The sequence below is a fragment of the Dryas octopetala genome, chromosome 3 (assembly GCF_963921425.1).
Source record: "Dryas octopetala chromosome 3, drDryOcto1.1, whole genome shotgun sequence".
NCBI lineage: Eukaryota > Viridiplantae > Streptophyta > Magnoliopsida > Rosales > Rosaceae > Dryas > Dryas octopetala.
The window spans coordinates 779,504-885,788 of NC_141368.1; the positions used below are offsets into that span (position 1 = coordinate 779,504).

A 106,285-nucleotide genomic window follows, 5' to 3' on the forward strand; every position below is an offset into this window, starting at 1 on the left:
AACCCATGTATCAGAACCACCATACTTGGGATTGCATCTGACCATGAATGGACAACCCTTACTGCCTACACATATAACATTCAACCTTATATTATCATTCTTTACAAACCTCAACTTTCTGCCATTCACAATCCCCCACTCTTTAATTAATTCAATAGCATTATCCTTGCTAGGGAAATGTTGCCCTATTTCCATAATAGGATTTTTCAAATCTGTCTCTCTGTTGAATACCTTGAACTTTGGCACCTTTCTTTTAACCCTCCTTTCACCTTCATTAGATGAAGACTCACTCAGACTCTCAAGCTCATCAGAGTCATGACAATCATCTGAAATCTCACATGCATCATTAGTAGCAGTCACAAGATCAATTTCAAGGTCAACATTGGCAGAAAACATAGCTTCATCACCCTTTTCATCACCCTGCTCATCACCAGAATACTCATATTCACTATCCACAAACTCTTCATCTTCATCATCTCCTTGCTCATCAGCCTGGCCATCACATTGTTCATCACCATGGTCAACAACCTCATCATCACCTTGCTCATCACCACTCTCATCACCATGTTCAACAACCTCATCATCACCTTGCTCATCACCACTCTCATCACCATGTTCAATAGCCTCATCATCACATTGTTCATCACCATGTTCATTACCTTGCTCATCACCATGTTCATCACCCTGCTCATCACCAAAATACTCATATTCACTACCATCACCCTTACCGCCATTTGCAGTGTCAACATTTGCATTACCCTTACCACCATCTTCTATAACCTACGTAGCTGCATGTTGATCAACCATCTTCTCAGATACAGAGACCTGTGTTAATAAGTTGAGAGTGTCAACCTCATCTATCCCTAAACTATACTCTGGACCATGCAAACTAGGCCACACAGTAGATGACTGACTCTCATGCTCATTTCTGATTGAATTTGGGCCTGTTAAGTAGATAACTGCAACCCTATTGGCTGGTACAATAGCAACCATATTAAGTACCTCTCTGTCAGATCCAATATAAACTAGACCTTCTGACCCATTGAGGTTAGGAACCTTATAGTATACACTATACTTCTCGGGCTCAATCTTTTCCCTCTTAACTTCATATCCAAGTTCTTCACCAATTTTCATAAGGTCCAATAAAGACAAAAGGTCTGCTGAAAGATAGTCTAGGAAACACACCTTCCCCCCCTTATAAACCCCATCAGTAATGTCACCCCCATAGTGAATTTCTATTGTAAGTCCATCAGGATCACCTACAAACAATAACTAGCTGTTTAAGTAACACATTCTTCACCATAAACAATAAACATATTAGGAAATAAAATGAAGTACAAATTTCGTAAACTAAATTGGTATCCGAAAAGTAAATTAAGTACCAAATTAATGACCATATGGCAATTTAAGACAAACAAAAAATTCCTGGCAAAAAAAAAAAAGACAAACAAAAATGGAAATCAAAAGTTTAACTGTCAATGTTAAACCCTATACCCTATTTCGTACCAGCCTTCAATGTTCAACTACCAATGCCCAAAATTCATTACTTTTGAGTACAACATACCCATGTTTAAAAAATCAAAATATATTCCCATACTTTTGAGTATTAGCAGACAATATATATTCTCATCTGGTGGTGGCAGACCATCAAGAACAACCAAGAAGCAAACAAACATTGAGGACCACATAATAGTAAAAAACCCTAAACATGGCAGGCCATGGAGAATACAACTCAGACAAAAGCCATCATTTTCAGACAAAAGATTCTCAGCAAACAAACAAAAGAAACAGAAGCAAAATGCCAAGAAAAAACAAAACAATATTCTCAACAAACAAACAGAAGCAAAATGTCGAAAACACACTTACCGTATATGGGATTATCTCCATCCCATCGAAAATCAAGAACCATCCTTGCAAAATTGCAAAAAACCGAATTAACCCACTGATTAGTCTCCTCTGACTACCTTGGATCCAATTAATTTCAAGCTTGGATCGACTCCTCTGTTTTTTTTTTCACTTTTTCGAATATACTGTATATGTGAGAGTATGTGACAATGTTGTTACCTTTTGGAGTCTTCGACCTTTCAATATCCCCCGTGAAATTACTCGTTTGCCCTCAACAAACGAACACGTGTGCGGCATATGATGAAAATAGACTGGCGTTAACACAAAATTGACGGAATGGACTATGTTGGGCCAAGTTAATTAATAACTGGGTTGTATTGAGACAAAAAATAAATCGTGGATCAACTTAGAAAAAGGGTTAAAATTAGTGGACCAATGGTGCATTTTACTCTTACAATGTTTAACCCTTAAGGGGTAAATATGTCTCAGTGCTGTGAGTGGCAAACGTTTCCAGTTTCCACTTGCCAACCAAATGTTTAACCCTCAAGGGGTAATGTAACTTTTTTTCTTTTCGGGTCAATCAAGGCAAATTCAATTCAACAACTAACCTTCCTGGCAAATCAGTGGGCTGATATACAATGGAATGGCAATGTGGGAATAGGATAAATAAAAACAGGGTTGAGATATCAGATCTCTGCTTCCTTGCTGCCTACTAATGCACGTTGAAGTTGAACCAAAGCGTGAACCTCATAAGTCATTCCAAGCACCACGTTTTGTGGTGCTAGCAAGTGGCAAACCAAGCAAACAAGAGGGCTCATAAGTCATAATATTTCATGGGTTTGTTTCATAAATGGATATCTGCACTGCTCTGAATTCTGAAATACCTACCTGTCAATTTATCAAAATCAATCAGATACATTTATCTGTATTCATCTTTCACAAGCAGAACATTGATCCTAACTCCTAACAAGCCGCTTCATTGAATATGCATGGTCAGGTGATCAGTCGGGTCATTTACTTCGATACCCCAACTTCTAGGCGTTGAACTCTATGAGAGCTATAGGACATTAGGACCGCCTGTCTGAAGTGAGCTTCTTAAACCATGCACCTTGGATCTCATCAATGACCTGAATATCTGGAATTCAAATCTTATCTTTTTAATTGGAACTTAGAACATTATTGTGTGTGAGGTGTATGAGTTTTTTACTTTTTTTGGGCCACTGGTGAGGGGTGTATGAGTTAATACAAAAGAAACCAGACAAATTGAAGTTAGCTATCAAACGGTGGGGGCACAAAGAAGAAATGATGGATTTATTTTATCATTTAGCAAAAACGCCAACAGTGAACCATCTGCGAGCTCACCAGCAAGACAATCTAACCAAATCCACATTACCACCAATACCAAAAGTCACGAAGCAACATTATGCTAAAACTGCTATGTTCATTCTGGTGTTGAAATCATACAATTCATTCTACTAAATTTGACACAACTTGATTGTATTATAATTCATTAGACTCGATCCTTTCTTGCCACTTGAGCTCATATAGGATACAAAATCCTAGCATCTAGTCATCCATTGTGCTGCATTATTTTGTATTAGTTGAACATATATTTCAGGGAACTTCTATATTATCCCTAATTCCGTCTGAAACTGCATCTCAGATTATACCTACTGTAACTCTAGTAGTAACTAACTACATCAGTCTCTCCTTCAACAAAGAAATTTTTACTTGGTTGCCAAGAAGTTCATGCAGATAGGAGGGTGAATCTTGGCCAACGCAAGAATTGATGAAGGAAGAATCCACAATCCGTCTCCACAAATCAAACCAGAAGCAACTGCGGGAACCATTAGACTTGCCTTATTATGTTTAAGTTTGTTCCACACGAACACAATCAAACTCCCCACACACATATCAATTGCAAAGTAAGCCCCAACTAGGAAAGGAACAGCCATAGCCATTGGAAGTGGAACCCATTTACCGATTTTCTCAGGAGCAAGATCTCTCAGCAAATTGGCTGCTATGGCAAAGGCAAAAAAACCATAACAAAGCTGTAAGCAATGCTGGGGCAGGGCAGAGAAACCTTCAACACCTAGAATTGCCATGTTTCTGTAAATGATGGCATAAGGGGCTTTGTATTCACCGTCTGGGTTCCCAACCTCAAAAGCTTTGTAGAAGAGGAAGAATGTCAGAGGAGCTACCACACAGCCTATAGCTGTCCCAATAGCCTGACTTACAAGCATTGATCGAGGAGATGTGAGAGTGAGATGGCCAGTCTTTAAATCGTGCATCAGATCAGAAGAGATAGAAACTATGGATTTGATCAGACCACAACCCACAAGTCCTGCAACAACACCATCATTTTTCCCAGCCACAGCAGCAAGCACAAAAAGAGCCACTTTCCCGTAGTTATAGGCCATGTTCATATCAGTTAGACCCGCACCATAAGCATTGCAGAAGCTTAGAGAGGGTGCAAGAATATAGGCGACAACTACGTAATACCATTTCAGCTGAGGGAACATGAGCGGGATAATAATGATGGAGATGACGGAGAACAAAGTGTACCCTATGCATGCTACCCAAATAGGAATGTTGTCTCTTATAAAGACCTCATTTCGTCGAAGATCATCTATAGCCTGATTCTGTTTATTTGGAACTGCATGAGTGAGATAATTATGTTAGTGAAGTTACTCAATTTAAATGCTTGTTGATAATCATTCTCTAGCTTAAGGGATCTCTGATTGACCAGACACCTATTGCAGCATACCAAATTATGGTACACAAATGGATAGCTGCCTACCCCAGACAAAAGTGTCGTAAGTGTACTGCTCTAGTGCCCCACTTTAAGGTGCAGCCCCTTTTTACACCATAGGAATAGGGAAGCTGTAAGAGGTGTCTAAATGAAAAATCACCAGTTTACCTGTTTTGAGGTTCTTGTTGTGCATTTTGGTGTGGATGCTTGAGCCAGTAAAGTATAGTATCTTGACAAAATTGTATAGCCCGTCTCCTAGTATCAGGGAAATGGAAATAAAAACCTGCAGCAACATGAAGATGCATATGATTCAATTGCCTATATACTGGAATTCAAAAATTCCTATGACAAAATCAGTAAGAAATTTGGTTAAGAAATGGACTTGAATGTCTAGTTCACACCTTGTAACCATTTAGACTCTTCATACTACTTTCTGATAAAGTTTCAGGGAACCACTCTCCTTTAAGACCCCTAATTAATGGCCACATTATTCCCCAAGAGACCACAGCACCAAGAAGCAAAGATAAGTTCACAAGATGGGAACAGATCATTCCTGCTCCGACGTATGTCATACTGAAATCAAAGTAAAATCTACAAAATTCAATTAATTTAATCAGTTATGAGAGAAGGACCAATCATGGTAAACAGAAGGTAAAGGCAAGGCACACAGCACGCACGAATTTTTCCAAGCTTTCAATCCAAACGTTGGAAACTGAACGAATCCACAATGATCTCCTCCGGAAAAAAACCACTGGAAGCAACCCCAAAAGAAACTAAGTGAAAAGAATTTCATGAACCCATGAACCTGCTTCCTGCAATAAGAACCTCAACAGTTTGAGATCCTTCAAACTAAAATTATATTTTATTTTAAACTGAATATCTAACAATTCATAAAAACGGATGATTACTTAGCCATCTTGTCTCCTTTTGGAGTATGGAACCCGTTTATAAGAACAGCAGTAGCAGTTCCACTTGGGTAAGTCAATTTGTAGTCTATTATCATGATCTGCAAAACAACCCAAAATGCATGAACAAACAATATTCTGAACTTCAGAAAGGACCAACAACTTTGTAATTTTCAAAACCACAAGCAACAATCACTAAAACAAGCCTTTGCAATTATCTTGCTGAAAAATGAATAGGAGGAAAGAATATACCTTTCTGAGAGGAACCAAAGCCAGCAGCCCAACAAAGCTACTAACAAAGAGGAAACCAGTCATCCAACCAATCTGAGGTTCCTTGGTGCTCCCAGGAGTGTTACCCTCAGTATCAACCCCTGCTTGCTCATATGTCTTCCTGTTCAAACCCAACAGGTAAGACCCAAAACCTCCTGCAAGGTCACATGTTTTCAGTGAAACACCAATAGTTGTAATATGAAACAGACCCATATCAACATCTACCTAGAAAATAAGTAAAAAACAAAAAGAAAAACTTGGTACTTAATATTGACAAGAAAGTTTTCTGACCTCCAACAGCAATGCTATAACATGCAACTGCACAAGTCTGAATTATTGTATTCTCCTGCCGTGTGAAGGGAGCTGATACAATTCCAGCCTTTGACAGAAGCTTAGTCCATGTACGGACAAACACAAAGGCGAGAAGAGCGGCCGAGACATTGAGATTGGGAACCAACCCAGTGGTGAGGTTCAACTTCATCACTATAATACTGTAAATGATCCCAATGACTATGCTTGCTACGAGACCCCGAATTGTGATCTGTCTTGTCCATGGAACGATTCTGTTCATGTTCTCTGGCTCACCTCCATTGTCTTCCATTACATCCTCTCTCTCAAACGTCTCAATCTCTGTGGATTCATCCTTGTTTGTGTTCCCCATTTGATTGGTCAAGACCCCTTAGTCCCTTACCTAATCAAATTCAGTCAAATGAGAAAAAGCGCTGCAAATTTATAGACTCTGATTAAACACAAAAGACAAACAGATGGCCATTAATGATATTTTAGATGTTTTCTCAAGTCCAGTTCAGTCGAAGACCTTAAACAATTAATTTGAAAACTGAAATGAAAGAAACACAGCACACAAACTCATCAATCCCATCAATGATCTTACCTCAACTTTCTTCTTCTTCGAAGATACAAAGCAGGAAATTCACAAATTCGAAATGGGAAATTTGCTCCCTTACGCTTTTCTCAATCTACAATAAAAGCCTCGAACTTGCATTGATAATCTTTTAACAACTGGAAGTGTGTTCGCTATCCTCTGCGTTGACTTTAGCTAGGAACCCCCCAAAAGACCAAGAAAAAACAAGAACACCCGCAGATGACAGACCCCAATAGATTCCTTGTATTTAATACAATTAATACGACCGCAGAAAGATGAGAAAGCCCACAAATTTAAATTCACACTACATATGCTGCCTCAGTTTTTGCTCACTGCCACATGCCAAAAATCTCAGGCAAAAAGCCTGATATTTATATTAGGATAGGAGCAAAAGGCAAAAGCTTTAAGCAGCGAGCTAAGAAAGGAAAATGGAGAACTCTCTCTGCATGTACTACAAAGAAGTACAAAACAGGTTTTGTAGTACATGATTCATGAATCATCTTTAAAACGTATGACAGGAAATACATTATAATGCACGCTATGATGGACACCTAAGACTATTAGAGCAAATCCTTTAATTTGACTCATAGACTCATATCTGTCTCTCTCTAGGACTTGGAGAAATCAGAAATGGGAGGTGGGTAACGAACTAACGATGGGTGACAGTGTTGGAACTACCACAAAGTCTTTCCCTCGATTGAAAGTGTTTTCCTTTAGGCGTGTGGCTTAAACATGCAGCACTGGGTAAGGGAAATAGGAGCTTTAGGTGTAACCGCAAAAAAATAAATAATAATAAATAGCAATATTGGACTTTAATAATAAGGTCAACAAACGTTACAAACCCAACTGGCATACGAGTATAAGACAAAGGATGAATTTGATGCTTAAAATGCAATTCGTAGGTGGATTAATGGTTGGAGTTGGCTGTGAGGTGGGTCCCAAAAAAATGAAGAATTTCTCGATTTGTTCGAGTTGTAATGGTATGACCATGGAACGCTGACCTACACAAATCCAGGTCTAATTGGAGAACAAACATTGAGGTCATGTGGTGTGAGAGTGTGTGACTAGTCAAGCGTAGGACTGTAGGTGGGTAGGCTTAGAAGGGAATATCTGCATTCAACTTGTATGTGTCCTCGGCATCCTGTTTTTTCTTCTTTTCTTTTTATTTTTTTTTTAAAGGAAAATTAAGTCTGGATACATTTGGTGTATTGACGCTTGAAATAGTAAATCCAAATTATCCAACAAGTGAAACTATTTGTCCGGGAAAGAAAGGAAACTAGAAACTACTTCCATTTGTGAATTCCTTGTCTGAAAAATGAGTTTCTATCCAGCTTGAAAAAAAATGAGGTTTGTCATTAGGTTGTAAGTTTCTTACTAAAACGTAGCTCTCAGATTCTAATAGCATTTATATCTATATATAAACAAATATTATAAGTAGAGGGTAAAATGGTAAAATCAACAACTAATTAAAACATTAAAAAATTAAAACGAAAATATGTTCCTAAAAAAGAGAAAACATTAACTATATATTAAAAAAAAATCACGTACTAATAGTTATTAATTATTTATATCTTTGCAGTTATTAGGTAATTCAGTTAAAAAAATCATAAAATTATTTACAATGCATCTAAATTTGATTCTCCTCCTCCAATTCTAAAAAGAAAAAACTATATATATATATATATTTATCTAAATCATTCAATTTTTTAGAATAATTCAATTTACATGTAAAAAGCTAATTAGCGCACGCGGGCCAAGGACTAACCATATTAAAGAAAACAAAAAAACACAGTACATAATCTACAAGCAGAACAACATTTGAAAATATAAGGTTTGATAATTTTGACCAAATTTCATTGTAAGGAAAAAATTTTGGGATTTTCTCTTTTGATAGTTGGCAAATAATTAATATGGTAAGTATGTCATTAAAATTTTGGACTTATATTATAATTTAAAAACCAACCAGGTTAGGTTCTAAAAAAATATCTTTTGGAGGCCCTTAGAAGTTAGATCTAAAGGCCCTTTAATAAAAATCTATGTAATAAACAAATCAATATGATAAGATGTACCACCCATTAACTTTTGAATGGTATACTTTTTGCAATGCTAGATATGTTTTAAATTCAAAATCAATTTATAGAATTATAGGTTGGTCCAATTTTTTTTTTTTTTCTTAGACTAATACTTTAATGTTTTTTAATGTTTTTTAATTTTTTGGATCTTAGCCTAAAAGATTAAATTTAAGTATAAATTTAAATTTTTATATGATTTAAATTTGAATGATACTTATTCAATCTCAACTCAAATAAAAGAATATATGTACCAATTTTTTTTCTTGTTTTTGGGATGTGTGTTCGCCGCATAAATTAGTGTCACACATCAATATATCATCGATTGATCGACAAGGCCACAACAACAAGGGTGGGGGTGTTGGTTGGTGTATCCTCTTGGATCATTTTCGTTTTCCGAATTTATGAGAGTGAGACAGCTAATTACTGCATACCTTTTTTTGGATGCTTGAAATTCAATACGAAAAGAAACCTCTATGGGTTTGGGCCTGTCATGAGACCACTGATAGACTGATAGTGATAGAAGAATATGAATTCAGAAGATAAATATGAAGAGGTTGGCATCTCAAAAATCTTCTTTCACAAATAATAATGCTTGCAGAAAATAATACTTGATATTTTGGGATTGGAAAATGAGAGGCACCATGCAAATGATGCAATCATATCGTCAACATGGTAATTGGACAAGTGCGTGCGTATTTTAAAGTTCTTATAAAAAGTTGCTTATAAATAAATTAAACCAATCTCGGTAAAGACTCAACAACATGTAAATCCTAATTGCAGCATCAGGTTATACGATGGATCACATGTGGCGCAAAGCGCAAGGGTGACGAGGCATACTGTACCCTTTTCTTGTTCTTTTTCGTTTCTTTATTTACTATTTTTTTTTTTTGTCTTTATTTACTAATTTGATACTTTCATAATCACTGATTCACTAATTGTAATTTTATATATTAATTCCAGATATGGAGCCTTCAACAAGAGCGACTCTTGGTGGTCCTTGAAAAGTTGATCTCCTGTTATCCCACAGTTCCTACTAGCTTTCTTTGACTGAATCCAAAACTAAAATTATATTTGTACCACACAAGATTGAAGAATATTAATATATATTTATTAATAGTTTACTCCAGCAAAAAATGTATAATAGTTGGGGATCAATGATTATTATGATTCCACTCATATTATAATTATATTGTAGCGTTTTGGATAACAGCCATTCAAATTACAACGTGAGCCAAATCATTTTTTTAATGTTTTTGTGAAATTCCTTGTTCTTTCGTATGCTTTGAATACTACATGGAAACTTGGGATCTTTCCCTTTTTTGATAGAAACACTATTCATTCACAAACATGCATAGATTTACCACATTCTTATATTATATTTTTATACTATTTTACGTGTTATTACTTTATTGGATAAAATTTTTTTTTTATTTTTTTTTTGTGTCAATGCAGTGAGTTAAATTTCGGCGAAATTTTCATTTTTTAAAGGTATGGAAATTTTAACACAAACCCAAGGATATTTCGTCAAAATTTCGCGAAAATTAACGAAATTTTCTGAAATTTTCAGCGTTGACCCACTGTATCGAGTTGAGTTTTTGGGTCTGGGGTTTCTTTGGATTTTTCTGGATCGCAGGGATGAAGAGGAGGATGAGGGCAGAATTTCAAAGGTGATTTCATGGGCACCCATGGCCGAACAGAGAAGAACCAAAAGAGAGCAGAAAGGGAAAAGAGTGCAGATCGAGTTGAATTCGTGAGGGAGAGGTGAGTTGCAGGGAGTCTGAGAGAGAGTGGGAAAGTGAGAAATGAAATAGAGATGAGAGATAAGAAATGAAAGGGAGTCTTCGGTGCATGAATGATTAATGAAAGAGATGAGTGGCCAAAAAACAAAGAAAGAGAGATGAGAGATAAGAATAGTCACCCGTGAGTGATTAAGAGAGAATGAAGAGTTTGAATAAAAAAAATAATTTTAACTTTTTTTATTTTTAAAAGTTTAAAAGTGAATTTACAAAAATGTTCAAAACATTTTATTTATTTATTTTTTTGAAATAAAATTTTATAAAGATTCGGGGTTTCACAAAAAACCATTTCCAAATCCCGTTGAGGCGTTGACACATTGGTGATTTATTCTTGTATGGAATTATGGAATATGGATAAAGAGTATGGACAAATTATACAAATTATAGAGTATAAACAAATTATACATGGGCACAACAAGAGGCACACTCATTTTTATTTAATAGTATTTTTCTCCAGCACACATTATATTTATCTTATATCACATGAAACCTACTATATAATTTGGTTTCTTTAATGTTTTTTAACAATTTAGTAAATAATATGTTAAATAAATATATGGTAAAGTTTCATTCAAAATTTCCGTATTTTGATAGTAATTTACGTCATTTCTGTCTAATTTTTGTCGAAATTTAAAATTTCTCAAAATTTTCATCACTTGGGAGGGAGGGATGTAAAGAGTGTGTTGAAACCATTCAGGGATCTAATTCAAGTCCCCAGATTCCATACTCTTCAAATGTGTAGGTCTTGCACTGCCACTGCCTAGAATGTATTAGGCCCAACAAAGCATATATACCAGTTCAACTATAGCTTTTGATTTACTAATCCATGTGCTGTGGATGTGATAAGTGAATAACAATATCACAAATTCATTTACTTATCCAATCCAATTACATGTAATTATTTTTTGAGTCAAAGATTTCGATGCATGATTTAAATACAAGCATAGTCTCTCAGCCTAGGAGTATATATCTCTCCTGCTTGTTATTGTTGCTTACAAATTTATATTACAACAATTAAATTCACATATCACTTAGTCCTATAATAATAAAAAAAAAAAAACAGACATAATGATGAATCTAGGGAAATTCAACTATAGCTTCATGAATAAGAAAACAACATGTTCAAATCAATTTGCCTTGCGTTTAAGCACAACAAGAATGTAATTGCCTTCCCTGAGTTGAAGATGGCGTGTTGCTCTTCAACTTTCTTGTGATACAAGTCGAACAGCTCATCTAATATTTCTTCTCCAAATTGCTGCTTGATGAGTCCCTCCATGGAAGCTCTAATGTGAGATGCAATCAGTTGGGTACTGTTAGATACAGTGCCATGTGCCAAGACCTGAGGTAAGTTTTCCATTATCTCTATGCTAAAACATCCATTTCGTTCTACAGAAACTTCAAGTTCATGGGGAGACATGTAATACATAGGTATGTTAAATGAATCTACTTTCTCCTCACTGAATACTCCCTGCATAAAGAAAAACACATTGCAGCCATAAGAAGGTGGTGCTGCTGGTGCTGCTAGTGAGTTATTTTTTTACTTATTATGATATTTACAATACTACTTATGTTCAACGAAAGAAATTTCTTCTTTCATTTCTGAGTTATAGCAGATCAGATTATTGACATGACAATTGACAACACATAATATGACCATGGTGGACTAGCCATAAATCTTTAGTACTATAGTCCACTATATGGCACTAGCGCAATATCAATCTTAGAGCAGTTGATCATTGCTTACCTTCTTGGTCATGTCCTCAGCATATTGAGCTTCATAAGCCCTTACTACTTCATCTGTGGAATTTAAGTAATGGATCCGTCCTTTATTTCAAGCAGGACAGTCTTTTGGAACTCTAGAAAGCCAGTGATTGGCATAAGAAGAGTGAACAAAGTGAATGGAAGCTTTAGGAAATATGCGACCATAGAAAGAACCAGGCGCACCCGCTGCATAGTATGGCCTGTTCTGAGGGAGGGATTTGAAGAGCATGTTAAAATCATTTGTGGTATGATCATTAAAGAAAACTTGAATTTCAGGAATTTGAGCCAAACCGAAAGTCAATTGGGCTATCAATTCTTTAACCTTTAACTTTTATACAACTTAGAAATTTGGAGCACGAGAAGAGAAGGCCAATTAACCTGTTCTAAAATCAATAACCCGATTCTGCAAAAGTCAAAGGCCTATTTTCCCATGCATATCATAGATAGAAAACTAATTTCCTCAGAAAATAAGAGAAAAAAATAAAAGAAGGTTAAACAAAGCAACCCAAATCATGAACATCAACAAACCCATGATAAAAAATAAGAAGGAATCGCTAGTACTTTGCATCAATGACAACCAAATACTTGCCTAATGTTGAAAACAGAAAGGGGAAAAAAAAAATAATAGGAAGATTGATGAAATAAACTTGGGGCAATTGACATTATAACTATATCCAAGTATTTACCCATGAAACACAATTTCCAATAAATACTTGATGAAATAAGAAACCATACGCTTTAACAATCCCCAACCCAGGTTCACAATGCAGAAATGAAGTTCAAAGAAAAATTACTCTTAACTCAATCCTAGTTAAACCCTATTATAATATATCAAAGACTAAAATAAGACAATAGAAGAAATACCACAGAATCCGTGATGAAGCTTCGAATTGGAGAGAAGCAGAGAGAACCCGCGCAGAAATGGAGAGTGAGAGGGTTTTTATAAAAGAAACAAAAAGGAAAAAGAAAATATGCAGGGAAGAAAGGAATGTTTACAGATTTTCTACTTGTTTCTTTTGGTTTATTAATAGGAGATTGAAGGAGGGTTGGATCATATGGGCTTGTTGGCGAAAAACTTGGATGGAAACTGAATTCAATGTGAGAATTGAGATGGGACAAAATAAAGGTGCAACTTGAAATAAGATAAATACAATCAATGTTACAGATCAGAAACAAATTAAAATGGGTTCAGCGGTATGGCACCTCTTCACTATCCAGCAGGTCCGCGGTTCGATTGCCCAGCATGCAGATGAGATTTTGCTAAATTAAAATGGCCAAAGATGACACGTGGCAGCCACCGTTGGAAGCCCGCGGACCCACAATTCCCACGTGGCAGCCCACTGTTGGAAGCCGCCCGCGGGCCCCTTGGCCAAGTGTCAACAACCGTCGGAAGCCCGCGGGCCCCCTTGCGCCACGTGGCAGCCCACCGTTCAAAGCCCGCGGGCCCCTTGCGCCACGTGTCAGCCACCGTTGGAAGCCCGCGGGCCCCCTTAGGCCACGTGTCAATCACCGTTGGAAGCCCGCGGGCCCCCTTAGGCCACGTGGCAACCCACTGTTGGAGGCCCGCGGGCCCACTTAGGCCACGTGTCACCCCACCGTTGAAAGCCCGCGGGCCCACTTCGGCCACGTGACAGTCCACTGTTGGGAAACCCGCGAGCCCACGTGTCAGCCCACCGTTGGAAGCCCGCGGGCCCCCTTGCGCCACGTGGCAACCCACCGTTCGAAGCCCGCGGGCCCACTTGGGCCACGTGTCGATCGTCGTTCGAAGCCCGCGGGCCCCCTTGCGCCCCACTTCGGCCACGTGTCAGCCCACCTTGGAAGCCCGCGGGCCCCTTGCGCCACGTGTCAACCACAGTTGAAAGCCTGCGGGCCCACTTCGGCCACGTGTCAGCCCACCGTTGGAAACCCGCGGGCCACTTGGGCCACGTGTCGCCCCACCGTTCGAAGCCCGCGGGCCCCCTTGCGCCCCACTTCGGCCACGTGGCAGCCCACCGTTGAAAGCCCGCGGGCCCCCCTTGCGCCACGTGTCAGCCCACCTTGGAAGCCCGCGGCCCCCCTTGCGCCACGTGTCACCCCATCGTTGGAAGCCCGCGGCCCCCCCCCCTTGCGCCACGTGTCAGCCCACCGTTGGAAACCCGCGAGCCCTTTGCGCCACGTGTCACCGCACCGTTGGAAGCCCGCGGGCCCACTTCAGCCACGTGTCAGCCCACCGTTGGAAACCCGCGGGCCACTTGGGCCAACTGTGGCTGCCACGTGTCATCTTTGGTCATTTTAATTTAGCAAAATCTCATCTGCATGCTGGGCAATCGAACCGCGGACCTGCTGGGTAGTGAGGAGGTGCCATACCGCTGAACCAATTTTAATTTGCTTCTAATCTGTAACATTGATTGTATTTATCTTATTTCAAGTTGTACCTTTATTTTGCCCCATCTCAATTCTCACATTGAATTCAGTTTCCATCCAAGTTTTTCGCCAACAAGCCCATATGATCCAACCCTCCTTCAATCTCCTATTAATAAACCAAAAGAAACAAGTAGAAAATCTGTAAACATTCCTTTCTTCCCTGCATATTTTCTTTTTCCTTTTTGTTTCTTTTATAAAAACCCTCTCACTCTCCATTTCTGCGCGGGTTCTCTCTGCTTCTCTCCAATTCGAAGCTTCATCACGGATTCTGAGGTATTTCTTCATCACGGTTCTCTCTGCGCGGGTTCTCAATTTCACATTCCGAGCAAGGTTCATGGTGTCTGTGTTGGCTGTGTTGGCTGTCTTTAGTCTTTACATCCTTGCATAATTTGTTATCCTCCCGGCTTTCTCCCCCAAATAGTAGATTCTCATAGTTCTTGTCATTAGTCTGGTTACATCCTTGCATAATTTGTGATCCTCCTGCAGCACCTTTTAATCTCTCTTCCTCCCCTGATATGAAGTTACTCATAATTCTTGGTTTTTTTACACCGTGAAAGGAAATGGGGAGCTCACATACCCAGAAATACAGCCTGCCACTTTTTAGAGTTACGGTGATGAGGGAGAGGCAGAGGGGAAGGGGAGACCCAGAAATGCCGCCTGCCAGGCAAATAATTTTGTGCGTCTGTGTTATACTTGGTTTATTTTGATACCCTTGTGCAAATCTGTTCCTGCAGGTGGGTAACTTAATATGCCTTGAGAATTTCTCTGATTTTCCACAACTTGGAAGATTTACTCTTCGCACTGAAGGTCACTAAATTATCCTTACCTTGTTGATCCATCTAGGATGTTTTTTGGTATGTTGTGGTGACATATGTTTCTATTTTGGTCTCAGGGTATGACCTTTTGAATGTTATTTTGACATGTTATGCTCGTCTTTTTGTATTCTTGTTCATAAATTTCGTATATGCTTAAATTTTATTTTACTTGCAGAAGTAAGGTTACCCTGGTCTGCCTTGTTATTTCATGTACTTGAATGGGTGTAGATGTGAAAAGATTGTCAAGTTCATGAACGCCTATGGCAAGAAAGGTAGAAGGTAGAGTGGCATTAGTGGGGGTGGGTTGAAAGTAATTTTAAAGACTGCGCGCAGCATTAGAAAATGCTTCTAATCTGATTAAAGTTAAAACTGCTTCACTGACTAGGTAGTGTACAAGAGCTGGACTTGAAGTGGTGAATAATTAATGGTGGTCTTTGATGTTTTGCATATAAGAGGAACGTGTCTTACTACAATACAATGCATGCATTTAGAATAGGCTTCAGAATGAACTAAACAAAGGCAATCATCTTTTTTTCTTTTTTTTTTTCAAATTTGAAGTCAGCAAAATCCTCATCTCCAGCCGATACAACCAGCAGAAACTCGAGCAGCTTTTCCATGTAAAAACAAATTCATAATTCATGTTGCAGAAATGCTTTGGGGGATGGTGGTGTCAGCCGAAGTGGATGTGTTATTTTGCGAAGAGAAGCCTGCATGATGCACAGCACAGCATTTTAGCATTTGTATTAATCGAGAAATTAAAAAGATTGTTACTTGGGTTATTGTACAAAAAATTTCAGTTGCAAATAATGTCAATTAATATGGACCCAAGGATTATGATGCTGCCACCCACCATATAATTTGTCCTCTGGCAAACCACCAAGACACAATGGTTGGATTTGGAGTAATGGAATCCAACTTCTTCCTTCCCAACTTCATTTTATTTTTTAATTTTATTTTCAATGAACTTGCATTCCTCTTTCTAATCCTTCCATTAGGCCTATATCCCCAGGCCCAATTTATGACGTGGCAGCATATAGTTCCTTGTTTATATCCCCCCTTGGTTTCCTCCTGGACCTGGGCTCTGTCTGCTTTGCCCTTTTGGGCTTCTATGAAGTAAGCTTTCAACTAAAAATAAAGGCTTAATTGTGTTTTTACCACCCAAAGTTTAGGGTGATTCTCACTTTACCACCCAAAACTTTATTTGTCCCACAAACAAAATATTAGCAAAAAAAATCAAGTTTTCTTAAAATTAATTATAAAAACGTTGCAACTTTCTTATAATTAATAGCAGCGTTTTTATAATAAGGTTGCTATTATTTGCTTAAAACAAACAAATAATATTTTCCGATAACAAAACAAATAACAGTTTTATTCTTGTAGCATTTTGGTCGCAATATGACAATATTTTACTTTTTTGTGTTAAAAGATAGTTTTTCTTTTTAGGGGCGAATTCATTAGATTTTTTACACAAATTTTCAATAGGTGTACTCACTCCATCTACGATTTCAACGATTCGAGTTGTTTATTTTTTAGGTCTCTATTAAAGAATTATCCTTACACTTTTTTTTGTAGGTAAATAGTTTTCAATTTACTTCATTTTTTGTAAAAAATATCTTTTAATGAAGCTCTAAAAAATAAACGATTCGGATCGTTCAAATCTTATATAAAATAAAGAGAAACTTCAAATTTAGGTTATTTAATTTCATAATTTACTAAATAAAGCCATATGACTTTTAAAATTCTAACTAAAGTCCAATAATATTGTAACTATTCCATATTACATAATATTGGTTCATTAGTTTCAATTTTTTCACACATACCAGATGCCTAGCCATTGGCGGTCATTTTCGAGTGTTTGGCGGTGCATTTTACTTCTTCTCAAGCCTTGATTTGTCGGTTTTATATTGGGTTTTAACTTTTAGATATCTCATAGTTAAAACCTAACATGCAGTCTTCACAAATCTCATTATATACCCTAAGAAGGTATGAGATGAACCCGTACCCTACACCTTAAAAAAAAAAAAACATATTTTTTTGACAAGACAATGATCAAAAGACTTTATTTGAAAAAAAAAGTCATAAATTTGTTTTTTATTAAAAAATATTAGAAAAACTAAATTTTAATTTTTCATAAAATAAAACATATTCAAAATTTGTGTAAAAAGTAAGATGCCATCCTTTACGCAAATTACACCCAAAAATATTGGTATAACGAGGATAGTAATAAAATAAAGGGTTAATTACATATATATACCTCAACTATACATCACTTATCAGTTGGGTACTTCTGGTTTAAAAACTTTCATTATGGTACATCAACTTATGTTTTTTGTCAATTGAATACCTCCGTTAGTCTGACCGTTATCTGCTAATGTGGTGCTGATGTGACACATTGACTTAGCATTTAAAAATAGATAGGTGGACAAAAATTAATTAAAAAACCTAATTAGAGTTTAAAAAATGATACAAAATATAAAAAATAAACACAAAATTAAAAAATGAAAAAAAAAAAAAAATGGTTGAGAGCCCAGCAACTTCGCACCCTCAACCCTCCTCTCTTCGCCTCCATCCCCCTCTTTGGCCAGCAACTCGCAGCCCACACCCTCCTCCCTCCCCCTCCTTAAGTCCACCACCCAACCCACTCACCTCCCTCCCAATCTCCGGCTACCAGGTACCTCCTCCTTCGCGTCAGCAACCCCTCCTCCTAGCCTCGCAGCCGCATCTCTCTTTGTTGGGATCGACACTGCCAGACCCAAAGGGCCGGCGACATCACCGACCTCCAATCTGGAGCCCCTCACCCCTCACCCCCAACACCCCCCCGTCGCCCCCTCTCTACTGGGATCGACACTGCCAGACCCAAGGGGCCGGCGACATCACCGACCTCCAATCTGGAGCCCCGAGCCCCTCACCCCCAACACCCCCCTCTCCCAGCAACACCACTGGGTTCTCACCCCTTCGGCACGGCGAGTCCCTTGGCACCTTCAATTTGGTCATCTGAGCTGCGACGACGGCGATTTGAAGGGAAAGGCCGTTGGGCTCCACCGTTGACTTTCTGTTCCCGGCAGCGATGCAAGGTCGAACCACCTCCAATTGAATCCTCTCGTTGTTTTGGGCATGTTGGTGCCTTTGGATCGATCATCAGACCACCGTAGCTCGTGAATCGAAGCTGATAAGCCAATGACGTTTTGTTCTCTTTGTGAATTTTGTGTTGTTTTGTGGTAGTTGTGCTGGTCTAGGGGCGGGCTGGGTTGGGCAGGATAGGGGTGGGCTGGGGTGGGGGGGTGCGATGGAGCTGGCTGGGGCTGGGTGGCAGAGGGAGGGGCGGGGATTGGTAGGGGAGGAAGGGGGAGGGAGGTGAAGTCGGGCAAGCGGGGCTGGTTTTTTTTTTTTTTGTCTTTTTTTTTCTATTTAATATAATTTTAATGGGTTTTTTTATTTTTTTATTAATTTTTGTACATGTGGTTATTTTTAAATGACAAGTCAATATTTAATGGTAGGGTTCACGTATGCCACGTCAGCGCCAACTCAACATATAACGGTTAGACTAACAGAGGTATTCAATTGACAAAAAATATAAGTTGATGTACCATAATAAAAGTTTTTAAATCAGAAGTAGCTAACTGATAAGTAATGTATAGATGATATATATATATATATATGTAATTAACCTAAAATAAAAGAGGCACCCCTTACTCAAGCACGCTCTGTTCCTTGGGAGTTCTTTCTTTCTCTCTGTCAAATTTTCCAAACCCTAGTTTTCTACTAATTGCAGGGGACAGTGAAATAGTTCCGTTTAGTTTGCTATACAAGTAATTGTATATCCAAAATGGGGGGTTCATCGGAGAAGAAGTTCTTGCAAGAACTGATCCTGTACGCGGTGAGCGCCGCTTTGAGTAGCTTGGTTTTGTTCGCGGGACTCCGACATCTCGACCCGAACCGTGAAGCATCTAAGAAGGCTATGGAGCACAAGAAGGAAATAGCTAAGCGCCTTGGTCGTCCTCTTATTCAGACTAATCCCTATGAGGTATGAACACGCACCTTTCCTGGCATGTGGGTTTTTCGTAACTTGCCGTTTGGTGGCGTATTTTTGTTGGGTTTCTACTTTCTGCGTGTTTATTCGAAACAATTTCGTATGATAATAATATGGGTTGGTGTTATATGTGGATTTGAGGTCGTATTGTGAATGATTGAATTTCAATGCAGGCTTACCCACTTGAAATGAAATGCAGGCTTTTTATTGTGTTCTTCTGGGCATTTCTGGTGTTGTCGATTTTTTTTGTTTTTTTTGTTTTTCAATATTTGAGTTCAATTTTTGGTTTTGTTTTGTTATAGGATTTTGTAGTTCTTTTTTGTTTTTTTTCTGTAGATTAGAATTTTTTTCCTTAGTTGAATTTGGCCTTGTTTATTTTATTCTTTCAGCTAGCAACCAGAATACAACCTTTGGGTTAAGCTGGTTAACCATGTACGCTACGCTACGCTACTGGATAGGATAATTAATTTGATTTCATGGCTTATCCATTTGAAATATTCATCTATTGGGTTGATGGCATTCTTTCCATTTCCCCCGTAATTGCCTTATACTATTAAATATACTAATCCTAATATAGTAATCATTATCAGGATGTAATAGCCTGCGATGTTATAAACCCTGACCAAATTGAAGTGGAATTTGACTCTATTGGAGGACTTGATGCTATAAAGCAAGCCTTATTTGAACTGGTGATTCTTCCACTAAGGAGGCCTGAGCTGTTTTCCCATGGGAAGCTCCTTGGTCCACAAAAAGGGGTCTTGTTGTATGGACCACCTGGTACTGGAAAGACTATGCTTGCCAAAGCTATTGCAAAAGAATCTGGAGCAGTTTTCATCAATGTGAGGATATCAAATCTGATGAGCAAATGGTTTGGTGATGCACAAAAACTCGGTGAGTGTTGATCATGTTCAAACTTACCCTTTTGGATTAGAGGATTTTTCTTGATACCCTTTCTCTCTGATGCAGTATAGCGTTTTAAATAGTTACTTCTGGTGAATCTTATTAGCTTCATGTATTGAGAAATTGTCTTGACCCTAGCAGTAGAAGCAAAATGGGATAGGCTCTTTACTATTTGGTATGAGTTTATCAAGTGCTGCCATTAAAATTTGTTTAGGTTAAAAGTCCATGTGACAAGATGTATTATATGTAGCATCATTTAATTTTTCTATGGAGTTGGATCATCAAATGATTCCAATGTTCTTAAGTGTAGTATTTTCATTAAACTTCAAGATTTTGGTAACCCCATAGTATGCTAGTGAAATAAACACATATAGAGAGAGAGAGAGAGAGAGAGAGAGATGAATATAAACTTTGTATTAAAATAGGAAACTAACTATTTTGATATTCATGTCCTTAGGACTTGATTAAAAAAAATTCCTGACCTAACTAGTTGATTGAGAAGGGTAGCCTCTTATGTTGAAGCAATCCTTTCTCAAACCCTTTTCCTTTTAAGTGTAAAGTCATGCTTATAAGTTGCTTTTACCTCAAGAGATCAGCTTATGCTTGTGTACAAGGATTCTGAAGTTTTCTAAGTCTCCTTTTATCTACTATGCTTCACATGTTTAACTATGCTTCTGCAGTTGCTGCTGTGTTTAGCTTGGCTTATAAACTCCAGCCTGCTATCATATTTATTGATGAGGTTGATAGTTTCTTGGGTCAGCGTCGAACTACAGATCATGAAGCATTAACAAACATGAAAACTGAGTTCATGGCTTTATGGGATGGGTTTACTACAGACCGTAAGTTTTTTTCTTTTAAAAAAACTCTAAATAGAAATTAATATATATTTTTTTTAATTGTGAGTTTTCATTATTATAATTTCTGAGTGAGATTAATATTTTGAATGTTTTAGACCAAGATACCTTGGGTAAGGCATTTGGTTTCATAATTTTTGTGTTGTTCATCTAGAGAATGCTCGAGTTATGGTTCTTGCCGCTACTAATCGTCCATCAGAGCTTGATGAAGCAATACTTCGGCGTCTTCCTCAGGCCTTTGAGATTGGGATGCCCGATCAAAGGGAGAGGGCCGAGATACTAAAGGTGATTTTGAAGGGTGAGAGAGTCGAAGGCAATATTGATTATGACCATCTAGCTGACTTGTCTGAGGGTTACTCAGGTTCAGATCTACTTGAACTTTGCAAGAAAGCAGCATATTTCCCTATCAGAGACCTACTAGATAAAGAAAAGAGTGGAAACAAGTCTTCTGTGAGTATACCTGGCATTGTCATGTTCTATGACAAGTCTTCTTGTTTAATTATCTAAGAACTCTTGCAAAAATAGAAATAATTTATCTTGGCATTATAAACTTTAGAAAATGGGCATGTAGGGTTTTGAATGTTACTGAGAGAATTGGTCTATGCTTTCTTTCAGGCACCAAGGCCGTTAACACAGTTGGATTTAGAGAATGTTCTTGCAACGTCCAAACATACAAAGGTTGCTGCAAATGACTACACTGGATTGCGCTCCCAATCACAATCACCATCAGCAGGGTGGTCGAGGAACAGGGAGCCTGGTAATTTGCCAGTACAAGCTGCAATTAATGAGCTCTCTAGGCTTGTGGTTTCCCAAATCTTGAATATTCAAACCGATGCCCAGGACCCTTAAAATCCCAACCTCCGTCCCAGCCACAATTTCCCTGAGGTGACATGTTCCATTCAACACTGTCAGAATTGTGACCGTATCACCTCTTCAATCATATTCTGGTAGGTTTATTACACACCTTCTAAGTACTCACAAGGGTTCCATATTTTTGAATGCCTAAAATCATATTTTGGTTTAGCAAGTGACACAATGATTGGATATCGGAGAGCTGTTTGTATTGTTAAACTTTTGACGTGTGGAAATTAACCATTGGCTATTGCAGACCTTTCTGATTTTGTAACGTTGTTTATAGTTATTTCTGTGACCTTAACAATGTCTCCAAGTCTTGATCGGTTCTTGTTGCGTATGCAAATTGGTTTGGCTTATATTTTACATAAGAGCAGAAAAAAAGTTTTGCTGCAGCTGCTATTGATTTTTACCCAAGCCAGAATTAGGCCTGTAAAATCCTGACCTCCACCCTAACTGCAGCTTCCCTAAAGTTTATATGCTTAAGACTCAGAACCATGACAGCAGTAACTTAGTTATATAAACTCAGTTTTTGGCATAAGATCATATTAGGTGTTATCTATGATCTTGAAACGTACCTTAAAGCCATTATTTGTTGCCGTTGTTTTGATCTCGGTTTTCTTTTTCACATTGTGAGTAATGAGTAGTCTGGGAGACTCTGTATATTTCACATGGTGAGCAAGTTGGTTTGGCTACCAATGATTAGGACCATATAGGAGATAGCTGGCAATGTAATTGCAGCTTGGTTTTTCGAAGGAGTCAAAGCCACGCAATAAAGTGAGGCCTATCATTACCACTAAAGTTGCAAGTCTTTCACTGAGTCGACCCACATGCTTTTACTATAAAATCAGGACCACATTTTCACTATAAAAGCTGCAGCAGGCTTGTTTAAAGGTGGGTTATTGTGGAAGATCGAAAAAGGAGAAAGCAAAGCCAAAATGGTAGAGAGAGATTATATATCGAACGAGATTCATAAACACATATTGCAATTCGCAAGTAAGTTAAGAAACAATGACACCGATACTACTGTCAAATAAGTAATGATACATAACACTAAAATTGACCAATGATAATTATGATATTGTTGCTCGAAATTTGAAACCTGTGTTGATGACCATTAAAGTTTCTATATTCACCATACATAACATGAAGTGGGCATCATATGCAGAGCAAGGTGTGGTACGTATTGATGTGCCATCAAAGTCTCTGATTCTCCAGTCATGTCATATATGATATATGTTACCAAACTGTTGTACTCGTTCAATTTTGTGGCTACAAATTTCAGCAAAGTGAGGGATGTCCAAATCATATAATATGGTGCACTCTTCAGTCTGATCAATTTTTTGACACTAGTTTAAATAGTACCCTACTGTCCACAAACAATCATGACTCATGACACTAATCGCTTTGGCGCTCCTAATATTCGTGCTAATGTTCCAATCAAGGATGTCATATCATATTAATATATGATGAGCTAAAGGATTAATTATTGCATAGCTCAAGGCACAAGCTAATGATCATTAATACACCCCTTGGATTAGTTAATTATTCCCACTCACCGACTCACGTACGGTTCATCTTTGACAACTAAATTATAATTAATATGCATGTTGAATAAGAATACCCTGTTGAAGATTAACCAGGTCTTAATTGGTGAGCAAAACCATTGACTGGTCCTGCTCACTGCTCACAGATCTATGTCATATGTGACTGTGAGTGTGATGCCAACACAGGGGAGGCCTTCAAACTTGAAAGGTCAGTTTACCAGGTCAAAATCAGCATGCATGGCATGCAGCTTCGAGTAGTAAGTAGGAGCAGTACACCTTTGAATGTAGAGTTTTTAATGAAGCAACTTCAATCTCTCTCTCTCTCTCTTTTTCCCTTTTCATGTATCATGTGCAAACACAAGTGAGCTCTACAACCTAAAGTTACAACTGTTAATAAGCAGATTCCGCCTTTAAATTTATCAAAGGCTGTACCACGTCTCACTGCGTGGCTTTAATTTCCAGTCTTAAATTTAGTTTTTTTCTTCTTGAAAAAAAAAAAAAAAAAACCTTTAAAATGTTAAAAATAAGGAGAAAATTCAAGAGAATCTTTTTTCAGTTTCTTGGCAATATTCGTCTCCTAACAGAGAAATAGGTGGATTCGGTGCAGGTAGAAACTTACGCTTTACTCCAACAAATCCATCTTAACTGGAAAATCAAAGCAATAATTCAAATTCATTGATTATAGACCTCCTAACTAAGAGGCTATTAGGCTAATAACCACTGTGCAAACAAGGAAAGATAATACAAACAAACAACCTAATAGTCTAATACTAATTATTATGGCACGAGCATTTATGATTAAAAAATGGAGAATGAATTCCTAGCAATCCAGCACCTTTTTTTTGTCAAAAATCAAGGGCCAAAGGTTGGTCATTAGAATTGAATAAAATGGGCACATGTGATCAATAGTCGTATTCATTATTCAATAATCTACTAGTCAGCCTAGTCCTAATAATAATGGTCCATACACTCCATAGTCCTTGGTCATCAATTCACAGCCAACCCAACCCAAAGAAGCTACATTTCTCCTCTATTTCTCTCTACCCCCTGACACTGCATTTCATTGACCCATTCCCATTCATTTGCAGGCTTGAGTCGTCTCTTTTAAATTGATCCCCCGAATCCAAACATTTTCAATCTTCGCAATTACCACTTCCTTCTCTTTCATTCATCATGGTTGGCTTCATGGCGGTTTTTTACTTCCTGCTAATCTCCATTGCTCTGCTTTGGGTTCTTAGATTGTTGTCCAAAACATCTGTAATTCACATGCTTTTGAAATCTTGGCAATCCTTGATGGACCTCTTTCACGTCTACCAATTCTACAAAGTCCCGCAATTCAACGAGCACTTCCAAGAGAACCAACTGTACAGCAAGATCTCCGTCTACCTCAACTCCCTTCCTTGCATCGAAGACTCCGACTTCACCAACCTCTTCTCCGGTTCCAAATCCAACGACATCTTCTTCCAGCACGACGCCGACCACTCCGTCCACGACACTTTCCTCAGCGCCAAGCTCTCCTGGACCATTCAAAAGTCCCAGCTCCACGACGGACCAATCAGCTCCTCCTACGTCTTGAAAATCAATAAGTCCGACAAACGCAGAGTCTTCCGCCAGTACTTCCAGCACATCCTCTCCGTCTCCGACGAGGTCGAGCAGCGAATGAAAGAGATCAAGCTCTACATCAATCTTGCAAACCAAAACCAACGCTGGAGATCGGTTCCTTTCACTCACCCAGCGACCCTTGACACCGTTGTCATGGACGCCGACTTGAAAACCAAGGTCCGCTCCGATCTCGAGCTTTTCTTGAAGTCCAAACAGTATTATCACAGACTCGGCCGTGTTTGGAAACGCAGTTATTTACTCTACGGTCCGTCTGGTACTGGCAAAACCAGCTTCATCGCCGCCATGGCTAGGTTCTTGTGCTACGACGTCTACGACATCGATATGTCCAAGGTGTCCGACGATTCTGATCTGAAAATGCTTTTGCTACAGACCACGGCCAAGTCGTTAATCGTGGTGGAGGATCTTGACCGGTTCTTAGTGGAGAAATCGACGGCTGTGAGCTTGTCGGGGTTGTTGAACTTCATGGACGGAATTGTGTCCAGCTGCAGTGAAGAGCGAGTGCTGGTGTTTACGATGAACGCGAAGGAGAAGGTGGATCCGATGGTTTTGAGGCCGGGTCGGGTCGATGTCCATATCCATTTCCCGCTTTGTGATTTTTCGGCTTTCAAGAGCTTGGCCAGTACGCATTTGGGGGTCAAAGAACACAAGCTGTTTCCGCAGGTGGAGGAGATTTTCCAAAGCGGAGGGAGTTTGAGTCCGGCTGAGATCGGCGAGATTATGATTTCGAATCGGACCTCGCCCAGTCGGGCTTTGAAGTCGGTAATTTCGGCCCTGCAAACCAATGTGGATAGTAAGACACCGAGTAAAGTCGGTCAAACATTAACCAACAGTTCGTCGGGTCGGTCTGTGGACGAGTCGGGTGAACCCGAAACCTTGTTGTGTAGGGAGAGTATTCACACAGTCAGAGAGTTTAGGAAATTGTATGGTTTGTTCAGATTGGGAAGTAAAAGAAAGGAAGATCCGTTACCACCGTTGGATTCTACTTCTGTGGAAAAGGAAGGTTCACGCCATGAGAGGTGAACGTGTAAATTACATTGTTTTTTTTTTTTTTTTTAATCTACAGTGCCTTGCCTAAATGGCTAAATGCCTTGTAAAATAACCTCATAATGAGAAATTTTTATTTATTTATTTCACTGCCTTTTTTTTGGGCAACATTTATATATTACTTTTTGGTCAAAAAAAAACATTTATATATTACTTTTCTCAGTTCAAACTTCAAAGCCTAATGGGTATTGACTTTTACTTACCAACAAAAATGGGTATTGACTTTTTGACACTTGAGAATCAGGTTGTAAATGTTTTAATTTGACTTGGGCTACCTCGTGTTGACCCTTTTATGGGAGAAATATTCACAGTGAGCAAAGAATACGGTGCGCTGTGCGCACAACTATTTTGAAAAATATCACTTTAAGTAATGGTTTTTTAAATGATTTATTTTTTTTATCCACAGAAATTCATTGAGCAAGGCCCAACGACATTTACATATAGAGACTGGTTGGGTTGGGGAACAAAGCCCAACGGCTATTTACAGTTTCTTTTTAATAAAGCCCAAAAGCCAATTACAATAATTCAATTCTCCAGAAATTCAAGACTTTAAGCATCCAATCCATTTTGGTTGAAGGTAAAAATAGAGATCAGAAAACAAAATTTGAATTAGCTAAATCATAGGTACAGTTTCACTTAAACTTTAATGAAGAAAAATATAGGGTATAGATACTGTAAAAGAATAACAATGGCATTACAAAGAGTAGGATGATCACTTTCCTGAAAACTTTGCAACAACTAATTCACTACTGTAATGATTGACAGCCAAAAAACAACTACAAAAGTTCAACCCTTTACCATCTTTGCTGGGCAGACCACTGGTTTCCTCATGCATCGCAACCTTCACTTTTTGAATCGAATTCTCCTTAAGTAACAACTTTACCAGTATATTGAATAAATCAAGTGGTTGTTTTCAATCTCTCAAAAGGTCTGGTGGTCTGTCACCTCAGCATCATTTAAAGGTTTAATGGATCTGCCTCGGTGTCCCTTTCCTTCGATGCTAGCCTATCTTCAGTCTCTGTTACATAAGCAAATAATTCCAACCATAAGCACCAAGAAATGAGGTGTTGGATAATCCAAGTACATATATGTAGGATTCAACGTTGAAAAGTTTCAGTTCATTTTTGTTTTTTACTACAATATTTACAACTCAAATATTCTTTAGATTTTCACCACATGGAGGCCTAAACAAATTGCTTTTAGTCCCAACTAGAGTAGTGAGATTATGGAGTGAAAATTGGACTTACTAGGCTTCTCTGCAATTGCCATGAGGCGCCTCTGCAAGAGACATGCTACAAACAGGAAAATTGAGCACATACCAAACATAACGGTCATGGGAAATGCATCAACCTTCAAACACAAACAAAACCAACTAGTTAGTTACTGAAGAGTAGAGAGAGAAAGACACAAATTCACATTCTGTTGTTTCTCTTTTTCTATTTTTGGTTAGAACATTTCTCAGCTGCACCCATAAGTTCCACAGTCAATATGCACAAAGAAGGTTGCTAACAGTATGTCCATTTCACCCCACAGCCCCAGGTCTAATGCAATGTTAAGGTCAGGAATCATATTGAAGAACAGCTTGTAACGTACATTATACAGCACAATGCAGACAAAAATATTGAGAGGAATGCGGAAGAAGTTCATGATGGTGCTCCTGGCCTCCTCAGGAATGTACTGGGATCTCATCTTCATAATGGATGGCCAGAATAGTCCTACACAAGCCTCAAAAGCACAGAATCCAAGAAGCTGGATACAACCTGCAAAAGAGATGCTCCCTCCTCTCACCTTGGAAGGTTCTACCAAGAACTGTTTGAAATTAGCAATGTTAGAGGACATCACAAGATTATAAGATAATTAAAAGATGCATTGAAATCCAGAACACACATTGGTAAAAATGGGAAGCAGGAGAGAGGCAGCTGAGACGGCAAAGACAATCTGCATATAGCTCTCTACTCTGGGTGATTGGCGAGCCATCAACCGAGATGCAAGGGAGCTTCCAAGCATTGAAGACAGCATGAAAGTTGCAAAAATAAAGCCATGTGGAATCTCTTCACCATTTGGGCTCAAAGCAGGAGTCCAGAGGAACACAAAGGTATACATCGAACCTTCAAACAGAGACTGTATTGCACCCAGTAATGCGATTTTCTCATCTGAACCACACAAAAGAAAATAATAAATGAGGGGGGAAAACATAGCTTGTAGAACAAGAGGGAAGAACAAATGAAAACACAACAAAGAAAAAGACTTCAAGTTAACTGAAAAATAGACCATGAGGTTGAAAAAAGACGAAAAGAAATAGCTAATGTTGGCGCATCAGAAATTTACAGTTCCTCATATCTATTTCCATATAAAAAGATCTCCTGTAAAGGATTAGTGGATAATGCTTAGGTACAACACCCTACAATGAATTTCCATATTTTACCATTAAACATAGACAATTTATCATCTGATATTTTCTCAAGTTTAAAGTATATAGGGTTAAGACTCTACCAGAAGCAATGGCCACAGCAGCACCCCGAAATTGGGTAAGCAAGTCTTTGCTCTCTGAAGGATCTCCATAATTCTCCGTCCATGTGAATAAAATGACAAACATTCCTATTGTAAGAAAGCATGAAGCAGCATCGAAGGGTGCCACAGGCCCAAGAGCCAATGCATCAACAAGTGTATTTCCAAGCAACCCAGCCAAGATAGCAACAACACCATTACCAAGAAATATCGCCTTTGAGAATGTTATTGACAACCATTGTTGTTCAAAACCCCTCTGCACAATTTAAGAGGAACATCACATATATGATTTAATGATGCAAGTGGGTAGCATTCCAAGAAGAAATCAATGGTACACAGTTCACACCCCAGTTAAGGGAAACACAGCCGAGTAAATGACTGGGCAGCTCCTAAATCCCTTAGACTATAGAGCCAGCATTATCGAAATCCAAGCCTATTTGAAAAAACATCAAAATGGAACAAGGAAACAAAATTTGCACCCCAAGCAAGTTTTTCGCATATGAATAATATAAAGCTAAATGTTAATAGTAACTTTCAAAGACAAAGAGACCATATTAATCACATGGTACAAGCTGACAGTGTTTAGACATTGCTCGCAAACTAGAAACTTCACCATCCAAAGAAATTATACATCTAGTGTGAATTTGTTAGTAAAAATTATAAATATAATGAATGGGCAGAGCAATGATCCCTTACCTTGTTGTGTTCTGCAACAAGCCATGACTCAAATGCTGAAAATAGAAGTGATGTGGCAATGCCTCCCAAAATACGGCCCAACATCAAGACATTGTAATGAGGAGAATGCTTGGTGATGCAGCTCAGTATGTAAGTTATACAATAAGTCACACAGGCCCTCTTTCGACCCCTAAATAAAGACATCATCAGTTAACAAAATGCTATTAATGTCGAAGAAACATGAAAACATAATAACAAAATTCAGAGATAAATCTCACTGTTTGTCTGCTAGAGATCCAACAATTGTCCCAAACAACATGGAGGAGCCAAAACCAGCAATGAAAAGCTGTCCAATCTCCCCTTTTCCAAATCCATATGTACTATACAGGTAGTAGACGTAAGGACCCTGCAACCAGTCCCCGGCTATTGCCACATAAACAATAATTGGTCAGTAATTTGATTTACACCATTTCCACTCAAATTAGAAAAATTCAAACATAATTAGTAATTTTTACTCAAATTCAAAACATGACTACTAAATGGCTATACGAATTAAAAAGTTGTGTGAAATTTTGAAGTACCAAATGCAATTACTTATGATGCACATATCAATTACTGTGGCCATGACTAGTCCATCAATAAGTTAAAAGGAACCAGCTGTGGCAACAGACAGAGTAATGACTCAACAGGTCAAACCATTACACCCAGTGCAAGCCAGATCCAACATCCTAATCGCCAATTAAATCTGTAAAGGCACTGAGTGGCTAGCATCTTGAAACTACTATTCTGGCTAAAAGAGCCAAAATGAAAGCAATGCCACCATGATTTTTCTTTGAGAAACAATAAAAGAATTCCAAAATTCTTATCTAAGTATGTCCAAAATCTATCAAAAAAAATCAGGAAACAGATTGAAGCACAGATCTCACAATTGGGTAGTTACAATTCCACTTGGTAACTCCGAAAAACTTACGAACAACATCAGATCAGATCCCAATTCACCAAATCCAGACACACACATACATACATTTGCACATACACGTAAATATATATATATATATATATTGAGAGAGATATGATGTGGGTTGAGATCTAGAGAGTACCCATCATGAGAGAGTAAATGACGAGGTAATTGTTCTTGAAAGAATTAAAAGCTGATGGGGTATTGATTCGGTCTTTGTTGCTCTTGCTGAGCTCCACCGCTGCCACCACCACCCCCAATACCCCAAACACCATGTAGTAGAATACCTCCATTGCCACCTACTGCACTGTAACACAGAGAGGAAGGGGAGAGGGAGAGAGAGAGTGAGATTCTAAGGTACGTAAAGAGAGAAATGGATTGTGTTATATATACACAACGAGGAGTAGCAGAAGGAGAAGGTGGGGCTTGTATCCTCTGTTAAACTTGTATTTCGACAAATCATGTGTTGTGCAGTATAGGCTTGTACGTTTGACTTTTGTGCGATCTAAATCTGTGTTGACTCCAGAATTATAGAGAAGAAGAGTGGGAGTGTAGGAGTAGGCACCGGTGGGACTGCAGAAGAGAGAAACTGCGACGACGCGCTATTATATTTTACAAGTGCCCGATTGCGTCGATCTGACACGTGGCGACATCAGGTTGCGTGATGGAGTGTTGTTGGTGTCGGTGGTTCTTTTGAGTGATTTAACAATCATGAACAGCACCAAACTCAAAATCCAACGGCTACCTATTGGATCTTGTACTGGAAAGGCCGTATTCGATCCAACTTTCTATGGGAATCTTCATGAATTTGATGATTTTTGTTGGTGTGGGATTCTATATTTCTATTTAATCAAGTGCTAAATTATCCATTTTATGACTCAAAACAAAAAATGGTAACTTATAGAAACTATGTTATACTAAAAGTAACATTATTTATGATGCTCTTGCTCCCATCAATTAGCTTATATAGATTTGATGGGTCAGCATATAAGAAATAAGGCCTCTATGAACTTAATTACATCGGTTGATAATTAATAAGCATATAAAATTAACAACAAAGCATGGGGAACAACGGGTTCTCTAACCCAATTGTCATCTATCAAAACTTGAAGACCTTCCACATCTCTCTCTTGCAAGAGAACTGTTATTCCTTACCTATCTGTATGAGATTTGACACAAAGAACCGTATCGGTTCTTAAACACTATGGATATAAACTAAATCTTGCTTGTATCAGAAAAAACATCTCTTATATGGGAAAATGCATCTGATGTACGCGTATGAGAAAATGCCCTTTATATGAAAAGAAAAAACTCATGATGAGCATGCATGTGAAAATGCCCCAAATATAGGAAAATGTCCCGAATATGAAAAAACACCCTTTATACTATAAATCGTCCCTTATACCAAAAAATGCTCCTCATATGAGTAAACATTTCTTATACAGAAAATATCCCTTATACAAGAAAACACTCATTACATTGGAAAACGCACCTAACGCGCGTGCACATGAAAACCCCTAGATGCAAGCACACGGGAACACATCCTTTATACAAAAATCACCCAATATCTAAGAAAATGCATCGTATACGAGAATACGCCCCTTGTATGGAAAAACTCCCCTTATACAAGGATATACCACTTACAGGAGAAAACGCCCATTTTACAAGAAATCACCCTTATACAAAAAAAGCCCACTTTGCGAGAAATCGCCCTTAAACGAGAAAATGTCATTTTTATGAAAAAACACTCCAAATGCGGGAAAATGTTCATTATACGGTAAAATGCCTCTTATACGAGAAATTTTCCTTTATACAGTAAAATGCCCTTTATACGAGAAAATGCCCTTATACATAAAATCATTCCTTATATGAGAAACGTCCCTGAAAATGCCGATTATACAGAAAAATGTCCTCAACTTAATTGCACTAGCATTTAAGAATAAAGCTCTATGAACATATTTATAACTCAGCATTAATTGAACTTTGATTTTGGTTTTTAATTCATAAAATGAATTGATTAGAAGTTTGAACTAACCGTCCTAATTATTTTAGACTACTTTCAATTCAGGAGCCATGTCCCATGTGCTAATTAATGCTCACATATCATATGACTGATGCTGACTTCGAATTTAGAAATGTGTACCCTTAATACTTTAATTGTAATGGCAATTATGGCAGTGCCAAATGCCTTACCTACTCCCTCGCTCTCCATACCACGTTGCCATGTTTTATAGTCAAACTTCGTATATTTTACAAGCACTATTAAATTCGTATGCTATATAAATACTCTTTTGCATATGTCACACTTATCAGTCGGTACAAAATAATAGGTTATACGTGTATTCTTGTTCTAGAAAATTTTTGATAAAATTGTAATAGCATGTTGTCATGCTAAACATAATTTTGAGAATTGTACTAAAAGCAATAAAGGCAGTCCCACCAAGTACTACTGAAGCATTTATCGTTTTGGGTTATATGGTCCTGCTACAGAACAAAGGGGTGAGGATGATAGAAATTCAAATAGCAATAGAATGGAGACCCTTGTTGAATATCCACCACAAGCTCAGATTCTGGGAAAGATAAAATTCTACAATATCATGGACCAGTTACTTTCAAATCAAGCACTCAAAAGATCTCAAACTATCATATAAAAGCAGAACAAGCAGAGACAGGAAAACAAATTGTTTCTTGTTGCAGTAGTACCTGATCTATAACCAGATTATGATCTGAAATTCCAATAGCTAGATATATAGATAATCTCTTTGTTTCAGTTGAGAGCATTCATTTAATGGCTTCTCTTACTTCAATCACCCTACACTCATCTTCATCTTCTTTACATCCAAATTTTCAATCCTCACCATTGGGATTTGCCTCAAAACATTGTCAGCATAATCACAGTACCTGCTGGCTCACTGTCAGATCAGTAAGATCCACAAGGCAGCAATTGCCATCACAGACCAACCCAAGGGCCCTGAAAATTCGTAGTGCAGCAACAAAACCAGCCAAATCACCAGGTAAACAAACTCTAATATGACTACTAAAATAATTGTATGGTCTTAATTTTTTCCATCTCTTAAATCAACCCTCACTTGGTATGTTTTTCTCTTTTGGAAATTAGCTGAAGAGGACTGGAAGACCAAGAGGGAAATTCTGCTGCAGAAAAAGGTATACCTCCATCTCTCTGAGTCCCTCTCTCCCTCTCTTTCATACACACACAGACCAAAATCCAATACAAGAGCAAGAAGTGAAGTACATACGAGTTTAATCAAAGCACTCAAGTTTCAAATCGATCAAAGTAGCTGGAACTAGAGACTTTTCAATCTCTGACATTCTCAGTCTATTAGCCCAACTAGGACAAGTGCTATAGTTTTTCTACTTCTGCTAGATAGCTCCCCAATCTTCAATCATTGCATAAGGCTCATTTTGTTCCATTTTGCAGGTGAGGAGTGTGGATGTGAAAGAAGCTCTGCGACTTCAAAAAGAAAACAACTTCGTGATTCTTGACGTACGGCCTGAAGCAGAATTCAAAGAGGTTGTTTGCTCACCAAGTCATTGCATTTCATTTTAAGTAGAAACTGAATAAACGATGAATATCAATTCAGACACCCTTAATTACCCTTTTGATGTCCATCTATGGTGGACATAGAATGATGAAATTGAATGTGATGCAAAAATACCATTCATTCTAATCTTGGTGGGAGTTTCAGCAGGCTAAGCTAATTACCAGAAAAATAAATGTTTCTGGTGCATGTAGGCTCATCCTCCGGGTGCTATTAACGTGCAAATATACAGACTCATTAAGGAGTGGACGGCATGGGACATTGCCCGGCGAGCTGCATTTGCATTCTTTGGCATTTTTGCTGGCACAGAAGAGAACCCTGAATTCATACAAAGTATTTCAATCGTTGCTTACTCCTTTAGACAACTTACATCCAGATTGAGAAACACTAATTCAACTGTTTGGTGTTTGGTATGTGCATGAGAACAGGTGTGGAATCAAAACTAGATAAGAATGCTAAGATAATAGTGGCTTGCGCAGCTGGAGGTACGATGAGACCAACCCAAAATCTCCCAGAAGGACAACAGTCAAGGTTTATTCCCTCAAAACTCAATTTCATTACAGAGTTTCAAATGTGCTTGTTTGTTCACTATGTATGATTGAGATTACTCACACTAGAATTCCTTCGTACGTGTACATACAGATCACTGATAGCAGCCTACTTGCTTGTCCTCAACGGTTATACCAATGTGTTCCACTTAGAAGGGGGCCTTTACTCGTGGTTCAAAGAGGGACTGCCATCAATTTCAGAAGAAGAGTGAAGTATTGGCTTCCAAAGGATCCCATGTTTTGTCCCTAAAATGAGTGAGTGCTAATGAATTGTTAGCCATAACTAACAGCACTTGTGAATTCTGATGCAAATCTCTTAAGTAAAAAGGTTTCGGTGTGGAATTTCAATGGTCTTGTTGTAATGGCAATACCAACATTATTTGGCAATTTCTAGCACTAACGTATAGAAAATATAATAGAGGTTGCAGACCAATAATTCAATCATAGCATGTGGATAATTTTTCTCAAAACAAAGGGTGTTTTTTTTTGCAATGGTAATTCACAAAAGTTAAAGATACAGGATGATTTATCGTAACAGCAACCAGAGATCTTGTCTCTTTCCACCGCCCATGTACATACATAACTTGCAACAGGACTGTATCAAAGTTGAAACTCAGCAAGAAAAGCAAGTCATTGTAGCGCAATACGATCCTAAAAATTTTAAGCTTTACAAGGTGTCATGAGATCATTTATCTTCTTTTCCTTATTAACCGGATCAAATGGTATAGAATATGAGATGAGTGATCATGAAGTCTCTTGAAGCCTGTATATAGTGATCTCTTGCTGCTTGAAATACCGCCGGTCCTCTTCATCAACCAGAACAAGATTCAAATAATACTTCACGCTGAATTTGTTATTGATGTTGCGATGTGTTGGTGTCAGTTCATAAGGGCTAAGAAACAGTCTAATGGGAATAGATTCACCTGAAAAGGCAAGCATATATGCATGTAAGCCATCCATCCGCGGAATATTGAATACACGCAGCAAACTGAGAAGTTAATCAACTGGTTTCTAAAAACTTCAATCACATTTTACCTGATCATCCCAATTAAAAATACAAATCTGGTCAAAAGTTTTTCAATTGTCATGTGTTTGTCAAACTACACATACAAGCATTGTTATGTTGAAGCCACCTCCCACCAGCATCAGCATTACTCAGAATATATAAGAAAGCAGAAGAATATAAACATACCTCTGACTGGAGCACCATCCATCAACTCAAACTTAGCAAGTGTCTCCGTCTCAACATGGGTATTGGGCCCTGACCCTGTTGACTCTCGACGCCTGATCTCCAGATCCATATTCTTTATCTTGATTCTTACAAGAAGAAAATATATCTTGCCAATAATGACGTCTTTCAGATGGTACCTACATATTAACACACCAATAATTAAAACCAAAATGTTTTCTTTTTTCTTTTTTGACAAACATATCATATTTCCGATTAACTACACTCTAGGCATGAAGTTCTCCTTGTAAAACCCACCCTATACAAGTGAGCTCAAGCTATGGCTGTAAAGGCTGGAACTGGATCGAGTCAACAGCCAACCCAATGTTTCCAGATTTCATCTCGTGCATGTAAACCACTAACAATAAACAGAAAACCCTAGTCATGAAATATGTTTTAACTTACTTGCTCTTGTTGTACTCAAACTCAATGTGTAGACAATCCTCGATTCCCACTTCCATCTGAAAAGGCAATAAGATTATAAGATTTATTGAGGAAGGATTAAAAATGGGGCTAGCTGTTGCAGCACTCTAAATAGATGCAACATGAACATAAAATGGTATTAAACTAATGGGTGAATGGGGAAAGCAAACATTTTTGTTTTCAAAAAGTATACCAGAGTTCCTATTTGTTAATCCCTTGTAAGTATGAATGTCAAAGAGTCAGGTTGAGATATTCACCATACAAACTATAGAATAATGTACTCACCTTGATGCTATTGTTAATAGATGGAGGTGGGGAATAGTTGCGAACCTGAAGCACAAAATGACATCAATATAAACTGTGAGAATGCTACATAAGTACCGACTGTAAATAGTACTGATAATCATTTAGATCGCAACTTTGTAAAGTTGTGAGTCTATGTAAATATAATTAAACAGAAAAAAACTAGAGAGAGAGGAGAGAGAGAGAGAGAGAGAGAGAGAGAGAGAGAGAGAGAGAGAGAGAGAGAGATTACCATAAAATCCTGGTATTCCACTATACTACCACCATAACCACGACTAACTGTGACTTTCAGAACATACCTAGAAAGAGCACAGTCACAATATGTCAGAGCAGAAATTATCATATTCAACATCATGTTTACCACTTACATTATTGATTTTAGTCACAATGGAAAAATTCTAAAGTTGGCAATGGATATAAATACTTCAATTACTTATGTATTAGTGAAGAACTTAATGAGTAACCAAAAGCGGTTCAACCAATGCATTGGTACATGGTGCATAATTTGGGTTTGCTAAGATAGTAGATACATTGTGCTTAAATTTTAAAAGAGAAAAGTAAAGTAGAGAGCAAATATCTTTATTCATGTAAAATATATGAAATCCATTCCAGGAATATCCATCAGTATCTATAAAAAGCACCATAAATATGCTACTACATTTTCTTACTCTTCCATTAGTTGGAACAGATACAAGGTAACATATGTTCTTACAGACAGAAACATGGATGGGGGAACAAACATCAAATACCTTCAGCTCAACATATATAAGTACTCAAAGTGTCATTACAACAACATAAGAATAAAAAGACATGTATCTATTGAAAGCTTTAAGACTTACCTAAGCCTCACATTCACCCCGTTGTAAGTTTCATACGGCATTTCAACTGTAGAAAACTCAAAAGGATATGTTTTCCTTTCATATATCTCTCCAGGGACATCAAGTTCACGAACTGTAAACAAAAGCAATACACTTAGCACTTCCTAGAAAAAGTTGGAGGGGGTAAAGCTGCAAAGTTAAAGCCAATTAAATGGAACACAATACATTCTTTTTTTTTTTTTTGTTAAACAAGAAATAGAAAGGTTATGGTGATGGTGATAGATAGCATATTAAAATTTGGAAGATTCTGATAGTTCCTTGCTTTTGTTCTTTCTTATCAAAGGGGTTGGGGGTCATTAAAAACAATGAACCAACTAGTTTCAAAATATGAGTAGAAACTGCCCAAAACTGATGGAAAGAAGCCGATGCGTACTCACCGAGGGAAGTAAAGTCATAAAAGTTGCCTCTGTCAAAGTACATCTCTGCAACACAAGTTAAAATTTCTTAGAGTGCTCTTATTAAGGGGTAAGAAACACTAGTCCTAGGAACTGTTATTGACCAGGAAGTAAGGAGCAACATTTACTGGAAGGAGAAGGTAGATTAGCACTTAATCTTCCAGAAAGAAGATCTCATGCTACTGTTTTCACATCAAACCTCCTATTTGCAAACCATGAAATATGTACCACACGGAAAACATGCAACAAAACATAAAAATACCTATTTGACCGAGGAGCTCAACTTTCACTCCATTGTGTTCAACCTTCTTCCCTTGAACTGGTTCTATAGAAATCTGAAAATAACACCACATGAAGAAAATATCACTAAATAAATAATCTTTATAGTCTAAACCATCCTAAAATATTTAACTTTGATGCGCCATAATGCTTGACATATAAAACAATGCAATTACACAATATACCTTCCCAGAAATGTTTTCTTGACTTTGAAAAAGTGGGACCACTACTGCTTGACCATTTTCCTTCTTTACGGGAACCTACAGAGACCGATTATAAAGAAGGTAAAAACTATCAAGAAAACAGCAGACTGCAATAACCATGAAAATAAAATGATTGTTGGAAGTAACAAGGAGCATAAGGTTTCATCTCTAATTTTTTTTTTCTTTACAGGTAGATTACCTGCTTGCGAGTTTTTGCATCAGAAAATGTGATTGAGATGTTGCAAGATGGTTTGAAAGCTCCGATTAAGTAATTCTGAGACAAATTGAAAATGTGCCAAATCAATACCCACACAAACCACAAGAAAAGAATGACTGCAGAAACCTTAAATGAAACCTTACCATGCTGATCAGGATCAAAATCCAATTCCTAATAGCTCTCTCAACAGACCTACAAAATTCAATGATAAAAAATATTTTAAAGAAAATCATCTCTGAAAACACGTAACAAAGCATGCCCTCCTGCTAACCAAGTATAATGACCAAATACCAAAGTTTTAGTTTCATTAAAAACCCATGAGTTTTAACTAGAAAAAAATTTAGAAATCATAATAGTGAACTTAGACACACATGATGTGCACTTAAAATAGACGCAAAAGTATCTGTTTATGCATAACATATTTGTTATATGCTAAAAAATCATAAATCGCCTACTTAATATCGCAATTTAAAATGCTAAAAGTGAATGCATGCTACGTCAATCACAACAACTAAAATGCACAACCACCCGATTTTTCAAAGCTCAGATTTTGTAAACCCTACATCTCCTAGATATAAAGATTTCCCAATTCAACTGCATAGATATGTGATCAACTCTAAATATATAATTGTGCAAAATAGAAATAAAATGGGGACTAATTGAGATCAAAGTCAATCGAAAATGAGCTTAAATCAGAGAAATGTTGTAATTTGACAACGAAGAATTTGAATACGTACCTGGAGATTAGGAATTAGCTGCACCTTATGATTAGATACCAGGAGATCGGCAAGAGCTGTGAATTGGGGATTTAGGGCAATACAGACAAGACGAACAACCTACTCTCATTGATCGACAGTTGTGAATGAGTACTCAAGTCTATTGCTTTCTTCAGGCCCCAAAAAAAAAAAAAAAAAGTCTATTGCTTTCTTCTTCAAGCCATGCTCGTTCTCACGTGCGATGCGCGTGACCGACCTTTGGCGTTCTATTTGTTTGAACTTTGAAGGCGAGGGCTGACTTTTTTTAATTTAAATTTTAATCAAACTAAAAATAAATTGAAAAACACTGGAAAATAAGAAAATTGAATAAATTTTTAAGGAGCGTGAAGAAAAAATGAGGGCAAATAAAACATTGGTTCTTCGGTTCTTCCCAACACCCCCCCCCCCCCCCCAACCACCTTTTTTCATTGAGAATTTCTGTTAGATTTATGGAATTGGACCAGGATTCTCTATCAATTTTCTTACTATGTTTTAATTTTAGCCATCAAAGAGAGAATAGAGAGAAAAAGAAAGAGAAAAAAGTGGGAAGGTTAATGGTCAAGATTAAAAGTATGGTAGGAAAATAAATAGAAAAATAAAAAATGGGTAGAAGATTTTGGTCCTATGGAATTCATATATATACCATACAGTCATACAACATGTAAACCACTATCAATATTTCTCTTTTTTTTTTTTTATAGGACCATAATCAATATTTCTTTTTCTTTTTTTTTTTATAGGACCATAATCAATATTTTTTTCATAAATCTTTTAGAGTTTACAAAGTTTTACTTTTACTACAATTTTGTGGCATATAGATATATATATACATGCTCCTTCTATTGAGGTATACCTCAATTTATTTATGTTGAGGTATACCGTATTGGGGCCTACACGAAATAATTATATCAATCCGAACTGTTTGCAAGGATCATCTTCATTAATAGAACATCCTTACAAAAAATTAGTCAAATCAGAAATCATTTACCTATCTAACTTTGATAAAACAAATGGACGATTTCATCGAAAATATCTATTTCATCCATTTATTTGCTTAAAGTTAGATAGGCAAATGATTTCCGATTTGGCTAATTTTTTGCAAAGATGATCTATCAATGGAGATGTAAAAAATGAACGGTTCGGATTGATACAAAACGACTCGTGTGGGCTCCAAGAAGGTATATCTCAACATAAATAAATTGAGGTATACCTCAATAGAAAGAACCTATATATATATGTATATATATATATATATTTATGGTCCACCAGCCTCTTTACTCCAGGTCGGAGAGTGAAAGGAGGAAGAAGGGGGTCATCGGCTAATGGTGGGGCCGTACAGCGAGATGGGTGAAGGGAAAGGAGAACGGTAGGATGGTGGGAGGACTGTTTGACTTCTTGGTTTTTTTTTTTTTTTTTGTTACAATTGAAGATAAAATTGAAATATTTAGGAAGAAAAATTAGAGGAGATAAAAAAAGGAAAATTAGAGGGTACACTTAGAGAGCTCGAAGTGGTCTGGGCCGCCTGGCCAAAAAATTGGGCCACTCAGCACGCAATTTATGTCTGTGCTTGATGATTTTCTCAAGCAGACCAGAAAACCCACAACCTTGCGAGAAATATATATTACATGATGATATGCGTATATCTTTGGTAAAACAATAAATGTGATGCCTAGTGTACACACATTGTTTAAGTACATACAAAATCAACCACTTCCACCAACACAATGCCTTCTCATCTTACATTAGTTGAAAGCAATGACAATGCATCCCGGATCAGATTTTCCAACTTGCCTCTCAAGATGGAAACAGTATTGTTCAATGTTTCCGGTGATCGTGTCTCATCAAGAGTCTGCAGTACATTGAGCTGCACCTCCAAAAACCTACCAAGACTTGCCTCTGCAATATTGACAAGACTAAGTGATGCATTTGTGTGCATAAATTTTGTAACAATGAGTCCTGCTAGAAGTTGCTGATCTGCCTTCACAAGCTCTGAAATAAAACAGGGGAAGAGTACTCTTCTGAAAAGGAACAAGCATCTCTCATTGTCTTCACATGCACCCTTTCCTTTCTGCACAAGCCTCTCATTTTGTAACTGAGCCGCTTGACACTTGTGGGATAAGTTCCCAACCAAATAGCAGACATAAGAGAAAGTGTTACCAAAGGAAGAACAGGAGATAATAGTGGATATAATCCCAGAGAACAATACAAGCATTAATAACTCATGGTCCCCACCAACCGTGTCAGAGATGCCTCCTTGCTTCAACCTGTCCTCAACAGCAGCCAAACACTGCAACTGTAGTGCTTCAAAAGGCAGTAGTAGCACCAACTTTAAAGCCATGAAACAATCTATTTCCAGAACAATCTGGCTCAAGCTCCTCGCACCATCTTCATCAAGCAATGTCCCATGAGATTTCAGCAAGGACTGGTCAATCAGTCTTAAAACATCTTTTAACTGGGAGAGCATTACGAGTTTCTTGAAAATCTCCAACCAGCATACATGCAAAGGGTGAATGGAAAAGGAACTCTCCTTTTCTTTCTTAGGATGTTCTACTTCCTGGAAACTCTCCCATCCTTCGTCCCAGCTATCATCATTCCAGTCATTCCCAGTATCAGAAGCTTCTACAGGGGCTTCCTTATCCTCTCTCACCAAGAAAAACCCTTCCCACTCTCTCAACATGGCTATCAAAGAATCAACATGGGAACTATTTTGAGCAACATCACACAACTTTAGGAAGCATGAAGCAGCTGTCTCCAGATTCAAGAGATCATCAGGGGTAATTTCCATGGGGGGTGAGATGGTTGACACAAGCTGAGATGATTTGAGGGCAACTAAGGTACTTGTAAATCTGTTAGATGTATCATTATGATCTGCCAACCCCTGATTGGAAGTAGTCTCACTTTTTTTACTTGTAAAGTGCACCTCATCCCATCCTTCCCATGGGATAACATTAGACTGTATTCCAGCAGAGAAACCCTTGATATTTTTGCCTGTGAGGAATTGCATAAGCTCTAAAATATAAACTCGAATGGAACTGGGTAGCTGCAGGTTATCAGAGAACTTAGCCATTCTTTCCCAGACTAAATGCCTGACCCTATCCAACTCCTCCAAATCACCTTCTAATTTACTCAAAGAGGATAAAAACTGATATAAGTTCTGGTATTCCTGGGATTCAATGACAATCACATCCTGTAAAATGTGTTCCAAAATATTTAAGTAGAGAAGAGGAAGTTCCTGGATTTCTGTGTCACCGACCAAAGTGAAACCAGTCGGACCCCCTGATACTGCTTCAGAAAATACTTCAGCCACAGCTCCAAACCCACAACCAGAAAAAATCATGGCTCTACAGAATATATAAAGTTCAGAAGCAGAATCACCAATTACACCATGATTGACAAAGCTGACAATTGTACCCCATCCCTGACTAGGCGAGACACTGTCCTCCATTACCAACCTCATGAAAACCTTAAGACAACACATTAAGCAATCAAGATTGAGCCTGAGATTTTCTCCCACATCTTCATGGGATGCAATCGCCTTCATCTCATCAATCAATCTTATCCAAAAGTTCAAGAGAATTATAAGACATTCTTGCCATGCCGAGTTATCTGGTAAGGTCCCATAAGAACCAAAAAGAGGTATGATTATTGTGAAATACTGCTTCATGATGTTCAAAGAATCTAAATGTGCCAAAAGTCCAATATACATTCTGCAATATTCATAGCTCTGCTCAAGTTGACATACTAAGCATTGAAGGTTTTCAGTGCTTTTGACGATTGAATTAGTTCCAGCTTTAGTCTCCAAAGTGGTCAACAAACTCAAAACATAATGTTTGTAGACATCCTGCCACGTTATGAGACCCTCCGGAAATGGGTCAGAATATATACTGGTTAGAGTCTGTACCATCTTTGCCAAGGCTTCCAGGCTACCATCATAGATGTGCATGTAGACTTCACTACTTAAGCACTTAAAATTCAAACCACCTAATCCAGCAATATTTTTGAAGTTAAGGTTTGCAAGAAAGGCAACTCTTATGCACTCCTGCTCCATTAACTTGAAAAAGCGAGATAATCCAAAACCAGATAGATGCGCTTGATCAGGGTGTATTATTGGTACTTCTTTTCTGGTTTCTTCGAGTTGCAAGTAGCAGTTAGAAAGCAGACCAAACATGTAAGCAAGACGCAACTTGTTGCATCCATCAATTGCAGGGTATACAACAGACGAAATAGCTTTGATGGTTTCCACAGCATAGCCAACTATATCTCCTTTAAATTCTGAAATTTCATATGTAATATCATCATTGGTCCAAACCTCAGAAACAAGGACATTACTTAGATACCGTAGAAAGACCTGCAAGACACAGTAAAACACTATCACCTAATGGGAAAAAAGTTGTCTTCTATATTAGAAGCCTTCACAGATATATATATATATATGCCCACAAATGCTGCCTACCTTTGCACGAATCATGCCACAGCCATCAGCTAGTTTTAAAACGTCCTTCAAAATGTGCTTTTTCTCCAACTTTACTGAATCAATCAGGGGAAGAACAACACTCCCAATGTAATTAATGTCCCGAGACAAAAAACGTGCTGTGTCAACGCCAGGCATTATTTTCTCTAATGCTCTACAGTGATCTGCAACACGCTTTTGTTCTTCTAATTTCAGTTTCCATTCTCTCCAAAAGGTAGACTGTACCTTGTCAAATTTGTCTATTTCATCTGACAGCAACAAAATAACATATAAAACAAAGGAGTAACACCATATCACGGAAACAATATCGACAAAAAGGGTGAAAGACATGATAAAACAAAAAGCATTTTCAGCATCTTTAGGAATTACAGGGAATTTTATATGATAGCATATCAAACTGATTTAAGAATAGAAAATCACCAGTACTAGGTGATACGTGCTTTTCTTTAAACTTCCTCAATAGCAGCTCCCTCCTTTGCATAGGATCTTCACACTCAATTGCTGAACTATACAACAAGCTATATGTCATCCCCACATTCATGATGCTAGAGATTTCTTGGTAATCATTCCTTGTTCTAAGCTGCTCCTCTATCACTTCAACCCCATTAAAGGCATCTACCAGATTCAAGAGAAAGGAGCAACCGACTATGTATTCTTGTTCAGTAACAGGTGGTTCAATAATAGATTTTGCCAGAGAGGCAACCACATCGTCTGTGGGAGCAAAACCGTTTCTTGCCAACCAAGACAGAATGGTCACCAAAGCCTGTGTTCTTACACTCACATATTGCTTTCCAGGAATCAAATTACCAGTTGACTTCTTACTGTGTTCTGTTTTCCTACTCAGTTCAAGCAACCATGGAAGTTGTAGGGCAGCAAAAGACAAAATTTTTCCATTTTCTCTCAGAACAGATTCCCAGGTGGTTCCATTCTCAACAGGCAAGTTTTTAGCAACAAGAGAAAGTGAATTCCTTATGTTACTAAAATGAACTTCTTGATCATCACAGCTAGCTCCCTCAACCATTTCCAAGCAACCTTTTAGGTTGATTATATCTTGAATATTGTGGACTGAATCTGTAATAACCGAGGAGCCTTGAATTGAGAAATCTGGACATTTTGTCCCTGTCGACATCATTAATGTCTCACATTGACCTTGCAAATCAAGATCTTTCCATGCATGGAGCAACTCGCTAACAGATTCCTCATCACAATTGCTCAAAGCAAAACCCAGTAGCTGCTTTCGAGAATTTATATCCATGTTTTCAAGGGCAGGACCCCTTGCTATTGCTGCACATAAGTCCCAAATGTGACCATGTCCTTTCTTAGCCAAAACAAGACAGAGATCAAGTGCCAATTGCAGATCACCAGCCACTGCAGCTTCTCTGGCAATAGCTTCCTGAACAGAAGATATGTTGTCCGGAGAGCTCAATCCAAGAAGTTTGGCAATCTCAATGAGTTCGTCAACATGTATATACGCACCAGTTTGACTTGTGATTGCCATTTTGATGATCTCCATTGGATCTTTTATTTGCCTGAATTGCATGGGTAAGAGAGTCACTCCAAGACTGGGAAGTCTAACTGTAATTGTATCAATAATATCAGACTCTACTTTCACATTTCCGCTGCTTGGAAATAAATTGAGGCATTCCTTAGCCTTCCAGATCTGGAAAAAGTTGCAATAATCAATGAGTACAGATAGTAAGTATTAATGCACTGATCAGGATATTAGATGTACCATTTCATGCTTGAATATCATAAATCATCAGAAAACATAACCACCATCATACTTACTTCTGGACAAGCAAGACTTGAAGCTGAGAAAAAATACTCCCTTGCAGCTTGAATGACAAGATTTTCAGCCTTCTCTGATGCCAAAGCAACTGAACTTGTACCCTTTAAATAATTCCTGGCAAGAGAAAACCTCCCAGCTTTCAGCAGTCCTCTGCAAAATTCCATCAACATATACTCCAGGTCCAGAAAAGGAAATGCTTTCTCCCTAATGCATTGCATATCACGCCACATGCTTGCCCAATCAGTATCTGAACGGCCAGGCTGTCGACGTATAAATTTTGAAAGTATAAGGCGAAGGATTTGCTTTACACCTTTTCCATCTGCATGAGACTCTAGGAAAAAGTTCAGTGACTTAGGTACCTGAATAAAAACAAGTCAAAATTAGTTAAATGCAAAAACATAAACAATGGAATATAGAAGTTTGGTCTGAGTCATATTCTCAGAACAATTAGATAGTTCATGCCACAAAATATAAAATACCAAAATTTTGGGATCTGTTCTCTAATAGTATTATGATAGGATATATTCTTATTGTCAAACAAACCATCTAATGTCTGGTCATGCCTGTGCATTTATTGTTTTGGTTGGAGGAGGGGGCTTATAATACCAAATTGGAAAAGCTTCCCAATCAATGAATACAGACCTGATAAAATGCCAGGAGTCTCCCAACTTCAATATGGCCTTCTGCCAGTTTCAATCTTCTCTCAAGATCCTCAACAAATATTTCACTACCTGTTCAGTAAGAAAGATAATGGGTAATTCTTACAAAAAAAAAAACTATATGTGCAAGCTACCTAGCAGCAATACCAATAAGCAAGAAATCCTTTACAGATTGTATTAATGATTCCACAGATTGTATTAATGATTCCACAGTGTAAAAGCATTTCACAGATAAACATAGTAAAAATATGTTTTCATGACTTGTTCCAAATCAAATTGCCATCCAAACCCTCAAGGGGCATAAAGATTGATCACCCCCTTAATAAAAGAGACAGATCAATAGAATCTCATTGACCAAGACGCAAACCAGGCTTCTAAGAAGCAATTACCTTGCATTTGTGGAAGCTTTGACAATATGGCTGCCATAGTACTCCACCTATCTGTAGATGTGCACAAATAGATGCACTGCAGAGCACAATCTATAGCTTCAACCTCGTCCTTGAATAGGTTGTTACTTTGGAAATCTCTGCACCCTTCCTCTATTACCAGCAAGCAAATGTCCAATTTGTTCTCAGAAGCAGTTTCCTTCAGCCATCTAACCAGAAATGACTCCTTGTTATGATCTGCCATAAGATGATTATCTGTCACCTGATCTTGAGAAACTGAGGTTGTATAATGAAACCTATCTCGCATAAATGGAACTGCCATATTATGTAATCTTGCAACTATATTTTCTTCTTTAACTCCTGTAAGAATCATTCTAAATTTATCATAGTCAGATAACTGTTCCCACATGACAAGACTAAAACTGGAATTTATTTCACCACCACTGTCATCAGAATAAATAAGTTGGTGCAGGTACGAGGCATCCTCATGGAAACGCTGCAACTCATGTACACCTTTGCGATTAGCAAACTCAAGCAAGCAAAGGCAATTATCTAGCTGCCCACTAAGACTATCAATATCCCTAGCTCTCTTCTTGTACCATATTGAAAGTTCATTAGTTGATGGCCAAACAGATCCTAGGCACTGCTTGACTATGGGTTCGGTCTGGATATGGATATCAGTCTCATGATCCTTTGGTGACCTGTTAATAAAACTTATCATTTTCTCACATTCAACCCAATCTTCTTCCCTCACTGCTATACTTGTAGGGGGAGACCTCCCAGGAAGAAGCTGCCCGTATGTTTGTACAGGAACTGTTTCAGGGATAGCAGCTAAAACCTCCAAAATGAAAGAAGCAAGTGAATAAGGATGGCGCTTGAACAGGAGATTTAAAGCCCCAATTTTCCCACTTTCAGCAAGTGTTACTGCAGCTTCATTTATAGGCATAACTCGAAATTTGCCATATTCCTGCACAGAAAACCTGCACAAAACTAAGTCATTCAACTGTGGGTTAGTAGAAACCATCACAGGTGTGGCAAAAAATCAAAACTCAGAACAACTCATCACTAATTTCATAGCAGGGAAAGTAAAAACACATGCATTCAAAAACATATTACAATAATACCTAATAACAGAGAGAGAAAGATAGGGAGGGAGGGAGGGAGAGAGATATCTATTCATCTAACCAATATCAATGAAAAAAATAATCATAAAATGTGCATGTATCAACCAAAAAATGAAAAATATAATATTTTAATATGTATGCATAAACTATATATGGTCAGGTACTTTTTGTTATCAATATATTTGGTCAGATACTTCAAAGGTATAATTTTTTGCTAAAATAAAAATATAGCTTCTGAAGAGTGTGATACCTGCCCATATTTATCCCAAGATATGTCTCCAACCTGTCTCTGAATTGCAATAACTGAAGTCTAGCTATGCGGAAATCCCAAATTTGGCTATTTTCATTATTTTCCGGTTGGGAAAACCCATACTGGTTAGTTAGGTTCATCCCATATGCAAGCAAATCCCTCACCGAATCTTCGGTTGGTCCAATTTTGTCAACACATTCGGAGAGCACAAAACGTTTATCCTTAACTTTTGACAAAATTGTACTTATTTCGTTTGTTCCTTGACTAGAATGTAACCACTGAGATTTTGTAACTTCATCTTTATCCAACCCATGACAATCAGCAAAATCCAAGGCAGCCTGATATTTTTTATTTCTAATTAAAATATTATACATTTCCGAGATGGATCTCTCAGAGAATGATACAAGGCTCCAGTTCAACATAGAAATGTCAAATTGGTCGAAGCTGTTGACAGTAACCCACTCCGCACTAGGTGAATCTTTTATTTCGTTAGAGTTAGATCTCTCTTCAGATGACACAGTCTCCAAAAGAAAGAGGTTTCCTTGAAACAGATTTATTCTTTCTAAAACAGGCTTAGAATATACAGTTCCATTTTCTTGAACTTTTAAGCCACTAAGGATGTCAAGCATGGTAACAAAGCCACTCCTTTCTGCAAAAGTAAGGATGTGGTCAGACCACCAAGTAAAATCCACAATATCACTTAAATGTTCCCCCTCTCCACTTGAAAAATTATTGGTCACTTGTGACTTGTATCTCTCTCTGCACGTAAAATTTGAAAGTGAAAAGCATTCTTTATCCATCTTAAATATGTGCAAGCATCCTGTCACATCTAAAGTAGCAACAAATGTGGCTTGTGGTGAGATTAGCACCTTTGGATATGCTAGCTGACTTCTATGATCTTTTGGTTTGGAATAAAAACCCTCAAACTGAATAGTAAACAACTGCTCCATATCAATGGTCCTACTTCTACGCCATAGAGACAGATAACAAGATCCTGGAAGAAATTACAAAATTAATCAATAAGTTAAGTAATATACTTAATCTAGCTCATATATTAAATTTCATTTTGAAATTTTCTAGAAGGTAAGTGAAAATCATATCCTAATCTCAAATCTTTTTAGTAAAAAATATGAAGACTTAGATAGAAACAAACAAATAAAATTTTCTGTAACCATCATAATCACCACACCATAAACAACTATATGCAAATATCCACACAATCTGATGACTTTCAATCAACAAAAACATCTACGGTTATCCAGAAATTCTTCCAAAAAAACCCCCACCATTTAAAAGAACACAATGAACAAAAGTCACTTGATCAGATTCATGTAAAACTCATTGGGGAGATTCATGTAAAAGTTGAACATAAGCATGCAAGAAATGATATCAAGAACACAAAGGCCTGTATAAATGAATATGTTCACGCATAGACCATGGGAGAAGCTAAATGGAAAGTAGAAGTAGAAAACATACCTGAGTTTCCACCTGAGGTTAGTGAGACAACAGCAAGCAAAGAAAGCTCTGAACAGTAGTCAACACAGAAAACATTGTGAGGGAGCTGTCCCTTTACAGTTAATCCATTTTGTGAGGTGCGTGATGAATATATAGAGGAACTTGGATCCTGACTGATCTCAATTTGCTGAAGGGAACCGTCAGATGTAACAACAATAAAGCTACACCTGGAAACATTTAATTAACTTCAACAAGTGACAAATTTGTGCCAACCTTTGATTTACTTAAACAATGAAACTAGGACCTCAAACCACAAAATCAGGATAAGATTAACAAAAAAATGCTCTTCATCAAATGTTTCTTTTCATGTGTAATTCATGCACAGGCTGTGAACAGAAAAAAAGAACACTTACAAACAAGGTTTCTGTGCAACAGAATCATCCTGCACAATCAGGCTTATTACTGGTGAAGATAACTTTAAATGCCTCCTCGTAATCCTCACTACCTCTTCACCATTTGCTTTGATAAAATATAGCGTATCAGTATCATCAGAAACTCCAAGAATATCATGACTTTCTGACCAAGTTCCTGTTGTAAATGAAGCAGGGCTACCACCTGATGCATAAAGACCATAAATTGGAAACAATTTTAATGAAAAAACAAAATGTGTATAACCTACAAATCTGGATGTGCAAAAATTTTCTAATTTTTAAAGCATACATATCTCATGTTGGTAACAACGAAACATCACTAGGAATCAACAGACTGTCTGTACCCACGAAATTGTGTCAACCTGAAATCTCACTGGCTTGTATGATGCTGGTAATCTTACAAGGTCCCCTTGTCACACTCATCCTACAAGGTCCTACAAGACTTATTTATTTAATTAAATACACAGACTACTACACTTAAGTTGTCATTGCTAATTCACAAATCTCAATGTGTGTACAAATAAATTGTTTCTGTTTCCACATCCCCTCGATAAGCCTCTGTAGCTATATATTCAGCAAATACAACATGATTGTTTATTAAGGAAAACCCAATGTTACATATCACTACTAACTTGGCATTAATGATTGAACTATTACTAACAGATGATTCCATCAATGAAATCAGCAAGTACATCTTACTTGTAAAAGTGCCACATGGTTCTGAGTAGTCATCCTCTTTGTGCAAAATTGTTATGTGATTTCCAGCAGCCACAGCCACACGCTCACCTCTTGGAGAGATAAACAAGGATGTCAGTTTTCTCAATTTTCTTGGTTGTTTGTATTCGTTCCATTTCTCTCTGAGTTGGCTCACACCTTCATAGATCAAAGCAAAAGAGAGGTCAAACAATTACGAATCTGCCACTCGTTGACACCATAATTCATCAAAAACAAAAAACAAAAACAATTATAATCTCCTATGAGTAAGAAGTGAATCAATACAAGAAATAAAGGGAAGTGCGATGTACCTCGAAACAGAAGGTTCCCTTTACTACCGTTATTTGCCTGAACTCCGCGAGTGAATAGAACCATACCAAAAAAAAAAAAAAAACAATCAAGGAATTTATTAATTGAGTGATCAAGCAACATGGCGTTGATTAGCTTGAAATTGAAGAAATTCAAAGAATTAAGAACCTGTTGAGGAGGGTAATTGGGAGTATAAGGCCTCGTAATGTGACGTCGGGTCTCGTTAAACACTGTGTGTATAGTTTCAGCCATGGCCAAACTTTTGTTGTCTTTTCCACCCTCCAAGATCTCAAACCCTAGACCTCAAAAAACCGTACCCACATTTGATTTTCTACTTTCTAGAGAGCGAGATTACTTCAGAAGCCGGAGACCGGACCGCCATTTTTTTGTTGTTCTATTATTCTAATTTCTATTCTCTTCTTTTCTTTTCTTTTCTACTTTTTTTTTTTTTTTTTTTTTTTTTTTTTATGAAACCGCACCAGACTCAATATGTCAGGTCTGGGCTATAATCAACATTGGGCTTTATATACTGATCCAAAAGGCCGGAATATTACCGACATAGACTTTGGGTCCGTGAACTCGTCTGAACCTGGATATTGACCCCAATTATATGGGCCGTTTACTCATTTTCAACCGCATAAGCCCATCCCTATAAATTGAATTATTTTAATCGGAAAAGTTGGAATTTAAACTTGAGACTTTTACTTTTCCAAAAATAGAAATTTAAAACTTGGAACAATATTCCAGTGACATGCGATGAATGATGGAAGGACAATGACGACAAACCATTTAACAGGTAATATTCTTGCTACACTGGACTACTTGGCTGCATTAATTGCGTACATAATTTTCAGAACATAAGGCAAATTATTCTGCTGCGATCAAAAGTTTGTTGCAAGTCACCTCTTTCATCTTTCACAAAAACAAGTCAACTAGAAGCTCATGTCAAAAGAACTAGTTCATGCATGCAATGCCAGATTCTCTATTTAGAGCAAATGCACACAGCCAACTAGCATATTCTTCAACCCTGTTTCAAATGGGTTAATTATTGGTGGAATATATTTAATAATCTGTGGATGAAAACTCTCTATACATGCATGCATTCTCTAATTGTGACACCAAGTGGCAATGTGACAAAATAAAACTTCAGTTTGGCCGGGAGAGAAATAAAAAGATGTGATATATATACACACATGATCGAGATATGGATCCTCGAGCTTTATGATAATATCTTCCATTATGTAGCCAAAAATAATAGAAATAGAAAAAAAATATATTGAAAATGGGTTTCATGTGCATGTAAATGTACAAGTCATTTAAAGCGTTTAAGACTTTAAGCTAAGCCCCAACAGATATTCATATGGTAAAAAAAAAAGTTAAAATTAAGTTAAGACATGATAAAGGAAAATGTTAATGTCATCTTTTATATATTTATTTTTTAAAATTTAAAATGAATATATTATATAGACGAAAATTCTGACTATATTTTAAAATATAAAGAAAAACCAAACAGAGAATCCAATTCCTTAAAACAAACCCCAAAACTTCTGAACTAATGGACCACATGCAAGTTCTGCAGCCCGTACCCTCATATGAAAATGATCACTCCTTTTATGTTACTTTGATACTTAAGGACCACTCCTTTGGAGCAAATATATTCTGTATTCTAAATTAAAATTACTTTAGAAAAGCACACCAACACCATGCACCACTTACCTCGCTTCTTGTTTGTCATTAATTTTTGGTAATCGAGAGTGTCTTGGGTCAACTTTCAAGCACCAGATTAATTTCTTAGGCTGGTTAAAGACAGACAATCCACACCGGGCCTAAAGAATTCACAAGAAATTTTACCTTCCTTACTGCCTAACTCCAAGAGTCAAATTGGCATAACATATCACAAATGTGGTACTTGAATACTTGAATTAATCATTAATTTGTTGGGGACTAAAATATTTGTTAAACACATAACAAATTAATTTAGGACAATACTTTTCCAATGATGAGAATCTATATATACTAATCTACAATGGAATTGAATTCCAGCATTATTGACAATGGCATTTTGTTAATTAGAACCCTACGTTCAAACAGTGACCCGGCGGCTGCTGGTTCAAGTTAATTCAACTATCTTTGTAAGAAAAAAGGATACCAATAGCCCAATAGGCAATAACAAAACACGTACCCAATTTCTACAATTATACTAATGTTTAAAAATGATTCTCTTTTGACCAAGGGATTTGCGCATTAAATTATTAATTCATGATTTTGACTTTTCTTGAAAGAAAAAAACAAGACCTCCAAAATTTCCTCTCATATGGAAAAGAAGATTCCGATATTTATCTTTTAGGTTTTAGACCTCATGGCTCAGATTTCACCTAAATTTTGATATGGAAGAAAGATGATACAGTACGTTGTAACATTCTTCACTTATTGGCCAACAAAAAACACACACACACACACATATTCTCTTCACTTACATTGCAACACATAAAGATAGCGTCTAGCAAAGCCTAAGCAAATTACATATGCGGATGACAATATTATGAAATGTGATTTGTTTTAATAAATCTATTAAATAATTATAATGTAATTATCAGTCCATCAAGATTATAATTAGTAATCATTATTGGAGGGCTTGACATAAGAATGATTTTCTATATACATTGAACTGCAATTCCCCTAGCAATAATCTGAAATACATATATGTATATGGTTGCACAGAGTATGTAAGTAGTGATCTAAAAATGATAGAGGTATTATTATTTTTTATACCACATCTCTAATAAACACTGGATCCATCTATACAAGTGATCGAGTCACATTGTATTAAAGAGAAATAGTATACGTGTTCGTGTTACAAAAAATATAGTACCTTGCTTTAACATTGTTCTTAGATGTCACGTACCATGATGATTTGCAATTGAACGACAATGGTGACATAGTGTACATGGTACTCGTTGTAATTGAACAAGCACATGTCTGCATGAGGGAGCAGCTATATAAGACGTCTGCTATATTCAAGGAGAAATATAGAATAACTTCTAACTTTTGTCCAAGTCTCGAAGGATGAAGGTGAATTAGTCATGAGAGAAACCTATCTTCCAATCCCCACAAATATCAACCTCTTAATTAATGACTAATTCATCTTCTTCCTTCTACTTGAAAAATATATCTTGAATCTAATGAGATAACTTATTCAATCTAATCTTGAGCACCAAATGAGACCTACTAGTTAGAAATAGAATTAGACCTAGCTTGCTCCATTATTTTAATTAATTATGCATGTGATGTTTTCTTTTAAATTTGATAGTCATGAGGTTGAAAGGGGATAGGTAGTGGGATTGATTCTTAAATCTTGAAATCTTGATCGATCATAAATTCATAATCATACATAAAAATGTTCCTTCCTTATCCTTAATTAAATAATTTGATCGACCTAATTCGTTAGTCCTAGCTTCCCTATATAAAGGGTGGAATTAAGCTCCTAGTCTACTAAACATGCGCAGAGCTCAATAAACTTGTCTGTCTCTATTCTGTGTGCGGGCATTGGATCTGTTTCTGCACAAGTAGACAGGGTGTGATATTGGTCTGGCTCATCTGAATTCATGAGTAATATATCCATCACCTACTACTCCATCTGAGATCGACGAGCCGAACCAATATCACTCTTGTATGCTTCTTTGCATAGCTATCTTTCTTTTCAAGGCTTTTTAATCTCCGGCCATCCACGATCGATCTCTTCAAATAAGCAAGGCTCGCTCAGGGCCTAGTAGTAAATTAAGTACGTACTCTCTAGTCTCTAGCTATTGATCTTTCGTTAATTTAATCTAGCTTATATCATGTGTTTTTATTATGCATGGATGCAGTTGTCTGGTTTTATGGAAATTAAGTATTGCAGATGATCGATCATCCATATATGAACCCTCGTTATATATTATATCATTAAAATCAATATATATTTATTCATCTGTTATTTAATTATAGATTCGTTAATTTTTCCAGTTAATGTACGTGCTGGCTGTTTACATAATGACTGATTTCCAGTGAATGATCTGATTATATTACTCATGATCGAGGCTAATTAATTAAACGACCATTTGCATTAGGTATTTCAAGCCTTGATAGGGGAGTAATTTAAATATATTAAACCATATGTATATCTGTATATTCATCCCAGTAGATGGCTCCTGGCACCAACTTATATATAGATACATGCATGTTTATTTCATTTTTATAATTAGCTAGCTCTGCATTTTCTCTAAGAAATTAAGTTTAATAATTAGTTATTAAATGCCTAAGTATAAATATTGGTATGCGCAAGCTCTTGAGTTTTGAAGTTGTTTATGATCGATCAAGAGAAAAGTCTATAGCGTACTGGGGATCGATCGAGTCAGTGAAACTGACACCCCTTTAAACTTATGCATTTAACAAAGTCAAAATTCACTTTCATTTTCATGCAATCACATCCTCTGTTTTTCTTAAATTCGATCTTCTAATTTATTTTTTTCCCGTCCTCTGATTGAGAGCTGATCTCTAACAATTGTATGTTCCTGTAACAATCACATGGTGTACGTTTTGAATAATCAATTCCTTAGAATTTCTAGATGTCTTTTGATATATGTTTGGTCCTGCGTAATTCTACATCTTTGCTTACGAGTGAAAACCACCATTCCACTTGTCAGCGCTGCAAGCTTTCTCATGAGTCAAACTAGTGTTTGGTAGACGGCATGGCCTAATAATAATTAGGGTCTCTAATTAATCCTAATTATTAAAGACATCCTAATTAATTAAGTTCCACAACAATCAGAGAGATAAACAAACAGAAAAAACCCAAAGACGACATTAGACACCAAGCAAGTAAAGTCTAGAGCCTACTCCCAAGATCACTCTACAGAGCAATAATATATATCAGCAGCCCTGTATATATATATATATATATATATATATATATATATATAACTAGAAGCATGTTCTAATTGTAGCAAATTAAATGTGACAAAACAACTTTCATGCATAACAGGAAATTCAGGGAAAGAAGCTGTCTGCAATTGAAACAATTGGAATTGAATTCACTTAAAAATTTAATGTATATGTCTTAATTTTGAATCAATAAATTAACACTTCTGAGTTCTGACTACAAAGGATATAATTAATTATCTGTTTGTTTCCATATTTTTTGACTTTTATTAACAAAAAGGAATTAAATACATCAACCTTTTTTTCTTAATCCTTTTTTTTTTTTGGTCATGAATCTATTCTTTTAAATTTTAATACAGCAAATACTAAATACATAAACTTTGAATTTCTGAAATCGAACGTATATGGGAAGTTTAGAGTCGTGTTTTGGACTATACATAGTCCGGGTCCAGACGCGCAACCCAGTGGACTACCGCGTTTATATTACACCAGCCACTAATCTGCCACGTAGGCACCAAAGTGAAGTGAAACCATGATCTTAATGACGTGGCGAAATCTGCAGCGTTAAAACATGTTTGACCATATTGAGCCGGAGCAGCATTGACTTGGTCGTCAGCTATCATGTCCAGCTGGACGTAAACTACTTGGAAAACACAAAGAAACCCAAAATAATAAAATTTCTCGACTAATAATTCAAGTCTTCTTTCATTTTCTTGGTTCAGAGAAAGACTCCATGAAAGAGAGAGAGAATTGCTTTGGAAGAGAAGCTGATCTTCAAAGTCCTTGTGTCTTTGTGGGTTTGGGCTTTTATGGAAACTTATGCTTGTTAATTATCTGCAAAAATCAACTGAAATAAAGATACTTGTTGACTTGTAATGTCAGGTCATCTCTCTCTCTTTCTCTGTGTCTTTCCTTTAATTTGATTGTGAACCATTGCTATTTCTCTGTTTGGTTGCTAAGAAAATGGAATTTTCCATACAGTGTAGTATTTTCTCAGCTACCAATTAGAGCATAACATGAGCAAATCAATTTAGTTTAAATTTAGTATATATTTCAAGCTCTATCAACTTGTCTGTAATGGCCAGCCAGCTTGAAGATGTCACTGCGCAAGGTAGTGGGGTTGGCACTGAATATGAATTATTGGAGTTCATAAACTGTAAAATATATGCATGGTATACGTGGTTGCCATGAAACCACTTAGGAGGAAAATGAAACTGAAATTTTAGATTTTTGAAGTCAGTAAGTGTATCTTTCTAGATTTTCTTTGGCTTAACTGCTGAATTGTTTATTTTCTTTAGTAAAAAATAATGTTGAATATGAGGATCAGTATCTTGCTGCTCTGTTCTTGGTATTCTTACCAAATTATATATAGGAAATATGTCTTTTTTCAAAGGGGGAACAAAAAATCTACTTTGTGAAAAAGTGGTAGTTGTTGGGAATCAATTTATCTCATTGTTTTTTTTAAGATGCAGACTTGCAGTTGCCAGCAACGTGGTCAGGCTTCTTCTCTTTGTGGTTGAAATGTGGTTCAGACTGAGTTGAGGGTTTATATACATAGATTTTCTCTCATACAAAGATGGCAAAGGATATTATTATTGGTGCCTCATTTGTTCCAGTGTCTGAATTACTCTCTCAGACAGTCTCTTCCATGGTTGATACTGTACGTGCAGCCAAGGATGTCCTCATTCAGAAAGAAAATTTCAAAGTATTCTCAACCTACTTGGAGAAGACCTCTTCTATCCTGTTAGATTTGTCAAAGCAAAACCTTGACTATTCAGAAAGCTTAACTAATGCTCTGAAGATTCTCAATCGAGAGGTTGAAGTTGCTAAGCAGATAGCTCTAGATTGCAGCAAAAGAAATAAGGTTTATCTCTTAATCAATTGCCGGAAGATTGTGAAGGCCCTAGAGAGCAGCACAAAAGAGATTAGTAGAGCACTTTGTCTGATCCCAGTGGCATCTTTGGATGTTTCATTGGGTATAAATAACCAGATTAGCAAGCTATGCAAGAATATGTTGGATGCAGAATATCGAGCAGCTGTGGCAGAGGATGAGATTTTGGCAAAAATCGAGCGAGGGATACAAGAACAGAATTCCGATCTATCTTATGCAAATAATTTGCTCGTTCGTATTGCTGAGACTCTTGGGATCTCTAATGAGCAGTCTGCATTGAACAAGGAATTCGAGGAGTTCAAACGCGAATTGGATGATACGAATAGGAGAAAAGACATGGAAGAAGATTTGCAAATGGAACAGATTATAGCATTGCTTGAGAAGGCTAATGCTACGACATCTGCTGAGGACAAAGAGAAAAAGTATTTTGAAAAGAGAAGTTCTTTGGGTAAGCAACCATTGGAACCCCTTCAGCAATTTATTTGCCCCTTCACTCAAGATATCATGGTGGACCCTGTGGAGACTTCCTCTCGTATGACATTTGAAAGAAGTGCCATAGAGAAGTGGTTTGCAGAAGGTAAGACTCACTGTCCTCTGACTGATCTTCCCTTGGACACTTCAGTCCTACGGCCCAACAAAGCTCTGAAACGATCAATTGAAGAATGGAAAGATAGGAATACCATCGTAACCATTGTCTCTCTTAAACCAAAACTCCAGTCAAATGAAGAGCAAGAAGTGCTTCCATCCTTAAAAAAGCTGGAGAATCTATGCACAGAAAGAGAGTTGCACAGAGAATGGGTAACAATGGAGGACTACATCCCAGTCCTTATTGGACTTCTTGGTTCAAAAAATCGAGAGATAAGAGAGCAAGCCCTTGCCATCCTATCAATCCTTGCAAAATATGGTGAAGAAAATAAGGTACCTTCTAGTGTGATGCTCTATTATGATTGATGAGGCTAAACAGATTAATCTATTTCTATCCAGTATTAAACTGCCGGTGATGAGATGCATTGGCAAATCCAAGTTCTATATATTTCATCCAGTTCATTATATTTTTAACAGGGGAGAATCACAAAAGTGGATAATGCACTTGAATCCATTGTCCGCTTACTTGCACGCCGATTTGGGGAAAGCAAATTAGCATTGCAGTTGTTATTGGAACTATCTAGAAGTAGGCATGCCCGAGATTTAATGGGAAATGTTCAGGGATGCATACTTCTCCTAGTAACAATGTTAAGTAGTGAAGACAATGAAGTCACCAGAGATGCAAACGAGCTTCTAGAGAATCTGTCTTTCATTGATCAGAATGTTCAACAGATGGCTAGAGCAAATTATTTCAAACCTTTGTTGAAGCTTCTTTCTTCAGGTATGCTTGGAAGTGAGGTGCTTCAATAATTCAGAGTATGCTGCAATATTTAGTCAGCATTGAATCCTGAGGAAGTTGATGCCATTATTATCTCATAATACCTCCTTGTAGATTGTGTATCCTAACAACTTAAACTTGATGCAGGACCAGAAGATGTTAGAATACTTATGGCTGGAACTTTGTCAGAAATTGAATTGACTGATCACAACAAACTGTCCATAGTTAGAGATGGGGCACTAGGACCACTTCTTGAACTTCTTTCACATGGTGATTTAGAAAAGAGGAAAGTGGGTGTTAAAGCTCTTCTTCACCTCTCTAACTTACCACAAATTGGCCTGCAGATGATTAGAAAAGGAGCCGTTGGACCACTATTTGAACTTCTGTATTGTCACAGCTTATCATCACCAACCTTGCGTGAGCAGGTGGCTGAAACAATTATGCACCTTGGCATATCAACCACCACCCAAGAAGCTGCTCAGGAGCAGGTCTCATTGTTAGACTCTGAAGAAGAGATTTTTAAACTCTTTTCCCTAATATCTTTAACAGGACCTGACATACAAAGAAGCATTCTTAAAACGTTCCATGCAATGTGCCAATCTTCTTCTGGTTTAGACATCAGAATAAAGTTAAGACAGGTAAACATCCCAAATCAAAATGTTATTCTGCCTCTCTTAATTGAAGTTTAAAGGTTCTGTTCTTTTTTGTGGTGCAATTATATATAAAGTAAAAGGAAATTACTAACAGTAACTGTGATGTTGCATGTGATTCGCAGCTCTCTGCTGTCCAAGTATTGGTTCAATTATGTGAGGCTGATAACCTTACCGTTCGAGCAAATGCCATAAAGTTGTTCTCTTGCTTGACAGAAGATGGGGTTGACAGCACATTTATGGAGCATGTAAGCCAAAGGTGCATAGATACCTTGCTAAGGATTACAAGAACTTCTGATGATGTGGAGGAGATAGTTGCTGCAATGGGTATTATTGCTAATCTTCCGGAGGATCCGCAGATGACTCAGTGGCTTCTAGATGCTGAGGCACTTGAAATCATCGGCACTTGTCTAAGTGATGGGAATAGAGATGCCTCATATAGAAGGCAAGTAATAGAGAATGCTGTTGGAGCTCTTCGCCATTTGACAGTTTCAACAAATCAGGAATGGCAGAAAAAAGTAGCTGAAGCTGGAATTATCCCAGTGCTGGTACAGTTACTGGCTTCTGGAACTGCTTTGACAAAACAAAATGCAGCTGTTTCACTTAAGCAGCTATCAGAAAGTTCCAAAAGCTTAAGCAAGCCAATCAAGAAGCATGGGGCTTTCCTGTGCTGTTTGTCTGCACCTGAACCTGGTTGCCCAGCACACCTGGGCATTTGTACAGTTGAGTCTTCATTTTGCATAGTAAAGGCCAACGCTCTTGAACCCCTTGTGAGAATGCTTGGGGAGGCAGATGATGGAGCCTGTGAAGCTTCTCTTGATGCACTTTTGACCTTGATTGATGGCCAAGGACTAGAGCAAGGCGGCAAGGTGCTTGATGACGCAAAAGCCATTGGCCCTATTATAAAATTATTGAGTACGCAATCTGCAAGGTTGCAAAGAAAATCTCTCGAGGCCATAGAAAGGATTTTTCAAGTGACTGAGTTGACTCTTAAATATGGAACTTCAGCCCATATGGCACTGGTGGACATTGCTCAGAGGAAAAATAGTGATCTGAAGTCTCTGGCTGCCAAGGTACTTGCTCAATTGGGTGTGCTTGGTAAACAGTCTTCGTATTTTTGATTGATGATGTTATACAATACACTTGTTACTCGACTGTACTCAATACAAAACTTTCAAGTTTCAAATGCCAATTGGTAATGAAAACCTCATTCTTGTATGATGCAATGTTTGCTTTCAAGTTTTTTTGTTTTTTTATTTTTTATCATGGGCTGCCCTTTGGCAAGTCTTAAAGTTAGAAACGCGCAAAAGAACAAAATTGTCAGAGAAAAAGTAGATAAAAAATGAAAAAGAATAAAAAGAAGGAATATTATCGAATGGCTTTGAGTAGGTACGTTCTGACCCACCATGTGCTTTCTTGACCCCCTTTAAAAGTTTTGTTGAAAATTTCCTATTACCCCGATTTCATCATAGTAAAGATGTAATTAAGTAACTTTTAGATATTATGTTATATACTCTAATCATATATGGGAAGAAGAAATGGATTCTTTTGCGAAATCTAGATACATAGTTAAATGAACTCTTGAAATAAGAATGGCAATGTTCTATAAATCCCAAAGACAGAAATCTCTACCAAGATGTTCTCTTGTATGTCTTCGTCATGCATATTAGATCAAAATAAACGATAATTACAAAAGAATCCCTGACAAACTAAGTATTTACAGGCGAAAAAGTAAAGATGGTGCTCACAAAAGACCTAAATATGAAGGTTATTTTTTCTTTTTCTTTTTTCTCAATAGAAAACTGGGCAGCCATCAACTATAACCCCTTTGGCAGTAGGGCAAGCAGCCAAGGGGCAGCCCTCTCCCCTGTTGCCCCACCAGTCAATACCAATGTTATAGGACTGCAGGGCAAGAAATACCAATATTGTAACAAAGGCAGTTCCAGCATCAAGACCACCAGAAAGGACATAATTATAGTCCTTCCACACTTGTGGCCAAGACCTGAAGAAAACAAACCCAGAAAGAAATCCAACAAAGATCCAACTGGTAAAGTTTACAGTACTAGCTGGGGGTATCAATCCTGTGGCACCCAGCAATACAGGCATGTTGATGAGACGAATCCATTTTTGTTTTGGGAAAGTCTTGTGTGCAAGCCAAACAAGGAAAGGGGCAATCACTCCACCAAGGAAGAACCAATTGATATTCTTGTATTCACCAAGGTTTCCGAAGATTCTGCGGGGGCCAACAAGGCCCCAAATAACAGATGCATCGAAGAACACACGATCGATTGGACAAGTCCATGGGCTTTCCTTTGGCAGCTTGGAGGTATCACAAAGGTTGGGAATGTCTTCCATCAGCCACCATGCTGTTCCCAGGTATACAATCACTGCTACAACTGTTCCTACCACCTGCAATTCCCCTGGTTAAGCTATTAAAGAATGCAACCCAACCATGCAGATTTGATAAATTCAGAAAAATTAAACTGACCTGTGCAATGAACATTGCTCTTGGTGGAATCTTCATGTAGTGACCAAGCTTAAAATCTTGCAGAAATGAAAGAGCTTGAACCATACTGATGTAACCATACACTTTGAAGCACATGTTAGCTACAGGGTGCTCTGGGTACATGTACCCAATCACATATTCTGTGATAACGTTCAAACCTGGTTGCTGTTACAATGAAAAAGAAAGGACAAATTTCGGACACCATACATTTAAATGAATTTGAACCAGTGACTCTAAACTTAAAGTCAATAATATTAGCTTATAATGAAAGTTTTGATTTTGTTACCTGGTTTGTTGTGGCTGAGATGATACCAATTGGAAGTGTGAACACAATGGAAATGGCACAAGCAAGCAATACACCCCACCAAGGCAATTGAAGTGACTCGTAAAAGTGACAAGCTAAGAGGATCAGGGCAATGTTAACCACAAGGATGATCAGAAACCACCATGTTGGCACTGATTTGTAACTCTTCATAAGCCTTGCATGGATATCCAATTTTTTACTTCGCTTTTTAAGGTCACTGCACAGAAGGTACAATGAACTTCAATTCACAAAGACCTTTTTCAATGGTGTTGGCTTGTTTACCAAAGCCAAAAAAAAAAAGACAATATATAATATATATAATATATATATTGTTATTCAATATGTGCAGCATATAGTTTCTTTCAAAGGAGACCATGATGTATGTTTTAAACATTTGAATGAACCCAGAGCATAGAAAAATCCACTTCTTTCTTTATATGAAATTAGTTAAACATACATCTTATTCTGATGCATCACCACATTGCACTACATTATTGATCTCCACTTCAAGAAAAACTTTCCAAGGTCAACAAGGAATACTAAAAAGAAATGTCCATGTCCTTAATTAAAGAGATTTAGTAATATTTATTGCTAGAAATGCAATATACTTTTGTGCATTAGTCAAAATTATCTATATGTTATATGATTGCTTCACAAGCGTTAATTAAATGCTTCAAGTGTAATTACCTTAAATGAAAAAGTAGAACATGCACAAGTGTAGCTGGAAGTGAGGCAAATCCAAGACCATAAGACATAGCGAAGAAGGAGCTCAAATGTATAGGCCCCATCTTTGCATATGTACTACGGTCAAGTTGAAACTTGGAATCAATGATGCCCAGGACGTTGTATTTTGTACCATTAGACATGAAAAGGTCGCTAGAAATTAATGGGAATTTCTTGGCATTGTAAACATTAAGCCAGTAAGTGATGGGTAACATCACATACACGATAAGGAAAAATCCGACAGCAACATTGGCAGTGGCAAACCATGGGCTAGCCAATGGAGTACCAAGATATGATGAAATTGTAGACCAATCAATCCCAAAAGAACCAATTCCAAGGCCTTGTAAGCCAGAACCCACTTGTTGGACTAGAATAGACTTAGGAGCCAGCCAACAAACCCAAGAGAAAGATGTTATGATAGCAAAAAAATAGCCTGGGATGATATAGTAAACAAAACTGCAGATCATTACTAGGAGGAAGAATTGGGTACGACTCGTGCCACCTTTAGGCCTTTTTTCCTTATCATGGAGAGCACTGCAGTCAAAAGATATACTACTATGAGTAATATTAAACAGGCTATGAAATCACTGATTGGCTGATTACTGGACAAAGATAAGTTTACCTGAACAATGAAACCTGAACCAGATTAGCAGGCCACCACATCTGCACTGGATCAACCAGATACCTCCGGAAAATACCAGCCCAACCGAACCCTAACACCTATAATTCAAACAAGATCAATAGAAACTACATGATCAGACATCACTCGCAAGAATCTGGTGCACCATCTGTCTTTACTGGCAAAAAATGAAATAATTTCCATATGACAAACAAATTTTGGGCCATTTTAATATCATATTACTGAAGAATTCCCTTATCAGAACCACAGGAGCGAATCATTAATCCCAAAGAAATCTTAATCCATTATCAAATAAAAATGCAATTCCAATTATCCATAAATCTAGCACTTTTTCAAAATGATTGATTCCTATTACTATCAAATATACATATAACCATCAAAATGACCAACAAGCTTAAACAAGGAAATTATAAGTCAACATGGAATCATTCGAAATCCGAAGAAGAAGGAGAAGAAGAAAACCTGGGTGGTTAACATAAGAAGGAAGGCAGGAAGAAGAGTGAGGTCTCTCTTATACAAGAGCTTAACAGAAGTCAAGATATGGGTAGCATAAACAGTTCCAGCACCCGAATTTGCAAATATGGTGATCAAAACATGTTCCTTGACATTAAAAGGCCCCGGGTTCATAGTGAACTCGAAGCAAGTACCCTTGAAATATCGGTGTGTGGGCAGCGTCCTAGCCATCAGATGGCCAATGGGCACCACAGCAATCTGGGCAGAAATTGAAGTGATGATCAATGGCTGTGCCCTATACCAAAAGAACTGGTTGACAAAGGAGAGTATGACGCATGAAGCCACACCCAGAACCCACATTCTGAATGTGAGCACCGGCATGGTGGGATCATCGGTCTTAGGCACCGTTAAGTCAACTTGCTTAATGAGGCAGTCGTCATTCTCCTCCTCCTCAGAGGAAGCCATCCTTATTGAGCTGTCTATCTCAGCCATGAACACAGTGAGAGATTCACTGCTTGCTACTTGCTTAAGATGCTAAGCACACTAGAAAACCAAAGAAAAATAACCAACATACAAATATCAGTAGTGCATAAACACACAAGCCACAGAGAAAGAGAAAAATAAGCAATGTAGCAAGAGTAGATTGGAAATATAGTATAGTGTATATAGAGAAATGGGATGCATATATAATAAATAAAAAAAGAGAGGGAGGGTTTGAATGAACTTTGAAGAATCAGAATCCTAACAGAAAGCAGGTATGTATGGTATATACTGGATATCTATTAATTAGTAAGAGGTTGAGTAGCAGTAGGAGTAAAACTAAGAAGAAAGATTCCAATGCACGTGAGAATCCTAACCGTGCCAAAATTGAAGGAGTCGTCCAAAGGGTGTGAACTTGCAAAGAGGGCCAACTAAGCTAAACCGTTCAACAGTTACTGTTATTTTTAGCACACGTGACGTGACACAACGCAAGTATAATATGAATAAATAAAATCTTTGAAAAAGGAAATTACCTCACGGTCCTTACCTACATTCTCTCACATTGATAACTACAGCCTACACCACATGGTGGAATGAATGGAGTTTGTGGGTCCCTATCAGGCTATCACTATTTCGTAATATCTAATAATAATAATTAGTTGGTTAATATTTAATTCATAGTTGAGGAGTAATGGGTAGCGATTGGATAGCAGTTGCCACATAGTTGCGGCGTACTGTGGGTACGGGGGTACAGGATTATGCATAAGCAGAGTCACAGTCATTGCCAAACACGCGACGCAAGTGCCTTGCGCCCACTTGACCAGTGCACCGCCCTGCACGGCTGCACTCACTCAGAAAAAACAAATAACAACAAACAATTTCCCAGCAAAGAAAATTATTCAAAAATAAAAATTCAGTTTTTGTATTATTATTAGGATAAAAGGAATCGTTGACTGGTTTGACTCTTTTTTCTGGATCTCGTCATCCGATTCATCTAGCATGAGTTAATGGCTTAATGCATGACGCATGCCGTTTGGATTCTGTACACACTGAAAGTGGTGATCCAAAACAATCCCACTTTTACGAGAACTTATTAATCAACACAATTTGAAGATTACGTAATCCCTTTATTAATTGCGTCTACTAAGCAACGACGTGTCATATCCTAATCCTCTTCTTTTTCTTTTTATTTTCCTAAAAGACAGTAATCCCTATATTCTCTAATTTCTTTCTTTCTTTCTTTTTTGCCACTTCTCTAATTTCTTTCTTTGACATTTGGCAAGAAGCAGGATTTTTTAGAGTAGAACTCAACTCATTTATGAAAATATGAATTTATTAAATATATTCTTGTAATTAACTCCACTCTTTTCTTTTTATCATTCAGCAAATGAAACAAGAAAACAAATGGAAACCATCGTCAATCAATATCTATCTAAACTTGCCTCAAAACGAATTTTCAAAAATCAGAACCAAGCAAATTGGTTTACATTACAGCATAATTAATAATTATTGCCCGTCAACAAAGAAAAAAAAGGTTATAAATAGTGAAAACTTGTAGTTCCGGTAGTAAAAAGAATAAAACAAGATGCATTATCGTCAAGAAATTCGACCCCAACTCTCTGCCTATTTTAAAGTTGTTTTTACAAACGAATATTATCTCTAGATAACATTCCAAAGTCATCATCTTGCTTTCCCACGGCTCTTGTTGCTTTTGAGTTCCTTTTTAGTTGCTTATAAAGTCAACATTTTATAGGTGTTTTATTTTTTTATTTTTTGAGAATTTATAAGTATTTTTCATTAAAAAAAAACTAATGCAATACAACTTGAGTAAAGAGTAAAACCTTTATTTTGATTTCTTTTATCGAGGGACCTTTCCTTTGATTTAGAAATTGAATGACTAAAACATATTAGTTAGGCGAATGTTTATGTGATGTGTGAAGTGTGAACCCATACATATTAAGATATTAGGGGACAATAAGGAGGGGATTCCTAATTTCCTATGAATCATTCTCAACCACCTCTCTTCCATCAATCGTGAAATATTGATAATAGCCAAGTAAAGGTATCCATCCATTCAACCGACCCTTTTTCACTCACCGCAGTCAGTCCGCAGTCCGCAGCAAAGCAGAGTTAAATTGTCTTAGGGAGGCAAAAAGGTAGGTAAGAGCTTGGGGCAAAGTCCGCATTTATGTATGATGAAATATGTGACACTAAAAGCAACAATCCTCCCTGCTTCACATAACATATACCTTGTATGCATTACACTTACACCTAAATCTATTGTACTCACTACTATTGCCCCCAATTCAAATTGGAGAAACTAGCCTTACCAAACAGTCCAGCAAGGAGGAATCCAATGGCATCAACTATATCCCCTCAAGATTCGTTCAACACCACATCAATTCAATGCTAGATCCATCTACAATCCGACCCAACCCAGTAAAAACTCGAAACCAAGAATTTTTCACAGGCTTGCTTCAATCAAAATGACCTCTACACATATACACCCACCCACTAATAACATTCTTTTATTTTTCAACTACTAATACCCCAAAAATCACATTCAAATACTAGTACAGAAATATTGTTTTGAATCCCTTTAAATAATTGCCTAAAGGAACAAACATATTGAAGGAAAAAGGGAATGAAACATCAATACATCATAGATACTGGGTTCTACAACAAATGGTTCAATTTAAGATCTTATTCCTTTTGGAATATTAAGTCTATAATATCGCAAAGACAAACAAATCCAGTTATTTTAATATATATGATATCTACTTCAGCAGTTACCACACTTCATCACTAAATAAATACCAAGCACTAAACCCTAATCCCAGAGCATGCGCAAATGCAAAGAGATTCGAACATGTTCAACTACAAATAAGTTTACAGTTTCTAACGAAACGCATATGGCGAGAGTCTGCCAGTAATCATAATGAAATGAATACGGAACAGTCTGAAATAAATATAAGAAAAATATAGTATGCAGTCGTCTAACAGAAAAAGCAATCTAGCAATTGCCCCACAATTATAGAGAAATACACGATCTGAGTTGATCCTAACTATGCGCCTGTAATTCTTGAGACTGCAAGTTTGTTGTATCGCCCCTCATTATCAAAACCTCCCAAATCAAGCATGTCCTACAGAGAAGAGTCGTCCCATGATTTAGCGTGACTTTTTAATTTTTACTCAGCACCTAACGGCCATGAATAATAAAGGGTCGTGTGGATTAAAAATTGCGTTAATCACCTGAAAACCCGCATAATTCAACGCTTCCCTCGGTGCCCACCACCACCTGACCTCGCACCAGGATAGCGAGCAAATTGCAACCTTAAATTGACCGAATCACGGTCATGCTCATCGAATTTATAACCTGCAAAATCGAGCTCGACCATTTACGCAGTAACAACTAGGTACGTTTTCAACGGCGAATCAGGGCATCAGCAGATAGATGATATAAGACGTGAAATCATTATCTTAAATACATAACACCTATCACTTTTCAGCCCACCTAAGTAGCATATGTGGGTTCTCCACAGATTTCCTAGATTGAAAGGGTAAAATGGGCCTCCCTTATTCCAAAATAAAGTTCACACGCTCTATCCCTAAAAATAACGTATACAGTACAATTGGGGAAACCTCACCAGAATGAGGTTTCAACTTGCAGTACAATTAGGGAATCCTCACCAGTCATGATGAGATAACTATATCGACAGCACCATCCTTAGAATGACATTACAAGTGTGGTCAAACAAATGATTAGACGGCTTCCTTGACCAGTCTCAGCAGCCTATTTAAATGTTTAACCCATCAATTCCCCACGAAACCAACCAGATTTAAGGGTCATCAGAATCTAGGATTATAATGAATCAGGAAGGTAAGTCCTTCCATTGTTTGGAAGAATTTACAAAGTTTGGCTTATGGTATTGGATGACTTTGAAAACCATGCACAGACCTAAAGTATCGGGTGAAACCAAGACGTAATAAATACTAAACAAACTGACAGATGCCCCTAACCCAGAACAGAACCTGCAGAATAACAAATATGGCCAGCAGCAATCTTTGTTCACCTCCTTCAATGCCAATACAAAATGGCTAAAAATATCACATCATTCTTCATAAAGAGAAGTCCCACGCCTTGAATAGTGACTTATCTCACTTTAAATGGGAAATAAATGCCACACAACTAAGGATTTGGGAAGCTTTCCGAAATTTTTGAAAATGTCAGTAAGCTCTCGAAGTTAAAAGCGTTTTAAGTCACAAATCCTGGGTATAGATTTTCCGTGTGAATTGTGTTCAATATTGATGCACTATACACTACACTATAAATTATAAATTGTTAAATTTTGAAAGCTAATTTGTTTTTTTCTAAAATTTTGAAAACGGCCTTTCCTTTTTTCTTTTGTTAATTCACAGCCAAGCAAAAACCCGCAGTATCAACTAGATACACATCCTTTTCTTTTTCTTTCTCTTTTTAAAAAGATGTATAATGAATCATTTGGCAGCCCTTCTTCTTTCAAAGTAAAAAATAAATTGAATATGCCAACAAACATATGGGGCTATGATTACAACAAATTAAGGGAAATTGTAAGCTTACCTTGCAACGCATCCATAGCAGTGGCTGCATGAGCTGGGCTCACAAAATCAACAAAACAAAGTACCAGAGGATCTCCTCCAGGCTGCACAGATTAATTATTAGTGAATCCATCAACCACTAAATATTGAATCTACCTTTGGAGAAAGATAAACTTACATGTCTCGATTCCTTGCTTACAAGTCTCACTTCCTTGTAGCCAACAAAAGGGCGAAAGATATCTTCAAACCCGAGTGAAGGGAAAATCTAGAAAGGTAAAGTACAAGTGACAATGGATAAAAAAAAAGGATAGAAAACTGCAAGCCCTCGACAAATGAAAGGATACGAGCTACTTCACGTCGTGTACAGTTGGGAGGCAATCCCTCCACAAATAGCGTACTGGTAGCACCAGGAGGAAGGGGAGCCTCAGGCCGTCCACTTCCCAATCCCATGACCCTCTCTTTCACACTTGCCCCTGGGTCAACACCCCCAATTCCCATCATACGTGGATCATCAACAGAACGACCAGGTAGTCCCCCACTCATGGTTCTAGCAGACTGTCCCCCACTATACGATGACATTTGCTGAAATGTTACTTGTTACATTAGCCCCCCAAACATAAACATATGGTGAAAAATGCAAGTGAGATCCAAAAAGTATAAAAAGTGGGTACCGCGGTACGAAGGTAACGGTCATATGACGCATTAATGGAGTCAGTATCTCTAATTCCACGGAGAGAACCTCTATCATCTTCATGGGGATAATAATTAGGCAGGTCGTGGCCACTGTGGGCATCTAAGAGATTAAGAATGTACTTTAGTATATGCCAAAAGAGACAAGAAAGCAACAAATATTTGAACTGCATGGGTGACTAAAGGCAGAATGTGCCTTTGTTAAGAAAATCAAATCTCTATAGAAAAAAGCTACAAACAGGAGAATATTAAGTTAAAATTGCAGACAACCTAACAAATACAATTGCAATAATCACTTGAAACTACTGCATCAGTTGTAATCAGGTAATTAGGTAGCGAAAATCCATTTAAGATGCCCAAGTATCTGAAGATATTCAATCTGCTAACATGACTACTTGAATTTTTTTTTTCCATCCAGCTTTAGTAGTTTATATGGTAACTATAGTGAACCAACATAACAGCATATCTTCAAATAACTTCAATTACATGTTTAATACAATCTGTGCACTGACAAACGAAATGCAGAAATAGGCATAAAAGGTCAAACCTTAAATGAAACAAAGTATTTCTTAATGATTAATAATTATTTACAGCCTCCAACGATTTTGTATCCATTTGTCCACAATTTTCAATTTTATGACACATGCAACCTACGGGCTACTGCGGTAAAGATATGTCTTATAACAAACCGACATAATGAGATTCGTAGTACTTATTTTCAACTCTCATATCATACTTTAAACAACGGTTATACTCATAAATGTGTGACGAACACCACATAAAGCACACCAAGTTAACAAGAATGCAAATTTATCATATAATCTAAGCAAGTACATCTTATAAATAACCCTTGCGGCCCCAATTACACATATCGGAAGCAATGCCTTAATAAGCTGATTCACATACACATCAACGGTGATCAAACCACATATAACATAGATCAACCACTTAAAACTCCGTTGGGTTTATTAGAAACTGCACGGAAAATTAAAAAAGAGCTGCGATCCCAAATTTCAATTCCTCAAGCCAATGAAAACCTAGTTCCAGTACTTGGAAGTCAGCTGAAATCTCCATTTGTTGTTTACAGAATAAAATTTCATGGCACAGCTTTTGTTTTTAGTTTTTTGTCTATTAATTCTGATTTCTCAGCAACCAAACAGAGATTAAAACCCCAAGAACCCTAATTTCATGAAGCACAAAGAGATAGATAGAGAAAGAGAGAGAGGGGGAGATGGGAATTCTAGGAGATGTGTGAGGAATTGAATATACCGTAATCGGAGCGTGGGCGCTTGCCGACGACGGAATTCATCGCCGACGGTGGTGGCTGGCGTGCATCGCTGTACCTCCAATAACCTTCGGCCATGTTTGTTATCTGTTTGGTTTGTGAGGTAATAAGAAATGGAGCAGAAGAGCAGAAATGGAGAGGTCACAACACGCAAAGAGATTCCCTTTCAGTAGAGAAGGAGGGATGAAATTTGATGAGTGGATGAGAGATGAGATGTCTAATTTTTAAGTGAGAGCGGGCAAATAACAAATGTCGTCCTTTGCAGTTACGCTCTCGGCTTTGCTTCTACTTCTCGATTCCCCTTTCGTTGTCTTTTTCCTCTTTTTTTTTTTTTTCTTTTTTTAAAAATGGTTAAACTCAACCTTAAATCTTTTTTCTTTTTTTTTTTCCCAGGTAAAAGAACAAAACCGAAACCCTTTTATTTTATGGTAACATATAAACAAGTAATGTGATATACAAACATGAGTCCATGCTCTAACAAGAAAGTCTCATATGTTTCTTTGCATTAATTTGATTCTTTTATTTTTTATTTTTTACATTTGAATGAATTGAATATGGACCCTTTCTAATTTTAACCATTTACCTCAACAACTATTACCACTTAAGCTAATCCAAAGACTTATTATAATCTGATTTTATTTTGTGCTGATTTTTAGACATTTTTGCAAGAGGTTTAGATCTTAATCATCCTTATGAGATATTCTACATATTAATTACAGATTGAAGGCAACTCTAAGCTTAATGTTAATTGTACTACAAGCCGAAAATGTAGATAAATTACAAGTAATGCTAATACATATTGTGTCACTTCCAAAGTAGAGATAAACCGCACTTATAAGTTGTTGTGATCCCAGTATAAGCTATGCGTTAATACTAAAAAATGCATCTACATCAGCTTGGACAAGAGGTGATAGGCAACTCTAATAGATTCCTTGATTAATTACCATAATTTCATTTTTTTATTTTTTATTCATTGATTCTCGTCTTAGTACTTTTCATCAACTAACCTTATCTTTTTACGAACCGCATCATATTTTTGTAACTCCAATAATGCTATAGTCAACGGTCTGAACTTGGACTACTGATCATATCCTTATAAAATTTGCCCGCCTCATGTTGTTGATTCTCATCTTTGGGAGCATAATCTCTTGACCCTCTTCCATGTATGAAGATTTTGATTCTCCTTTTTCCATTTTAATCTCTCAGATTGGTTCATTATTTAGAGTCTTTAATTACCTTTGCCTTTTCACAATGATTTCTTTTTCCATATTAACAACTTGAAGCTTTTGTACTCTTTTATATTATTATTTATATTCCTTTAATACTATCCTTTTTTTTGGGGGGTCATCGATGTATATTGTCATTTTTCTTTCTATGTAGGTTGGAATAGGATCTGATTGTCATTTACTTGGTGTCAAGCTTTCAGTTTAATGGCGGATTGTGGTGGTAATCCCTTCTTCAGCTGCAGAAGTTGCCAAAACCCTGTTGCTCTGCGTGAGGACCTTCTATCCAAAAAATTTCTGGTGAAAACTGAAAAGCAATCGTGTTTAATTAGTCTATTATATATTTTACTCACAAATATTGGGGTAAAAATGCTATTTTGTCTCTAGCCTGCTATGTTGACCAATCTGTTGAAACAATAGAGAGTTGATACTTGATGGGCATGCTAGTTTGGTGTTTGGTAAACAAGCATTAACTTCTAGGCTTAGCTTTATAACATCTATTATATTATTAGCTTAGTGAAAATTATAGGTTCTGATAGCTATATGCATGTAGAAATTGGCTTGAAATGGTATAAATAGTGTGCATTCTGAATATGTGTGCATATATATACACTTAATTCTGTGTTAGAACTCATAGTTACATGTGTGTCTCTGTATGTTTATACTTTATATATGTGAAGATTATGTGTGTGTATATATATATATATATATATACTGCAATTACCCAACAATTTATGTACCTCTTTGGTTATTTAGGGGAAAACTGGGACAGCATATATGTTCTCTCATGCAATGAACATCATTGTGGGACAAAAGGAGGACAGGAAGCTCATAACTGGTGTTTTCTCTGTTGCTGACATCTATTGCAGCAATTGTGGGCAGGTCTTGGGTTGGAAGTACGTTCAAGCATATGAGCCAAGACAGATGGTCAAGGAAGGGAAGTTTATAATTGAGAGAGCAAAGATTGTCAAGCAGTACTAATAACAATAATTCCCCATCACAAAGGCAGTAGTACTGTTAATAATTCCATTACTATTTGGAAGGTCTCTGTTCATTTGTGGATATGAATCATATGATGTGTGTGTGCTTGTTGGTTCTGCAATCTGCATCTTCAGCAGTAACTGATATGTGTTATATACATGCAATATGTTAAGATTATGTTGGCTGTTTCAACTTGTGTTTATGTTCAGATGTAAGATTATGCGCTATATGCCTATATGTGAAAATTTGTGTTGGCTATTTCAGTTTGTTTTTATGTTCATTGAACTGTGATACTGATAACCTATTGACCTTAATCCATTATGGCTTCTTTTACAAAAATAACAAGAATGATTAAGATCTTCATACAGAGGAAAAAAAAAACTAGAAAACAGAAAGATTAACATCTTTTTATGGCTACAAAGCTGGGGAAGGAGAGTTTGATTTCCTTAGAGTTTAGTACTTCATAACCACAATCCTCAAGGCTAATGAAATCCCCTCATAATCCACTGGTAAAGACTAAAGTTTTTTGCTTTTCACAGTTTCTGATTAACATTTTGCTTCCTTTGACTTCACCTGAGGATAAAAGGCTCAAAGGAACATCTTTGAAGTGGTACATTACCAGAGGGTAAATTAAACCAGTAATGTTGTGCTTTGCTTTGGTTCATCTGATCTCAGTTGTGTGTTATGTCAGTTCTTAAGCAAGAGTTTGCAGGCTTTTACATGCCAGTCTAGATATGTCAAAGTAAAGGTTTGTCATTTATCCACAAGATTCAGTGTTCCTATAGTATACATAACTAGTGACTCGTCTGCATCTTTTAGCAATACTATGGACTAGTTAAAACACTTGTTGAAAAATTGACACTTCTATAGCAGTTGGCACTTGGTGCATATCCATGTTTCTAAAGGGTTAAATCAATGGGCAATGAAAATTGTGAGGATGCTTTGAATTTAAGCTGTCTTTCTGATGCACAGCAGCACATGTTTGGAATAAACATGGAAAGTATGACTCAGGAGAGTGTTAAAGGTTAGGTGAGGTGACCCGTGGTTTCTGAATCAGCTAAACTGGATAGAACACTTCAGATTTTTCAAAGATTTTTTTTTTTTTTTTCCGAGGATTTTCCATTTAGATATGATTCTAGATACAACCACTATATATACAACATTATTATTTAACAATTAACATAGACGATAATAAAATTATGAATTTTACGTAAATTTTGTTAAGTACTCACAAAAATTATTTTAATATAAATGATCTATAAAAATTTTAAGACATTTATTTGAGAATCCAAAACGATTGCCTTATTTTTCTTGAATTAGCTTGACAACAATAACCTCTATTTAACATCATTATCACTTTCATTTGCTAAAAAAATTAAGTACAGAATTTTAAGGTATCATCATATTGATCTGGTACAAGTTACAAAAAAAAAATCAAAAGATTACTTTTAATCATTTATCTACAAAACTATATCATCATTTAAGCCAACTTAAAAGCCATTTAATTATTTCCCTCACAAAAGAAAAGGAAAAAGGCAGTATTTCTAACAGTAAGAACAGCACTAAGCTTGCGCGTGTCACTCTCACTCTGAGCGAGCGTGAATCTACTCTCGATGACTCAACCGAGTCATCAAACTCAAAATATTGCAGAAAGTCCTCTCCTCACTCTATTATAGACTCAACCACGCAACCATGAACCTCAACTCACGGTGGTCAGGTTAGTGTTTCCAACACAAAAACAAAACTCCTAATTTAAATTATGCTTATAAGTTAATGTTATTTCTCTATCATTTTCATGACTTGTGATTGTAGTGCGTAACAGTTTGTATTCATTAATCAATAAGTTTCATTACTTTATTTCTCCAGGTAAAGAATACAGGATTTCTCAAACTCTTATAATTTTTAATTATGCTTCAGTGTCTGATTTTACAGCTCAGATCCTCATCCATTCGGACCATTCCCATTACAATACTCAATTAATTAATGGGTTTTATTCTCTTCCTTATTTTCTTACCATAAATTTCACTTCAAAGACTCCAAGTCTCCAACTTTTGCCTTCCTAAGGATTTATTTATAAATTATTCATTTTTATATATAGTTGTTAATAATTAATTAATTATATTCTAATTGCTCTTGCTGCCTACCCTTTATTGCAATCCTGTCTCTTACTCTCTTTCATACCCATATTTCTTTTTTTCGAAATTTAATATTTTACTTTTGGAATCTTTGTTCAACCCTGTAATCCATTTTGGTCTAATCTTGCACGCTAACACGGTTGGTGCTCTTATCTTTGCTTGCAGGCTTCTGGGTAACCATTGATCTCGTTGTGGGTAAATAAATTTATGTTCTTTTTTCCTTTTTTTTTTTTTTTTTTCTAAAAGTTTTGATTTTACAGAATTTACTGTAACTTGGGTTTCCGCCTATAGACATATCTGCTCTCTCTGTGTGTAATTGTCTGTTTTTCTTCCTTTTCTGGTTGGTGAGCAGTGAGGGTGTTTAGAGCTGAATTTGTTAATTAATGGCGGATTTGGTAGGGCCTAGATTGTACAGCTGTTGTAATTGCCGAAACCATGTTTCACTTCATGATGATATAATTTCAAAGGCTTTTCAGGTGAGGCACCTTATTCTCCAGAACATTGTTAACTTCTTATTCTGTTGTTTTTCTTTTTAAAATTTCTTTTGGAGTTTTTATTAGTTCTTCACGAATGAATCATGATCATTGATTGTTGTAAAAGATTAAATTGATGGGGGTAGGGAATCAAGTGGTTGACAGGAAGAGGGTAAATTTTTTAAGAAAAATGACCATTTATAGAAGAATTACAATTGGGGTGCCAACTCTATTTTTGTAGGTTCTTTGTTTTTTTGGCTAATCATAAGGGTTCTTTGCTCTGATCAATATAAGAAGGTAATGAACCAAATCAATATAAGAAGATAAATTCATATCCCTCAAAGAATAAAACAAAAGCTGAATTAGATTGAATTAAAAACAAAGTTTGCTCTTTTGGGTTTGATCTTGTAACTCCAGTGTTTTGCTGTCTATTTTAAACATTCTGAATGTTTGGTTTCATTCCATATTGACTGTGATAATAGGTTTTGAGCAGATTTTAGTCTAACATTGTTTTGCATAATTCTGTTGTTAGGGAAAACATGGCCGAGCTTTTCTGTTCTCCCACGCTATGAATGTCGTTGTGGGGGCAAAGGAAGACAGGCATCTGTTGACTGGTCTGCATACTGTTGCCGATGTCTATTGTGGTGATTGCCGGGAGGTGTTGGGGTGGAAGTATGAACGAGCTTATGAGGCATCGCAGAAGTACAAGGAAGGGAAGTTCATACTTGAGAAGTCAAAAATTGTTAAGGAGGATTGGTAGCAAAAATGGTGCTGCCATTCAATTCCTCTTGATGTAATTAGGTGTACCAATGTCCAATGGAACATGTACTATATATTCATGCTGTACAGAAACTTGGCATCATTGATCATCCCTTGAAAATTTGTCATTGTTTCATGCTGTTGATTCTTGCCATGTGATCTGTTTGAACGTTGTAGATGGGATCATCATCAAGTTTATGTGTTAATAAAATTGTGGAATTCTCTCAAGTATGCTATTGTCTTGTGTGATAATCAGTTCTAGACATTGCTTTCCTGCGTGTGAAGATACTCATTATTTAGATTAGACCACGAAAGAGGGGTTAAATAGAAGATGCATAGCGGAGAACTGAAGCAATACAGTTGATCTGGAAATTGGAGAGCCTGGAATGATGAATCGTGCGTGTAGATTGAACAAAATGCTCTCATCATCTCATGGAGAAAGCATGAATACAGTTGCTTTTCATCTTTTACGCAACACTAGCAGTTGAGTTCTTTTCATCTTTTACGCAACACTAGCAGTTGAGTTGTGTCTTTTTTTGTTTTTTGGTCGGTTACAGACTTACAGTTGAGTTGTGCATAAATCCTGGTTTGTAAAATGTGAATTGTCTTGTTTGAGTTATAGGTTCTTCAAACCATCTGTCATGTGTTATCCATCTATGATGGTTGTAATGCTCATCACCCTTTTTGTGTAAACTACATACAAAAATTTAATAACCCAACCAACTCCTTTCCCGCTTAATAAAAAAAAAAATTTATTATTTTTTTTCTTAAAATGAAGTTATATTATAACATTTCTTAAAAATAACATTTATTGCTGAGCAAAAATGGACTCTTTAAATTAGTTTATTAACGTGTGGATGTGTAACTGTAAAATGGGCCATATGCTGCGAGCCTGCAATCGGGCTGGCCCAACAAAAACAATCAGCCATTTAAGCCTGCAAGGCAAAACGTCACCGTTTTCATATTGTTTATGTTCATGCTTGTAAGTCAAGTAAGTTTCAATCTTATCTTAACTAATTTATTCAAACTATTCCATTAGTTTTCTTTCTATTAATGTGGGCTAAAGGAGAGCAGTTTTGCTCACCTCCTTTAACTCAGGTGTATGCTCACCTCCCATCTAAAATACTGCCACGTGTTTAAAAAACTAACCATGAGTTAATCTATTGTATTTAATTATTTATGATGTTATAATGGTGAAAGAGAAAAATAATTTGACAACTCTTTTCTTATTTTATCCTTATCTTTTATTACTCAACTTTTTTTTATCACCTGTTAATTTCTCTTTTCTCTTTTATTTAATTATTTCTAATAATTTTTACTTTTTTGTTTTTTTGCTCTTCTCCAGTACGCCTCTAGTACTCAAAAAATCACATCTATTTTTTTTGGTCTTCTCTTGTATACACATTTATCTATTTTTTTTAATTAATTAAAAAATAAAATATTCTAACAACACATTTGCAATTCGAACAAAAAACTCATTTGCAAAGTTTAATCTAAAATGTTTGCCAAACAAAAATCTACAACAACTCATTTACATACATAGAAAATCCAATAAAAAAGTTACATGAGTTAAAAAAAAAAAATTATGTCGTTGCAACTATTCTTCTCTCTTCAAATGCTGCAACACCTTAGATTGACCTAAGAATTTGTTTGATATGAAAAGGTCATGTATGAGACAAGAAAGAAGAATTCTTAGGCAAAAAAAAAAAAAGGTGTTGTTGGATTATTTTTTTTAATTAATTAAAAAAATAGATAAAAGGTGTATACATGAGAAATTGACCCAAAAAAATTGGATGTGGTTTTTTGGGTACTGGAGGCTTATTAGAAAAGAGCAAAAAAAAAAAAGCAAAAATTATTAAATGCATGTGGTTTTTTAGATACTAGAGGCGTACTGTAGAAGAGCAAAAAAATAAAAGAAGCAAAAATTATTATAAATAATTAAATAAAAGAGAAAATAAAAATTAATACGTAATAAAAAAGTGAAAAAAGTTGAGTAATAAAAGATAAGGATAAAAGTAAAAAAGAGTTGTCAAATTATTTTTCTCTCTCATCATTATAATATCACAAATAATTAAATACAATATATTAACTCATGGTTAATTTTTTAAACACATGACAGAATTTTAGATGGGAGGTGAGTATACACCTGAGTTAAAGGAGGTGAGCAAAACAAGCTAAAGCGTTTTCAAACTAAAAGATACTAATAAAGCATTTTAGTATTGTCATCATCAGTGCGAAATTGAAAACTACTTGGATATGGTCCAGAGATGAAACATATCCTTGCAAAATTGAAACATGACCCAATTAGCAATATTTAGCTACTCACGCCTCTCAATCCTTTCGGTGCCTATTAAATGGGTCAGATGTCAGATTGTAATATGTTGAGCGAGGAGTCACCTCCCATTTGGAAGAACCTAATGTTGTGGTGCTATTGCTCCAGATAGGCCAAAATTTGACATCTTTCATTTAAAACATTATGAAGTTTTTTTCTTTTTTTGGGCCCTTCTAGGCCCAGAAAGACCATACACAAACTATTTTGAGCTGCAGACACTAGCCCAATCAACCACAGTTAAACGCACCTCACCTCATCCATGGAAGAGGAAACTTTATTAATCTTATTTTCCTTCCTTTATTGGAGTTGCATTTTTTCTTCTTTATAAGTTGGCTTTTTTACCTAAATACCATCTGAACTATAGGGGGTGTGCTCTCATACCACCCAAACTTTTTTTCTTGTCAATTTATCATCTGAAATTATCAATATGTGCTAATTTACCACCTAACATCCATTTTTCTGTTAAATCATCAAAAAATTTTCTAAACTTCCCATTTTCCTTGAATACAATAAAAAAATAATATTATTTTAAAAACTTTTTTTAAAATATAATTATAAAAAAACTTTAAAAGTAAAAAATAGAAAATGGAAATACCTTTTTTTTAGGGGGTTTACTTATTTTTTTTTTAAATATTTAAAATGCTTTTATCATATAAATTGACGAAAATACCCTTGAAATAAACAGAAAATTTAACTAAAGTGACGGTAGGTTGTAGATTGGTCAATATATGAAAGTTTAAGTGGTAAATTAACAAAAAAAAAAGTTTGGGTGGTATTTGAGCACACTCTCTATAATTCCGGTGTTATTTGAGTAAAAAAACCTTATAAGTTTATACATATATATATGTACTTTTTTTCTAATTTTCTTTGAAGTCTCATTATTAGTTAATTTGTTTGTTTTTTAAGTATTTGGAGCTATTTGGTACTTTTTTTCTTTTCAACAAGAAATAGATTGTTGACAATATGCTTGTTGAAGAGAAAATGGATGTGAACTTAATGCTTTTGATTGTGCTCATGACCATACATTCAGAAATATAACGTTTCTAAATGATTTATGCCCTATAAATCCACGAAATCATTGTTTTAGATTTTGGTATATTTCTTGATGCCCTTCAGTCTGGTATGTTGGGGTCAACAGATTTTCCACGAAAGTTCCTTCACTGTTTTTGGTGGGGCTTGCCAAATGTAAGGTTTGTTGATCTTTCATATTGAGCTGTGAGCTGTGTCACAATATAATCAACAGGTTTGTTAAATTTTTGAGCAATTGAATTTATATTGCTCGATCCGTTTTAATTGTTTTTGCAGTTCTTTTGGTCAAAATCTCCAGACCAGCACCTATGCATGGGAAATGTCGACTTTGCGGTTTCCATTTGTATAATTGGCATGCTACTGGTTTTAATATATCTCAATGCAATTTTGCAGGTTGGTGCTGAGCTGAGTTTTCACATAAAACTTTTTATTTAATTAATCTTAATTAAAGCTCCTCATAATTTGTTGTGGAATAGACATATATGCAGTTGACAACTACACGCGTACGTTCAAAGGAAAATCGAAGGTTGATGGAAATGAGGAGGAAAAGAGATCCAGAGATAGCAACATGGTTAGATGGCAATGGCCTCCCTTTGGATTTAAAGGAGAAGATCAAGAAAAATGTGCTACATGATCTGAAAGAAGACGAAGATGTCAATATTATGAATATCCACTCTATTCTTAATTCGTTGGGATCATTTTAGAGATATCAAACGTCATCTCTGCATGGATATGCTAATGAAAGTAAGTTTTTTTGTCTAGCTATCAGGATATTAATTAAGTACATACTACATAGTACTTTGAAGATACATCCAAACCCATCATGTAGTTTCGTAGCTTGACCAAAACAAGACTTCGATAATTAATTTAATTTTCACTATAAATTTTCATATCCATCCTTGCTAGTATAAATTTTCATACTAATGATGTTCTCATATTCATTATGTATTGGATTATATATATAGGTTCCAGTGTTTCAGACTATGGATGAAGATCATTTGGAAGCAATCCGTGAGTATCTGAAGCCCATAGTATATAATGAGAACAGTCATATTATACGAGAAGGGGAACCAGTTGATAAGATGATCTTCATCACACAAGGCACAGTACGAACCTACACAACCAAATATCATGGAGCACAAATAGTTGTCTTGAGAAAGGTGATTTTTATGGAGAACAACTTGTGAATTGGGCATCATCAAGGGCAGTTACCTCCTCTTCTAAGTTACCCATCTCGACCAGAATGGTTAAATGCAGCACAAAAGTTGAAAGCTTTGCCCTCATGGCCAAGGACTTGAAGAAAATCATAGAAAAGAAGCACAGAAACAGTGCAAGCACAAGCAGAGAGGGCAGCAGGAGTGGCATTGCCTCTGATCCTAATCCAATTGACACTTGGAGATCGACCAGTATTTCTTTTTAGGTAGGGAGGTATGGGCCGGCTTCATACAAAGCGCTAGCTTTGCACATGTTGCGGGCCTTGGATCATGGGCTATTATGTTGAAAAATAGTGTATTAATCCTTCTTGCCAAGGCCCAATACAATTTTTTGTCAATTAAAATATCATATAAGAAAACTGTAATCTTCTTTTTTTTCTTTTTTTCTTAACTAATAATCCTTTTCTTATCAGTTGTGAGTGGTAACATCAGATGAGGATTGAAACTTCGATTAGCATTTGCTTGCGAGTTTATATATCCTTCTTTTATTTTTAAATTTAGGTTTTGTGCATTGGTTATCATGCTCTATATATGGAACTTTTTTTTTTTCCCGGAGGCCATGATTAATTATGGACTTACATAGGAAAAGAGCTAGCCAAGGAAAGGGTCCAATTTGGCAAATTAAACATGAAATAAGGTCTAAGGGGAACATAAGAGGGGGCCATGATCACATAGCAAACTACTGTTGCGCATCACTAACGCACTATCTTCTGCTACAACACTATTTTTCTTTTCATGAACCTAATCATTGACACTTCTGTATTAATAGACATGGAAATCTGTGACTAATTGTTAGTTCGTGTCATTGACATATGCTAAGTTCAAAAAATAATAGAAAATTAAAATTCCCTGATCATATCTTGACAATTTTCGTCGGGCAAACGAATTAAGATTGATTGAGACAATCTGAGAGACTGGTGGATCGTAGATCATGCATCGACGAGACCTAGCCGGCTAGCCCTATAAACTATAAGGTTGGGCTTGGGCTTGGGCTTGGGCTGTCGGGCAGTTAAGAAAGGGATCTTCATGCATGATAAGGTGGTCATGCACCTCCACGTACAACAGAAACCCTAGTGCTAACGCTGAACACCATATACAAATCAATAAAAATATAACATTTATAGATTGTCTATATATCTATATATATATATGTCTAATGAATATAAATAAATGGAGGGTCTACCTCTGGAAGATTTGATAGAGTGGAGGAGATTATACCCTAGCATGGTTACCGAGGAGAATGTTTGTGGATCCCACCTCCTTACTAGTTACTAATTAACCAACAAATAAAGCAAGCTTAGGGAATGCCAGTCAAGGGTACTACCGATCTACCTCATCATTAATTTGTCTTTAAATATAGGATTTTTTTTCAAATTTGGTACCTCGACTATTACCTGTGTCTCAATTAAATACCAGAACTTTTATTTGTCTATATTAAGTACCTGAACTTTTATTTTGTATCAATTTAGTACCTAAATTGATTTCTGTTAATAAAATTAACGGAAGCTGTGAAATCCAAGGCTTTTTTAGTCAATTCAAGCGGAATTATTTACCCATCATCTCTTTTCCCCAGCCTGTCCTTTTTCCCACCATTGCCACCTTCTCTCATGCGTTGACGCCTTCTTTCCCACCATAACTAAGCCCCCATCCACCAAACTTCACCTATTTATGGCATCAATTGCATAAAAAAGAGAGGAAAAGAAACCTATTTTATTCCAACTTTTCTACCAACTGACTATCCATTGAACCTGGGTAAATGTGTTATGACTATTTCTAGTTTCTCTTGGGTGATGATATTCTTGATGTGGTTAACCGGGAAAAAAGAATAAGTCAAATGTAGATTACAAATTTTGTGAGCGATGGGGTTTAGGATATGGGTAGTATATGGTTGTGGCAATGCTTTGTTTTTCCTTTTACTATTTTGTAACAAATGTTTGGTGGCTTTGTGATAGATAGAAGGCTATGTTTATTGAAATCTGTCATAGAGGGGCTAGGCTTGGTTGTGGTATGCAAACGTATATTTGGATATGCATCATCTAGCTAGTTGCGTGAACCCTAAGTTCTCCTCTTTCTCATTGTGACCTCAGTTGACCACAAATGAATGTACAGTGACTAAGAAGATATTAAAGTAGTTATATGAAATGACTAAATTGACCTTGGATATGTGGTCACCTGCAAAGCACATGACTCACTTTCATCAATTTTATTAACGGAATTCAACTTAGGTACTACATTGGTACAAAATAAAAGTTCAGGTACTTAATAGGGACAAATAAAAGTTCTGGTATTTAATTGAGACACATGTAATAGTTCAGGTACCAAATTTGAAAAAAAAAAAAAAAAAAAAAACCCCCTTAAATATATAAAACGAAAAAAACGAATAGAAGGGCATGTAGAATTTAAGAGTACTGGACCTTCAAAAGTGGTTACAAGATAATAGATTAGGAGGACTAAATTTTTTTTCTTTTAAGGGGCATACTGGGTTTTCCCAGAAATTATAAAATTTAAACTTTATATAGTGTTTTAAATAGTGTTTAACGAAAATTAAATAGTTATGTACATGTGATGGGTGGAGCTAAACTAGTTCGATCTGTATATCGGAAGCATGTGACGGTATCTATGGTATTGTGGCTCATGGGTGATGGGTCATACATGCATTATACATACCTAGTCATTCTTCTTCAAATCCTACTTGTGGTGGAAGAATCTCAAAGACCCAGATGGTGCTGAAAAGACCTGACATTTCTGACCTGTTGCCAAGCAAAAAGAAAGACAAAAGCAGAAGCTTTTCCTAATAAAGGATTGACACCCATCATTTCCAACTCACTTTAATTATATACTTCAATGCACACAAATAGATAATATATTCATCAAATGCTAACACACAATGAAAGCCACAAATCCAAATAAGAGTTAACTACAAATAAACAAATAAAACAAGTCATTCGATCTGTATACATTTAACAAATAAATTACCGACTCTTAATTGCTAGCTCAAAACATATATATATATGGAACATTAAATAATTTTGACAGGAAAACCTACAGAACTGATCCGTACGGTTACTGTGGTAGATCGTGAAAACATATCAGCCAAGGCAATGGTGCAAACCCAAGAAGTAGGAGTCTTGTTTCTTTCTTTATGGGATTCCTTGGCCTCTTGTTCATGAATCTTCATACAGCATTAAGTCCTCGATCATGATCGATCACATGACCCCTTGAAGCCAACCAAAAATAATGCTTCAAACATGCACATTGTGACATTGATGATTAAAGAGTAAAGCAAGGCAAAACCAAGAAGAAAAATAATAATAAATTAAAGGAAAAATTCATCCTGAAAAGAAAGAGAGGAAGGAAGGAAGAAAGAAACCCATGTACCCTATTATATAAATATAATTTGTTATTTTTCTAAACTCATGAAAACAAGCCACACCCATGACCCACCAGGTGAAAAACAAAACCAAAACACCATATTTTTCTTGATCGTTATGGTTTTTTTTTTGGGTTAATTTGATTACCAAGATCCTCCACCTAACATTCCATTCCAATACCCACCAGAATGATCCACTTCCCCTCTATTATGCTCATGAAATTGATCATGATCATGATCCTCAGCAGTTGTAGTAGTAGTAGTGCTTGGAATCTGCTTCAAATCCTCCGCTGTAGGAAACAAGAGCCTTGCATGATGACTAGTACTCTCCTGCATCCCTTGAAGACACCCATACCCACTCTCAAACCCACCGTCTAGAGAAAAGCTCAGGCTTGGCTTGAATTCTTGCAAATTCGGAAACCCATGGCTTCCACTAGAAAACATCGTAATATTATTATTCGAATCGGGCACCACCAATGGCATGAAAGAAGTATATCCCCTTGATGCATTCATCCCAGTCTTGAGCAATTCCATAGCTGACAGATGATCGTGAGACGGACTAGGGTTGTTGTTTTGGTGGTGGCTTAATTTGTTGTCTTGATTAAAGGGTACCTCTGCAAATTTAGAGATGCTATGATGATCATAGTCCTGATCAGTTGGTGGGTATGCTAAGTTGAGATCTTGGCCTTTGTGGATCTTAGGGTTTTGAGAAGCAGACAGAGGGAAATTGATACTTTGTGGGGTCAGATGATTATCAAAATGACCATGAGCAACCTTCTTTGCTGAAGATGTTGATGATGATGATGAAGAAGTTGATGATCTCTTGTTACTCTTCCTTGAGCCTCCACCCACAGGAACATTTCTCAGAGACCCACCTTCAGTCCAATACCTTCTACAAGTCTTGCAAAAGTATCTTGGCTGAGAGAGACTGTAATTGTTGTAGTAACAGAATTTGGTGGTAGTTGAATTGCACCTTGGACAATTCAAAGCTTGATCCTTTTGAGGAGGCCTTGTCCTTCTCTCCAAGATAGGCCTCGAGCCTCCTGCTTCCATCGATTTAACCACTCCAATTCCCTGAAAATAAAATATAAAAATAAACCCAAAAAAACAGGGACGTACAGGAAAAGGCCATAACTAATTTCTTGTTGATCAAACAACAAAAGTATTTGTCACTCAAAAAATTTAAGACAAAGATGGAGAAAGAAACTAAAAAGAGGAAGAAAACAAGGGAAGTTGCTTTACATGCACTTTGATCAGGATTACAACAGCAACAATAAAAACAACTTACTTTATCAGATGGGAGATGATAGAAAAAAGAGAAAGAAAAAAGTGCAGTGCAACTTTCAACTTTGAAGACAAAAATGAAAGACCAAAGCTTGGAAGACAGCAATATAAATTTTGATATTAGTGGGGGGATGAGCTAAACGACTATCAATATCTGTATAGAGAGGAAAAAAGGTATAACTTTAAAACTAACAAATCAAGAAAGAAAAATAATTCTCAAAACCCAAAGCTAGATAATCTGATTTAGCTTTGAAAAACTCAACCCTAGAAGATAATTTTCATGATTTCATGGAGGGAAAAAGAAAAAGAAAGTTGCTTTACCTGTGGCCAGTGAGCTGTGTCCATGGATTAGGAAGGAGAAAAGGGAAGAGAGAAAAAGCTATCAAGTCTTCAGAGAGAGAGAAAAATCACCCACTTTTCTAGCAGATGGTCTTAAAGCAAGATGAAGCACTTGAGAGATGGTATATGTGGTGCGGTTCCATGTGTTGGCCAACTATATGAGAGAGAGGGGTACTTTTGTCTTTTACTTCTTTCATTGTCATACTATATATATATATACTATCTTATATTTGATATTTGGGAATAATGTGTACATGACCACATGCACATAATTTTAGTAGAATATATATTCTTGTACATTGGCCAATGTCACTCTTCGTGGCCGTCAAGGCGTCTATGTGCGTATATATGCACTGTAGACTTTATTGGGTTCTTTCTGACCAGAGAATGAGGAAGTTAGGATCAATATTTTTCCTCCTCTGTGCTCTCTTAAATTTCACTTATAATTTAATTTCTCTTTATTTTGCATGCTTGAAGTTGAAGCCATGAAGGAGTACTAGCTAGATATAGGTTTCAACTACCAGAAGGTTGGTTTTTAGCCTTGTGCCAATGATCGATAATTACAACTTCATGAATTTGCAAGTACTAGATAGCATGCGAAAGTTGTAATTAACACAGGCATTGGAGACCTTAATTTCTAAACTTGTTCAAGTTAAATGTTCTCTGCTTAATCTATGGTGTCATACTACCCAATTTATTTTGGATACATCTTTAGTCTAATTCTTATCCCTATTTGGGAAACGTACAAAACAGATGGTGACTAAATAAAAGCTCGAATTTCCCACTTTAATTAAAGCCGTACATATATGTAGTCAGCCCTGTAATAACTAAGATGGGTAGTCTAACTAGTATTAGATCTAGACCTGCAAATTATAAAGCATGAAAAAGTAATACTAAACAACAAGGAATAAAGGGTAAGGAGGAGGAAGAAGAAGAAGAAAGGTTAAAACTTAAAAAGGTTGGCAACATGCAATGTAGGAGGGAACAAATTAAGAAGCGACAAGAGCAAGTGTAAGTGGGATCCTCTAGGGTGGTTGGAGTACTTTGGTTTTGGTCTTCTGGGATTCCACTCTCTGCTGCCAAATACGACGTGTTAAGGTCTTATTAGTCATAACTCATAAGACTCATGACCTCATAATTAAATCATAATTCAAATAAAAATGGTGTTCTACGGCAGAGGCTGAAACGGAGGCAGTGACGGCGGCAAGGTCACTGCTGGAGAGGCCTTGCACACGTGGCAAAATGTGATGGGATGAAGAGTGTGTGTGTCCCACCAAGCACCATAGGAGAGCTTCTGTAGTTGCGAAACGTGTCGCGGAAAAAGAATGAGAATATTTAGGACTGCGGGTTCTCCCTCCATTACTTGCATCAAATCAATGAATAATAGTGATGAGTGGGAACGTGCTCATGTGGCGCTGTCTATCCAACCGAACCTAAAGGACCTGCTAACTGTCGTAGGATTGTCTGACCAACACCTTTAGTCAAACTCCGTACGTCACGCCATGCTGCTGCTTCAAATTTTCTTTGCCTGCCACGCGTCTCACGTTGGCTTCATACGACTCGTCGTTCGTCTGACTCGATCCTTCATGAAACATGTCGTTGAGGGGGAACCAAGAGCAGTGCCTCAGTGCACTGGAACTGTTCATGATTTGAATTTTGATAGGAAAGAGCAGTGGGGTCGCATCGGACGACACACCAGTGATGGCTATGACACTATGACCTATCACATATTCACACTTATGAAAGTATTACTGTGAGAAATCCTAAATTTATATGTTAAACTTTTTATTTATTTATGTGAAACTATTTTATTAATACTATATAAAATACGGATAAATTATTTGAAACCCAAAATTAAAATGTCTAATATTATTTTTTAACAATAGAAACTTGTTTAGCATTTCAATAGTAGAAGACTAGAAATCTTTAACAATGGCACCTGTTACATAAGCGACAAAAAAAAGAGAATGCATTCCTTGATTGAGCGAAAAATGAGAAGAAAAGAGAAAAAGAGGGCATTCCTCATTTGGGCCTCACCATCTTTACAAGAAAGAAGCTATAGGCTGGTCCAACTTAGGTGGACCCACCCACAAAAACAAAATGAAACATGTGGGCCCAAAAGAACATTGAAAAATCAACCGTGGGCTATCCATTAACCATAAAAGCTTCAAGCAATGGAGCTTCCTCCCTCCCCTCCTGTCTTGACCAAATTAGTAGAGTTTGCTCTTGGAAGGTTTACTATATCTTCATCTCAATCATACTTTTGCCCAACTACTACTTTTCAATTAATTAATTTAAAAAACCACTGCACCAATTATAACCAATATTGGTGCCTTGTTTACCCAACCAAAAGTTAAATAATTTTTATTTAAAGGAAACTTGAAGTCCTAAATAAGATTAATTAACAAAGCAAACCTAGCAAGTTAAATGGCCTATGTGTCACATTATTCTAAAACACAGCACAAGATATTTGAAAACTTAGGCTGAGCTTGCATGCTATAGTCAATGTAATCATGACCCTCAAAATTCCCTACTTGAAAATGAAAATGAAAATGATTCATACTTTAAATCCGTTAATGAGGACCATTTGTCCCCTACTTTCATCTATGCATCCAACAAAATCTTCAACCTAATAGCCATAATTATAGATTAAGCTGACTTTTACTGTGGCCTGTGGGCCATGAGGAATTGTTTCACGTCAAGTGACAGGTTGAGACTTCAAAATGAAGGTTAGGCTGAAAAAAAGCCATGGTAAATACTAATCACGGTGAACATACAGAACTAGAAGACATGCTCTATTGCTCATCTGTCTAAAGTTTTTCTTATTATTATTCTCTAATTTTGGTTGGACCTTTCGCCCATAAAATGAAAGGTACAACCAATTGGATGCGCATCACCATCAAATCACCAAAACAAAGTGGGGGAATGTTTTGTTAGGCTTTTGATATGTATGATAACATACATTACTTAAAACAGTACAAATATGAATATATTACAACAAAGATTAAAAAAAACATAAAAAATATGAGTGGCAACAAATGGACCACTAACACACTAGTGCCACAATGATTATCAACTTCAATTTACTCATTCAACTTGCAAACATCAATGAACTTCTGGACTGCATTGTGGTATTGAGTTCCCTGTAACAACAACAACAACACACATGTTACACACAATGTCAAAGACAGGTACCAACACTATCCACCTATGAATATCATATCAAAAGTACAACCTCAAAGTGATTTTCCAAACAAACGAAGAGAATAAGTCAAATCATGTATCATTTGCTTAGCACAACAATTTAAACATTATACTGTTTTCAATATAATGTACAATTCAAATGAGTTTCCCGCATAGAATTATATCTTAAGGGGAGAGCTAAGCATAAATCTCTCTCATTTGGTAGGACCAAGGATGGACAACTGGCTTTGTTGAGAGAGAGATAGAAACGAGAACGATTAATAAACATACCTCCCAGTAAAGTTGGTTGCAGTCCATGCACTGCCAAAACTCTAGATTCTTATCAAACAGGCAGTTAGGAATTCTTTGGAAACCTTTCGCAGCTTCAACAGCCTCTTCAGTTGTCAAGGGCTTTTGAATAAACCTACCATTGCATTTGGTGCATCTTGACATCAACTGTTCCTCACTAATGTTTAGTTGGAAAGTTTCAATTACCTGCAAAAATACTTCAGATTCATACTGTAACAACACTTGGCCATTCTGATTGCTTCTTTGAATGTTATAATCTAGGAAAATGTATTTCCAAAACTAAACACAAACAAGGGCGTAACCCTACGCATATCTATCACATCTTAATTAGTTATCTGATCCTAAATCTTTTTAGTTGATTGTTTGATTATCAATGGAAGAGTTGCAGAAAGAAGAAACAAGAAGAAGAGGAAAGAAAGAAGAATAAAGAAGAAGGAAAAAAGAAGGAGAAAGGAAACACAGGTGGGGTCTGTTGGGACTTGGGGCTCATCAAATTTTCTTGTTTTTATATATTTTAATTTTTTATTTTATTTTACTTTTAATCTAATTTAAAGAAGATAAAAAAGAATAAAAGAAGAAACATGAATGAAAAGTCTATTATGCCCTCTAATTTGATGGAAAATTGTTAAAAATTGACGGAATGGACTAAGTAGGTAAACGTCGAAAAGAAAATGAACCAACTTGGTACAAAAAAAAAATCGGGGACCAACTTGGGAAAAACGTGAAAGTAAGTAGACCAACAGTGCATTTAACTCTAAAATTTGTTAATTAAATCCTGAAAGACCATGAATCACTTGCAATGGTTTCATGTGTTTTTTTGTTTTATTTAATAATTTTGAAATGGAAAAGTAGTTTCCCAACATAGTATGTATGTGTCAATGCAATCTGATTTTCATGGAAGGTGTAGGGCCTGTTGGCCATTCAAAATGAGCACAGGCATACCTCAAGTAATTGTTCATTCTTGAGAAGACTCTTCACCCTATATATTTGATTTTTTATTAGATACTCATGTCTCAGCAGCTTCGCATCCCTTGTCAAGAGCACTCTCTTCTCTCTATTTGCTTGGTCTATTAACTCCCTACATAAAATGAATCCAAATTAATAGAGTCATGGAAAACACATTAAAACACTACAAAATATTTAACAAATAAGAGCATAATCATGAGAATACCTGGGTTCAGGCTTTTTTGAATATGGGATTGCAGCATCGACCCCAACACACCTTAAATGTTTAGCTAAGCCTTCAACCTGAGTAAGCATGAGCAACCCTTATAGAGCAACAAAGAAAGATGGGAAGGGGGAGAGGGTGGGGGGTGTTCAATTGCTGATCACTAATAAGGACATGAACCTGCTATGAAAAAGTGTTTTTTTTTCCTGGGTAGTTGGCATCAGCCATGTAAGGAAAGGAAAAAGTTATCTATAGCATCAAAGAAAGGGGAATATAAAGAGATAAAACTTACCATCACATCACATAGAAACTTTGAGTGTCCATCACCCCCCAAGGTCAAATCCCATGGTGCAGGACCTTGCCAATCTTCGAAATTTTGTCCTTGCTTTACCTTGTAAACCGAACCCGCTGATGACCGTCTTTTTGCTTTTCTTTTGGTAGTTTTGGCCTTTTTATCCGATTCTTTCAACAAAATTTTCTCCCCATATTTGTTTACAACCTTCAAGAGGAATTCATCCATAGGCAGGGTATTCCTATGTCGTGTCCTCAAAGCCATTCCCTCTACCAAAGCTATATTGTGAGAAAGATCAGATGCAGTAGCTCGAACTATATCTAAAGCTTCATGAAATCTCATCCTTACAATTGTAGTACATGTATCAAGCTTCTCAAGAACCTGTTTCAAACCAAGATTGATAATTGAGGGATGTGGTTCACTGGGACTTTGAATTAAGCACCCTGCAGTTACCAGTCCAATAAATTCCACAACCAACAGGATATAGCAATTCGTATAATAAAAGGCAAGGCTTCAAACCTATGAGAGAGAGAGAGTCTCCAGTATATCATCAAGAGTCTCCAGCGATAGTTAAACAAGTTATGCATGCTCCAGAGGATCAAAGATAATAATAAACTTTCTGTGTTTAACTGGATAATGTGCAACAAATGCATAAACACCAGTATATCAAGCAATAAATGTGTTTAAAATATCTAGTGACACAGACCTTCTTTGATGACCTTGGCTTGGAAGACATTAAATATTTCAAGCAAGCAGTGTGCATCCATAGCTGCATATGTTTTCTGCTCTTCTGTAAGAGGACGACATGACCAATCACTACATTGAAGTTCCTAAAGAAGAAATATGGTACATTAACAAATTATTATAGTAACTACAATTGCCCATCCCGTCACTCCATCATGTAGTTAGAGCCTAGACATTTACATTGCAGAGTATAATAGGAACTTGACTTGATACTCAAATGAGTAGAACAAAGATGTTAAAAATCCAAACCTTGGAAAGAGAGATGTCAAGGACTTCTTTGCAGATAGTTGCTAAACTCTTGATTTCCCTTGGCGTCTTCCTCCCAGCCCCAGGTTGCTTGTGTTGCAGATGATGGTATATGCTCGTAATATCCAAAAACGGCTCCACCTGTTCATCATAAATTCTTTCACTATAAGTAGAATCCTCTCTTATGGAAATATCAACTGAGCCTCTACGAAACAAGCCTTCAATTTACTAGCTATAATGCAATATCCCTCATAGGTGACAATGCAAGGTGGAAACAGTTAGACACAATAATACTCTAGACATAAAAACATCATATTGAGCAGGATAACTCAACCTTCAATAATCCAACCGACGTTACACTCTCACAAAAGCTCAAGCTATTGCATTGCACAAAACTGTTGCACTTGCAGTTAAAGAACAATAATGAAGTATGTTGCTAACGATTAACGAAGATCATGTTTGACTAAATTTCCCAATTAATACCATATCAAAGTATCTATAACCCAAGCAAAAAATTTAAGCTAGCTTATGATTATTTCCATAAATGGGCACCAGTAGTGAGCAATCAATAAAACAGAGGAAAATAAAAGAAAATTGCTTGATGTTAGCTAAAGGGTTTAATTGGGTCCCAAGATTCTGAAAAAATTAAGCCTCAAAATGTTAACTTTCCCTTCATTTGCGGCATTTTCCTAGCACGCAAACGGACCACAACTGCAAAATTTAAAGCTCTTACCCTGTCAAACCCAGGTTCACAGCCATGTGAGCTGAAAGTGGAGGACAAGTATCTTAAATCCTGCTTAAATCTAAAACCCAGTTTCAGAATATCAGGGGAAACAAATGCATCTCTCAGCAATTCCCATATTGAAGGTAGAGGAATGGAGAACAAGTCAAGCAGGAAAACAACTGAGTCGTCCGAGTCACTTCCGAGTCGAGGACCGAGTTGACAGGCGAGTTGGAGGAGAGCGACTGTTGGGAAACATGAGTGTTGGGTGCGGAGGGGCTTCCACTCGGCATCGAGTGCAATGATCCTGGAACGAGTCAAAGACCGAGTCAACTGAGTAAACTCGGGAGACTCGATGGATGAAACAAAATGGATTTTAAGGGGACTCGGGTATCGGGGATCCATGGAAGAATTAGCACTACTGCAGTTTAGAAGTTTTATTCTTCTACCGTTTAATAGGGAGTTTCTCGGGTTGGGCCCCTTTCGTCCCGGGTATTGGCCTTTTTTATTTTCTCAAAGAAGCATAATATAGAGGCATCAAAGAAACCTACACAAAACTTTACTTTCAAAACTGACATTTTTACTATTAAACAAATAAATAAATTGGCAATTGATGGGTAACCCAATTGGATGGCTGTAAAATTATCCCCCACTCAAGTTTGATCTCTTCCCTCCAAATCGAAATAAATAAATTGAAAAAATACTTTCACCCCACCCCAGCCCACCCCACCCCAGCCCACCACACTCCCCATCGTTCCTCCCTCCCAAGTCCCACCCACGCACTTGTGTCGCCCCCTCCTCTTCTCTCTCTCTCTCTCTCTCTCTCTCTCTCTCTCTCTCTCTCTCTCTCTCTCCTTCTCTTTCTTTTTTTATAGAAAAAATAGAAGATGAGATAAAGAAAGAAACATAGAATGAGAAAAAGAAAGGGGCTATTGCCATTGGTACTGACGACAAATAAGTGTGTAACTATTCATGTGTTATAGTATGGTTAGATGTTATCATTACTATACTCCTATGAGTATAAACTTGTAATTTATCTTATAATACGTGAATTTGTTACACCACGTAATTTTGTTACGATTATACACAATAATTTTTTGAGTAAATGAGTGTGATGTGTAGGGGGCTGCCCTTTGGGTTGGTTTTTACCGAACCGACCGACTATCGACCGAAATTTTTTAGTTTGATCAACCGATTTTCAAAATTCTAAGAACAAAAATCCGAAACTGACAAAATTTGGTAAATTGACCGATTACCGAATCAATTATTATCGAAATATATACCAAAAAAACTGAAATAATTACCAAAATTTAATTATATATGCTTATATAATACTATTATGTTAGTGGTACAATAAATATTAAACTACTAATATTATAAACAACTATAAAAAAATATAATTGTATAATTTTATCATATTAATATTATTAAAAGTGTGAGTTAAGATATAGAGTCATTATCTAATAAAGTAAATGTTGTTATTTTTAGAAAAATAAGAATTTCATTTTTAGGTATGTAATGCAAGCATATATACATCTAGTCATATTTGTTGGTATATATATTAATATTCATACTAAATTAATAGGATATGTACTAATATATATTATTAAACTACTTATACTAGTATATATTATTACTAATATTAATATTATTGCAATTAATACTAGTACTATACTAAACTACCAATACTATTCATGCAAATATATATCTGTTGATGCAAATTCTCATAAGGTAGATGCAACAACTCAGAATAGCTGATCTGGCTGATCAGGTGCTTTGCTGGATGATGAAGTGGATGTTGGTTGAGATCTTCCTGCAAAAGAAACAAGATCAAAGGAGATGGACCGGTGTGGTACCAGCCCAACACACTCCGATGATGAAATCAGTGATGGTGTTTGATGGTGGATGAGGAAGGACAGAGGATGAACTTGGGAGAATAGGAAGAACAAGGCAAATGTTCTGGGTTATTCTCAGCAAGTTGGGTAAGCTCTTTGGTGAGTGGAAATTTTGTGTAAGTGTTTGTGGGTAGATGCATAGATTGCTAGATCCCCCTTTTGTGCATATATGATCCCTTTATATAGGCAAAGGAAGACTTAATGATCAAGTTACCTGCATGTGAATGAATGGTTGCCAGAGACCCACGCATCTGGCCAGACCTAGTTGCATGTTCAGCTGCTTGCTTCCTCAGCATTCAATGCTGCATTGAATGCCCTATTAAATGCAAGGTTGGAAGGTTCAGGCAAACTGCCCCAGTAGTCATGAATGCAGGCCTGACATTCCCTCTGTCAGAAGATTTGTGTCAGGTGCATTTAAGTGTGGCGGTTCGTCCCAGCGTGATCTTCCTGGGAATGGCGACGGAGAGCCGAGCCGAGCCGATACGAACACATGTTCCTATGCGTAGACATGAAGTCCATGTGTGGTCGGATCGGACATGGGATTCCAGACCGAGCCGGTCCAGTAGACTGGGATCTTTCCGAGCCCTAACTGGCCGACGTCAGAACTCGAAAGGTGACCATCCCCTGCGCCGAGCCGAACCGAGCCGAACTGAGATGATCGTGGGAAGATGGACACTCGATCTTCGAAGATCATCGGTTCGGCTCGGACCGAACATGGAGGGCCCGGTGTGGAGACCTGGTCTGAGCTGGTAGAGGAAGTGCTGAGCAGTGATGATGTGGAGGTCAAAGTTTGACCACTGAGAGTCAACTCCGAGGTGGATGTTGACCAGCCACGTGTCGAGCCATGATTGGCTGTTCGGATTGATGTGGATTTTCCCACAAACAGGAGTCCCCCAGCTTCCGAGCCGAGCGGACAGTGGTGGATTGGAAGCTGAAGTGCGATGACCTTCCCAAAGATAATATGCTTGCTTGATCCGAGCCGAACCCGACATATCTACGTTTCCGAAGATCCGAGCAGGTGGTGACTTGTGATTGGTCAACATATCTTGGGGGCATGTGAAGGGACGTTTGATTTCTGCATGGGGGAACGTAAGGGTCACCTCACTTATGGGTGTTTTTGAATGCTTGACAGGTGTCAAGATCTGGCATGTGAAGCGCCAGAAATGAAGGGCTGAGATTGGTTTGCATGGGGATATAAAAGTGGTGGTTTCTCTCTCTTCCCTCACTTTCATCTTCAGACTCTCTCTCTCTCTCCTGCGAAAACTCTCTCTCACACCGCAGATTTCTTTCTCTCACCGTCGTCTTTGAAGTTGTCCGATCTCGAATCCGACCACGTACGGCAGTAGGCGAGGTGGTTCCGAGGGTGTTTGGGGCGGAAACTTTGGGCGGAGGAAAACCAGTAAGTGATTCTCCTCCTTTCTGAGTTTTTTGCATTTCGGGTTTTCTGGGTGTGTGTTCTTGGTGTTCTTGAAAAAGGGCATCTTTTGATCCAAAAAGCGAGAGAGAGAAAAAGAGAAACTGTTAGTAATGTCTGAGACTGATTCGAGCGGCCGGCTCGGCTCGGGAGAAGCGTTTGAGGGGGATAGTGACGCCGAGCAGAGCCGAAGCCCACCGGCGGGCGAGGCAAGTTGGGATGGCTTGTCCGAAGAATTGGACGAGGCCGGCTCGGCATTGAATCGCAACCCAGGTGGAGAGCGCCGAGCCCGAGGGGACCAGGAAAACCCCGAAATATTGAGTTCTGACCGGGAACAAGGGACGGCCGAAGGAGGTGACGAAGAGCCTCTTGACGTCGAGCCGATCGCCACCATCCCGAGCAGACTCACCTCAGGTTCGGATGAAAGAGACAGGGGTCACGAGGCGTCGACCTCGGCTCAGGGAGTGACGGGGAGTCCGATCGACCCGGATTTCTACGAGGATTTGGCGTGGAAAGCCGATCAGATCCCCAATGAGATGACAGAGTATCATCTCAGGGACTTGAGGGATAGGTACTCAGTTCCCGAGTCCGTGCAGACGAGATTGCCGATGGAAGGGGAGAAGCCGAGCCGACCCCCCAGGGGATGGGTGACCATGTACCCAGAGATGTTCGAGAATGGGGTTCGGCTCCCCCTACACCCATTCCTGCAGGACTGGCTCGCGACGATCGGCGCGGCGCCACACCAACTGAATCCGAACGTATACAGGATAATCCTGTCCATGCATATCTTGTGGCACAAAGTGCACAAGTGTGTGCCACACAAGGATGTCCTGTTCTGCAATTACGCGCTGAGGTCGAAGCACAGTGAGCTCGGATTCTACAACCTCCAGGCGTACTCGGGGCCACTCTTCGGTGGGAATCCCTCCTCCCAGAAGACATGGAAGAGAAGATACTTTTTTGTCTCTGGGGATTGGGAGTTCGCCGATCCAAATAGCACCACCTCGGCTCGGGTCCCCAGAGCCTTTAGGATTCCAGGTGGGCATTGGACATCCGGGGCCGATCCGAGGGCAATTTGTATATGTTTTTTGATAATTGTATTTTTTCTAACTCTTTTTGGTTTCGTCTTTGCAGTCAGCTGGGGCAAATACAAGCTGAGGGGCGAGCTCAAGGATCAGATCGCCGAGATCAGGGATTCACCAGCAGAATACTTGTCAACTAAGTTTCTGCTCGGGGAAACTCAGATCAGACAAAGCGGGATCTCCTGGTTTGTGCCCAGGTGGAATCCGCGAGCCGAGAGGGGAATGGCGCCCACCGAGCTGGAGGCTCGTCTTAGGAGGAAGGCCGCTCGGAGCGTCCAGAGGAGGGCCGCGGGGCGGGCTCCTGCCGAGCCGGTCCAGGTTCCTGCCGCAGCGGCAGCTCAGCCTGGACCTTCTGCGCCGAGACCGGCTCGGCCAGCAGAGAAGAGGAAGGCTCCCCAGAGCGAGGCCCGGGTGGAAAAGAGAGCTCGGGCCGAGCCCAGTGGTTCTGGTGCCGAGGCGTCCGGCTCGGCGCCCTTGAAGGCGGTGGAGGTGGACCCCTGCATCGAGCCGTTCGTCTCGGGCCTTAAGCGCGTGATGACGGCGAGGGCGCGGGAGGGGCTCTGGGCTGGTCAGGACGAGCCGAGCTTCAGCCACCAAGCTCTGACCACATCCCGCCAGGCTATGTTGGTAAGTCTTTTTTACTTCGGATTTCGTCTATCCGCTCGATTCGGATTGGTGATAAATGTGTTTCTTTTGCAGCTCGCCATGAGGCAGTTCGAAGCTGCCCATGCCGCCGTCGAGGCCGAGGCGACACTGGGGAGATTTCGGGAGCGGACCCAGGAGTTGAAGGAGAAGCTGGCCGAGGCCAAGCGGGTGGTGAAGGCCGAGCGCGATCGGTCGGCGGGCCTGCGGTCCAAGTTGGCCGAGAAAGAGGTGGAGGTAGCTCGGCTCGGGAAGGAGCTTGTGTCCTCGGAGCAGAAATTGACTGACCTGGGGCTGTACGTCGACGATCTCCAGCGAGACGTCGAGGCTGCCGAACGGAGGACCGCCGAGCTCCGACGTCAAGCTGGAGCGCCGAGCGCCAAGGCACTTGCTGATGCCCACTTCGACGGGTACAAGGAGTTGCTGGACGAGATCAAGTCGAAGAGGCCGGACTGGGATGTCTCGTTCCTCGGCGAGTCCGACGGTGAGGAGGATACCCAGGGAAGTCAGCAGGATGAGCTTCCTCTTCCCGATCGCCAAGTCCCTACTGAAGGCGAGCCAACTCCGGAAGATCCTCCATTGCCTGCGTATGAGCCGACCCCGATCCCCCCGGTCCCCGAATCCGATCCCAACGCTGAGATGCAGATCGGCGGGGTTGAGGTGGTGCAGCTCGGTGAGGAGACGCCCGAGGAGTCAACTGAGCCGATCCAGGAGGGCCCTGCCGAGCGATCTGCATGATAGCTAATTTTGTTTAATTGTCATGTTATGTTTTTATTTTTCTCTCCGAGCCGGTGTGTGGCTCGGGTTTGATTTGAATTTTGAACAATATGTTGTTTGGATTTATCTTGTTTAATTTTATCAGTATTTTCTTTTTATGGTACAAGTTGCTGTCAGTTCAGCTCGGAAATTAAGCTAAAGACATAACTAATAACACATGAATAAGAAAAATGATAAAAATGAAAAACATAATAAAAACAGGCATTTTGAGATCGGCTCGGCATGCCGATTGCAATGAGAATGAATGGTAATGACAAATTAGAACTTGTCTTAGGATCAGCTTGATAAGCATAACCAAGATAAGTAAAAATTTAAAAAACCCTAGTGATCTCAGATGGGCTCGGCATGCCCATTGAGATATTTAGGAATTTTGTTTTTTGAGAAAAATATTCAAACTTACTTTCAGATCGGCTCGGCATGCACGATGAAAGTTTTGGTTGGAGTGTATATTTTTCTTTTAGAAATATCCTGTTGAACGTTAGGACTGTAGGAAGTCACTTCGGCTCGGACAGGGATTTTTATAGACCTGATGAGTCTGTAATATGCCGAGCATCGGGCCGGAAATGGCGCGCCAGCTCGACACATGAGTTTATAGACCTGATGAGTCTGTAATATGCCGAGCATCGGGCCGGAAATGGCGCGCCAGCTCTACACATGAGTTTATAGACCTGATGAGTCTGTAATATGCCGAGCATCGGGCCGGAAATGGCGCGCCAGCTCGACACATGAGTTTATAGACCTGATGAGTCTGTAATGTACCGAGCGTCGGGCCGAAAGTGGCACTTCGGCTCGGCACATGGGTTTACTATTTTTTCGAAGGAAACACTTAGATCTTTCCTCTTTGTTGAAAGTGTATAGGAGTAGAGTCCCCAGTATTTGTTTCGAAAAAATAAGAAGAAATGAGTCAAAATGTGTTCATCTCTTCATTGATTGGAATGGGTGTTAGGTCGGACAGTCCCCGATCCTAACTACATTTTACTGGTAATAAGTCTTCAAGTGTTCAGCGTTCCAGCTATGCTTGAGAGGCTTCCCAGCCAGAGTGGCCAAGTTGTAAGTGCCAGGCTTGACTATGCCTGTGATTCTGTATGGTCCGGTCCAGTTCGGATCGAATGAGCTCTCCTTGACAGCGAGGGGATTATTTTTCATGACGAGGCTGCCCAATCCGAAGCTCCTGGGTCTGACCCTCTGGTTGTAGTATTTGGCTACCCTCTGTTGGTAAGCGGCTCGGCAGAGATTTGCGTCGGTTCGCCTCTCCTCGATTATGTCCAGGCCGAGCCGAAGACCGGTGTCATTGGTCTCGGGATTGTACGTGCCGGTCCGGAATGAAGGAGTCCCCATTTCGACCGGGACGACGGCGTCAGTTCCGAATGCCAATGCATAGGGTGTTTCCTTCGTCGAGTTGCGATAGGAAGTTCGGTAAGACCAAAGCACCTCTGGCAAGAGTTCAGGCCAATTCCCCTTAGCATTATCCAGTTTAGTCTTGAGGGTCTTCTTGATGATCTTGTTGATGGCCTCGACCTGTCCGTTCGACTGCGGATGGTAAGGCGCGATGAAGCGCAAGTTGATGTTCAGACGTGAACAAAAACTCCTGAACTTCTTGCAGTCGAACTGTTTGCCATTGTCCGCAATGATGGTGTGCGGCATGCCGAACCGGCATATGATGTTCTTCCAGACGAAGGTCTCCATCCGTTCGGCTGTGGTTGTGGCTAGGGGCTCGGCCTCGGCCCACTTGGTGAAGTAGTAGACTGCTACTACCGCCATGGTGACCTGCCCTTTCGCCTTCGGCATAGGGCCGATTAGATCGAGTCCCCACTGCGCGAACGGCCAGAGACTGGATATGGAGGTCAGCAACTGGGGAGGTTGATGAGGGACTGCGGCGAACTGCTGGCATTTGATACAAGCGCGGGACAGATGATCTGCGTCCTTGTTCAGCGTTGGCCAGAAGTAACCCTGTCTGATCGTCTTGTAGGCTAGGGCTCTTCCTCCAGAGTGGTTGCCGCATATCCCCTCGTGGATTTCTCTCAGCACATCCTGGCCTTCTTGGGGAGTGACACACCGCAAGTAAGGCAGGGAGAAACTCCTCTTGTAGAGCTGACCATCGATCATGCTAAACCGAGCCGACCTCGTTTTGATGAGACGTGCCTTGTCCCTCTCCGGGGGGAGGATCCCGGAGACCAAGTAGATGATGATCGGCGTCATCCAGTTCGGCTCGGCCTCGGTCTGCATGACAGTGACTTCGTTTTCGGCGGTGCTAGGTCTGTCCAGGATTTCAACTGGAACGTGCCTGGCGGACCCAGTATCCGTGGCCGAAGCCAGGAGCGCCAAGGCGTCGGCCCTGCAGTTTTCTGCCCTCGGGATTTGGGATATTTTGTATTTGTGGAAGTTCCCGAGCAGCAAACGGGTCTTCTCGAGATAGGCAGTCATGCTGGGCTCCCGAGTCTCATACTCTCCCAATATCTGATTGACGATTAGTTGGGAGTCGCTGAAGATGTTCAGTTTGGTCGCGCCGAGCTCCTTTGCCAATCTGAGCCCGGCGATGAGTGCCTCATACTCTGCTTCATTGTTGGATGCTTGAAATTTGAAGCGAAGAGCATACTCCATCACAACTTGTTCTGGGGAGATCAGAACAAGCCCGGCTCCGCTTCCCATGGCGTTGGAAGATCCGTCCACATAGAGGGTCCAGGTGAGGAGATCAACCTGGCCGCGTTCGTTGATTGTGTTCGGATCGGACGCCGTTGGCATAGCGTCGGTGCGCGGTGGGTCCTTCGTAGAGGTGGTCGACTCACAGATGAAGTTCGACATAGCCTGACCCTTGATGGCCGTCCTGGGACGGTAGATGATGTCAAACTCGCCAAGCTCGACTGACCACTGGATGAGCCGACCCGAAGTCTCGGGTTTTGCCAGGATTTGTCTGAGCGGCTGATCCGTCAAGACAACGATTGAATGAGCCTGGAAGTAGGGCCTCAACTTCCGAGCCGAGCTGACCAGGGCGAGAGCCATCTTCTCGAACCTTGGATATCTGGTCTCGGCATCGGCGAGGGCTCGGCTCGTATAGAAGACGGGGTGTTGTACACCACCGACCTCTCTCACTAGAACTGAGCTGAGAGCCGAGTCAGAGACAGAGAGGTAGAGAAAAAGTTCTTCACCTTCCTCTGGTTTGGATAAGATGGGAGGTTCCCCCATGTGACTTTTCAGATCTTGAAAGGCCTGCTCGCATTGGGGGGTCCATTCTATGTTCTTCCCTGCTCCCCTTAAGGCTTTGAAGAAAGGGAGGCACCGGTCGGTGGATTTCGAGATGAACCGGTTCAGGGCGGCAACTCTTCCAGTCAGACTCTGGATTTCCTTGCGTGTCCTTGGGGACTTCATGTCGATCAAAGCCTGGATCTTCTCTGGATTGGCATCGATCCCCCGTTGGCTGACCAGGTAGCCAAGGAACTTTCCTGACCGAACCCCAAAGACACATTTGGCCGGGTTCAGCCGCATCTGATACTCCTTCAGGACTCCGAACATGTCTGAGAGGTCCCTGACATGATCGTCCGCCTTGATGCTTTTGACCAGCATGTCATCCACGTAAACCTCTACGGATTTGCCGATGGAAGATCTGAACATGTGGTTGACCAGCCTTTGGTAGGTGGCTCCGGCGTTTTTGAGTCCGAAGGGCATGACCTTGTAGCAGTACATGCCGCGGTCCGTTATGAAAGATGTGCCCTCCTGGTCGGACTTGTGCATGAGGATCTGGTTATACCCAGAATAAGCGTCCATGAAGCTGAGGAGCTGATGCCCTGCTGTCGCATCGACAAGCCCTGTTCAGATCGGTGAAGTCCACGCACATCCTCCACTTCCCGTTGTTCTTTTTCACCATGACCACGTTGGCAAGCCAGTCGGGATAATTGACCTCCCGGATGAACCCGTTGTTTTGCAACTTGGTTACCTCCTCAGCCATGGCGGCGTATCGGACCGGATCGTATGACCTCCTCTTCTGACGGACCGGTTTGCATCCCGGGTCGGTGTTCAGCCTGTGGGTGATCACGTCAGACGATATGCCTGGCATGTCATCGTAAGACCAGGCGAACACTTCCGCATTGGCACGGAGGAAGTCGACTATGGCAGAACGTTGCTCGGGGCTGATCTGAGTCCCCACTCGGACGAGCCGATCTGGTGTCTCGACCGAGATCGGCACTTCCTCCCAAGCCTCGGTGGGAAGGGGCCGAGAATCTGGGTTCGGCTCGGAAGTGAAGTCGAATGTTTCCGCCCTCGGCCATCTGCCTGAATCAGCGATGGAGTCAAGTTCCTGTGAGTTCGGCAGTTGACCCTTCTGCTTGATCGAAGCGGCGTAGCAAGACCGAGCCGAGCACTGGTCTCCCTGAATGACGATGCAGTCGTCGCCCACCGGACACTTGATGAGGAGGTTGGCGTAATGGACGATGCAGTCAAGGTCGACCAGAGCCGGTCTGCCCAGAATGATGTTGTAGGCTGACGGTTGCTTGACGACGATGAAGTACGTCATGCAGGTCTTCTTGATCGGTCCCTTCCCGAGCGAAAGGGGAAGGTAAATGTGTCCGAGGGGCTGAACCACTTCTCCCCCGAATCCGACCAAGGCAGGTGTATCGGTCTCCAGCTTATCCTCGCCGATTCCCATCTGCGCGAACGCAGAGTGGTAGAGGATGTTGACTGAGCTCCCTCCATCGACGAAGGAGCGTGCAATGGTAGTTCCGGCCACCTCAGCCACTATGACGACCGGATCATAGTGGGGGAAGATGATCTCATTTGCTTCGTTAGGCTCGAAGGTGACCGGTGCCCAGTCTTTCCGTTGTCTTTTGGAAGTGCTGGGCTGACCCGCTTGGATCGACAGGGACTCGTGAGCTTGAGCCGCCTGTCTGACATACTCCTTCTGGGATCGGTTAGAGCTTCCCACGAAGGTTGGTCCCCCGCCGATTGATCCGATGGCAGCATCCTGGACCTCGATGGTGTTGGTGGGCTTCTTCGGCGCGGCCTTGGGTACCCTAGGCCCACCGGCCAGGAATTGATTGATCTTACCCGCCCGGGCAAGAGTCTCAATCCCGTCGCGGAGAGCGTAGCAATCACCCGTGACGTGGCTGTGATTGGAGTGGTATTTGCAGAAGACGCCCTCCCTAATTTTGTCCGGGGGTGGTCCCTTGATCTCCCTGGCAGCTGGGAGTTGGTCCTTGATCTCGGAAAAGATCGCCTCCAGACCGGCATTGAGGGGAGTGTACTCCGTGTACTGGACAAACTTGGGCCCCTTGCCCAGAAGTTGGCGTGGCTCCTCGGTCCTGGTCTTCTTGGATTGGACCTGGGGTTTGGGACTTGCAACCTCTCCCTCCTTCCTCTTGGCCGAGGTCGGCCTAGGATTCAGGGCCTCCACCTGAGCATCCCACTCCTCAGCCCGCGCCCACTTAGTGGCTTCGGCAGAGAGCTCATCGTAAGTGGAGGGAGGATTCCTCATTAGGTGGGAGCGGAGTCCCCCGGCGTGCAGACCTTGCATGAGGGCGTTCTTAGCTGACCTATCATCGCAATCGTCGCACTTCGTGTATTCGATGTTGAAGCGGATCAGATAGGCCTTGAGGCTCTCCCCTTCCTGCTGCTTAATGAGCGACATATCGTTCAAGTTGTAGAGTCGTTCGGATACAACCCGATATCTCGCCAGGAAGGCTCTCCGGAGGTCGGAGAAGGAGTCGATGGAGTTCGGTTGGAGAGTTCGGAACCATCCCCGAGCCGAGCCCTTCAAGGTCGAAGGGAAGATTCTGCACTTCGTGGCTTCAGATGCCTGACGGGCCTCCATGGCGTATCTGAAGCTGTCAAGATGGTCGTAGGGATCCTTGGCCCCATCGTACTGATCCATCTTGGGGGGCTTGGTGTCGCGGGAAACCTCAGCATCCATGATTCTGCTGGTGTACGGGAGGGGGAGTTCCTCTCCGTGGTCGGCTTTACCGGTATACCCCCTGGAGACCTCGACGTGGCCGAGCCGATCGTGGACGCTCCGGATTTGGTCCTGGACCAAAGTCCGGACAAGATTTTCCACGTCGGGCGGGGTCGGCTCGGCCGCATTTTCCCCCGAGCATTCGGCCTGGTTACCAAGTCTCTCACTCACCGGCTGACGAGTGATCCTCTCGCTCACCGGTCGTCGATCCGACATGATCATAGTCGATCCCAGTCGGTCGCTCACCGATCGTCTCCCTGAGTGAGCTCCTGATGGGGAAGGATCCTGGCCGGTGATGGGACCGAGCCTATCCCCAATCGGGACCCTGGTTTCGGCCGAATTGGCTGGACTGTTGGCCCCTAATCTGGATTGGGCCGGGGGTCGTCGGTTTGTATTCGGGTCGGCACGGTCTCCGCCCGAATTCCTGGGGACACGTTTCCCGAAAGCCGCCTGTTTTTGCTGAAGAAGACGGTGGGCGTTCAGGCACTCGGCCTGTTCGGCCGGGGGCATGTCCTCGAAGCCCGGGAAGACGTGATCCGAGTCCTGCCGATCGGTCTGGTCGTTCGGCTCGGCAGGAGTGCTTTGCCGAGAAGGAGACGGTGAAAGGACCTCCTGCTCGGTTCGGGTCCGGCGCGATCGGAAACCCGATCCCCCACTATTCTCAAGCTGAGCACGGTGGCGTGCAAGTTCCCCGGCCAGCTCGGCCTGTTTTGCAAGCAGCTCATTATTCTGCTTCAGGAGTGCATTTTCAGCGGCTAGATGTCGCTGGCTCTCCTTAAGGAGCTTGTGAGCAGCTCGGATTTTTGAGGGACCTTTGGACTTAGATGTCCTGGGGAGTTGTGCTCCCCTCCTCTTCTCAGGTGTCTCAGGTTAATGTTGTTCATCATTCTGAGACGCCCCCGAAGAAGAGCTGGTGTCCCGATAGACGGTAGCCATGATGACTTGTGTGAAGGAAGAGCTTAGCACTTGTGGTGATGAACACAACGGCTGAAGTCAGCTTCCCACAGACGGCGCCAATCTGTTGATGCAAATTCTCGTAAGGTAGATGCAACAACTCAGAATAGCTGATCTGGCTGATCAGGTGCTTTGCTGGATGATGAAGTGGATGTTGGTTGAGATCTTCCTGCAAAAGAAACAAGATCAAAGGAGATGGACCGGTGTGGTACCAGCCAAACACACTTCGATGATGAAATCAGTGATGGTGTTTGATGGTGGATGAGGAAGGACAGAGGATGAACTTGGGAGAATAGGAAGAACAAGGAAAATGTTCTGGGTTATTCTCAGCAAGTTGGGTAAGCTCTTTGGTGAGTGGAAATTTTGTGTAAGTGTTTGTGGGTAGATGCATAGATTGCTAGATCCCCCTTTTGTGCATATATGATCTCTTTATA

The 106,285-nt window shown here is 38.6% G+C and overlaps 13 protein-coding genes and 3 pseudogenes across 25 annotated transcripts; 7 read left to right on the forward strand and 9 right to left on the reverse strand.

The window, feature by feature from the left end:
- Positions 1-2,308: 2,308 nt before the first annotated feature.
- Positions 2,309-7,306, reverse strand: YSL3 (YELLOW STRIPE like 3). 3 transcript variants are annotated; one of them, XM_086237837.1, is made up of 8 exons: positions 6,665-7,306; positions 6,064-6,463; positions 5,755-5,927; positions 5,506-5,603; positions 5,275-5,409; positions 4,999-5,170; positions 4,766-4,880; positions 2,309-4,501 (listed from the first exon to the last, which is right to left on the reverse strand). In XM_086237837.1, exons 2-8 carry the CDS (start codon positions 6,431-6,433, stop codon positions 3,573-3,575), a joined length of 1,992 nt encoding a protein of 663 aa, XP_086093963.1. In that variant the 5' UTR covers positions 6,434-6,463; positions 6,665-7,306; the 3' UTR covers positions 2,309-3,572. The 3 variants fall into 3 exon arrangements, with proteins under 3 accessions (XP_086093963.1, XP_086093961.1, XP_086093960.1); XM_086237835.1 differs by having other exon boundaries at positions 4,999-5,188; positions 6,064-6,494; XM_086237834.1 differs by having other exon boundaries at positions 2,310-4,501; positions 4,999-5,188; positions 6,665-7,304.
- A 4,344-nt stretch (positions 7,307-11,650) lies between these two features.
- On the reverse strand, positions 11,651-13,251 carry LOC147289187 (loganic acid O-methyltransferase-like; annotated as a pseudogene). The gene is made up of 3 exons (XR_015121313.1): positions 12,447-13,251; positions 12,268-12,320; positions 11,651-11,991 (listed from the first exon to the last, which is right to left on the reverse strand). The product of XR_015121313.1 is annotated as a loganic acid O-methyltransferase-like (transcript).
- A 5,939-nt stretch (positions 13,252-19,190) lies between these two features.
- LOC147289188 (uncharacterized) lies at positions 19,191-22,495 on the forward strand. Its single transcript, XM_086237146.1, has 5 exons — positions 19,191-19,526; positions 20,123-20,423; positions 21,113-21,271; positions 21,441-21,736; positions 21,902-22,495. The coding sequence occupies exons 1-5, from the start codon at positions 19,329-19,331 to the stop codon at positions 22,133-22,135; spliced, it is 1,188 nt and encodes a 395-aa protein (XP_086093272.1). The 5' UTR covers positions 19,191-19,328; the 3' UTR covers positions 22,136-22,495.
- Positions 22,496-24,680: 2,185 nt separating this feature from the next.
- LOC147289189 (AAA-ATPase At2g46620 pseudogene) lies at positions 24,681-26,436 on the forward strand (annotated as a pseudogene).
- A 483-nt stretch (positions 26,437-26,919) lies between these two features.
- On the reverse strand, positions 26,920-30,865 carry LOC147289190 (uncharacterized). Its single transcript, XM_086236296.1, has 8 exons — positions 30,636-30,865; positions 29,814-29,958; positions 29,557-29,725; positions 28,846-29,116; positions 28,240-28,505; positions 27,946-28,161; positions 27,600-27,702; positions 26,920-27,370 (listed from the first exon to the last, which is right to left on the reverse strand). The coding sequence occupies exons 1-8, from the start codon at positions 30,784-30,786 to the stop codon at positions 27,309-27,311; spliced, it is 1,383 nt and encodes a 460-aa protein (XP_086092422.1). The 5' UTR covers positions 30,787-30,865; the 3' UTR covers positions 26,920-27,308.
- A 2,235-nt stretch (positions 30,866-33,100) lies between these two features.
- LOC147289191 (Rhodanese/Cell cycle control phosphatase superfamily protein) lies at positions 33,101-34,949 on the forward strand. The gene is made up of 6 exons (XM_086236446.1): positions 33,101-33,507; positions 33,612-33,658; positions 33,933-34,025; positions 34,248-34,386; positions 34,482-34,584; positions 34,696-34,949. Exons 1-6 carry the CDS (start codon positions 33,282-33,284, stop codon positions 34,811-34,813), a joined length of 726 nt encoding a protein of 241 aa, XP_086092572.1. The 5' UTR covers positions 33,101-33,281; the 3' UTR covers positions 34,814-34,949.
- Positions 34,950-35,059: 110 nt separating this feature from the next.
- LOC147289192 (vacuolar protein sorting-associated protein 26A) lies at positions 35,060-39,423 on the reverse strand. The gene is made up of 12 exons (XM_086236445.1): positions 39,265-39,423; positions 38,671-38,719; positions 38,510-38,584; positions 38,293-38,367; positions 38,091-38,163; positions 37,811-37,855; positions 37,395-37,506; positions 36,788-36,854; positions 36,538-36,582; positions 36,235-36,290; positions 35,794-35,969; positions 35,060-35,524 (listed from the first exon to the last, which is right to left on the reverse strand). Exons 2-12 carry the CDS (start codon positions 38,671-38,673, stop codon positions 35,346-35,348), a joined length of 906 nt encoding a protein of 301 aa, XP_086092571.1. The 5' UTR covers positions 38,674-38,719; positions 39,265-39,423; the 3' UTR covers positions 35,060-35,345.
- Positions 39,424-40,725: 1,302 nt separating this feature from the next.
- Positions 40,726-51,259, reverse strand: LOC147289193 (neuroblastoma-amplified sequence protein). Of its 2 annotated transcripts, XM_086236326.1 has the most exons (12): positions 51,039-51,259; positions 50,873-50,909; positions 50,547-50,720; positions 49,830-50,031; positions 49,438-49,643; positions 47,962-48,955; positions 46,591-47,567; positions 46,185-46,273; positions 45,542-45,901; positions 44,174-45,413; positions 43,736-44,001; positions 40,726-43,630 (listed from the first exon to the last, which is right to left on the reverse strand). In XM_086236326.1, the coding sequence occupies exons 1-12, from the start codon at positions 51,120-51,122 to the stop codon at positions 41,015-41,017; spliced, it is 7,245 nt and encodes a 2,414-aa protein (XP_086092452.1). In that variant the 5' UTR covers positions 51,123-51,259; the 3' UTR covers positions 40,726-41,014. The 2 variants fall into 2 exon arrangements, with proteins under 2 accessions (XP_086092452.1, XP_086092453.1); XM_086236327.1 differs by lacking the exons at positions 49,438-49,643; positions 49,830-50,031; positions 50,547-50,720; positions 50,873-50,909; positions 51,039-51,259 and having other exon boundaries at positions 47,962-48,610; positions 48,831-48,911.
- Positions 51,260-56,500: 5,241 nt separating this feature from the next.
- LOC147289194 (U-box domain-containing protein 43-like) lies at positions 56,501-60,917 on the forward strand. 3 transcript variants are annotated; one of them, XM_086238522.1, is made up of 5 exons: positions 56,501-56,898; positions 57,260-58,596; positions 58,741-59,044; positions 59,189-59,679; positions 59,817-60,917. In XM_086238522.1, exons 2-5 carry the CDS (start codon positions 57,364-57,366, stop codon positions 60,810-60,812), a joined length of 3,024 nt encoding a protein of 1,007 aa, XP_086094648.1. In that variant the 5' UTR covers positions 56,501-56,898; positions 57,260-57,363; the 3' UTR covers positions 60,813-60,917. The 3 variants fall into 3 exon arrangements, with proteins under 3 accessions (XP_086094648.1, XP_086094649.1, XP_086094647.1); XM_086238523.1 differs by having other exon boundaries at positions 56,501-56,669; XM_086238521.1 differs by having other exon boundaries at positions 56,501-58,596.
- Positions 60,918-61,316: 399 nt separating this feature from the next.
- LOC147289195 (oligopeptide transporter 6-like) lies at positions 61,317-69,479 on the reverse strand. Its single transcript, XM_086235116.1, has 7 exons — positions 69,398-69,479; positions 64,327-64,860; positions 63,847-63,944; positions 63,189-63,758; positions 62,484-62,718; positions 62,180-62,362; positions 61,317-62,100 (listed from the first exon to the last, which is right to left on the reverse strand). Exons 2-7 carry the CDS (start codon positions 64,807-64,809, stop codon positions 61,483-61,485), a joined length of 2,187 nt encoding a protein of 728 aa, XP_086091242.1. The 5' UTR covers positions 64,810-64,860; positions 69,398-69,479; the 3' UTR covers positions 61,317-61,482.
- Positions 66,099-71,596, reverse strand: LOC147289196 (RNA-binding protein 2-like). 2 transcript variants are annotated; one of them, XR_015121039.1, is made up of 8 exons: positions 71,335-71,596; positions 70,047-70,168; positions 69,720-69,957; positions 69,554-69,615; positions 69,398-69,479; positions 68,050-68,173; positions 66,745-67,940; positions 66,099-66,667 (listed from the first exon to the last, which is right to left on the reverse strand). XR_015121039.1 is itself a non-coding variant. In XM_086235117.1 (7 exons), exons 1-6 carry the CDS (start codon positions 71,426-71,428, stop codon positions 68,067-68,069), a joined length of 705 nt encoding a protein of 234 aa, XP_086091243.1. In that variant the 5' UTR covers positions 71,429-71,596; the 3' UTR covers positions 66,099-67,940; positions 68,050-68,066. The 2 variants fall into 2 exon arrangements, 1 of the variants encoding a protein (XP_086091243.1); XM_086235117.1 differs by having other exon boundaries at positions 66,099-67,940.
- Positions 71,597-72,384: 788 nt separating this feature from the next.
- Positions 72,385-73,834, forward strand: LOC147289197 (Yippee family putative zinc-binding protein). 3 transcript variants are annotated; one of them, XM_086237343.1, is made up of 3 exons: positions 72,385-72,513; positions 72,777-72,873; positions 73,330-73,834. In XM_086237343.1, the coding sequence occupies exons 2-3, from the start codon at positions 72,781-72,783 to the stop codon at positions 73,552-73,554; spliced, it is 318 nt and encodes a 105-aa protein (XP_086093469.1). In that variant the 5' UTR covers positions 72,385-72,513; positions 72,777-72,780; the 3' UTR covers positions 73,555-73,834. The 3 variants fall into 3 exon arrangements, with proteins under 3 accessions (XP_086093469.1, XP_086093466.1, XP_086093468.1); XM_086237340.1 differs by having other exon boundaries at positions 72,402-72,513; positions 72,731-72,873; XM_086237342.1 differs by having other exon boundaries at positions 72,414-72,513; positions 72,770-72,873.
- Positions 73,835-75,145: 1,311 nt separating this feature from the next.
- On the forward strand, positions 75,146-77,150 carry LOC147289198 (protein yippee-like At4g27745). 3 transcript variants are annotated; one of them, XM_086236731.1, is made up of 4 exons: positions 75,146-75,271; positions 75,855-75,884; positions 76,042-76,165; positions 76,695-77,150. In XM_086236731.1, exons 3-4 carry the CDS (start codon positions 76,073-76,075, stop codon positions 76,920-76,922), a joined length of 321 nt encoding a protein of 106 aa, XP_086092857.1. In that variant the 5' UTR covers positions 75,146-75,271; positions 75,855-75,884; positions 76,042-76,072; the 3' UTR covers positions 76,923-77,150. The 3 variants fall into 3 exon arrangements, with proteins under 3 accessions (XP_086092857.1, XP_086092858.1, XP_086092859.1); XM_086236732.1 differs by lacking the exon at positions 75,146-75,271 and adding an exon at positions 75,315-75,420; XM_086236733.1 differs by lacking the exon at positions 75,146-75,271 and having other exon boundaries at positions 75,855-75,880.
- Positions 77,151-79,275: 2,125 nt separating this feature from the next.
- LOC147289199 (cyclic nucleotide-gated ion channel 1-like) lies at positions 79,276-81,702 on the forward strand (annotated as a pseudogene).
- Positions 81,703-84,388: 2,686 nt separating this feature from the next.
- Positions 84,389-86,608, reverse strand: LOC147289200 (dof zinc finger protein 1-like). Its single transcript, XM_086235676.1, has 2 exons — positions 86,472-86,608; positions 84,389-85,940 (listed from the first exon to the last, which is right to left on the reverse strand). The coding sequence occupies exons 1-2, from the start codon at positions 86,493-86,495 to the stop codon at positions 85,011-85,013; spliced, it is 954 nt and encodes a 317-aa protein (XP_086091802.1). The 5' UTR covers positions 86,496-86,608; the 3' UTR covers positions 84,389-85,010.
- Positions 86,609-89,296: 2,688 nt separating this feature from the next.
- Positions 89,297-93,582, reverse strand: LOC147289201 (3'-5' exonuclease domain-containing protein). Of its 2 annotated transcripts, none has more exons than XM_086237434.1 (8): positions 93,165-93,582; positions 92,435-92,572; positions 92,148-92,231; positions 91,442-91,822; positions 91,153-91,229; positions 90,924-91,059; positions 89,964-90,167; positions 89,297-89,632 (listed from the first exon to the last, which is right to left on the reverse strand). In XM_086237434.1, exons 1-8 carry the CDS (start codon positions 93,555-93,557, stop codon positions 89,573-89,575), a joined length of 1,473 nt encoding a protein of 490 aa, XP_086093560.1. In that variant the 5' UTR covers positions 93,558-93,582; the 3' UTR covers positions 89,297-89,572. The 2 variants fall into 2 exon arrangements, with proteins under 2 accessions (XP_086093560.1, XP_086093559.1); XM_086237433.1 differs by having other exon boundaries at positions 91,442-91,884; positions 92,148-92,271.
- Positions 93,583-106,285: the final 12,703 nt, after the last annotated feature.

What these genes read in the sequence shown, in the direction of transcription:
- YSL3 (XM_086237835.1), bottom strand. Translation starts at nt 6,433, where the DNA reads ATGGGGAACACAAACAAGGATGAATCCACAGAGATTGAGACGTTTGAG. An exon ending in TTATAGCATTGCTGTTGGAG is followed by an intron (nt 5,928 to 6,063) that starts GTCAGAAAACTT and finishes GTGACCTTGCAG; the next exon opens with GAGGTTTTGGGTCTTACCTG. An exon ending in CAACAAGAACCTCAAAACAG is followed by an intron (nt 4,502 to 4,765) that starts GTAAACTGGTGA and finishes TCACTCATGCAG; the next exon opens with TTCCAAATAAACAGAATCAG.
- LOC147289193 (XM_086236326.1), bottom strand. Translation starts at nt 51,122, where the DNA reads ATGGCTGAAACTATACACACAGTGTTTAACGAGACCCGACGTCACATT. An exon ending in AGGGAACCTTCTGTTTCGAG is followed by an intron (nt 50,721 to 50,872) that starts GTACATCGCACT and finishes TGATCTATGAAG; the next exon opens with GTGTGAGCCAACTCAGAGAG. An exon ending in GTTGCACAGAAACCTTGTTT is followed by an intron (nt 49,644 to 49,829) that starts GTAAGTGTTCTT and finishes AAATGTTTCCAG; the next exon opens with GTGTAGCTTTATTGTTGTTA.
- LOC147289200 (XM_086235676.1), bottom strand. Translation starts at nt 86,495, where the DNA reads ATGGACACAGCTCACTGGCCACAG. An exon ending in ACACAGCTCACTGGCCACAG is followed by an intron (nt 85,941 to 86,471) that starts GTAAAGCAACTT and finishes TTTTATTTTCAG; the next exon opens with GGAATTGGAGTGGTTAAATC.
- LOC147289194 (XM_086238521.1), top strand. Translation starts at nt 57,364, where the DNA reads ATGGCAAAGGATATTATTATTGGTGCCTCATTTGTTCCAGTGTCTGAA. An exon ending in AATATGGTGAAGAAAATAAG is followed by an intron (nt 58,597 to 58,740) that starts GTACCTTCTAGT and finishes TATTTTTAACAG; the next exon opens with GGGAGAATCACAAAAGTGGA. An exon ending in GTTGAAGCTTCTTTCTTCAG is followed by an intron (nt 59,045 to 59,188) that starts GTATGCTTGGAA and finishes AACTTGATGCAG; the next exon opens with GACCAGAAGATGTTAGAATA.
- LOC147289188 (XM_086237146.1), top strand. Translation starts at nt 19,329, where the DNA reads ATGGGGGGTTCATCGGAGAAGAAGTTCTTGCAAGAACTGATCCTGTAC. An exon ending in TTCAGACTAATCCCTATGAG is followed by an intron (nt 19,527 to 20,122) that starts GTATGAACACGC and finishes AATCATTATCAG; the next exon opens with GATGTAATAGCCTGCGATGT. An exon ending in GGATGGGTTTACTACAGACC is followed by an intron (nt 21,272 to 21,440) that starts GTAAGTTTTTTT and finishes TTGTTCATCTAG; the next exon opens with AGAATGCTCGAGTTATGGTT.
- LOC147289190 (XM_086236296.1), bottom strand. Translation starts at nt 30,786, where the DNA reads ATGGAGGTATTCTACTACATGGTGTTTGGGGTATTGGGGGTGGTGGTG. An exon ending in CATTTACTCTCTCATGATGG is followed by an intron (nt 29,959 to 30,635) that starts GTACTCTCTAGA and finishes ATGTGGCAATAG; the next exon opens with CCGGGGACTGGTTGCAGGGT. An exon ending in TCTGCATTGTGCTGTATAAT is followed by an intron (nt 27,703 to 27,945) that starts GTACGTTACAAG and finishes TTGTGTTTGAAG; the next exon opens with GTTGATGCATTTCCCATGAC.
- LOC147289196 (XM_086235117.1), bottom strand. Translation starts at nt 71,428, where the DNA reads ATGGCCGAAGGTTATTGGAGGTACAGCGATGCACGCCAGCCACCACCG. An exon ending in TAAGCAAGGAATCGAGACAT is followed by an intron (nt 69,480 to 69,553) that starts GTAAGTTTATCT and finishes TAATCTGTGCAG; the next exon opens with CCTGGAGGAGATCCTCTGGT. An exon ending in TGCTATGGATGCGTTGCAAG is followed by an intron (nt 68,174 to 69,397) that starts GTAAGCTTACAA and finishes TCGATTTTGCAG; the next exon opens with GTTATAAATTCGATGAGCAT.
- LOC147289195 (XM_086235116.1), bottom strand. Translation starts at nt 64,809, where the DNA reads ATGGCTGAGATAGACAGCTCAATAAGGATGGCTTCCTCTGAGGAGGAG. An exon ending in TTCTTATGTTAACCACCCAG is followed by an intron (nt 63,945 to 64,326) that starts GTTTTCTTCTTC and finishes TTTGAATTATAG; the next exon opens with GTGTTAGGGTTCGGTTGGGC. An exon ending in GAGCAATGTTCATTGCACAG is followed by an intron (nt 62,101 to 62,179) that starts GTCAGTTTAATT and finishes GGGGAATTGCAG; the next exon opens with GTGGTAGGAACAGTTGTAGC.
- LOC147289192 (XM_086236445.1), bottom strand. An exon ending in GGGGTGAATGTGAGGCTTAG is followed by an intron (nt 36,855 to 37,394) that starts GTAAGTCTTAAA and finishes TGCTCTTTCTAG; the next exon opens with GTATGTTCTGAAAGTCACAG. An exon ending in CTATTAACAATAGCATCAAG is followed by an intron (nt 36,291 to 36,537) that starts GTGAGTACATTA and finishes TTGCCTTTTCAG; the next exon opens with ATGGAAGTGGGAATCGAGGA.
- LOC147289201 (XM_086237433.1), bottom strand. Translation starts at nt 93,557, where the DNA reads ATGGATCCCCGATACCCGAGTCCCCTTAAAATCCATTTTGTTTCATCC. An exon ending in TCAAAAAAGCCTGAACCCAG is followed by an intron (nt 91,060 to 91,152) that starts GTATTCTCATGA and finishes CATTTTATGTAG; the next exon opens with GGAGTTAATAGACCAAGCAA. An exon ending in GCAACCAACTTTACTGGGAG is followed by an intron (nt 89,633 to 89,963) that starts GTATGTTTATTA and finishes TTGTTGTTACAG; the next exon opens with GGAACTCAATACCACAATGC.
- LOC147289197 (XM_086237343.1), top strand. Translation starts at nt 72,781, where the DNA reads ATGGCGGATTGTGGTGGTAATCCCTTCTTCAGCTGCAGAAGTTGCCAA. An exon ending in TTCTATCCAAAAAATTTCTG is followed by an intron (nt 72,874 to 73,329) that starts GTGAAAACTGAA and finishes TTGGTTATTTAG; the next exon opens with GGGAAAACTGGGACAGCATA.
- LOC147289198 (XM_086236731.1), top strand. Translation starts at nt 76,073, where the DNA reads ATGGCGGATTTGGTAGGGCCTAGATTGTACAGCTGTTGTAATTGCCGA. An exon ending in TAATTTCAAAGGCTTTTCAG is followed by an intron (nt 76,166 to 76,694) that starts GTGAGGCACCTT and finishes TTCTGTTGTTAG; the next exon opens with GGAAAACATGGCCGAGCTTT.
- LOC147289191 (XM_086236446.1), top strand. Translation starts at nt 33,282, where the DNA reads ATGGCTTCTCTTACTTCAATCACCCTACACTCATCTTCATCTTCTTTA. An exon ending in AAAACCAGCCAAATCACCAG is followed by an intron (nt 33,508 to 33,611) that starts GTAAACAAACTC and finishes TTTGGAAATTAG; the next exon opens with CTGAAGAGGACTGGAAGACC. An exon ending in CTGAAGCAGAATTCAAAGAG is followed by an intron (nt 34,026 to 34,247) that starts GTTGTTTGCTCA and finishes TGGTGCATGTAG; the next exon opens with GCTCATCCTCCGGGTGCTAT.